The following is a 144,179-nucleotide window of genomic DNA, read 5'->3' on the forward strand; positions in this document are numbered from 1 at the left end:
TTTCAGTTATTCACAGTCCTCCCAGTCCAGGTGCAGTTTGTTTACCAATCAAGAGTCATTGTGGCTTTTACATCCGGGAAGCTTCGAGTTTAGGTTAAGGAAGCTGAACTAATTGTTCCAGTGGATGATGGAAACTGTAACAAGGTATCAAGAAATCCAAAGCGATATGAGTGAAGTCTTATTTAGCATCCTGCAGTACACTGCTAAACGTGATCTTAAATCTCAAGTGTGGTATTTAAATGGAGAATAAATGAGTGCTTCCTTGCTATATAAATAAAATGCTTGATTTGTACAGATTAAAAAGAAAAGAGTCATTTTGATCCTAAGTAACAACGCCTGGTAATACAGCTGTCATTCCACCATTATTGGGTTTCCAGGGACACAAAGCTAAAACCAGGTTAACTCAAGGTCAGATTTCCCTAATGAGGAGGAAGAATTTTATTCATGCTATACTTAGTGTTATGCTTCAGTAATGACAATGAAGAAAGTTAAAAACCCCTAACAGATCCTACACACACACGGTCAGAATTTAGTTCAGAATGAAAGTATCTCAAATCGCTGTAGAAAAGAAGTCATTAGCAAAATCTGGCTAGGTATTTATGCAGGGAAAAAGCATACCATAAAGCTGCATTAGCTATCTCACTCCGAACTCCAAAATAAATTACAGATATGTCAGAGATTTAAATGTGTGCAGGATGACCATAAAATTACTAGTTGAAAGTTTTTATAATTCTAGAGTGGCGAAAGTCTTTCTAAGCCATCCCCAAATTCAGAAGACATATAGCTAAAGACTGGCAAACTTGATTACCTAGACATTAGAAATTTCTAAATAGCAGAAAGAAAATAATTTTTTAAATTCTCAAACATCAGTATCAAAGTGGTAAAAATATTTGTAAGCTACATAACAATGATCTAATTTCCTCCATACACTAAAATTCTAACAAATCTTTAAGAAAGAGACCACAACCTAATACAGTATAACTGGAGGAATGTGGAATAAATTTATAATAGTATACCATTTATCACCCTTCAGATTCTTTTTCTTCTTGAGATATAATTAACATATAACATTGTGTAAGTTTAAGATGTACAATGTGTTGATTTGATACATTTATATTTTGCAGTATGATTACCAACAGTCCAGTAGCATTAGCTAACATCTCTATCATGTCACACAATTATCATTTCTTTTTTGTAGTGAGAACAATTAAGATCTAGTCTCTCGGCAACTTTGAAGTTTATAATACAGTACTGTTGACTATAATCACTATGCTGGGCATTAGATCTCCAGGATTTATTTATACCCTTCAGCTTCTTAAACATTCAACAGGTTGATAATACCTACTGCAGTCAAGTGTGTAGAAAAACACCAAAGAAGTTATAAACTATTTATTGCCTTCGGGGGGAGGGGGTGGAGCAACAGGTTAATATACATCAAAATGTATGTTGCAAATACTCTTTAATGCAGCAATGCCCTTTCTAGGATTGTTACCCTAGACTTTTTGATGTCAGTTAAGAAAAGACAACTCAATAAAATAGACAAAAGATTCATAGCAACAAAAATATAAGCATAAACATACAAATAGATTATAAACCTCATTAAAGTTCAAATACATGCTAATTAAACAGTAAGATACTGTCTTTTACCTATAAGGTTGGTAAACATTCAAATGATAGAGAAGAGCCACTGTTCACGAGCGGCTCACTGTTCATGAGCTACTGTTCCTCATATAGGAACATGAATACTCTCATAGAAGGCTGGTTGACAGGTAGTTTGACAGTACCTATTACATTTTTTCTCATATTTTAACCAGGACTCTATCCTACTGAAATATTTATATGGGCATAAGGATGGTCAAGGCAGCATTATTTGTATTAGCAAAAAATAAGGGGAGATGACCCTCAATGTCCTGTGTTCCTGGGAATCTAATAATGGTGGCATGACAGCTATATCACCAGGCAACATTGATTCTGATAAGAATGAACCCTGATAGTCAACAAGCTGCATCTGGACTGGTGGATGACAGAGTGGTTAAATAAATTGTTATGGCTATACTCTAAAACGGCCATTATAAAAATTGGCTGACATGAAAGGATGTCTGATATATTTTTGTTAAATGAAAAAAAGCAAAGTATGCATAGTAGTAGCATATTTTCATTAAAAATAACCCGTGCAAAAATTTTGGGTTTTTTGTACACACACACACACACACACACACACACACACAGACACACACACACACTTCCACCTGGAAGGCAAACAGTTAGTAGAAGGGCCAAGACTGGTTTCATTTGTTGGAATGCAACAGAAAAGGAGGAATAAAAATGAGCCATAAGGAAAAGGTAAACATCTTCCCTTATGGCATCACCCACTTTTTTTTTTGGATTGTCTGTACTATCTTTCTATTTTTCTATCACATTTTTGGTCTTTTTTGTATCATCAGTTTGCATTTTCTGTATATAAATCCTCTGTGTACCATATGCACCGCCTTTCAGCCTCAAATGTCTTTTGACTGTACAGATTTTAACATTTTAATGCAGTCTAATCTGACAGTCTTTCTCTGTATGGTTTCTGGGTTTTGTATTTCATTAAAAATATTTCTTGCATTGAGCAAGGTTACAGAAATATCCTCTTAAATTTTCATCTAATTTCTCAAATATATATGTAGTTCTTTAATCAATCTGGCATTTTACTTTCCTATGATGTAGAAGAGTCTAGCTTTGTTTCCATCCAGATGGAAACTCAGTTGTGCCACCAGCATTCATTAACCACTCCTTTTCCCATAACTGAAATGACATTTTTATAATCTTGACTCACAAAAGCCTTTTGAAGCAATACATGAAATCTGGAAGCCACTAAAGATTGTGAAATTAGATCACATTTTAAAAATTTAAGTGTCTACTCTCCAAGATATGTAAACCCAGTCAAATGAGAAACCATGAAAAAATATTTACAACATACATGATAGAGGTCTAATTTACTTATTAAGTTAACATAAAGAGCTAGCAATCAGCAATCAAAGTAATTCCACACCCAAGAGAAAAATGTGCAAACAACTTAGAATAATCATCTGAAAGGAAAAAGTGCAAATGACATTTAAAAATATGAACAGACACTCAATTCAAGAAATGCAAATTAAAATGCACCACTCTTTTTTCCCCTCACAATGGCAAAAATCACTGTGATTGCCTGTTTATGGGAAAAGGCATCATACTGCTGCTAGGAGTACAAACTGCTACGTGCTATTTGGAGGGCAATTTGACAATCTTAAATCAAAATTCAAAATGTCTGTAACCACTGACCTAGAAATGTCACTTCTAGAAAGATATACTCATATGCATACAACTGGAATGTACATGGATATTCACTGCTATGTTGTTTATGGTAGCAAAAGCCTAGAAATATCCTAAATATACATCACTAGTAGAAAGGTAAATAATAAATGGCATTTCCATCCAGTAGAATATCAAGTGGCTATTTTTGTAAATAAGGTAGACCACTGGTTTGAAACCTTGTGTAATTTTGTCCCCCAGGAGACACTTGGCAATGTCGGGAGACATTCTGGTTGTCAAAACTGGGGGAGGGAGTGCTACTGGCATCTAGCGGATAGAGGCCAGGGATGCTGCTATACATGGTAAAATGCACAGGACCGTCCCAAACAACAAAGAATAATCTGGCCCAAAATGGCAAGAGTGCCACAGTTCAGAATCCCTGGGATAAGCTATGTACAACTGCAATGGAATGATCATTAAGACAAGGACCACAATGTTTAATTTGCAAAACAAATTTTTTAAGAGATTCATATATCTAGATAGAGATGCATACATTATCTCTGGAAGAATGTATGAAACACTGAAGGAGACATGGGGACAGAGTGAGAGGGAGAATTACTTTTTACCTTTTCTTGAACAAAGCTTTTGCTTGAAATTTTTACCCTGTGCATGCATTACTTTAAAAAATGTGTAATTCAATTTATTACTGTTCTATGCAGAATATTTTTAAATTTTGGGAATTCATATTCTTAAGCAAAGCTGGTCTATAATTTTCTTTTTTGTAGTATCTTCATCAAATTTTTTTTTTTGGCGGTATGCGGGCCTCTCACTGTTGTGGCCTCTCCTGTTGTGGAGCACAGGCTCCGGACGCGCAGGCTCAGTGGCCATGGCTCACGGGCCCAGCTGCTCCGCGGCATGTGGGATCTTCCCGGACCGGGGCACGAACCCGTGTCCCCTGCATCGGCAGGCAGACTCTCAACCACTGCGCCACCAGGGAAGCCCTCTTCATCAAATTTAAGTGGCTTCATAAAATGAATTGGGTGCCTTTTCATCTTACATTTAAATTTGTACTCCCAAATCCTTCATAATTACTACTTTCATTAATTTTCGAAGACCAGATAATTTCTGTGATCCAATTTTCCAGGCTTTTATTCAGCAATCTGATTTCCATGTGAACACTCCACAACACTTATACTACTGAGCTTATAGGTATATAGAAAGCTGTTCATGAGGCACTGTTTATAATAGTAAAAAAAAATGAATAAAAACCCCAATATCTACGAATAGAGAAATAGTTAAATGATACATCCATACCACGAAATAGGAACTGAAATAATCTTTATGTATTGATGAGAAACAACACCCAGGATATAATCATGTGGGGAAAGCAAGATGGGTATGGGAATGTGATGGCATTTGTGCAAAAACATGTTACACATACGTCTATTTTCACTTAATTACACTGATGTAAATGCATCTACAGTGCCTTATCACCAAAATGTTAACAGTGGGCATCTATGAGGAAAATTGAGGTACTGGGGGAAGAAATACGGATGATTGGGCTATTATTTTTATATGCATTTTAAAACATTAAGCATCAATTTACTTTCATTATTTTCCCTAATTAAAAAGAAAAAAGTGAACTGGAAGAAAGGTAAGTCTATGTATGTAAACAATCTTCTCTTAGAAGGAAAAGAGGAAAAGATGAAGTGCAGTTCCAAAAGGGAAGTAGTTGGGGCTTCTGGGAAGATGGCGGAAGAGTAAGACGCGGAGATCACCTTCCTCCCCACAGATACACCAGAAATACATCTACACGTGGAACATCTCCTACAGAACACCTACTGAACGCTGCAGAAGACCTCAGACCTCCCAAAAGTCAGGAAACCCCCCACGTACCTGGGTAGGGCAAAAGAAAAAGAATAAACAGAGACAAAAGGATAGGGACGGGCCCTGGACCAGTGGGAGGGAGCTGTGAAGGAGGAAGGGTTTCCACACACGAGGAAGCCCCTTCGCGGGCGGAGACTGTGGGTGGCGGAGGGGGAAGGCTTCGGAGCCGTGGTGGAGAGCGCAGCCACAGGGGTGCGGAGGGCAAAGCAGAGAGATTTCCGCACAGAGGATCAGGGCCCACCGGCACTCATCAGCCCGAGAGGCTTGTCTACTCACCCGCCGGGGCAGGTGGGGCTGGGAGTTGAGGCTCGGGCTTCGGTCGGAGCGCAGGGAGAGGGCTGGGGTTGGCGGCATGAACACAGCCTGCAGGGGGTTAGTGCACCACGGCTAGCCGGGAGGGAGTCCAGGGAAAAGTCTGGAGCTGCCGAAGAGGCAAGAGACTTTTTCTTCCCTCTTTGTTTCCTGGTGCGCCAGGAGAGGGGATTAAGAGCACTGCTTAAAGGAACTCCAGAGACGGGAGCGAGCCACGGCTAAAAGCGCGGACCCCAGGGACGGGCATGAGACGCTAAGGCTGCTGCTGCCGCCACCACAAAGCCTGTGTGCGAGCTCAGGTTACTATCCACACCCCCTTTCGGGGGAGCCTGTGCAGCCCGCCACTGCCAGGGTCCCGGGATCCAGGGACAACTCCCCCGGGAGAACGCACAGCTCGCCTCAAGCTGGTGCAATGTCATGCCGGCCTCTGCTGTCGCAGGCTCGCCCCACACTCCGTGCCCCTTCCTCCCCCCCCGGCCTGAGTGAGCCAGAGCCCCCGAATCAGCGTCTCCTTTAACCCCATCCTGTCTGAGCGAAGAACAGATGCCCTCCAGTGACCTACACGCAGAGGCAGGGCCAAATCCAAAGCTGAGCCCCTGGGAGCTGTGAGAACAAAGAAGAGAAAGGGAAATCTCTCCCAGCAGCCTCAGAAGCAGCGGATTAAAGCTCCACAGTCAACTTGATATACCCTGCATCTGTGGAATACATGAATACACAACGAATCATCCCAAATTGAGGAGGTGGACTTTGAGAGCAAGATTTATGATTTTTTCCCCTTTTCCTCTTTTTGTGAGTGTGTATGTGTATGCTTCTGTGTGAGATTATGTCTGTATAGCTCTGCTTCCACCATTTGTCCTAGGGTTCTATCCGTCCATTATTTTTTAACAATTATTTTATTTTAATAACTTTATTATATTTTATCTTACTTTTATTTTACTTTATCTTCTTTCTTTTTTTCTTTTTTTCCTTCCTTCCCTCCTTCCTCCCTTCCTTCCTCCCTCCCTCCCTCCCTCCTTTCTTTCTTTCTTTCTTCTTCTACTAATTCTTTCCTTCTACTTTTACTCCCTTTTATTCTGAGCCGGGTGGATGAAAGGCTCTTGGTGCTGCAGTCAGGAGTCAGTGCTGTGCCTCTGAGTTGGGAGAGCCAACTTCAGGTCACTGGTCCACAAGAGACCTCCCAGCTCCACATAATATCAAACGGCGAAAATCTCCCAAAGATATCCATCTCAACACCAGCACTCAGCTTCACTCAACGACCAGCAAGTTACAGTGCTGGACATCCTATGCCAAACAACTAGCAAGACAGGAACACAACCCCACCCATTAGCAGAGAGGCTGCCTAAAATAATAAGTCCACAGACACCCCAAAACACACCACCAGATGTGGACCTGCCCACCAGAAGACAAGATCCAGCTTCATCCACCAGAACACAGGCACTAGTCCCCTCCACCAGGAAGCCTACACAACCCACTGAACCAACCTTAGCCACTGGGGACAGACACCAAAAACAACGGGAACTACGAACCTGCAGCCTGCAAAAAGGAGACCCCAAACACAGTAAGATAAGCAAAATGAGAAGACAGAAAAACACACAGCACATGAAGGAGCAAGATAAAAACCCACATGATGTAACAAATGAAGAGGAAATAGGCAGTCTACCTGAAAAAGAATTCAGAATAATGACAGTAAAGATGATCCAAAATCTTGGAAATAGAATGGACAAAATGCAGGAAACATTTAACAAAGACCTAGAAGAACTAAAGAAGAAACAAACAATGATGAACAACACAATAAATGAAATGAAAAATACTCTAGATGGGATCAATAGCAGAATAACTGAGGCAGAAGAATGGATAAGTGACCTGGAAGATAAAATAGTGGAAATAACTACTGCAGAGCAGAATAAAGAAAAAAGAATAAAAAGAACTGAGGACAGTCTCAGAGACCTCTGGGACAACATTAAACGCACCAACATTCGAATTATGGGGTTCCAGAAGAAGAAGAGAAAAAGAAAGGGACTGAGAAAATATTTGAAGAGATTATAGTTGAAAACTTCCCTAATATGGGAAAGGAAAGAGTTAATCAAGTCCAGGAAGCACAGAGACTCCCATACAGGATAAATCTAAGGAGAAATATGCCAAGACACATATTAATGAAACTGTCAAAAATTAAATACAAAGAAAACATATTAAAAGCAGCAAGGGAAAAACAACAAATAACACACAAGGGAATCCCCATAAGGTTAACAGCTGACCTTTCAGCAGAAACTCTGCAAGCCAGAAGGAACTGGCAGGACATATTTAAAGTGATGAAGGAGAAAACCTGCAACCAAGATTACTCTACCCAGCAAGGATCTCATTCAGATGTGATGGAGAAATTAAAACCTTAACAGACAAGCAAAAGCTGAGAGTTTAGCACCACCAAACCAGCTTTACAACAACTGCTAAAGGAACTTATGTAGGCAAGAAACACAAGAGAAGGAAAAGACCTACAATAACGAACCCAAAACAATTAAGAAAATGGGAATAGGAACATACACATTGATAATTACCTTAAATGTAAATGGACTAAATGCTCCCACCAAAAGACACAGATTGGCTGAACGGATGCAAAAACAAGGCGCATATATTTGCTGTCTACAAGACACTGACTTCAGACCTAGAGACACATACAGACTGAAAGTAAGGGGATGGAAAAAGATATTCCATGCAAACGGAAACCAAAAGAAAGCTGGAGTAGCAATTCTCATATGCGACAAAATAGACTTTAAAATAAAGAGTATTAGAAGAGACAAAGAAGGACACTACATAATGATCAAGGGATCGATCCAAGAAGAAGATATAACAATTGTAACTATTTATGCACCCAACATAGGAGCAGCTCAATACATAAGGCAAATACTAACAGCCATAAAAGGGGAAATCAACAGTAACACATTCATACTAGGGAACTTTAACACCCCACTTTCACCAATGGACAGATCATCCAAAATGAAAAGAAATAAGGAAACACAAGCTTTAAATGATACATTAAACAAGATGGACTTAATTGATATTTATAGGACACTCCATCCAAAAACAACAGAATACACATTTTTCTCAAGTGCTCATGGAACATTCTCCAGGATAGATCATATCTTGGGTCACAAGTCAAGCCTTGGTAAATTTAAGAAAACTGAAATTGTTTCAAGTATCTTTTCCGACCACAACGCTATGAAACTAGATACCAATTACAGGAAAAGATCTATAAAAAATACAAACACATGGAGGCTAAACAATACACTACTTAATAATGAAGTGATCACTGAAGAAATCAAAGAGGAAATAAAAAAATACCTAGAAACAAATGACAATGGAGACACAACGACCCAAAATATACGGGATGCAGCAAAAGCAGTTCTTAGAGGGAAGTTTATAGCAATACAATCCTACCTTAAGAAACAGGAAACATCTCGAATAAACAACCTAACCTTGCACCTAAAGCAATTAGAGAAAGAAGAACAAAAAACCCCCAAAGTTAGCAGAAGGAAAGAAATCATAAAAATCAGATCAGAAATAAATGAAAAAGAAATGAAGGATACAATAGAAAGGATCAATAAAACTAAAAGCTGGTTCTTTGTGAAGATAAACAAAATTGATAAACCATTAGCCAGACTCATCAAGAAAAAAAGGGAGAAGACTCAAATCAATAGAATTAGAAATGAAAAAGGAGAAGTAACAACTTACACTGCAGAAATAAAAGAGATCATGAGAGATTACTACAAGCAACTCTATGCCAATAAAATGGACAACCTGGAGGAAATGGACAAATTCTTAGAAATGCACAACCTGCCGAGACTGAACCAGGAAGAAATAGAAAATATGAACAGACCAATCACAAGCACTGAAATTGAAACTGTGATTAAAAATCTTCCAACAAACAAAAGCCCAGGACCAGATGGCTTCACAGGCGAATTCTATCAAGCATTTAGAGAAGAGCTAACACATATCCTTCTCAAACTCTTCCAAAATATAGCAGAGGGAGGAACACTCTCAAACTCATTCTACAAGGCCACCATCACCTTGATACCAAAATCAGACAAGGATGTCACAAAGAAAGAAAACTACAGGCCAATATCACTGATGAACATAGATGCAAAAATCCTCAACAAAATACTAGCAAACAGAATCTAACAGCACATTAAAAGGATTATACACCATGATCAAGTGGGGTTTATTCCAGGAATGCAAGCATTCTTTAATATACGCAAAACAATTAATGTGATAAACCATATTAACAAATTGAAGGAGTAAAACCATATGATCATCTCAACAGATGCAGAAAAAGCTTTTGACGAAATTCAACACCCATTTACGATAAAAACCCTCCAGAAAGTAGGCATAGAGGGAACTCTTCTCAACAAAAGAAAGGCCATATATGACAAACCCACAGCCAACATCGTCCTCAATTGTGAAAAACTGAAAGCATTTCCACTAAGATCAGGAACAAGACAAGGTTTCCCATGCTCACCACTGTTATTCAACATAGTTTTGGAAGTTTTAGCCACAGCAATCAGAGAAGAAAAGGAAATAAAAGGAATCCAAATCGGAAAAGAAGTAAAGCTGTCACTCTTTGCAGATGACATAATACTATACATAGAGAATCCTAAAGATGCTACCAGAAAACTACTAGAGCTAATCAATGAATTTGGTAAACTAGCAGGATACAAAATTAATGCACAGAAATCTCTGGCATTCCTATACACTAATGATGAAAAATCTGAAAATGAAATCAAGAAAATACTCCCATTTACCACTGCAAGGAAAAGAATACAATAGCTAGGAATAAACCTACCTAAGGAGACAAAAGACCTGTATGCAGAAAATTATAAGACACTGATGAAAGAAATTAAAGATGATACAAAGAGATGGAGAGATATACCATGTTCTTGGATTGGAAGAATCAACATTGTGAAAATGACTCTACTACCCAAAGCAATCTACAGATTCAATGCAATCCCTATCAAACTACCACTGGTATTTTTACAGAACTAGAACAAAAAATTTCACAATTTGTATGGAAACACAAAAGACCCCGAATAGCCAAAGCAATTTTGAGAACGAAAAACGGAGCTGGAGGAATCAGGCTTCCTGAATTCAGACTATACTACAAAGCTACAGTAATCAAGACAGTATGGTACTGGCACAAAAACAGAAAGATAGATCAATGGAACAGGATAGAAAGCCCAGAGATAAACCCACGCACATATGGTCACCTTAGATTTGATAAAGGAGGCAGTAATGTACAGTGGAGAAAGGACAGCCTCTTCAATAAGTGGTGCTGGGAAAACTGGACAGGTACATGTAAAAGTATGAGATTAGATCACTCCCTAACACCATACACAAAAATAAGCTCAAAATGGATTAAAGACCTAAATGTAAGGCCAGAAACTATCAAACTCTTAGAGGAAAACATAGGCAGAACACTCTATGACATAAATCACAGCAAGATCCTTTCTGACCCACCTCCCAGAGGAATGGAAATGAAAACAAAAATAAACAAATGGGACCTAATGAAACTTCAAAGCTTTTGCACAGCAAAGGAAACCATAAACAAGACCAAAAGACAACCCTCAGAATGGGAGAAAATATTTGCAAATGAAGCAACTGACAAAGGATTGATCTCCAAAATTTATAAGCAGCTCATGCAGCTCAATAACAAAAAAACAAACAACCCAATCCAAAAATGGGCAGAAGACCTAAATAGACATTTCTCCAAAGAAGATATACTGACTGCCAACAAACACATGAAAGAATGCTGAACTTCATTAATCATTAGAGAAACTGAAATCAAAACTACAATGAGATATCATGTCACACCAGTCAGAATGGCCATCATCAAAAAATCTAGAAACAATAAATGCTGGAGAGGGTGTGGAGAAAACGGAACCCTCTTGCATTGTTGGTGGGAATGTAAATTGATACAGCCACTATGGAGAACAGTATGGAGGTTACTTAAAAAAGTACAAGTAGAACTACCATATGACCCAGCAATCCCACTACTGGGCATATACCCTGAGAAAACCATAATTCAAAAAGAGTCATGTACCAAGATGTTCATTGCAGCTCTATTTACAATAGCCCGGAGATCGAAACAACCTACGTGTCCATCATCGGATGAATGGATAAAGAAGATGTGGCACATATATACATTGGGATATTACTCAGCCATAAAAAGAAAAGAAATTGAGCTATTTGTAATGAGGTGGATAGACCCAGAGTCTGTCATACGGAGTGAAGTAAGTCAGAAAGAGAAAAACAAATACCGTATGCTAACACATATATATGGAATCTAAAAAAAAAAAACAAATATGGTTTTTCTCCTTCAATTTGTTAATATGGTTTATCACACTGATTGATTTGTGTATATTGAGGAATCCTTGCGTTCCTGGAATAAACCCCACTTGATCATGGTGTATGATCCTTTTAATGTGAAAGACAAATACCGTATGCTAACACATATATATGGAATTTAAGAAAAAAAAGCTCATGAAGAGCCTAGGGGTAAGACAGGAATAAAGACACAGAACTACTAGAAAATGGACTTGAGGATGTGGGGAGGGGGAAAGATAAGCTGTGACAAAGCGAGAGAGCGGCATGGACATATATACACTAATAAACGTAAGGTAGATAGCTAGCGGGAAGCAGCCACATAGCACAGGGAGATCAGCTCGGTGCTTTGTGACCGCCTGGAGCGGTGGGATAGGGAGGGTGGGAGGGAGGGAGACGTAAGAGGGAAGAGATATGGGAACATATGTATATGTATAACTGATTCACTTTGTTATAAAGCAGAAACTAACACACCATTGTAAAGCAATTATACTCCAATAAAGATGTAAAAAAAAAAAGGGAAGCAGTTGAGAGGTGTCTTTCATTTTACCCTTTTTTTTTTTTTTTTTTTTTTTTTGGTGGGGAAGAGAAGGATTGGAGAAACCTGAGGTCGATGACAGGTTGAACAGAAAACAGGCAGAGCTAAGTGGACTAATAGATTTTTCAAGGCTGTTATATAATTTCCTAATTGCTGCCTCAAATTCACTGGAAACAAAGTAGGGGGTAAATTAGGAACTCACCTGGGACACGGCCATGTGGCTCCGCCCTGACAAAGGATGGAGATCTAGGAAGGCAGAATTAGGGGGGTCGAGATCAGTGCATACAGCCATGAGACCACCATCACCAGCTTAATAACAATCACTCTTGCCCCACAGCGGGGATGATCTGGACACGTGGCCTGGTAGCTCCAGCCTGTTCCCCTGGGACACGGCTAAGATCCTGTGGGTTTTCCACATGAATTTATTTTCTCTTCCTGGACAGATTTATGACTTGTGTTTAAAGACATCTCCTCGGAAGCCATTAACAACCTGATATCTCCTTTCGCTCAGGAATCCTATGCCTGGAAATTTATCGTAAAAAGGCAATCATAAATAAGCACAGGCTACAAGGATGTTAACTGTAGGCGTTTCCACCATTCAACAATTTGGAAGCAACTAAACCTCCAGCAAAGGGGACTCAGATCAAAAATTAGACACACAACATGGGAAATACCACATGGGCTTTAAAAATGCAATGCAATCCTGTTCTCATTTCTTAACATATTTAAAAGTAGGTTACCAGAAAGCAAGTGTAGTGTGATCTCCTTTGTTAAGCAATATGTATTTAGTGAGGAAGAGCAGTCCAGAAGAGCATTTATGAAAACGTTGAGAGTGCTTACCTTCCAGTGGTAACTCCACCTTTCCTCTTTTATTTACTTGCATTTTTTTCATTTTTCACAATATCATTTACTAGTAAAATAGAAAGGAGAAATTATTACAAATCACCTATTATCACACTAAGTCCTGGAGGTGATAGACCCTGAGCAAAGTCTGGAGGACAGGGACAGCTTGCTGTGGTTTGGAGGAAGGAGACAAACCAGAGCTGAGCACAGGACAGAAGGGAGGGGCGAGGAGGTAGGAAAGGAGGTGGGTAGAGGGAGGTTAACGGCCAGGCATTGGTCAGTTCCTCATGGAGCTGGAAACCACTGACCTTGCGCCAGGCTCCTTCGGACCTACAGTGGGCCACCGCCACCCTGTTCCCGCCCCAATACTTCCTTATTTCCCATTATGTCCATTTGATCGCCATGCTCTCCCTTATTTGGCGGTGTTCAAAACACAGTTTCAGCAAGGAGCTTTTGTTAACCATTGCTACTGTAGCAATCCTTGCCTTAGGATCAGGACAACAGGGCTCAGCAAGATGCAGCTTAATGAGTCACTTCCCAGACCCAGTTACTAGCATCAAAATGAGAGGCAGCAGAGCTAGGTGATGGCCTACCTAGAGACCACGCTGAAAGGTCACAGACACACAGAAACCAAAGACACCTCTTTGGTCATCTAGTCAGGGTAGAGGAGATTCAACATTTCTGCTACAGGTAAGTGGGTTGTGTATACTATGGGACTGACTCAAATCCAAAAATAGCCCAGGGGACTTCCCTGGCCGAACAGTGGGTAAGACTCTGTGCTTCCACCGCAGGAGGCGCTGGTTCCATCCCTGGTTGGGGAACTAAGATCCCGCATGCCGCGCGGGGCGGTCAAAAACAAAAAACAAACAAACAAAACAAAAATAGCCCATGGCACAAGAGGGAAATATAATGATGTGTGCACAAATGTGTCAGGAGTGGAGAAAGTCCCGTGAGGCAGGTGGTCAATCTTTCCAGCCTGATCCTGCCTTTGCAGGCACTACCGCAGGGCAGCGTCCCTCCATCCGTCTGTAACTTTCATCCCTCTCCTCCAATAGGGGTTCAACTGACCACCATCACACAGCTCTTGATGGTGGCTAGAAGTTGAGTCACCGAGTCAGCCTTGCTCTCTCTCAGCTGAAGGAAGGGACAGAGGGCACTGCAGGTCCAGTTCTTCTAGGACCTGCTATCCTGTGAGCCCCCTCCCTCTAACCAGAGCATCTGGGTCTGTCCTGTGAGCCTTCCCCCTCTGCACCTGGGGTCTGGGCTGGCGCTCCTCTTCCAACTCCCCTCAGAGGAGCTATTTTATTTCTAAGGAGGCAGGACCCAAGGATTCAAAAAAGGTACCTTTGCTGGGACCATCACTTCAGGACTATGTCTCTGCCTCTGACCCGAGGAGCTCACCTCCTTCTGAGGCCTCAGACTGGGTCTTCTGTAGTCTAACTAAGGAAGCCCATGGCAGATCAGCTGGTGTCTGAAGCTGCTGAGCCGTGGGCTCACTTATGAACCCTGACCCTGGAAAGGCAATGACCACACAGGCGATGCAATTAGCAACCTCCATGATGGAGCGAAGTTGAGGAAAACCCCAAAGTTTTCCTTGCCATCAGAAGGTACAGTGCCTCACTGTAGTTTTAAGAATTGACATTCAGTAAGAGCTCAAATACCGCCCGATAAGGTCTGGGCTCTGGAACGAAACTGACTGCCTGCTCTGCCGCTTTTATTCGTTTCATAAGAGGTCAGGGCCTACTGTGTGCCTGTTCTACGGGTTCTACTGTTCTACGTGAACAGAACTTCAGAGTTCCGCCATCTTGCGGAGCCATACTCTTAGCAGGGGAGATACAGACAGTGAGCCAGCAAAGTGATAAATTTAGGGTGCGTTTGTCGGAAAGGCATAAGCGTTATGCCGAAAAAACGAAAAAAGAAAAAGGATCCCTCCACTTTACTGTGTGACTTTGGTTAGGTTTCCCAGCCTTTCTGTTCTTGCTTTCTCTCTGTAAAACAAAGAGCATCGTAGTACATACTCACAGGGCTATTGTGAACAGATTACTGTGAAACACAGGGGTGCCCGGCATTTACTAGGCACTGAGGAAATGGTCGCTGAATGAATCAAGCAATGAACCAATCACTCGCTGACCCCCGTAGCCCCCCCTCCCCTCACCACCGCGGCCCTGTCACTCAACCCCCCAGGGGCGCGACCTCATTGCCCAAGGCTCCTCCGACCTCCCCATCCAGCCCATCCCCAACTCCGCCTCCCCTTACTCCACCGCCAGGAACCTGAGGTCTCAGGGCAGATAACAACCGGAAGCGTCAACTGGCACCGCCCTCGGGGTCAGCAGGGCACTTCCGCTCGCCGTCGCCCCGGGAGCCCGAGCGCTGTGCACAAGCAGGAGCGGGCTTTGGGGGCGGGGGTGCAACACAGCCAATGGGCAACACGGCGCCTTTCGGGGACAAAGGATTCTGACGTGGTTCCCTCTGAGGTTAGATGGAGCGACGAGAGCGTGCGAGCATTTTCCGCGACGAGTCGTATGAGAATCTGGGGAGGCGTGTCGGGCGGCGGGAGGCGAGCGGGCTCCGCGCGGACTGTCGTGGCGATCCGAGTCCGCCGCCTCCGAGGCCGAGGCCCGCTCTCCCAGTCCGTTCTCCCGCGCGGCCGGGCCTCCTTGTTGCTGTGCTCCCTGGGGAGTTCCCGCCCCTCCATCTTCCAAAGCACGCTCTCCTCTTTCTTTAGATCCTCAGAATAAGATACCGGTAGTCGTGCCTGATGCATCCACGGCGGCACATGGGCGCGGCTATCTTGGGCGCGGGGTGGAGCCGTCGGAGCCGGACTCCGGTCTCAGGCCTGGGGTCGGGGAGCAGGGTTCAGGGTCAGTCGGGGAAGCAGCATGGAGGAGGGGCTGGGAGTTGTGTTGCAGGGCAGGCAGCATGCACAAATGAGGGGAAACCATGATGCCTGATTCTCCTGAAATAAATCGAGGAACTCCGGTTTCTGGGACCTTGGGGATCCTTGGAGAATCTGGGCTTTGCCGGTTGGAAAGCACAGCATAAATTGGAGGGAGAGCTGTTTCTCTGACGATGCCAGCCAGTGGCAACATGGCCTGCTAAAAGTTCTGTAGTGCCCTTGAGGAAAGTTTTCTGTTCCCTGTCGGGGTCTGGGGAAAGAGGCCAAGGGTGTGCCGTGTGCTTGTGGTACCCGCCTGGTCACCAAGCAGAACTCCTTGGGCTGGTCAAGGCAGGGTCTGGGCTCAGTACACCCAATTCCTTCTGTGCTACAGCCAACAGGTGCCAGGCACTGTTGAGAGAAGCAAGTGACGAAAGCAGTCATGGAAGCCAACATACATTTATTTACTCTTCCATCTGAACATACTGCTTTCTCCCTGTCTTTCCCTTTCGCCTCTGAGGAGGTGGTGGCATGTGTGATATTCCCAGGTTGGTTGGATGAATCATTGCCCAGATCTACAACCTGGAGTTCTCCTGGGAAGTGACTCTGTCCCAGTCTTGTGTAGAAGTCCCGGGAGAAGAGTGTGTTTTCTGTCAGGCACGTGACTGGGGACTTGCCCCCCACTGTGATTCTTTGTACCTTCTTAAATGTTGGCCAGGTTTAGGGATGCTAACCTATTTATTTCCAGAAGAGAGGTGACCTGATAAGTTTTTCTGACACCACTGTCAGGAGGCAGGAGAAAGTTAATAGAGTTAGTATGACAGTGTCCTGAGGACAGTAGAGAAACCCCCAGCCTCAGAAAGACCTGGTCATTGGCCCTGGTCAGATGCTCCCCATATCCTGACTCTGCAGGAATGAGTGCTTTCTCAGAAAGAGAAGGGGCTGGCGAAGGGCGTGCAGTTGTTGCTCATGCCGTGCCAGCATGTCCTAGTGTGACTTGGGCATCCAGGAACCAAGAAACATGCCAAGGTGTTCTTCCAGCCCACACTCTGCCCAGCTGTTGGGATCTACCGATCCGTAGAAGAGAAGGCTTGCCTCCACCACTTACTGGCCCTTTGGGCCTCTTGTACATCATAGCTAAAGACCGCACATCCCAACGGGCTGTCAGGATTGTTTAAAGGAACATCTCTAGCGCCCCCAGCCCAGAATGTGTCCTAAGGCAGGCACCTGGTAAGTGGTGGTATTACCAAAGCAAGCTTGGGTCCACTCACCCACACCCCATAAAACTCATGTACTGACAGCAGGTCGTGGTGAAGGAAAGTACAGCGTGTACTGCAGGGCACCAAGCAAGGAATCCAGGCAACTAGGGCTCAAAAGGCCTGAACTCCCCAATGGCTTTCAGGGAAGGGTTTTTAAAGACAGAGTGAGGCAGGAGGTTGTGGGATGTGTGATCAGCTGATGGCCATTCTTCTGATTGGTTGCTGGTGAGGTAATCGGGGAGTCAACCTCATCAACCTTCTGCTTCCAACCAGTCTGGGGTCTAAGTGCTTGTGGTCAGCATGCAGTTAAGGTCTTCCACCTGATGGGGATTTCAGTATCTGCAAAACAGCTCACAGGATATGGCTCCGGATATTATCTATAGCCCTTGGGGAGGAACTAAAGGTCCTTGACTTTGTTTAATGGCTAAACTATTATTTTGTCTTGCTTGACTGTTTTCCTTTGTTTCTGCATTTTCTCACTTCTCTGATTAAATTATTCTTTGAAACTTGGGGAAGACCAAGGAGGCTAGAGTTTTTCTACAGATGAGAAGCAGGTGGAGGACATGGGAGGGGTCTGTCCCGGGAAGGCCTCTAGGGTCCTGCTTGGTTACCGTGGCAGTTTCTGCTGTCCTCTCCCCAACACTAGGGGGCGTGCTGGTGCCAATGCTGCTCCTTCCTGCACTGTGTGCTTCCCTCCCCTTCGCCACCAACCTTGCCCAGGGTCACCACTGAAAACGTCTTTTTGTTTTTTTGTTTTTTTTTTTTGCCCAGGGCCCAGGAGTGAACCCGGGCCCTTGGCGGTGAGAGCACAGAGTCCTAACCACTGGACCGCCAGGAATTCCCTGAAAACATGTTTTTAAATGGCAATTAGGCCTCTAAGTTAAAATTCATTGTAAAGTGTAACCCCAGCAGGCCCAGGTTACTCAAGCCCTTACGTTCCAGGAAAAGCCTGTCTCGGGAAGACTGGTCCTTGCCCCACTCCTGGGAGAGCACCACAAAGAGCCTGGCGTGTTCTGCCTAGTAGGGTATTTCTGTAATCCAGGCACCTCTGTTCCATCTGACCAGGTGCTTCATGCTAATGGTGTGACGTATGGTGAGGGTCTGTTTTGTATGTCTGAGGCCCTCGGCTGTGCTGTATTAGTTTGACATCTGGGGGCTGTAGACCGAGTAGCTAAAGTGAGTGACGTGGAAGCTGCATGCCTGCACGACTGACCTCCAGTCAAATCTCTGGACCCCTAGGCATGGGTGAGCTTCCCTGACTGGCAACACTTTGCATGTGTTGTCACACATCATTTCTGGGAGAATTAAGCATTGTCCATGTGACTCCTTTGGGAGAGGACAACTGGATCTCACCACTGGTTTCCACTGGACTTCACCCCTGCACCTTTTGCCTTTGCTGATTTTACTTTCACTGTCATAAATCCTAACTATGTGTATGGGACTTCCCTGGTGGTCCAGTGGTTAAGACTCCATGCTCCGAATGCAGGGGGCCTGGGTTCGATCCCTGGTCAGGGAACTAGAGCCCGCATGCCACAACTAAAGAGCCCGCATGCCACAACTAAGACCTGGTGCAACCAAATAAATAAGTAAATAAATAAATAAATTTCTTTAAAAAATAATAATAATTCTGTATATAACAGCTCAGCAGGACTCACAGACTCTGAAAAGAACTAACAGCTTTTCTGAGTTCCGAGTCCTTCTAGGGAATCTTTAAGCCTGAGGGTGGTCCTGGGGAACCCGAACATACTGTTCCTGTAGATTCTGAGGTTGGTTTGTTTCAACCATCCCAGTGGGTGGACCTCATGAACACAGTGTGACTCCGCCCCCAGCAGTACACTTGCTTGGTGTTTGTGCGGAGGTTGCAGACCTGAGGAGCAGCAGCCGGAGGGCACTGCTGTGATTTTCCCGCCTCCGAGGAGCAGAGGTCCTGAGTACTTGCAGTGGGCGGCAGCTGAGGGAGCTTGCTGTCTTGCTGTGGTGCAGGGTTCTGCTGAGGGTCCCTGGTACCTGCCTCTTCCTGGAAGTTTTCCCTGCAGTGACTGAGGTGACAGGTCCATCAAGCAATGTCTTGATGGCGTTCTGCTCTTTGAACTGCGTGAGTTCCTGTAGGAAAGGGAAGGCCAGTTGCAAGTGTTCATCTCCTGCTGCACTGCATCGCTGTGTGTGCCACTGCCTCTGCAGATTTCCCACAGGCAGGAGAGTGTGCAGAGTGAATGGGGCTGGAATAGACAAAATGGGAATCCACCCCAGGGAACTGGTTGATGGCTCCAATATGTTGGCATGAAGCCAATCACATGACTGTCAGGTGGCACAGAGGTTAGAGCTTTAGTCTCTGGATGACTGTGTCTGTTAGTTGAGAAGTGTGTGTACCACAATAAACCCCAAAGGAGGAAGACTTCAGCTAGCTGATGACGATTCTACTTTCAAGGTCTTTCTGTTATTGAAAGATGTTGTAATAAGCCAGAGTATAATAATATGTACTGTGGACTTAGACTATGCCAGGCACTGTGCTATGTTATTTATATTCATTTGTAATTTAAAATTATCAGTAGAATCCCTCACTATTATTATACCATACCTTCCAGATCGGCAGACTGAAGCATACAGATGTCAAGTGAGTTATCCAACACTTCACAGCTAGTAAATGAAATAAAGAGTTAAGATTAGGCGGTTTGGCTCCAGAATGCATACCCTTGACTTCTATACCATTCAGTAGTCATGAGCACATCGTCATTTAAGAAAAGGATCTGGATGTTTACATGTCTTGGTGAATTTTGTGGAGTAAGTGGCAGAACTCAAACTAGAATTTAGATGTCCTGACTCCAGATCCCATTCATTTTTCAAGGTGATTCGTCTTTTCCCCCCATCCCCTGGAGCAGTACATCTTAGACTTGAATTTACATAGGGTTCCCCTAGGGATCTTGTTAAATTGCAGCTTCTGATTCAGCAGTTCTGTTGGGGATGCTGAGTGTCTGCATTTCTCACAAGCTCCCAGGTGGTGCTAATATGCTGGTCCTCAGAACACACTTTGAGTCCAAATAAGGTTTTACGGACCCTCTGGTTTAGCAGCTATGACTTCTGCTTGGAACACACACACACACACACACATGCACACGCACACACGCACACATGGAGACACAGTGATGAGGGAGTAGGATTGGGGTGCTCTCTGATCTCACTAGTGAGACCCCTCACTAATTCCCTTTTGGGGTTGAAGACTCTGAGGCCCGTGGAGGGAGAGGATGCTTCAGGGAGTTGTTAACAGGCTGAGACTGGGACCTGTTCCACTTGACTTCCCAGCCAATGTGCCCCTCTCCTCCTTCCCTCCTTCTGTTGCACAGGAGCTTCTGGGGGAAGAGAATAGTAAAGGAATGGGCATTGTTCAATGATGGATTATTTAAGACTTTATAAGAACCACCAGGGTGATCTCCATTCTAGGCCTCCTTGTCTCCATGTTGTACTGAACACAGGTCTCAGCTGCCCAAGAGGACCCAGCTATACTGAGCCCAGGTCAAAAGGTCAAAATATTGCGTTGGCCAAAAAGTTTGTTTGGGTTTTTCCATAAGATGTTACAGAAAAACCGGAACAAACTTTTGGGCCAACCCCAATAGCTCTCCTCATAGGTCTGCATACCCATGCAGGCACCACTCTGGGGAAAACGGACCCACAGAGGTCTCTCTGATGGTCAGACACTATTTGTAAGCACACCCCTGTCTACAACCCCAGGGACTACCAGTAACTAGATACATGCTACAACTCTTGTATTAGTCTGGGTAAGCCAAACTACTGGAATAATTAGATGGAAAATATAATGGCTCAGACACAACCTTTCTTGCTCACATAAGAATCAACCATGGGTAGTCCATATTGACCGGTGGTGTTCCTCCATATAGATCGAGGCTGTTGGCATCTCTGCCCTCTTCAACATGGCTTCCAGGGCACTCTAGTTGTCATCATTCCTGGAAGTGAGAAAGAGAATGGAGGAGCACAAGTCAGGAGCCACCACTAGCTTTCAGGATCACCATGGTACAGAAAGTCAGGAAGTTTTTTCTGAGACCCAGAGGTCAAAAAACTGCAGAAAACCATTGCTGACAGCACAGGTGTCCCATGGCCCCAGGGTGGTTGGGTGATTAGCATAGCAAGGAGTCTAGCAGGTGCTGCAAAACTCACATCTGCTTACAGCAGAAATTAATACAACATTGTAAATCAACTATACTTAAATAAAATTAAAACCAAACAAAACTCACATCTGCTGAAAAATACTTGCCTACTCTTCCTGCTAGAGGAAAAGTATGGTTTCTAACTCCCTTCTTCCAAATTTCATGCAGAGAGGTCACATTGGCAAGCAAGTCTGAGAAATGTAATCTCAATGCTTCCAGCCCCGGCAGTACAGGAGAGGGGATGGGAATGGGAATGTCGCAGAGTGCCAACAGACAATACCTGGCACATCTTTGAAAATCCCATTAAAATTGAAAGATTTGTCTCCCTTTTCCTCCTTCCAGACTGAAGTTGATCCCTGCCGATGTCTCCAGTGTCACTCTGCAAACTGAAGCATCAACTGCTGAGGCAAGCAACAGTGGTTTGTGTCATGGAATTGTCTTCTTCTCCTGGCCCTGGACCCTATGGATATCAAGTGAGCCCTAATTTGTGCTCCCCACTATCTTTGTACACACTTGTACATGTATGTTCTTATAGATGTGTGGGTACATACACACAGACCCACATCTCAGACAGCAGATCCTCAAGTGCAAAGTACTGGCCTCCAAAGCCCTGAGCAGCTTCACAGTGGAGAAGCCCAAAACATTCATAGGTGTTAGGGCCAAGGAGGCTTCAGAGAGTTGGGAGAAATTCCTAGATTCTGCCCAAATGCCCCTGACCTCAGAGGCCAAGGCTGTAGTCATGGGGGCATTCGGGTAAAGAGCATCCTCCTGGGTACTGAGCTTGGAGATGGATTCCAGGATTTATTTTATATGACACCTCTGAGAGCATTCCTTTCAATGGAAAGAATTTTCTTCCCTTCCTGAGGGACCAGTCTACTCAGTAAAGACTCAGTGAACATGAGCAAATTATAATGAATGAAGACTCACATTTCCCAAGTTGTGTTCCTGTTGGAGGAATTCTTAAGTCACCGATTCTGACCTAGAGGAATCTTTTGCCAGAGAAAATAAAGCTAGAGAACCTATATCAAGACTGGCAAATCTGTTGCCCTTATGCTGCCATTATATTCTACATACACGGCAGCTATCGTTTGTCAATAATGTGAATTGGGAGATTGGGATTGACATATATACACTAATATGTATAAAATAGATAACTAATAAGAATCTGCTGTATAAAAAAATAAAATAAAATTCAAAAAAAATAATGTTACTCTTTCTGGTCAAGGTCAGACAGGCTCTTAGAATTCTTCTCAACAGTATGTTCTAGTCTACCTCTACCAATCAGAGTTGGTAATTATGTTGAAACCTATTTGCTATGCCTGCCCTAGGTCAGCATTTCACAAAATGTCTTCCATGAAACACTGGTTCTCTAGCTTATTAACAATCATGATGTGAGTAAAAGGTTCTATGATCATAAAAACTTGGGAAACATTGTTTAGATGTGTTTTTTTTTTTTAATGGAGAGACTTCTACAACCACTAGGATACTATGTAGGTAGGATACTATATAGATCTCCCAAAAGGTCTGTAAAATACAGCATTTTCCAGGGGCTTCCCTGGTGGCGCAGTGGTTGAGAGTCCGCCTGCCGATGCAGGGGACGTGGGTTCGTGCCCCGGTCCGGGAAGATCCCACATGCCGTGGAGCGGTTGGGCCCGTGAGCCATGGCCACTGAGCCTGCGCGTCCGGAGCCTGTGCTCCGCAACGGGAGAGGCCACAGCAGTGAGAGGCCCGCGTACCGCAAGAAAAAAAAAAAAGGTGGAAAAAAAGGTAAAAAAAAAATACAGCATTTTCCAAATGTATTTCACCATAGAACTCTTTCCAAAGAATGTGTTGGGAGACAAAAAGGATTATACGTGGAATAATAAGAGGCTTTCTCTGGGTGGCCTGACAGTGGGCTAGGCGGGACCAGTGGCTCCTCCTCCCCCAGACAGAGTGAGGGGCCGCTCATGATCTCAACTTCCCACAAGGTTGCTGGGCAGCTGTCATTTTCAGCATTCCCCTGAACATCTGGCATCTGAGCTCAAATACTTTTCCTCTGCTTACAATGGCACTTTCATGCTCATGCTGTGAAAAGGAAGATTGTCAGGGGTGGTCCTGGTCCAGCTGCACCCAACCCAAGCATGTCTTTCTACAGGATAACGAGAGAATGTGAGACTTGTGCTTTGTGCTGATCCATGTGTCTGTGACCCAGCCTGCCTCAATGATGCTTGCTGGTGATTGAGCCCTTTGCCTGACAGTGGTACCTAATGTGGAGTGAACATGGCAGAAAAGTTGAACTGTTTCACTTGAGGGGTGAGAAGCATCCTCTCTGGGGTTGAGGACAAATCACCAGTAGTGCTAATGATTGAATGGCCTCATTTTCTGTGGGCCACAAATGCCCCTGAACTGGCAGGCCATGTGAACTTATGGCCTTATGATTGTATGGCCACAATGTCTATAGGTCCCAGAAACACTGCTGAATGGGCAGTTCATTTGCTTCTTGGTGGCTAGTCACTGTGTAGTTAAAATGTGTAGGGGCCACAGATGCACACCTGAATGGGCAGATAATTTGGCTGTGTCACTATGAAAAATTGAGGCTGAGAGACAAGGCTGCCTGTTGTTAGATCTCTCGTTTACTCTACTTTTGAGCTTTTTTTTTTTTTTTTTTTTTTTTTGCGGTACACTGGGCTCTCACTGTTTTGGCCTGTCCCGTTGCGGAGCACAGGCTCCAGACGTGCAGGCTCAGCGGCCATGGCTCATGGGCCCAGCCGCTCCGCGGCATGTGGGATCTTCCCGGACCAGGACACGAACCCGTGTCCCCTGCATCGGCAGGCAGACTGTCAACCACTGCGCCACCAGGGAAACCCTACTTTTGAGCTTTAAAGATGAAAAGAAAGGGACAAGAGAGGGCCCCTCAAATCCGGACACCACTGTGGCAGCTGATGCAGCCCAACCCCTCAGATTTTATCATCATTCAGTGTACCAGATAGAGGACTTTTGGAGAAAGTCAGGTGCATGTAAAAATGTGACACTTCATGGAAATAGGAAGGCTTCTCCCAAGACTGGTACTATGGAGGGCTGAAGGAATCTGAGAGATTGGATAATTTGTCTAGATGAATCAATTAACTTTTTTTTTTTTTTTAATTTTTGGCTGTGCCACATGGCATTCGGAATCTTAGTTCCCCGACCAGGGATCGAACCCATGTCCCCTACACTGGAAGCACGGAGTCCCAACCACTGCACCACCAGGGAAGTCCCTTGATTAACTTTTATCATTCCATTTCCCTTCTATTGCCCTGTTAGTTATGCAGTCTTTAATTATTCTTTTTTCTTTTTTTTTTTGCTGTACGCGGGCCTCTCACTGTTGTGGCCTCTCCCATTGTGGAGCACAGGCTCCAGATGCGCAGGCTCAGTGGCCATGGCTCACAGGCCCAGCCGCTCTGCGGCATGTGGGATCTTACCAGACCGGGGCACGAACCCATGTCTCCTGCATCGGCAGGTGGACTCTCAACCACTGCGCCACCAGGGAAGCCCCCTAATTATTATTTTAGTGGTTACCCTAGAGATTACGACATACATGCCTCAATTTATGTCTTCTGTAGATTAATACTTTTACTGCTTCTTCCACAATTCAATGATAGAAAATATTTTAGGTCAATCCCCTCTTATCATTTATACTATTGTTGACCTGAATTTTAATTCTACATATATTTTAAGTCTCTCTATGCATTATTATAATTGCTTAATACAGTCAGTGTTCATATAGTTTTATCCACATATTTACTCTTTATTCTTCATAACGCTTTCACTTTTTATTTTTTAAGCATCATTATTTCCTAACTTTAAGAAATCCCTCTAGTGTTTATTTTAGTGTAGGTCTGCTGGCAATTAATTATATCAGTTTTGGTTTTTCTGAAATCAGCTTTATTTCATCTTCGTTTAAAAGGATATTTTCCTTGAGAATAGAATTCTAAGTTAGCAGTTATTTTATTTCAGCACTTTAAAGATATCATTTCATTGTATTTGTTGAAAAGTCAGTTGCCGTTCTTATTGTTTCTCCTTTGAATGTAATGTGCCTTTTTTCTCTGGCTGCAATTAGATTTTCCTTTTTTCTCTTTTGTTTTCAGCAGTTTGACTATGATGTGCCTAGTTATGATTTCCTTTGTATTCATTCTGTTTGAGATTAGTAGAGCTTTTTGAGTCAGTGGCTTGATATCATTTGTCAATTCTGGTATCTTTTCAATCTGGTATTCCTTCCAATTAAACATATATTGAACCTTTACACCATGTTCCATGTCTCTTACACTCTTCCATTATTTTTCGTTCCTTTTTTTCATAATGCTCCAGCCTGAATAGTCTCTGCTAACTCATTTCCAGTTCACTAAACTTCTATTATGCTATATCTAACATCTACTTAGTGCTTAATTTAAGCTGTGTTTTTTAGTTCTAGAATCCCCATGTGATTCTTTCTAATGTCAATAATTTTGTCACCTAATTTCATTTTATTTTTATGTGGACCATTTTAAAAGTTTTTATTGTATTTGTTACAATATTGCTTCTGTTTTATGTTTGGTTGTTTTGGCTGCGAGGCATGTGGGATCTTAGCTCCCTGACCAGGGATCAAACCTGCACCTCCTGCTTTGGAAGGTGAAATCTTAACCACTGGACCGCTGGAGAAGTCCCTGTCACCTAATTTCTTGAACATAGTAATCATAGTTTTTTTTTTAAAGTTGTGTCTGATAACTCAAATATTTGGATCACTATTGGGTTTATTTATATCACCTGTTTTATCTTGGTTTCCTTCATCTGATTCATGGCATGCCTGTGATATTTTTTTGTTGTTGAATGCCAGAAATTGTATATGAAGTGTTTTAAAAATTTTCTCTGGATAATGTTTCATCCTCTAGAAATAATTTACTTTTCTTCTGGGGGCCAGATATAGTAGAAGCAGATAACCTTGGTCCATCAAGGATTAAGATGAGGGCTTCCCTGGTGGCGCAGTGGTTAAGAATCTGCCTGCCAATGCAGGGGACATGGGTTCGAGCCCTGGTCTGGGAAGATCCCACATGCTGTGGAGCGACTAAGCCCATGCGCCACAACTACTGCGCCTACACTCTAGACCCCGTGAGCCACAACTACTGAGCCCACGTGCCACAACTACTGATGCCCATGCTCCTAGAGCCCATGCTTCAGCAACAAGTGAAGCCACCACAATGAGGAGCCCACGCACCTCAACGAAGAGTAGCCCCTGCTCGCCGCAACTAGAGAAAGCCCGTGTGAAGCAATGAAGAACCAACGCAGCCAAAAATAAATTAAATAAATAAATAAATAAATTTTAGAAAAGGATTAAGATGATCTGAGAATCTATTTCATCTTCATGAGGGCTGATGTATAACTGGTTTGCCTCTCCTAGGACAAAGCCATTCAGGATTTTTACCTGAAAGCCTGGTAGACCCTGATCTCTAGTTTTCTAGTTTTTGTCTCTATTACTATGAGACTTCCAAAAGCTCTGCTTAAGTTTTTAGCTTTTTAGTTGCTGCTTTCTGCTTGACTTCATGACATCTTGTCTTGTGTAGTTTAGAAATTGAACTATGCTCACAATTTGGAGCTCAGTTTTCTGTGGTTCTTTTTTTTTTGTTGGATCTTGACCTTCAAGTCTTGGCTGCCTTAATAACAAGCAGTAAATCCAATTTTTGTGCCCTACTTCATGAGACTTCTCAAAGCTATGAATCGCTATTTTCTGCTCTTCACCTTGGCTCTTCACCTTGGCTCCACACAGCTTAGGAACTGACAAATGCCTCAAGGGAGAAAGAAGCAGCTCACCTCAGTGTGTTTCCCTTTACTTAATCATCTAGACCTCTCTAATGCTGGTTTCCTTGCTTTATCTCTGATGCCTTTAAAAAGCTGTGATCTTTTGGTGTTTTGTCTAGTTTTCATAGTTTCTATCAGCCAAAGAATTGGTATGAGAGAAGATAACCTGTCACATTTGGAAGAAAAAAATCCTTGCTATAGAATTTCTATAGATATCAGTTACCAGTTGAAGAAAGATTCCTTCTATCCCTGGTTTGCAAAGAGGCTTTAATATGAATGGATGTTACATTTATTAAATGCCTTCTCTGTATCTATTGAGATGTGATTTTTCTTCTTTATTCTATCATTATAACATTGCATTCATTGATTTATGAATGTTACATTCCCAGAATAAACCCAGTTTACTAATGACCTATTATCTTTTAATATATTTATGGAGTTAATTTACTAATGTTTCATTTAGAATGTCATGAAAAAGATTGAACTAAATTTTCCTTTCTTGTAATGTTCTTGTCAGCTTTTGGATCAAAGTAATGCTGACCTCATAAAACGAGATGGAAAAGGTGCCCTTCATTCTTCTCTTTGAAAGAGTTCCTTTTCTTTTTGTTTTGTTTTGTTTTTGCGGTACGCGGGCCTCTCACTGTTGTGGCCTCTCCCGTTGTGGAGCACAGGCTCCGGACGCGCAGGCTCAGCGGCCATGGCTCACGGGCCCAGCCACTCCACGGCATGTGGGATCTTCCCGGACCGGGGCACGAACCCGTGTCCCCTGCATCGGCAGGTGGACTCTCAACCACTGCGCCACCAGGGAAGCCCTGAAAGAGTTCCTTTTCTTTGGAAGAGTTTGTGTAATATTGGTGTTAGTTCTTCCTTAGCTCCCTGATAAAATTTGTCAAGTAAGCCATGTGAACCTTGAGTTTTCTGTATGGAAAAGTTTTAAATTATGGATTAAATGTTTATAAATAGATGCAGGAAAATTTAGATTCTCTACTCATGTGTCAGTTTGTTACAGTATTTCCTTAGAATTTAGCTCATTGCATCTCAGTTTCATATTTTTAGTAAAAGCTTTTCATAATCTTTTCTAATGACCTTTTTAGTGTCTGTAAGATCTGTGGTGATATTCCCTTTTTCATTCCTGATATTAATTTATTTGTGACCTCCCACCTTAATCCAGTCAGGTATTGAGCTAATTTAAGTCCAAACTTCGTTCCTAGGAATGATCTATTTCAGTTCACACTTATTCCAGTTAAAATCTTGGAGTGTTTATAAAGACCTCTCTGCATTGGCATGCCCTGAACTTTCAACGACCACGAGAGTGCTGAAATCGCTGAGTTGCAGCTCTCACTTGTAGAATGCGCAGAATGGTGATCACTTTGAGAGGAAAGCCAGCCGTTCTTGGCTTCCTTCTACTTCTGGGTCTTAGCTGTACAAAGTCTTAATGCCTATGATTCTATGATGCCTTCAAACAGTTGTTTTTATATTTTCCCCAGGTTTTCTAGTTGTTTTCCCTGGGATAGTTGGTCCAAAACAAGTAATTCATCTTTTGTTAGAATTTTTTCTTACATGATGTTAATATTATACCTCAGTTATATTGAGAAAACTAAATAAAAATTCTTCTCCAGTGAACAAGGATCACATTTTTTATAGCGTATCTTGTCTTCAGATACACATACTAAATATAAGTACTTTGAGGTCTTTTTGTTCAAAGGAATCCTTTTTTACATGAATCAAGCTTTGTCACACTTTGTCAAAGTTTTACCTAACGGAATTATCTAGTGGGAAGAATGTTGGCTTTAGTGCAGATACCACAAGAGGTACTTTCAACATCCATTCTTGACTCCTTCTAACTTTCCCTCCTTTTAACAGTTATTGGAAGTTAAGAAATAAAACCCCTCAGTTTTCTCACCTACCTTATATTGAGTTGGACTCGTGACAGTTCTGTCCATTAATGATTAAGTGGAATTATATGGAGAGGGCATCTTTCTCAAATTAAAAAAAACAAAGCCTGGAAAGGAGAAAACTTTTTTACCATTAACCTCTTTATCTTTGCTTATTTTTGCCTAGAATATAGATAATATCTGGTAGGAGCCTAGTCATTTTGTAAGAACAAGAAAAGAAACATGAGAACAAACTAAGAAGTGGTTAAATAGTAACAATCTGGGTCCCTGACAGGATTATTGAGCCATTGCATCAGTCCCAGACTGGCTATCATCAGACTCCTTATTAGAGGAGCTAACTAAACATCTTGTTTTTCCCAGGCCATTGTGAGTCAGCTTCCCATTATTTGCAGCTGAAAATATTTCTAACTAATAGAGACTGAGATTCAGGAGAACTTGGTTCTAATTCTAATGTGACCATAGTGAAATGTCTATGCAAAAGTAAATTGTATTTCTGTATACCAGCAAAAAGACATTTAGAAAATGAAATTAAAAGAAAACATTTTATCCCTAGTGCCCAGATCTTGATCTTTAACCACCATTCCCACTAAAAGGGAACCAGAGATTTTTAGAGAAATATCTGATTCTGGGTCTGGACCTAGAAGAATATATGATGAGCATAGGTTATCTTCTTGTGCTAGAAAAGACACACTTAAAGATTAATGTCTAGGGCTTCCCTGGTGGCGCAGTGGTTGAGCGTCCGCCTGACAATGCAGGGGACACAGGTTCGTGCCCCAGTCCGGGAAGATCCCACATGCCGCAGAGCGGCTAGGCCCGTGAGCCATGGCCGCTGAGCCTGCGCGTCCGGAGCCTGTGCTCTGCAACGGGAGAGGCCACAGCAGTGAGAGGCCCACGTACCGCAAAATAAATAAATAAATAAATAAAAGATTAATGTCTAAAGGACATAGGAGGCATCATGAAGGGCCTTCACTGGCCACATTTGATCATTTGAGCACCAAGATGAAAATGGCTGCAATTTGTTGTAATACATTAAATAAATACAAAACCAGGAGTTCATACTGATACTCCAAAAACAGTCAAATGAAAAAAAGATGAAAGAAAAAGAGAAGAAAGCTCTTTGTCGTTGTCTTAGAATGAGTTCTGGGTTAACAAAAATGGAAAGTTACATACAGAAGGTTTATTGGGGAGAAACATCTGTAAGAGGTTGAGGAAGATAGGATTGGACAGAGGGAGAATTTACCCTCAATGCAGTTGCAACTGAGGCCTCAGACAGTCTTACAGGGAGCTCTGGAGCTGGGATGGCCCTTCAGAGTTGTCCCAAATGGAAGGCTGGACCTTTGTGTTCCTGCATAAGACACTCATTTAATACTGCCTGCTCCCTGAGCAGAGGTGGGGAGGTGAGGGCATAACTTTGAGTGAGGCAGTTGCCTGTAGCTGAGGGCAGTTCCCAATGAGAGAGATAGCTGTGAGGTCAGTAGCTGATTTTCCCAGAAACTGGGGGATAATGTATTGGCCCCAAAAAAGAGATTTGAGTGGAGCAACACAGTATTCACTACAGCAATTATTTATAGAAGAATGCCACCCAATAAATAGAGAAAGAATTAGATAATTGATTCAGGTAAGGAACCTCAAGAGATGTTACCTTAGTCAGCTTAAGCTGTTAAAACAAAATGCCATAAACTGAGTGGCTTATCAACAACAGAACTTTATTTTTCACAGTTCTGGAGCCTGGAAATTGGAGCTCATGGTGCCAGTATGGTTGGGTTCTTGGTGAGGGCCCACTTCTGGGTTGTAGCTAGCTGAACTTCTTGTATCCTCACATGGTGGAAAAGGAGCAAGCTAGCCCTCTGGTCTCTTCTTACTAGGGCAGCAATCCCATTCATGAGGCTCCACCCTCCTGACCTAATCAACTTCCAAAGGCCCCACCTCCTAACACTATCACATTGAGGGTTAGGATTTCAACATATGGATTTGGGGGGGACACATTCAGTCCGTAGCAGATGTTAAATGCATTTGATAAAAGGTTGTTTGAACAAGATGCTCACATAGAACCAAAATGTTATTCTACAAATTATTTGCTAATTGCATCCTTAATAGGGGGTTGCATAGTAGCACCTATGAAATATTCTTGGCAGTTATTAAGTATTTGTGTTAAAAATGCTTAACCTGGGCTTCCCTGGTGGTGCAGTGGTTAAGAATCCGCCTGCCAATGCAAGGGACACGGGTTCGAGCCCTGGTCCGGGAAGATCCCACATGCTGCGGAGCCACTAAGCCCATGTGCCACTACTGAGGCTGCGCTCTAGAGCCCATGAGCCACAACTACTGAGCCCACATGCCACAACTACTGAAGCCCGCGCACCTAGAGCCCGTGCTCTGCAACAAGAGAAGCCACCGCAACGAGAAGTCCGCACACCGCAGCAAAGAGTAGCCCCCGCTTGCTGCAACTAGAGAAAGCCTGTGCACAGCAACAAAGACCCCATGCAGCCAAAAATAAAATAAATAAATTTAAAAAAATGCTTAACCTAAAACTGATCAAACTTCTGTACCTAACTTCAAGTCTGTAGAAAATACAGGAGAGAAAAGAAAAGTTGAGATGAGATCATAGGAAACAATCAGATGACATGGAACATGGGACATTCTACAAGTCAACTAGCACTGTTTCTTCAAAAAGTCAGTATTAGGCTAACAGGTCATGGCAAGGTGATGATGGTGTAGATTTGATTTCTCTAAATACTGTCTTAAAAATAGAACCATTATGATAGCAAAAGAAAAACTTCACAGACTACATTTTGAACAAAACAAGGTGACAAGCATCCCCAGGAACCTTATAATGCAAATGAGTGAAACCAAGACATTAATAACAGCAAGATCTTTGCACAGGTTTAGCAGTACGGAAGAGTACCAGAGGGAATATAGGGTCATTCTGATGGTCCATGATCCCAAGAGCACTGAATTCCTCAGTGTTTACTCCTCAGCTCACTTACTTACTGCCTCAGTTTCTACCACAGGGGTTACCCCTACCCCTAGTGTCCTCACCTGACACATTGTCCACTTGGGTCAAGACCCTTTAAGATTCTTCCAGCTGGATGCCTTCTGTGGCATCCACTTGGCCCCTGGGAAAACCCAAACCCTCTCACTCCACCAAACTCTGGACATGCAAACTGTCTTCACCACTGCTCTTTCTTCATCTTGCCATTTCAGGCTGCTATACCAGCCTCTGCTCTACAAGTTCATCTAGGTGGGAGAAGTCATCAGTCATTATCTTCACCAACACTCCAAAGTCCTGAGGACAAGTTTTACCAACAACTCTCTCAAGTTGCACCCAAGAGACAGGATTGGTCTGTGAATTTCTGCAGCCCAGCAGCTGGGGAAGAAACAGATGTCAGCCTCCCCATCTGAAAGGCAACCTCCATTATTCTGAGTTATCTTGGGACTCCCCTTCTTAACTTGAGGTGGTGGTGGTGAGATCCAAAAGAAAGCAGCAAAGTAATCTCTAAAGCAAGATTTCCTTTCAAAAAATACTTTTTTTTTTTTTTTTTTTTTTTTGCGGTACGTGGGCCTCTCACTGTTGTGGCCTCTCCCGTTGCGGAGCACAGGCTCCGGATGCGCAGGCTCAGCAGCGATGGCTTATGGGCCCAGCCGCTCCGCGGCATGTGGGATCCTCCTGGACCGGGGCACGAACCCGCGTCCCCTGCATCTGCAGGCGGACCCTCAACCACTGCGCCACCAGGGAAGCCCTCAAAAAATACTTTTAAGAAAGAAATATCCAACCTACTCTCACAAAGGTTGAAGGAAAATGATGGACTGATAACCCAAGAACTTGGCCACCTTACAGTTAAATTTTCCAGAGTATGTCTAGACACCACATAAGAGAATGAATCTTCCAGAAATTAATAGATATAAATAAAATATTTGTACTCTTCCCATTTTATCTTTGTACCTGCCTGTAGGATGGGATACCTAGTATTTTGTAAAGCCAAAATAACTTTATTTTTAATTTTTAAAAAAATTTAATTTAATATTTTTTAACATCTTTATTGGAGTATAATTGCTTTACAATGGTGTGTTAGTTTCTGCTTTATAAAAAAGTGAATCAGCTATACATATACATATATCCCCATATCTCCCCCCTCTTGCATCTCCCTCCCACCCTCCCTATCCCACCCTCTAGGTGGTCACAAAGCACCGAGCTGAACTCCCTGTGCTATGCGGCTGCTTCCCACGAGCTATCTGTTTTACATTTGGTAGTGTATATAAGTCCATGCCACTCTCTCACTTTGTCCCAGCTTACCCTTGCCCCTCCCCATGTCCTCAAGTCCATTCTCTACGTCTGCGTCTTTATTCCTGTCCTGCCCCTAGGTTCTTCATAACCATTTTTTTCTCAGATTCCATATATATGTGTTAGCATACGGTATTTGTTTTTCTCTTTCTGACTTACTTCACTCTGTATGACAGACTCTAGGTCCATCCACCTCACTACAAATAACTCAATTTCGTTTATTTTTATGGCTGAGTAATATTCCACTGTATATATGTGCTACATCTTCTTTATCCATTCATCTGTCGATGGGCACTTAGGTTGCTTCCATTTCCTGGCTATTGTAAATAGAACTGCAATGAACATTGTGGTACATGATGCTTTTTGAATTATGGTTTTCTCAGGGTATATGCCCAGTAGTGGGATTGCTGGGTTGTATGGTAGTTCTATTTTTAGTTTTTTAAGGAACCTCCATACTGTTCTACATAGTGGCTGTATCAATTTACACTCCCACCAACAGTGCAAGAGGGTTCCCTTTTCTGCACACCCTCTCCAGCATTTATTGTTTGTAGATGTTTTGGTGATGGCCATTCTGACTTGTGTGAGGTGATATCTCACTGTAGTTCTGATTTGCATTTCTCTAATGATTCGTGATGTTGAGCATCCTTTCATGTGTTCATTGGCAATCTGTATGTCTTCTTTTGCGAAATGTCTATTTAGGTCTTCTGCCCATTATTGGATTGGGTTGTTTGTTTTTTTCATATTGAGCTGCATGAGCTGCTTGTAAATTTTGGAGATTAATCCTTTGTCAGTTGCTTCATTTGCAAATATTTTCTCCCATTCTGAGGGTTATCTTTTCATCTTGTTTATGGTTTCCTTTGCTGTGCAAAAGCTTTTAAGATTCATTACCTCACATTTGTTTATTTCCATTTCTCTAGGAGGTGGGTCAAAAAGGATCTTGCTGTGATTTATGTCATAGAGTGTTCTGCCTATGTTTTCCTCTAAGAGTTTTATAGTGTCTGGCCTTACATTTAGGTCTTTAAGCCATTTTGAGCTTATTTTTGTGTATGGTGTTAGGGAGTGTTCTAATCTCATTCTTTTACATGTAGCTGTCCAGTTTTCCCAGCAGCACTTATTGAAGAGGAGGTCTTTTCACCATTGTATATTTTTGCCTCCTTTATCAAAACTAAGGTGACCATATGTGCGTGGGTTTATCTCTGGGCTTTCTATCCTGTTCCATTGATCTATATTTCTGTTTTTGTGCCAGTATCATACTGTCTTGATTACTGTAGCTTTGTAGTGTAGTCTGAAGTCAGGGAGCCTGATTCCTTCAGCTCCGTTTTTCTTTCTCAAGATTGCTTTGGCTATTGTGGGTCTTCTGTGTTTCCATACAAATTGTGAATTTTTTTTTCTAGTTCTGTGAAAAATGCCATTGGTAGTTTGATAGGGTTTGCACTGAATCTGTAGTTTGCTTAGGGTAGTATAGTCATTTTTACAATGTTTATTCTTCGAATCCAAGAGCATGATTTATCTCTCCATCTGTTTGCATCATCTTTAATTTCTTTCATCAGTGTCTTACAGTTTTCTGCATGCAGGTCTTTTGTCTCCTTAGGTAGGTTTATCCCTAGGTATTTTATTCTTTTTGTTGCAGTGGTAAATGGGAGTGTTTCCTTAATTTCTCTTTCAGATTTTTCATCATTAGTGTATAGGAATGCAAAATATTTCTGTGCATTAATTTTGTATCCTTCTACTTTACCAAATTCATTGATTAGCTCTAGTAGTTTTCTGGTAGCATCTTTAGGATTCTGTATGTATAGTATCATGTCATCTGCAAACAGTGACAGCTTTACTTCTTTTCTGATTTGGATTCCTTTTATTTCTTTTTTTTCTCTGATTGCTGTGTCTAAAACTTCCAAAATTATGTTGAATAATAGTGGTGAGAGTGGGCAACCTTGTCTTGTTGCTGGTCTTAGAGGAAATGGTTTCAGTTTTTCACCATTGAGAACGATCTTGGCTGTGAGTTTGTCATATATGGCCTTTATTATGTTGAGATAAGTTCCCTCTATGCCTACTTTCTGGAGGGTTTTTATCATAAATTGGTGCTGAATTTTGTCGAAAGCTTTTCCTTCATCTGTTGAGATGATCATATGGTTTTTCTCCTTCACTTTGTTAATATGGTGTATCACATTGATTGACTTGCGTATAGTGAAGAGTCCTTGCATTCCTGGGATAAACCCCACTTGATCATGTTGTATGATCCTTTTAATGTGCTGTTGGATTCTGTTTGCTAGTATTTTGTTGAGGAGTTTTGCATCTATGTTCATCAGTGATATTGGCCTATAGATTTCTTTCTTTGTGACATCTTTGTTTGGTTTTGGTATCAGGGTGATGGTGGCCTCGTAGAATGAGTTTGGGAGTGTTCCTCCCTCTGCTATATTTTGGAAGAGTTTGAGAAGGATAGATGTTAGCCCTTCTCTAAATGCTTGATAGAATTTGCCCGAGAAGCCATCTGGTCCTGGGCTTTTGTTTGTTGGAAGATTTTTAATCACAGTTTCAACTTCAGTGCTTGTGATTGGTCTGTTCATATTTTCTATTTCTTCCTGATTCAGTTCTGGCAGGTTGTGCTTTTCTAAGAATTTGTCCATTTCTTCCAGGTTGTCCATTATATTGGCATATAGTTGCTTGTAGTAATCTCTCATGATCCTTTGTATTTCTGCAGTGTCAGCTGTTACTTCTCCTTTTTCATTTTTAATTCTATTGATTTGAGTCTTCTCCCTTTTTTTTTCATGATGAGTTTGGCTAATGTTTTCTCAATTTTTAAAATTTTCTCAAAGAACCAGCTTTTAGTTTTATTGATCTTTGCTATTGTTTTCTTCATTTCTTTTTCATTTATTTCTGATCTGATGTTTATGATTTCTTTCCTTCTTCTAACTTTGGGGATTTGTTTTGTTCTTCTTTCTCTAATGGCTCTAGGTGTAAGGTTAGGTTGTTTATTTGAGATGTTTCTTGTTTCTTGAGGTAGGATTGTATTGCTATAAACTTCCCTCTTAGAACTGCTTTTGTTCCATCCCATAGGTTTTGGGTCATCGTGTTTTCATTGTTATTTGTTTCTAGGTATTTTTTGATTTCCTCTTTGATTTCTTCAGTGATCTCATGGTTATTAAGTAGTGTATTGTTTAGCCTCCATGTGTTTGTATTTTTTACAAATATTTTCCAATAATTGATATCTAGTCTCATAGCATTGTGGTTGGAAAAGATACTTGATACGATTTCAGTTTTCTTAAATTACCAAGGCTTGATTTGTGACCCAAGATATGATCCTTCCTGGCAAATGTTCGATGAGCAATTGACTTGAAAGTGTATTCTGTTGTTTTTGGATGGAATGTCCTATAAATATCAGTTAAGTCCATCTTGTTTAATGTATCGTTTAAAGCTTGTGTTTCCTTATTTATTTTCATTTTGGATGATCTGTCCATTGGTGAAAGTGGGGTGTTAATGTCCCCTACTATGATTGTGTTACTGTTGATTTCCCCTCTTATGACTGTTAGCATTTGCCTTATGTGTTGAAGTGCTCCTTTATTGGGTGCATAAATATTTACAATTGTTATGTCTTCTTGGATTGATCCCTTGATCATTATGTAGTGTCTTTCTTTGTCTCTTGTACTAATCTTTACTTTAAAGTTTATTTTGTCTGATATGAGAATTGCTACTCCAGCTTCTTCTGATTTCCATTTGCATGGAATATCTTTTTCCATCCCTCACTTTCAGTCTGTATGTGTCCCTAGGTCTGAAGTGGGTCTCTTGTAGACAGCATTTATATGGGTTTTGGTTTTGTATCCATTCAGCCAGTCTATGTCTTTTGGTTGGAGCATTTAATCCATTTACATTTAAGGTAATTATCAATATGTATGTTCCTATTACCATTTTCTTAATTGTTTTGGGTTTGTTTTTGTAGGTCTTTTCCTTCTCTTGTGTTTCCTACCTAGAGAAGTTTCTTTAGCATTTGTTGTAAAACTGGTTTGGTGGTGCTGAATTCTCTGAACTTTTGCTTGTCTGTAAAGGTTTTAATTTCTCCATCGAATCTGAGTGAGATCCTTGCTGGTTAGAGTAATCTTGGTTGTAGGTTTTTCCCTTTCATCACTTTGAATGTGTCCTGACATGCCGTTCTGGCTTGCAGAGTTTCTACTGAAAGATCAGCTGTTAACCTTATGGGAATTCCCTTGTGTGTTATTTGTTTTTTTTCCCTTGCTGGTTTTAATATTTTCTCTTTGTATTTAATTTTTGATAGTTTGATTAATATGTGTCTTGGTGTGTTTCTTCTTAGATTTATCCTGTATGGGACTCTCTGCGCCTCCTGGACTTAATTAACTATTTCCTTTTACATATTAGGGAAGTTTTCAATTATAATGTCTTCAAATATTTTCTCAGTCACTTTCTTTTTCTCTTCTTCTTCTGGGACCCCTATAATTCGAATGTTGGTGAGTTTAATTTTGTCCCAGAGGTCTCTGAGACTGTCCTCAATTCTTTTCATTCTTTTTTCTTTATTCTGCTCTGCAGTAGTTATTTCCACTATTTTATCTTCCAGGTCACTTATCCGTTCTTCTGCCTCAGTTATTCTGCTACCGATTCGTTGTAGAGAATTTTTAACTTCATTTATTGTTTTGTTCATCATTGTTTGTTTGCCCTTAAGTTCTTCTAGGTCCTTGTTAAACGTTTCTTGTATTTTTTCCATTCTATTTCCTAGATTTTGGATCACCTTTACTATCATTACTCTGAAATATTTTTCAGGTAGACTGCCTATTTCCTCTTCATTTGTTTGGTCTGGTGGGTTTATACCTTGCTCCTTCATCTTCTGTGTGTTTTTCTGTCTTCTCATTTTGCTTAACTTACTGTGTTTGGTGTCTCCTTTTCGCAGGCTGCAGATTCGTAGTTCCCGTTGTGTTTGGTGTCTGCCCCCAGTGCCTAAGGTTGGTTCAGTGGGTTGTGTAGGCTTCCTGGTGGAGGGAACTAGTGCCTGTGTTCTGGTGGATGAGCCTGGATCTTGAATTTCTGGTGGGCAGGACCCTGTCTGGTGGTGTGTTTTGGGGTGTCTGTGATCTTATTATGATTTGAGGCAGCCTCTTTGCTAATAAGTGGGGTTGTGTTCCTGTCTTGCTACTTTTTTGGCATATGGTGTCCAGCACTGTAGCTTGCTGGTCGTTGAGTGGAGCTGGGTCTTAGCATTGAGACGGAGATCTCTGGGAGAGCTTTCGCTGTTTGATATTATGTGGAGCTGGGAGTTCTCTGGTGGACCAATGTCCTGAACTATGCTATCCCACATCAGAGGCACAGGCCTGACACCCAGTCAGAGCACTAAGACTTTGTCAGTCACACAGCTTAGAAGAAAAAAAAAAAAGAAGAAAGAAAAAATAAAATAAAGTTATTAAATTTAAAAATAAAAAATAATTTTTAAAAATGAAAAAAATTTAAAAGTAATAAAAAAAGAAAAAAAAAGAGAAGGAAAGAAGAGAGCATGCAAGCCAAATAACAAATCCACCAATGAAAAGCACCAAAAACTGTACTAGAAAACAAAACCACCACCACCAACAACAAAATAATGGGCAGGCAGAACCCTAGGACAAATGGTAAAAGCAAAGCTATACAGACAAAATCACACGAAGAGGCATACCCATACACACTGACAAAAAGAGAAAAAGGAAATATATATATATATATCGTTGCTCCCCAAATCCACCACCTCAATTTTGGGATGATTCATTATCTATTCAGATATTCCAGAGATGCAGGGTACATCAAGTTGATTGTGGAGATTTAATTCACTGCTCCTGAGGCTGTTAGGAGAAATTTCCCTTTCTCTTCTTTGTTTGCACAGTTCCTGGGGTTCAGCTTTGGATTTGGCCACGCCTCTGCATGTAGGTCGCCTAAGGGTGTCTGTTCTTCGCTCAGACAGAACGGGGTTAAAGTAGCAGCTGATTATGGGGCTCTGGCTCACTCCGGCCAGGGGAAGGGAGGGCCATGGAATGTGTGGTGAGCCTGCGGCGGCAGAGGCCCTCATGACATTGCAACAGGTGTGCTATGTGTTCTCCTGGGGAAGTTGTCCCTGGATCACGGGACCCTGGCCGTGGTGGGCTGCACAGGCTCCTGGGTGGGAAGGTGTGGATAGTGACCTGTGCTTGCACACAGGCTTCTTGGTGGCTGCAGCAGCAGTCTTAGCTTTTCATACCCATCTCTGGTGTCTGCGCTGATAGCCACAGCTCACACCCATCTCTGGAGATTGTTTACGCGGTGCTCTGAATCCCCTCTCCTCGCGCACCCTGAAACAATGGTCTCTTGCCTCTTAGGCAGTTTCAGACTTTTTCCTGGACTCCCTCCCAGCTGGCTGTGGCACACTAGCCCATTCAGGCTGTGTTCATGCAGCCAACCCCAGTCCTCTCCCTGGGATCTGACCACTGAAGAAGCCAGAGCCTCAGCTCCCAGCCCCCACCCGTCCCAGCCAGCGGGCGAGCAGACAAGCCTCTCAGGCTGGTGAGTGCTGTTCGGGCACCAATCCTCTGTGCGGGAATCTCTCCGCTTTGCTCTCTGCACCCCTGTTGCTGTGCTCTCCTCCGTGGCTCCGAAGCTTCCCCTCCACCACACCCCATCTCCGCCAGTGAAGGGGCTTCCTAGTGTGTGGAAACTTTTCCTCCTTCACAACTCCCTCCCAGTGGTGCAGGTTCCATCTGTATTCTTTTGTCTCTGTTTTTTCTTTTTTATTTTGCCCTACCCAGGCGTGTGGGGAGTTTCTTGCCTTTTGGGAAGTCTGAGGTCTTCTGCCAGCGTTCAGTAGGTGTTCTGTAGGAGTTGTTCCACATATAGATGTATTTCTGATGTATTTGTGGGGAGGAAGGTGATCTCCAAGTCTTACTCCTCTGCCATCTTGAAGGTCTCTCCAATAACCTTATTTTTTATAGACAGATTTTTTTTCTAGAAATAATACATATAGTCCTTTAAGCTGACAGGAAATGACACTAGGTGGTAACTCTAATTCACCTAGAAAAATTAAAAGTTCCAGAAAAAGATAAAATGTAGGTAAATATAAAATGCTATATATATTTAAAACATTTTCTTAACAAATTTAAAAGAAATAAGGTTTCATAAAATAATAATTATAAGCCTCTTTTGTTCAGCTTGTAACATATAAAGATATAATATATGACAATAATAGCACAAAGAAGGGGGAGGAAGAAATGGAGCTACGTTAGTGTAATTTTTCTATATTTTGCCAAAGGTAAGTTAGTATTAATATGAAGTAGATAGTGACAAGTTAAAATACATATAGTAATCCCTAGAGCAACAACTAAGACCGTAACTTAAAAAAAATAGTGAAACAATTCAGCAAAGGAATTTACATGGTATAATATAGAAAAATGTATAACAGCAAAGAAGAAAGTAAAGGAGGAACAGTGAAACAAAAAAGACATGGGACATATAAAAAATAACAAAATGGGAGATGTAAATTCACCATATAAATAATTACATTAAATGTGAGTAGATTAAGCATTCCAGTCAAAAACCAGACATTGTTAGGACAGAAAACAAGATCCAACTTTATGCTGTCTGTAAGAGACACACTTTATTTTGGAGGACACAGGTACATTAAAAGTAAAAGGATGAAAAAAGATATACAATGCAAACAGCAACTAAGAAAGTGTTGAAGTGGCCATGCTAATATCTGACAAAATAGAGTTTAAGACAAAAAAGTATTATCAGAGTTAAAGGAGGATATTTCATGATGATAAAAGTGTAAATTGACCAGGAATCTATAACAATTATGAACCTATATGCACATGACAATAGAGCCCCAAAATGCACTAAGCAAAAGCTGATAGAACTGAAAGGAGAAATAGACATTTAACAATCATAGCTGGAGATGTCAACACCCTACTCTAAATAATAAATAAAAATCTAGATAGAAAATCAGCAAGGATATAAATGACTTGAACAAGATTAGCAAACTTGAACTGACTGACATCTATAAAGCATTCCATCCAACCAAAGCAGAATACATATTATTTTCAAGTGCAAATGGAACATTCTCTAGGATAGACCATATTAGTCCATAAAAAGTCTCAGTAAGTTTAAAAGATTTGAAATCATGCAAAGCATATTCCCTGGCCACAACAGAAATGAATTAGAAACCACAAAGAATGAAATTTGGGAAATTTCCAAATATTTGGAAACTAAGTAACAAACTTCTAAATAACTCTTGAGTGAAAGAAAAAAATCAGAAAAGGAATTTAAAAATATGTTGAAGTGAAAGAAAATGAAAATATAACATATCAAATTTTATGGGATGCAGCTAAGGCAGTGCTTAGAGGGATATTTTATAGCTTTAAACACGTATATTAGAAAAGATAGAGAAGATACCAAATCAATAACCTAAGCTTATGTCTTAAGAAATTAGAAAAAGAAGAACAAACTGAAACAAACAGAAGGAAGAATATAATAAAGATTAGAGGAGAAATCAATTAAATAGAAAACAATAACAAAAACAAAACTTTTGAGAAAATCAATGAAACCAAAAGTTGGTTTTTAGAAAAAAATCCACACATTTGAAAAACCCTTAGTTAGACTGACTAAGAAAAAAGGAGAGGCACAAATTACCACAATCTGGCATGAAAGAGGCATCATCATTATTGATCTTTCACTATTGATGAAAAGAACGGTTGGGGAATACTATGAACAACTTTATGCGAACAAATTAGAAAATGTAGATAATATGGACCAATTATTAGAAATATATAAATCACCAAAACTGATAGAGTATAGATAAAACTGATAGAAATAGAGAATCTGAATAGACTTGTAATAAGTAAATGCAGTGAATTTAGTAATTAAAATTTTGCCCACAAAGAAAAGTTGAGGCTCAGATTGTTTCACTGGTGAATTCTATGTAATATGTAAAGAAGAATTAACATTGATTCTCACAAACTTTTCTAGAAAACAGAGAAGGGAACACTTCCCAATTCATTCTATGAGACCAGTATTACCCTGATACCCAAACCTGATAAGGATAGCACAAGAAAAAAGTAAACAATACTGACTGATAACCTTCATGAACACAGATACAGTAATCCTCAACAAAATATTAGCAAACCAAATCCAACAGCATATTAAAAAGATTATACACCATTACCAAGTGGAATTTATTTCAAGAATGCAAGATTGACTTTATCATCTCAAAATCAATTTGTATAATAAATTGTATTAGCAAGTAATGGATTAAAAATGCATGAATCATCTCAATAGATACAGAAAAAACATTTAATAAAATCTAACATTCAAGATAAAAACACAAACCAAAACCTGTCAGCAAACTAGTAATAAGCAGGGACTTCTCAATTAGATAAATGGCATCTATGAAAAACCTACAGCTAAAATCCTATGTAATAATGAAAGACTGAATGCTTTCCCTAAATTGGGAAAAAGGCAAGATGTTTACTCTTGCCACTTTTATTCAACATTGAACTGTATGTTCTAGCCAATGCAACAAGAGGAAAAATTAAAGGTATCAAGATTGGAAAGAAAGAAGTAAAACTATCTTTCTTTGCAGATTATAGGACCCTGTATGTAAGAAAATCCTACGGGAATCTACAAAAAGCAATTACTAGATCTAATAAACAAGGTGAACAAGGTTGTGGGACACAAGATTGATACACAAAAATCAATTGTATTTTTATATACTAGCAATGAACCATCTGAAAATGAAATTTAAGGGAAGGATTCCATCCACGCTAGCACCAAAGACAATAAAATACTCAGGAATCAATGTAACAAAAGAAATGCAAGACTTGTACACCGAAAATACAAAATATTGCTGAGGAATTAAAGAAGATCTAAGTAAATGGAGAGACAGTCCATGTTCATAGATTAGAAAACCAAATTCTGTTAGCTAGATCTATAGATTCAACTCAATCCTTACAAAAATCCTAACTGGCTTCCCCCTGCCTCCCAGAAATTTACAAGTTGATCCTAAAATGGCCCAGAATAGCAAAAGGATTTTTGAGAAAGAAGAAAAAGGTGAAGGACTTTCACTTCTTCATTTCAAAAACTTACTAAAAAGCTACAGTAATCAAGACAGTGTGGTACAGGCAGACAGTGGTACAGAATCAAGACTCCAGAAATAAACCCTTATATTTATGGTCAGTAGATTTTTGACAATTGAAATGCCAAACCCAGTAATGCCAAGAGAGAAGAGGAGACCAAGATGGTGGAGAAGGAGGAGGTGGAACTCAACTCCTCCTATGAACACATCAAAAATACATCCACATGTGGAACAATTTTCCCTGAAAACTAACAGGAGACTGGCAGAACTACTCCTGTACAGCCAAGGCTGTAAGAAAGATCCACACAGAATCGGATAGGAAGAGAAGAGAAGTGATTAGGGTGGGACCTGTGCCCCTAGGAGGGGACTCAGAAGAGGAGGGGGATTACACAGGTAGAGATCCTCCCTGGGGAGTGGTGGTTTGAGCCACAGATTGGGTGCCTCAGCCCTTGGGTCTGACACTGGGAAGATGAGTCCCCTTGGCTGGTTGGAGGGTCAGTGGGACTAACAGGAGGGCTGTGGGAAGCCTGGACTTCACTCATGAAGAGTGAGCACACATTTACTCCTGAAACAGGGTAGAGAGGGCAGGTTGAATCTTCATGGATCACTGGCCAGTTTCCCCCACCACCCTGGTGTGCACCCCAGTCTGAGCTGAGTGACAGCTTCATGGCACAGCTCCACACTGGGGCAAGGACTGCTGCAGCCGAGGATAAAGGTGGCCCAGTCCCAGAGGAGCATCTGAGCAGGGCAGGGGCAGCCATTACTGGTGCTTACACAGGCAGGGCATCAAAAGCGGTCAGGGTCACTGACTGTGGCTTGACCCCCACAGCCTGTACCCCAACCCATGCCCAGCACCTGCATCAACTCCTGCCCCAGCACTGCTCCCCTCTGGGGCGAGGGTGCTGGTGCTGGGAATGGGGAGAGCACACACTTAAAGGGAATGGAGCCAGCTGGGACTCAACCCTCAGGGTTTCTACTCCAGCAACTTGAGATCCAGTCCCAACCCAGAAAGGGCAGGGATGGCCACTGAGCAGAGGAGAACCCTCAGCTCACACCTGGCTCAGCCCCTAGCCCCTCAATCTCCAGCCCTACCTCCTATCAAGGTGATAACTGCCTGCACACCCTGGGGAAAGATGTGACTTGTGTTCGTGTCAGATCCAGTTCCTCCTTCAAAGCCACAGGACACATGCAGGCAGTATAGTGTTGCTCCCACACAAGGACACCCCTTCAAGACCGCAATAGGTAACTGTTTCACTTACTTTCATAGAGACAGAGAAAGTTAAGCAAAATGTGAAGACAGAGGAATTTGTTTCAATTGAAAGAGCAAGAGAAAACCCCTGAAAAAAGCAACTAATGAAACAGAAATAAACAATTTACCAGAACAAGAATTCAAAACATTAGTAGTAATAATGTTAACTGAATTAGGGAAAAGAATAGATGAACACAATGACAATTTTAACACGGAAATAGAAAATATTAAAATGATCCAGTCAGAACTGAAGAATTCAATAACTGAAATGAAAAACACACTAGAAGGAATTAACAGCAGACTAGGTTATATAGAAGAACACATAAGTGATCTGAAAGATAGGATAATAGAAATCACCCAATCAGAACAGCAAAAAGAAAAGCAAATAAAAAAATTAGAAAGGGATCTTTGGACAATATTAAGCATACCAACATTTGCATTATAGGGGTCCCAGAAGGAGAAGAGAAGAGAAGGAGGTAAAAAATGTGCTTGATGAAATTATGGCTGAAAACTTTCCAAAAAAGAAGAAGGAAACAGATATCCAGGTATAGGAAGCAGAGAGTCCCAAACAAGATGAACCCAAACAGACCTACACCAAGACATAATTAAAATGGCAAAAGCTAAACATAGAGAATTCTAAAGGCAGCAAGAGAAAAACAAAGAGTAATATACAAGGGAACCCCTGTAAGGCAATTGCCTGATTTTTCTTCAGAAACGTTGCAGGCTAGAAGTGAGTCACATAATATATTCAAAGTGCTGAAGGGAAGAACCTGCAACCTAAGATACTCTACCCAGCAAGATTATCATTTAGAATTGAAGGAGAGATAAAGAACTTCTCAGACAAGCAAAAGCGAAAAGAGTTCATCAACACTAAACTGACCCTAAAAGAAATGGTAAAGGGTCTTCTCCAAGTGGAAAAGAAAAGGCTATAACAAGAAGTATCTATAGGAAAAGAAATATCGCACTAGTAAAGACAAATATATGTTAAAGGCTGAAGATCAACCAGTTATATAAGCTAGTACAAACATTAAAAGACAAAAATTGTAAAACAACTATAACTACAATAATGAGTAAGGGGATGAACATGAAGATGTAATATAGGACATCAAAAACACAAAATGTGTCAGAGGAGAGGAAAAATGCAGATCTTTTAGAATGTATTTGAATTTAAATGACTACCAGTGTAAAACTAGTAGATATAGTTATAAGTCAACATATATGAACCCCATGGTAACCACAAATCAAAAACCTAGAGTAGATACATAAAAACTAAAGAGAAAGGAACTCAAGCATACCACTAAAGGAAATCATCAAACCACAAATGAATAAACTAGAAGACTTAGAAAAGAACAGAGAAGAACTACAAAACAACAAGAAAACGAGTAACAAAATGGCAATAAGAACATACCTATCAATAATCACTTTAAATGTCAATGGACTAAATGTCCCAATCAAAAGACATAGGGTGGCTGATTGGATTAAAAAAAAACAAGACCCATCTATATGCTGCTTACAAGAGACTTACTTCAGAGCTAAAGACACACAGAGACTGAAAGAGAGGGAATGGGAAAAGGTATTTCATGCAAATGCAAATGACAAGAAAGCAGGTGTAGCAATACTCAGACAAAATAGACCTTAACACAAAGTCTATAACAAAAGACAAAGAAGAACATTATATAGTGATAAAGGGGTAAATATTAGAAGAAGATCTAACGCTCATTAACATATATGCACCTATTACAGGAACACCTAAATACATAAAGCAAATATTAAGAGACATAAAGGAAGAAATTGACAATAACACAATAATACTAGGGTACTTAACACTCTACGCATATCAGTAGACATATCATCCAGACAAAAAATCAATAAAGAAACAGTAGTCTTTTAAGACATATTAGACCAGTTGGACTTAATAGATATTTACAGGACATTCCATCCAAAAACAGCAGAATGCACATTCTTTTCAAGTCCACATGGAACCTTCTCCAGGATAGATCACATACTGGGGCACAAAACAAGTCTCAACAAATTTAAGAGGTTAGAAATCATACCAAACATTCTTTCTGACCACAACAGCGTGAAATCAGAAATCAATTACAGGAAGAATAGTGGGAAAAGCACAAACATGTGGAGACTAAACAACATGCTACTAAGAAACCAATGGGTTGGGCTTCCCTGGTGGCACAGTGGTTGAGGGTCCACCTGCTGATGCAGTGCACACGGGTTCATGCCCCGCTCTGGGAGGATCCCACATGCCGCAGAGCGGCTGGGCCCGTGAGCCATGGCCGCTGGGCCTGCGCATCTGGAGCCTGTGCTCCGCAACGGGAGAGGCTGCAGCAGTGAGAGGCCTGTGTACCACAAAAAAAAAACCCCAAAAAACAAACAAAAAAAATGGGTCAATAAGGAAGTCAAAGAGGAAATCAGAAAATACCTTGAGACAAATGAAAATGGAAACACAATTTTCCTAAATCTATGGGATTCAGCAAAAGCAGTTCTAAGAGGGAAGTTTATAGTGATATAAGCCTACCTCAAGAAACAAAAATCTCAAATAGACACTCTAACCAACCATCTAAAGGAATTAGAAAAAGAAGAACAAACAAAGCCCAAAGTCAGTAGAAGGAAGGAAATAATAAGGATAAGAGAGGAAATAAATAAAATAGAGATCAAAAAACAATAGAAAAGATCAATGAAACCAAGAGCTGTTTTTTTTGAAAAGGTAAATAAAATTGATAAATCTTGTCAGGCTCATCAAGAAAAAAAGAGGACCCAAGTAAAATGAGAAATGAAAGAGGAGAAATAATAATCAATATCATAGAGATACAGAAAATAATAAGAGAAATTATGAATGGGTATATGTCAATAAATTGGACAACCTAGAAGACATGGAAAAATTTCTAGAAACATAAAATTTTCCAAGGCTGAATCAAGAAGAAATAGACAATCTGAACAGACTTATCTCTAATAATGAAATTGAATTTGTAATAAACTCCCAGCAAGCAGAAGTCCAGGACTGGATGGCTTCACAGGGGAATTCTACCAAACATATAAAGAAGAGCTAATACCTATCTTTCTCGAACTATTCCAAAAAATTGAAGAGGATTGAATACTCCCAAATTCATTCTATGAGGCCATTATTACTCTGATACCAAAAACAGATAAAGACACTACAAAAAAAGGAAATTACAGGCCAATATGAATTAGATGCAAAATCCTCAAAAAGCTATTAGCAAACTGAATTTGACAATGTATAAAAAGGATCATACACCATGATCATGTGGGATTTATTCCAGGGAGTTTCAATATTTGTCTACAAATAACAAATGTTGGCGAGGATGAGGAGAAAGGGGAACACTTGTACACCTATAGTGGGAATGTAAATTGTTGCAGCCACTATGGAAAACGAGTGTGGAGGTTCCTCAAAAAACTAAATATAGAATTACCATATGATCCAGCAATTCCACTGCTGGGTATATATCTGAAAAAAACCCCAAAAACACTAATTCAAAAAGATGCATCACCCTAACAGTCATAGCAGCACTATTTACAATAGCCAAGATATGGAAGCCATCCAAGTGTCCATCAACTGATGAATGGCTAAAGAAGATGTGGTACATATATGCAATGGAATATTACTCAGGCATAAAAATGAATAAAATTCCGCTACTTGCATCAGTGTGGATGGACCTAGAAGATATTATGCTTAGTGAAATAAGTCAGATGGAAAAATACAAATACTTTATGTTATCACTTATATGTGGAATCTAAAAACTAGGGACTTCCCTGATGGCGCAGTGGTTAAGAATCTGCCTAACAATGCAGGGGACACGGGTTCGAGCCCTGGTCCAGAAAGATCCCACATGCTGCGGAGCAATGAAGCCCGTACGCCACAACTACTGAGCCTGCACTCTAGAGCCCGTGTGCCACAACTACTGAAGCCCGTGCGCCTAGAGCCTGTGCTCTGCAACAAGAGAAGCCACTGCAATGAGAAGCTCGCGCACCACAACGAAGAGTAGCCCCCTCTCTCCACAACTAGAGAAAGCCTGCGCACAGCAACGAAGACCCAATGCAGCCAAAAATAAAAAAATAATAAGTAAAATAAAGAAACAAACGAATGTATATAACAAAATAGAAACAGACTGACACGTAGAGGACAAACTAATGGTTACCAATGGGGAGAGGTAAGGGGGGGAGGGGTAAAATAGGGATATGGGATTAAGAGATGCAAACTACCATGTATAGAATAAATAAGCATCAAGGATATATTGAACAGCACAGGGAAATATAGCCATTATTTTGTAATAACTTTAAATGAAGTATAATCTATAAAAAAACTGAATCACTATGCTGTACACCTGAGACTAATATAATATTGAAATCAACTATACTTCAGAAGAAAACAGTGCCAAGACAATTCAATGGAGAAAGGGTAGTCTTTTCAACAGATGGTGCTGGGATAATTGGATATCCATATGTAAAAGGATAGATTTGTACCCTTAATTCACAACATACACAAACATTCAGTTAAAATGGGTCATAGACCTAAATGTAAGTGCTAAAACTGTAAAACTTTAAAAGGAAAATGCAGGAGAAAATCTTGGTGTTGTTGGGTTAGGCAAAAATGTCTTATATATAACACCAAATGCAAAATACATGAAAGAACAAATTAACAAATTGGACTGCATCAAAATTATAAAACTTTTGTGTTTCAAAGGACATTATTAAGAAATTGAAAAGACAATCCACAGACCAGAAAAAAATATTTGCAAATTGTGTTTCTGGCAAAGGACTGTGTCCAGAATGTAAAAAGAACTTTTATAACTCAATAATAAAAAGACAACTAAATTTTAAAACGGGCAAAATTTTGAATACACATTTCACCAAAGAAGACATACAAATGACCAATAAACACACGAAAGGTTGCTCAACACTCATTAATCTTTAGGGAAATGCAAATAAAAACCACAATGACATACCACTTCATGCCCATTAGAATGTTAGTAAGGATGTGGAGAAATTGGAACATTCACACATTGCTGGTGAGAATATATAATAAAATGTGACAACCACTTTGGAAAAAACCAGTTTGGCTGTTTCTTAAATAAAGTTACCATAAATTCAGCAATTCTCTAGGTATCTAATGAAGAGAAATGAAAACATAACATAGAAAGACTATATCTTGACCTTCAATGTTCATAGTAACATTATTCATAATAGTTGAAAAGTGGGAAGAATTCAAATGTCCATCAACTGACATGAATACAAAATGGGTTATATCCACTCAATGGACAAGTAAAAGGAATGAAGTACATATACATGTAATAACATGGAAGAAGCCAGAAGCAAAATAACATGTATGATTCCATTTATATGAAATGTCCAGAAAAGGCAAATCTATAGGGATGGAAAGCAGTTTAATGGTTGCTTGGAGTGAGGAGTTGGAGTGGGGATTGCAAACATCATACAGGATATTTTTGTAGTGATGGAAATGTTCTTAAACTCAATTGTGTTGATGGTTTCCCAATTCTATAAATTTACTAAAAATCATTGAATTGTACATTCAAAATGGGTGAATTTTGTGGCATATAAATTATTCATCAATAAACCTGTTTTTTTAAAAATCAAAGCAGGCATGGTTCATACCCATGAGATGCAAGGTGCCTGACATTTAGCTGAGGTAACAGACAGATCTCTAAATGTAATATTTTAAGCTAATTTCATTTATAGAAATATATTCAACGTGCTATGGTTTTCTTTCCCATTATATTTCATACCTGATGTTAAAATTCAAAATTCTTCTTGGGAAAGGTGGATTTAAATAATAGTATCCTGAACTCTCCTCTCATTATTGTGTGTCTCTCTCTCCATATATATATCCCATTGTAATAGTGTAGGAGAAGGCAAAATGGAAAGGCAACGTGCAGTCCTTACTTTTGAATAGTTTATATATAAGTTCCTACTCATTCTTTCTCTTTGTCTTTTTTTCTTTGTCTCTTTCTATCTTTGGCTCTGTTTTTTCCTTCGGGTGGAAGATACTGAATTATTGGCTTGAAATAAATATGGGAGAATAATTTGATTCAGTAGTTGTTGGCCTCTGTACAGAGAAAAACAAATGTATTTGCTTGGCTAAACTTACTGCATGGCAGATTTTTAAGGAGTGGGTGTAGGATGGAAAGATTATTTGAAGGAGACCTGAAAATAACAGATATGAAACTTGGTTGGAATTCTTCACAACTCTCACAGCACGTAGCTAAGATGTTGGTTGAAGTAGCTTCCATAATTTGCTTACTGAATTCCTGGACATGAACTGTTTTATCAGTTTGGATATTGCAGAAACTTATGGAATTTAGAATGCCAGAACAAGGGCCTTCAATTCAGAAAGATAAACCAGAATTTACTACTGGGATCTCTTAGGCTGTCTTGGAGAGATTTAATTTTTTTTCAATTTTTATCATCGGATTTTCTTAGGGACACAGAAAAAGAGAAGCCCCTTACCGAAGACTGTACCCTTATTCTCCACAATTCTTAATTTCACATTTTTGATGTTGGTGTGTGAGATGTACTTTCATGTGATTAAGGAAAGTAAAGGATGAACTGTGGCCACATGGGGGCAGCAGACACTTGGCTTTCCTAGCTTTCTCTCCTGGAACTGTGGTAAATGGAGAGATCGATTCTCTTTGATCTAAATGCCTTTTCCAGACTGCCCGACTAAGAGAAATGACTATCCTTAAAATACTAATAACAGAAACTGCACGAGTTAATTAGAGGTTGGGCAGGAGCTTGCTTTTTTTTTTAATGAATTTTTCAGTGGTCACTGAGAGCAAGGGCCTGTTTTTTAGTCATTGGATATCCTCAGGGCAATCATAGTGCCTGGCGTTTAGTGAGGGCTCAATAAATGTTTGGTTTTCATTAGTGTTTTTAGAAGGTAACTGCTACAACTCACCAAAGCATAAACTCTAAGCTCTTGGACCACCGCATACAGAGGGGGCTATATCTCTTTAGCTAAGGGTGCTCACACTGTCTAGAAGATCTGCACAGTTTCTGCAGTTCTACTGTCATGAATCTATACATAATTCAGTCCCTGGCTTCTCAAGGAACCTTATAAAATCAGTGATTCTGGGGGCAAGAACATGGTGCTGGGGCAAGAACTACAGTGGAGGTCTGAGGTTGGGAGGGCCAAGGTTGCCATCCTGTGTGTATCACGCCCTTCGTCCTGCCTGTCCCCCTACCAGGCTTAAACATCAGGGCCTCCTAGAGGAAGTGAGACACTTATGCCCACTCTGCCAACTGCCTAGCTCTTTAGCTCTTTCACTGGCTCTACCTCATTTGTTTCACCCATTTGTTGAATGCCTACTCTTCCTTAGGTGCTCCTCACATATATCTCATTTAATATTTCACTACATTGTGGGAAAGCTGGTTCATGTCTTATTTATTAAAAATAATTTTATTTATTTGTTTGGCTGCATCGGGTCTTATTGCAGCATTTGTGATCTTTAGTTGCAGCATGTGGGATCTAGTTCCCTAACCAGGTTTCGAACCCAGGCCCCCTGCATTGGGAGTGTGGAGTCTTAGCCACTGGACCACCAGGGAAGTCCCTGTTCACATTATTTTTGCAGGTGCTACTCTTTCTGCCCAGAATACCCTTTCCTTTTTCTCAATCTAATTCCTATGTGTCTTTACAGTCCAGCTAAAAGCACACCCTGTTCTGGGAACCCCGGTACAATTTAGATGTGGCCTCAATAGACTCTCATAGCACCTGGTCTTACCCTGAGCACAGTGCTAGATCACAGAGCTCCTCTTCCTCTCCTATGAGACCATAAACTCCCTGAGGCCAGAGCTCTGCCTCATTTGGCTTTGCCTTCCCAGAGTCTAGCAGAGTTTCTGGCACCTTGGAGCTGCTCCATACATGTTTGTGGAATGAGTAAATGAATCAATCCATTTATCACTGAATGAGATGTTTCCCTTCCCTTCCTTTCCCGAGTTAAAATGCCTTGATATTTAAAAAAAAAATCTTCCTTACAAAATTATTTTTAAAACAAGCAGTCAGCTTTTACCTCCTACACAAGGGACATCAGAAAATACCAATGAACTGTAATTTATAAGTGGGACTTGCTGAAGGAAGAAGCTTGTAGTGTAAACTTCTCAACATCCCAGGCTCTGTGCAGTCCTATGGTGATATGGGCCTAGCTCCAGGCATGCAGCCCTGGGAGATGCCCCCTATCGGGCTTCCAGAAGCCTCTCAGTGTTCTAAGGATGCTATTTGTCAATTCTCCCAGCATCTCTGAATGATAAGCAGGAGGAATGGAGAATTTCTTTCCTTCCTTCTCTCTCTGTCTTTCTCTTTCTCCTTCTTTCTTCCCCCGCCCCTTCTTACAGTTGGAGAGTTACAACACAGAGAAAGACCTAAGCAAATTGCCTAGCATCACTTAAAAGAGAACAGTCAAGCCAGGACACACTCTGGTGCTCATTCCACAAAGCTGTGCTTCCTGTAGCAGAAACAGGTCTGTGTTTTAATGAATTCGTGGCATATGGGCCATAATAATCAAAGTGCCTGGCATTTCCTGGAATTTATGATCAGGTGGGGGATAGGTTATTTCTACTTTTGAATCAATTCTCACATGCCTAGCTCTGGAGTTAAGAAACTTGACATAAGTGAAAATAGTTTCTGGAATAAGTAAGGCTTTTTTGTTTGCTTTTTCTACTATCTGGGCCCATATCTTCTCTTTCTCACCTCAGACCTCATCCCTACCCATGAACAGCCATAACTCTTTCTTCCCTGGCATTTTAATAGTGAGTGCAAGATATTGTCCTCAAAGTCGGTGTCATGGGGGAAGAAACATTATTTTGTTTGTTAGCTTCTCTGTGAAGAGAAGTTCACAGTCCTTCATCAACCTACAGTTGTTGCACACTTGCTTGTAGACAAAGAACTCTCCTTCTGTCTATTTTCTTTTTCTGGTTTCCAAAAAACCTTGTCGAGCCAGGTAGCAGTGAATGTCTGTGAATTCCAAACTAGCCTGACCAATGTTTTCTATGTTTGGCGGTCTTCTGGAGTTTTCTTGAGTGTAAGAACAGTAGCTGGATCCCGAGGATCTGTTTGGTCCCACTTGCTGAGAAAGTTGCCATTGAGTATTTGTTGTGGCCATTTAATTCTCAGTAAAGTTTACACCAATTGATGCAGTGAGCTTAAGCAAATACCTGTGCTACTGATATTGATGTTTGTGTTATGTTCTTGAAGTGAATTGAAGTTCCCCCTAAGCCTGACCTTTTCTTCTCCAGCAAATCTCTGGTTGCAATGATGGCAGATTGTTTTTCCTAAGAACTTCAAATTGAGTTTCTCAGGAGTACCTTTGAAAGGAGATTTTTCCATGCTTTTTTTTTCCTTTCTTTCTAATATCTTATGTGTGCAGTTCTTACCAGCTTATAAGAACTCTTTAAAGTGGAATCCCTGAATATGTCTGTGAAGTGCATTCTTTTCTAAGACAGACTGTCATGGGAGCTATTTAGAGCCCACATCATTCTGTTTCAGAGCTGAATGATGCACTTTTCCAAGCATATTCTTAACTCAAACAACAAAAGCCTGCAAGTTTGTTGAATATTTCCAGGCCCAGGCAATTTGTCAGTGAACGGTAGATCTTCAGGATCTTCTCTCGCACCAGCAGCCCTCCAGAAGCATCCCTGGAATTTCCAGAATGAGTCCTCAGCATGTTGAAGCCACTGGCATGACCCTAGGTTCACTGGCATCCAGGAAAGTCCTTTTCTCTGTGTTAAAGTTACCCCTGCCATACACCTTGGTTAAAATATTTGGAATTCCTAAGCTAATATAATAATGAGGAAACTTCTAGGTTTCAGAGGTCCCAGTTCAAATCTAAACATCAGGAAAAGTAGAAAGTAAGTCTCCTGGGTTTGGAATTCATTATAGATGTGCAAGTCTTGGGGTGTATGGGGGCACACAAAGCCCTCCTCTAACTGAGGAGAGACAGATGCTGGGGGAGAAAAGAGAAGCATCTCCCAGGGAACTCAATTCAGGCAGGTACACAGTATCTGCATCGGATCTTGTTAGTGTCTGATGGGGCAAGAGGGTTCCCATGGCAATTCCCTGAGGTTAATCAGCTGTGACAGGAGAAAGTGATAGCCACATGATTCATGAATGTGTATAACCAAACTGTCCCAGGCAAAGTTCACGGGGTCGCATAGAAACCAGTGTCTGAGGTCAGGTTTCAGGCCGCTGCATGTGCTGTCCTCTGAGCAGACAGAAAGAGAAGCAGTAAGTGTCGACCTGAATAATACCCCCATCCATGATTCAACACCACTGAGGATGGAATTTGTTAGGGGCATAAGATGAAGTGTTTTTTCTCTTTCTTTCCTTCTTTCCTCTCCTAGGAGAAAAATAGAAAGCTCATAATTTTACTTGGATTTCATTGAGAGTAGACTGGTATCATTTAATTGATTTGGATCTTATAGGGCTTCTCAGATTCACAACTGACTTACCTGGTTTGTGAATTGGTTATTTTAAAACTTGAATGATGCACGATAACATTCCACAGTTCACCGTGGGAAGAATTTAGAAGGGGAAAAAAATGACCCATGGTGTAAGGCCGTAGGCATGTCAAAATCAGAATCTGTACTAGCTAAAATAACTTCCTCTTGAATCTCAGATTACCTTGGGAAAATGTATGATTTTCTGTACCAGTACTTCAAAACATTTAAGCTTCCGTAATGCCTGCTTGATTTAATTCCAAATGCATTACCTTCTACAGATAGAACATGAGAGCAGGGATTGACTTTGTAAATAGTGTAGATCAAATGAGGCCCAGTGACTTGCCCAAGCTAATAAGTGCCGAAGCCAAGACCAGAAAATCAGAATACAGGGTTTGTTTTTCTTTTTTTAATTTATTTATTTAATTTATTTATTTTTGGCTGTGTTGGGTCTTGGCTGTTGCGCGTGGGCTTTCGCTAGTTGCGGCGAGCGGGGGTTACTCTTCGTTGAGGTGCACAGGCTTCTCATTGTGGTGGCTTCTCTTGTTGTGGAGCACCGGCTCTACACGTGCGGGCTTCAGTAGTTGTGGCTCGTGGGCTCTAGAGCACAGGCTCAGTAGTTGTGGTGCACTGGCTTAGTTGCTCTGCAGCATCTTCCTGGACCAGGGCTCGAACCCGTGTCCCCTGCATTGACAGGTGGATTCTTAACCACTGTGCCACCAGGGAAGCCCCGGGAATACAGGGCTTTATCTTCTGAGCTAGTTTACCTTAGTTTTTACTCCCTTTGGCTGCCCAAACAGTGTTAAATTTTGAGGTGATACATTTATCAGATGGATTCTACTTCAGTCATTCAGTCGTATACTTTCCTCTTTTTCTTACAAATAGTAGTACAGGAAAGAAATGTTGATATTACATTTTCAGATTTGTTATTTACATTTTGTATCACATGAAGCACAAGCAAAATTGAAGTCACTTTTGTGTGCTTTTATAGTGTTAGGTTTAGAAATCTTATCTTAGTAGAATAGACATGTTTATAAATGTTCTTGAATTTTTTTGAGTAAATCTAGTGTTATAAGAAACTGCTCTTCAAGCCAGTAGTTTAAAAACTTGCTTTCCTATAAGCATAGGCTTAGAATAAGCCGAAACCAGATTGAGCAGGCTTATCAACTGAAGTTCAAGAGGCATTGCTGATCTCATTATAACACATTTCTATTTTGACAGTTAAGTTAGTGAATTCTTTACTTTAAAATGGATTCTGTTAAGAATGATATATTAAACAATGAGATTGCTTAATCCAGCATAAGTTTTGCCCTGTATTTTCAACTAGTCCCACAATTGGTAGGGAAAAGTCCTGGTTTATAATAATGAGACAGTCCCTTTTACTCTTTTAATTTATTTTTTGATTTTTATTTTCAAGTAATACTATTATATTTTTGCTTGTAGCGGAATTGTGGAATGCCTTTTATCCTTTCACAGAGAATGGAAATCCTACTCATGTTCCATGAATATGTTCAAATACTAGTTCCTTTGTGAGGCATTATTGATTTCTACCCCTCCACAGATACTGGAATAGATTCCGTCCTCTTCAATATTCTCAAGGCTGTTTCATTACACATCTATTCTGGTACTTAATTTAAATCTGCCTTCTGAGTTGATTTATTTGTTGGGCCCCTCTATGTATTAGGTGCTAGTCTGGGCCTAGGGATAGAACAGTGAATGAAATAGACTGAAGTGAATGAAATAGACAGTCTCCAGTCTCATGGAGATTATGTTCTAGTGAATAAATGAATAACCATTGAGAAGAAAACAAAACAATGTAAGAGAGTTAGGGAGTGCTAGAAAGAGATAGGTTACTATTTTTTATTGGGTGATTGGGGAATGCCTTGGTGGGAAGGTGACATTGGGTAAAAATCTTAAAGAAGGGAGGAAGTGAGCCATGCAGATATTTTGGGTAAGAGCATTCCAAGCAGAGGGAAGAAAGGCCCTAAGGTAGGATGGTGCTTGGCGTGTTTGAGGAAGGGCAAGGAGGACAGAGACGTAGAGTGAGTGAGGGGGAAAGCAGAAGATAAAATTGGACTATGGAAAGGACTTGGGTTTTTACTCTGGTGGGATGTGAAGCCACTGGAAGGTGTTGAGTTGAGGAATGACAGGGCTGCAGTGTTGATAGACTGTTGATGGGCAAAGAGTGAAGAGCTGATAGTGGCTTGCACTGGGAAGTGGTGAGAAGGGATCATCTGGATATAGTTTTTGGGTAGAGCAGAATTGTAGAATTGATGGATTGGACATGGGGTATCAGAAATCAAGGATGACTCCAATGTTTCTGCCCAGAACAGATAGAAATACTGAATTGCTAAATCCCAGGATGGGTAAGATGGTGCAAGGAGCAGGTGAGGGGGGCAAGATCAGGAGTTTTATTTTGGATTTGTTACAATTTTTTTTTTTACTTTAAAAATAATTTTAATTGAAATATCACATTCTAACAGAAAAGTGCTCATTGAATTTTCACAAAGTGACTGCATGCATAACCTGCATCTGGCTCAAGGAATAAAACACTATAACAGACACAGAAGTAGAGATTTCAAGTAGGCATTTGGGTATACAAGTCTGTAGCCCAGCGGAGAAATAAATTTGAGATTTGTCAGCATATAGATGGTAGTTAAAGCCATGAAACAAGATGAAATCACCTAGGAAGAGGATGTGGATAAGGAGGGGGTTTGAGGACCGAACTGTGGGAACTTCTAACCTTTAATGATTGGGGAGATGAAGAAGACAACAAAGGAGACTGAGAAGGAGCAGACATGGAAGTAGGAGGAGACACCAAGAAAGAATGAGAAGAAAGGAAGAGCACCTACTAAGTATAAGATTTCTGCTAGGTATTGGGGATAAAGCAGTGAACAAGATCGACCATGTCCCTGCCCTCATGGACCTTATGTCAAGTGGGGTATACAGACAGGTTAAAAAAAATCATCCATATCATCTATCATCTCTCTCTCTCTCTGTGTCTCTTTCTCTTGGTCTCTCTCTCTCTCCCCCCCTCTCTCTCATTATGGAGTATAATACAGGCTCTGAAGGAAAAGCATAATGAAAATATATACAGGGGGGATCTGATTTAGTTAGGAAAGGCTTCTCTGAGGAAGTGATATTTTAGTCAAAGATTGAAGGATAGAAAGGGATCATCCAAGATAAAATTGGGGGGATATATTAGTTTGATAGGGCTGCCATAACAAAATACTATAAGCTGGGTGGCTTAAAACAACAGAATTTTATTCTCTTGTGGTTCTGGAAGTTAGAAGTCAGAAATCAAGGTGCAGCAAGACCAGGTTCTCTCTGAAGGCTCTAGGGAAGAATCCTTTCTTGCCTCTTCTAGCTTCTGGTAGCCCCAGGCATTCATTGGCATGTGGCAGCATAACTCCAATCTCTGCTTGTGTCTTCACATAGCCTTCTTCTCTGTGCATATGTCTCCGTCTCCTCTCCTCTTATAAGGACACCAATTATTTGATTTAGGGCCCACCTTAAATCTAGCATGATTTCATCTTGAGATCCTCAACTAATTAAATCTGCAAAGCCCCTATTTCCAAATAAGTTCACATTCAGAGCTTCTGAGTAGACGTGAATTTTGGGGGAATACTATTCAACCTACTACAGGGGATGACCAGAAGAAATAATATGTTTGAAGCAGTGACGTGCGGAAGTTGGCTCGAATGCACTCTTAAGAGCTGATTGTTAAATTTTCAGCAATTTTGTTATTTGGTTGACTTTACATCAGTAACTTGAAATTGGCCGTGATGGGAGTATTTACACCATGGAAATTGTTGAATGCTACAAATCAGATTTGTTTATTTTTCTTCTGGAGAGGCAATTGTTAAACATTCAATCAGTGCACTACTGTTTTAAAGACCTTGAGTCCAAAAAGAGATGTGTCTCACTAATTATTAGAGAAATGCAAATCAAAACTACAATGAAGTATCACCTGACACAGATCAGAATGACTATCATCAAAAAGTCTACATGTAAATGCTGCAGAGGGTGTGGAGAAAAGAGAACCCTCCTACACTGTTGGTGGGAATGTAAATTGGTGCAGCCAATCCTCAAAAAACTAAAAGTAGAGCTACCATATTACCCAGCAATCCCACTCCTGGGCACATATCTGGAAAAGATGAAAACTCTAATTCGAAAAGATACGTGCACCCCAATGTTCATAGCAGCACTATTTACAATAGCCAAGTCATGGAAACAACCTAAATGTCCATTGACAGATGAATGGATAAAGAAAATGTGGTATATATACAATGGAATATTACTCAGCCATAAAAAAGAATGAAATAATGCCACTTGCAGCAACATGGATGCAACTAGAGATTATCATACTAAGTGAAGTAAGTCAGAAAGAGAAAGACAAATATCATATGATATCACTTATATGTGGAATCTAAAATATGACACAAGTGAACCTATCTACGAAACAGAAACAGACTCATAGACATAGAAAACTAACTTATGGTTACCAAAGGGGAAAGTGGGGAGGGATAAATTAGGAGTTTGAGATTAACAGATACACACTACTATGTGTAAAATAGATAAACAAGGACCTACTGTATAGCACAGGGCACTATATTCAATATCTTGTAATAACCTATAATGGAAAAGAATCTGGAAAAGAATATATATATATAACTGAATCACTTTGCTATACACCAGAAACTAACACAACATTGTAAGTCAAGTATACTTCTATTAAAAAAAAAGACATGTGTCTCCTATGGCTGGACCATAATGAAGTGTGGCTGGAGGGGAGGTGCAGACCAAGTCATACAGGGCCTTGAAAACCACAGCAAGGATTTTGGATTTTAACCCAAGTATATCTAGGGGCTATCTGAGAGTTTAAATCAGGAGAGTTGCAGGGTCAGATTTGTGTTCTTGTTCTAGTTGTTTATATGCCAGTCTTTCCTATCAGAGAGAAAGCTCCTTTTATTTTCTGCTTGTTTTTTTTAAGAGTGCAAGCTCCTTGAGAGGGATTTCATCTTCATTATTTTTAAAAAAATTATATATACATTTATTTATTTTTAGCTGCATCAGGTCTTAGTTGCAGTATGCAGGATCTTTCGTTGAGGCACGTGGGCTTCTCTCTAGTTGTGGTACGCGGGTTCTCTTAGTTGTGGTATGCAGGCTCAATAGTTGCGGTGCGTGGGCTCTCTAGTTGTGGCACATGGGTTCTGTAGTTGTGGCACACAGCCTCTCTAGTTGTGGCGCGTGGGCTCAGTAGTTGCAGCACGTGGGCTTAGCTGCCCCGCGGCATGTGGGATCTTAGTTCTCCGACCAGGGATCGAACCCACGTCCCCTGCATTGGAAGGTGGATTCTCAACCACTGGACCACCAGGGAAGTCCCTATCTTCATTATTTTTTGTATCTCCTGTAAAATTTTGCACACAATAGACAATTTATAAATGCTGGTTGATCTAATGGAGTTTCATAAATACCATACAGATTGGTAAAAATAATGGTTAGTGAAGCCAGCAAACATGATCAAACAGGAGTATGTCATGGAGGAATTACAAGACAGTTGTGTCATTATTATATGCCATCCATTTAGCAGGCATGCACTTAGAACTTACTGTCTACAGGCACTGTGGTGAGATTGCAGTGGAGAAGACAGATTCCTACCCATAAGTTGGAATCTTGTAGAGAACACAACAAAAGCCTGTTTGAGCCCCTTGTGACAAACTGTATGACAAGGTAAACATTAGAGGATCTCCTGAATTTTGGGGGCTTGGGGAAGCTCCCTTAGGAAACACAAGTTTTAGAGTACTGTGCTCTGAGTTCAGTATTGCCCTCTAAAAAGGGTGGTAAGCACGCTTGGAGGAATAAGGGAGCTGAAGGGTTTGTGCTTTTGAAATGACCCTGGAGGCTTGTTATACCCACTACTTGCCCACATTCACTATTTCTGTCACCTTTATCCGTTTGGGCTGTGGTAGGCAGAATTCTAAGATGGCTCCCCATGAGCCTTGCTCTTATATAATCCTCTCCCCTTTGAGTGCAGTTGGAACCTGTGAATATATTACTCCTGTGCTGATGTTATGTTATGTAGCAAAGGGAGGTTATCCTGAGTGGGCCTGACCTAATCAGGTGAGCCCTTTAAAAGCAAAGAGTGAGGACTTCCCTGGTGGCGCAGTGGTTGAGAGTCCGCCTGCCGATGCAGGGGACACGGGTTCATGCCCCAGTTCGGGAAGATCCCACATGCCGCAGAGCGGCTGGGCCCGTGAGCCATGGCCACTGGGCCTGCGCGTCTGGAGCCTGTGCTCCGCAACGGGAGAGGCCACAGCAGCGAGAGGCCCGCTTACCGCAAACAAACAAAAAAAAGCAAAGAGTGTCCTCTGGCTGGCTGCCAAAAAGGAGGGCAGAGTTTTGAAGCACAAGAACCAAGGTGGAGAAAGACAAATATCATATGATATCACTTACATGTGGAATCTTAAAAAAATGATATAAATGAACTTATTTACAAAACAGAAACAGACTCACAGACATAAAAAACAAACCAGAGGGGATAGTGGGGTGGGGAGATAAATTGGGAATTTGGGATTAACAGATAGACATTACGATATATAAAATAGATAAACAACAGGGAACTACTGTATAGCACAGGGAACTCTATTCAATATTTTGTAATAAGCTATAATGGAAAAGAATCTGAAAAATATATATACATAAAACTGAATCACTTTGCTGTACACCTGAAACTAATAAAACATTGTAAATTAACTATACTTCAATTAAAAAATGGTTAAAAAAAAGTCAAGGCACTGAGAAATAATGATGTATTTCTAAGAGCAGGGCATGGCCCCCCATTGAGAACTAGCCAGGAAATGGGGACTCCAGTCCTACAGCTTGCAAGGAACTGAATTTTGCCAACAATCAGAATGAGCTTGGAAGTAGATTTTCTCCCCAGAGCATCCAGACAAGAACCCAGCCAGGCCAACACCTGGATATCAACCATGTCACACCCTGAGCAGAGAGCCAGCCATGCTGTGCCTGACTTACAGAACTGTGAGGTCCTAAATTTATGTTGTTTAAGCTGCTGCATTTGTGGTAATTTCCTACCTAACGATAGAAAACTAATACAAGGACCTCCACTCTGGAGGTCCAGCTCAGACACAGTGAGGACAAAATTTCTTTCACTCCTACTAAGTTGAAGAGAGGAAAGCTTAGTGCTAGTTTGCAGCACAGGAGCTGAGAACAAAGAAATGTGCGTGAGGCTCCTAAGGGGACAGGAGTGACATTATTTTACAAGGTGTTATTACATATGATTATGACTTCACAACTGTCCTGTAAATTACAATCACATTTACGGTTTTCTGTCCTAGTTCTTATGTGTTGTGCTGTTACAAATAAGGATAATGCCAGGATTTGCATGTAAGCCCTGATGCAAATCCTGGCCACGGAAAAGGGTCTCATGAGACACTGCATCGTGTTCTTTCAGAATCCAAGTTGCTCTCTTGGAATGTAGTTGTTCTCTTTTTGCAGGTTAGGCAGGGGCTCTTGAGGATGTGGGGCCTTGGAGAGAACTCCAGACTTCTATTTGCTATATAGAAGCAGCAGCTTTCACAATGGAATCCTAGTGACAAAAAGAGAATCGCAATGTTTCTAGAGGTTTCCAGTCTGTGTAGGGGGAATAGCTTGGCCCTTGCATGAATGTATCTCAGAAGAGAATTTCTGATTCAGTGATCCATGATAGACATTTATTTTACTTTGTATGTATTGATACAACTGGCTTTATGAAGCATGCTCTGATGAACAATGCTGACGAGTGATAGATGGTCCATGGCTGCACTTTGAGTTAGTTTTTTGATGTCCATTTCCTTCAGACCCTCCCTAAACATGAGTTCTGACTCGAATTTCATGCTACCTAGCTTCTCTCATTTACTTAAGGTTAGGTCTCTATAGGAATAAGCAATCTTACTTGATTCTATGTAAAATCAATGCATGTTGTAGGTATAGATGATGGGGGAATGGCTTGTAGGAAATCTTTAAAGGAAACAAAAGCATCTGCTCCCATGCAGATGTCTTTGAAAAATAATATAATAATGACATAATACCTTTCCTTTCTATAGCACTTTTGAATCAAAAGCAGTTATTATCTCTATTTCACATATACATAAACAGTGAAGATCAATAGCTTCCCATTGAGAAAAAATAAATCTGAAACTAGATATGTGAATGAGAAGAGAATTATCAGAGCAGAGCACTGGGTAACAATACCAATGCTAATGATAATGATGAGGACAATGATTTTGGAAGAGTGTTGGAATGAGAGGGACCTTCCCAGATGCGTAATATTGAAAACCACACAACTCAGATGGGATTTGAATGCAGCCAAAACTCAGATTGGGACTTGAACCCACAGATTGGGACTCAAACCCACTACCTTTTAATTGAAATTGCACACCTGGTCTCAGGACTTAATGAAGCTCAGGTTCTTTATGTCTCAGCACAGAAGGAATTCAGCCAGAGGCAAAGTGATAGGTAAAAAGTGGATTTATTTAGAGAGATACACATTCCATAGACAGAACATGGTCCGTCTCAAAAGATGAGAGAGGCCCTGAAATATGGCGTGGTTAGTTTTTATGGCCTGAATAATTTCATAGGCTAGAGTGGGAAGATTATTCCAACTAATTTGGAGAAGGGGTGGGGAGTTCCAGGAATTGGGCCACCGCCCACTTTTTAGCCTATTATGGTTAGCCCCAGAACTGTCATGGTGCCTGTGGGTGTGTCATTTAGTGTATGCTAATATATTAAAATGAGCATATAATGAGGCTCAAGGTCTACTGGAAGTTGAATCTTCTGCCATCTTGGGCCTAGTTGATTCTAACCAGTTTATGTCATACCCACAACGGCTCTGTCATTCTTTAAGGGTCGTGCCCTGCCCCCTTCCCTCCTGTTTCAATATGGATCTTGATTAAAAAATTTTTTTTTCATTTCAGATAACTTCTAGTAGTGGACTGAGAAGGAAGGATATCTCCCACTTGATAAAGATAAATTCAAAGGGGCAAACTGAGTTTTATTAATTTGACCTAAAACATTTCTTGCAAAAAATATTTCCTGGCCTGGTAGTATAGGGGAGGAAATCTCTTTCCCCCTCTATCCTCCTGGAGCCTGTGAATCAAATTGATAAAATACCAATTAACAAGAGAAAAAAACAATTTTAATTATGTATGTGCACATGAGAAATCACAAAGAAAACTGTAGCTCAAGTAGGTGGCCAGATGATGGAAGCTTTATATACCACCTTAGGCTAAACAAAGGAAAAGGGGTTTGGGGCTTCTGGGTTGGGGAGGTAAATTATGGGGAGGGGAGGGGAGGAAATGTGTGGTAAATAAGGGTTATCTTGTATGCAGATAAGAGTCTCTCAGGTGCTGAGTTGTCTCCTGAGAAGTAGCTCTCTTCCTGATGGGAGACAGCTTTACAAATGGAAATTTCCTTTATAAATGTAAATTTCCTATACAAAAGGGGAAATTTATACTCTATTTTCAGGCTGCGAGGGGGAGATAAAGAGCTTTCCCTGTGTCTGCTGGTTCTCAATTGACTCAAAATAATCCATATGTCAAAGATGCATATTTTCGGGTGGCATGTTCTGATCTCTTCAGTAGGCACATATCAACTTTCCTTTAGAAGTGGCTTTTTCAATGTCATTTTATTTTGCACATATTTTTTCCACATATTTTTGCCTCTTTAAGTTAAAGATAGAAGAAAAAACCTGTCCAGTCGATTTACAGCAATATTCCTTTATACATTACTTGAGGTAAGACATATGTGGGGGAACACTTGGGCAGAGACAGAAGAAATCCAGGTCAGTTCATTCAACAAATAACTATTGAACCAACCGTACAGATAAGGTCCCTGCCTTCACAGAGCTTACAGTATAGTGATGAGGAGATAGCAATTTAAGAAAATGAAACTTAATAAGAAAATTTAAGGTGGGAAAGGGGATCAGAATATGTCATCCCAAAGTATGCCACTTTGGTGTATTATTTTGAGCTGAAAGCAATTAAGAAACAGTAGACACAGGAGGATCTCTTTCCCTTCTCCCTTTCTGCCTTAAAGCAGGGCAAAAATTTCCATTTGTAATGGTGTCTCCTTTTCACAAAAGAGGAAGAGGAGAATACTCTTAATCACCAGTGATGACTCTTATCACTGGAGATGGCACTGACTTGAATCTACATAACAAACCTTACTAAACAACCCTCATCTAGCATTAGTTTCCCCCATATATTTACCTTCCCACAATTTATAGCCCCTAGGAGCTCAAATCCCTTTTTACTTTGACTAGTTACTGTTCCACAATTTATCACTCTTTTGTTAAAATGGTAGCTAAGCCCTGGAGTCTAACCGGGGCTTAGATAAAGTCTAACACTTTGGAGTTTTCACTTCTTTTCTGTATAGCACCTCCCCCCAACATAAAATTAGAAATATGAATTAACTATGTATGCCTTTTTCTCCTGTTAAGCTGTCTTTTGTCTGTTTAATTCAAGGTCTCAGGTACTGACCCTAAGAGGGTAGAGGAAAAGTCCCTCCCACCCCTATAGTGATAACTGTTATGAAGATAAGAAAAGAAAGTAATGAGATAGGGGATTGAGGAAGGTGACTTTTTAAAGTATTTAGGGAAGGCTCCTCTGAGGAGATGACATCTGAGTTCAGACCTGTAAGATGAAAAGGCATAGGCCATACCAAGACCTCAGGAAATGCATTCCAGGCAGAGGGAGTAAGAAGTGAAACATTCCCGAGTTAGACATCAGCCTGGAGTATTTAACAGGCAGAAAGAAGGCCAGAGTGGTTAGAGGGTTAGAGCAGAGTGGACGAGGCGGGGAGCAGAACTAGATGAGGTCAGAAGTGTTGGCAAGGACCAGACTGTGTGGCATCTGGTAACTCAGTGGTTCCCACACTTCAGTGAGCATCAGAATCACCTGGAGGGCCTATTAAAGATAGGTTATTGGGCCCCATCCTTAGAGTTTCTGATTCTGAGAATCTGGAGTGGGTCCAATAATTTTCACAGGATGAATGAACTCAGGTTAGAATGACCTGAGTTCTTATCCTACTTTGCTTCTTCTTGAATGAAACCATTGATGTCACTGAGCCTCAATTTCCTACCTGAATATTAAACATCAGAAATGAAAACTTCATAGGGTGTTAAATGATTTCATATATGCGCTAGAACTGGGAAAACTTAAAGTCTTATGATTCTTAACAAAGATTACATTTCTGGGTTGCAAACAAAGGAAATCAAAAAGTAGTTGTGGGCTGTGGTAAATGAAAGGATGTAAGTAAAGAAGAAGGAGGAGTCATGGAGAGTTACAGGCAGGCATGATTTTAAAAGAATTTATTTTATTCACTTATTTTTGGCTGTGTTGGGTCTTCGTTGCTGCCCAAGGGCTTCCTCTAGTTGCGGGGAGCGGGGGTCACTCTTTGTTGCCGTGCGCGGGCCGCTCACTGCAGTGGCTTCTCTTGTTGCAGAGGGTGGGTTCTAGGCGTGCGGGCTTCAGTAGTTGTGGCACACAGGCTCAGTAGTTGTGGCTCGCGGGCTTTAGAGCACAGGCTCAGTAGTTGTGGCACACAAGCTTAGTTGCTCTGCGGCATGTGGGATCTTCCTGGACCAGGGCTCGAACCCATGCCCCCTGCATTGGCAGGCAGATTCTTAACCACTGCACCACCAGGGAAGCCCCAGGCATGATTTTTTTTAATTAAATTTAAATTAAAAATTTTGTTAAATTGAGAGCCCAACTTGGGCCAGAGATTAGATTTTTAGACTGAACTTGAATGCCTTCATGAATTTACTTATTCATGGAATTATGTGACTTTGACCTTTTGAAAAATAAAATACTTTCTTAGAGGCTCAAAAGACTTTTGTCAGATGAGACCAGTAAGAAACTCTTAAAACCTTTTCGAAGTGGAAATGATTCAAAGTACCTAATATTTCACCCATCAGGGGAGAGGGTTTGGTGAGGATCACCCTAGGGGCTGTCTTTGACTGTACCCTTAATGCTGATAACAGCTGGGAATTTAACCTAAAGATATTTGAGCATAATGTGTGTGTATGAGAAGAGTCAATATTTATTAATTTTAGATAACACAATTGAGAAAGACTGGAGGTGGAAAAGAGGTGTGTGTGTGTGTGTGTGTGTGTGTGTGTGTGTGTGTGTGTGTGTGTTTACATGTATGTAGGATACTTCTGTTTCCAGTCTGATACCATTCTGAGGAAATCTACTTGATCTGTGGAGAAGTTGGAGAGGAGTGTGGTAGTTAAAGCATCCCTGTTTTCTTAAATGCCTTTTATGACTGGTGTCAACCAGTCCTCACACATTTCTAGGGACAGAGAGACCAACAATCTTATAGTTTTATATTTAGGAAATCCCTATGTGTCTTGGTTTGGTCACAGCTTAATAGTAACCCCAAGTGTTTTACGTTTGAACTGTTTGAAACTAGAACCTGATGGCAGAGGGACTTTCTCTGAAGGTTTCTGAGGAAAGGGTAGACTCCTGTCTCGTAGGAATAGTGTCTGTGTCATGCTTTGTGGATGTGAGCCAGATCAGGATTTCAAGATACATGTTCTCAAGAGAGAGAGATGGGGCTGGAGAAGGCTTTGCTTGGGTATCCCTTATTGGAATTGAGATATTCCAGGAACCCGTCACACTTTCAATTCTGATCAGTTAACAGGGATTGAGACTGACACCTAGATAGGTGGGGTGGGAACCCAGGAGCAAAAAGGGGGTGATGTCAGAAGTGGTGGGCTGGTGTTGCCAACAAAAGAATGTCACTCGCCATCTGGCTCTGCAAGGATTGAGTTATTGGCCACTGCAGTTGCTGACCTTTAGAACCCTCTGAAAGGAGTTCAGGGTGGAGATCAAGAATGAGGCATTCTGTGCTCTGGGAAAACTGGCAGAAGAAGGCTTCAGATGGTTAGATATTTTCAGGAGAAATTTTTATGAACCCCATTTCTTGCATCTTCCCATACTTAGAAAAGCACTAAAACCATTAACTAAGATATCTGTCCCTCATGACTAGCAGCAACCTGACGAGATGTGTGCTTGGTTGCATGTACCCCCTTTGCCAGTATCACATATATACTAACATCTCCCCTTACCTCTCTGGAACAGTTTCTCAGAGCTCTCTGAGATGCTGTGTCCCAGGCTGTGGTCTTCAGTAAGACACTGAATACATTCGACTCACAGCTTTTACATTGTGCTTTTCTTTTTCAGTCGACAGTGTCAAAGGCAGACTTTGACCAAAGTTTGGCTTGGAGCCCTCTCCTTCACCCCAGATGCAGCAGGTCCTACATGATGGTGGGGAAGGGTTTGGGTAGGACTCGGGTTACTTAGGCTAGATACTGGCTCCATTGTGGTGTCATTTTGAAGAAACTTTTTTGTTTTGTATTGTACAGAATAAATAGCTACCTGATATCACGTTCTTTTGACATTTCTCTCCTTGTGTCCAACAGCTACATAATGTGCTTTTCCCCTCTGGAGGTTGTACTGGAGGACTCATTCTCCTCATGCCTCCTCTCATCTCTCTTCCTGCTCTCAAAACTCCATTGTCAGCCTCCATGAAGTAGGTCATTCCAGGATGGATGATTTGTGGTGCAGGGAACTGCTGGCGAACCAGGGAGGTCTTAGGCAAGGAACTTGGTCTATGGAGTCAAACAGAGCTGGATCAAAAGTCTAGCTCTGTGCTTCCAGGGTCTGTAGCATCAGGCACCCCTGTATCAGTCAGGATTAGGACAACAAAACAGAAATTACTCTCGGTATTTCAATCAATAAGGGTGATAACACAGAGACTTGGGTGCTTATGTGACTGTTGGAAGGGCTGGAAGAGCAAAGGTCAGGGAAAGCCACTGGTAGCTCTCAGATTCCCTGCTGGCTCTCAGAGACTCAGGAAGTTGCTTCAGCTGTTCAGCAAAGGAATTGCAGGACACTGCCACCAGTGGTCGCAGCTGCTGGCACCATCAGGGAGGGTGATTAGCAGAGAAACATCTGGAGGCTAATTAAAAGAATTCATATCTGTTGATACATATAGGTCTACCTGCTGGTACCTTTTCTCCACCTACCCAATTTCGTGCATATCCATTTCATTAGGGGAACCTAAACTGAATCCAGAATCCTATTGGCAAGGAAATCTGGGGAATGTGGTTCCCAGATTTCTAACCCCTGAAAACCAGGCAAGGTATAGAAGGAGGTACAAAGAATGCTGAGTGCCAGCACAGCCCAGCACAACTGGACTACACAGGCATTATGTCCCTGAGCCTGTGTCGTCATTAGTAAAATAGATATCATAATATTCACAACTACAGCTATCACACACACACACAAAATGTGCACAAAGTAACTGTGATACAAAGCTCAAAAATGATTTGTCCCTTTTCTTCCAATGGAAAAATCATCATAGGATCACAGAAATCCAAAACACTTTTTGAACGAAAAACTAAAAAAGAACTTTTGTACTATTTATTCTTTTAAAATATAAGAATAGGGCTTCCCCGGTGGCACAGTGGATAGGAATCTGCCTGCCAATGCATGGGACACGGGTTCGGTCCCTGGTCCAGGAAGATCCCACATACGGTGGAGCGGCTGAGCCCGTGTGCCACAACTACTGAGCCTGTGATCTAGAGCCCACGAGCCACAACTACTGAAGCCCACGCACCTAGAGCCCGTGCTCCGCAATGAGAGAAGACACCACAGTGAGAAGCCCGCGCGCTGCAATGAAGAGTGGCCCCCACTGTCCGCTACTCCAGCATAAAGGTTGTTTTGAGCTGAAGGCAATTGAGAAGAAGCAGACACAAGAAAAACTCTCTGCCCTCTCCTTCTTTACCACGAAGGGCAAGAAGAGTCTTAATCCCTGGAGACAACTCTAGACTCTTATCAGCCCAGAAAGGGCACCAGAAGAATCTACATAACAAACTTTACCAGCTAGCCCTGATTTTCCATTAGTTTCCCCATGTATTTGCTGTCCCACAGTTTTTTGCCCCCCAAAACTCAAAGTCCTCTCCTTTGTCTTGTCACTTCGCTAAAATGTATTGTTCTTTAGTTAAGATGCTATATAAGCCCAAGTTCTAACCACCTCTTTGAGTTACTCATCACTGAGTATTCCTGTGTATATGCACAATGCACATGTTAATAAACTCTGTTTATTATCTCTTATTAATCTATCTTTTGTCAGTCTAATCTGCAGAGCCCCAACTGAAAAACCTAGGAGAGTAGAGGAAAAAAGTTTTTCCTGTCCTACAATAATCAATACTGATTGTAAAAATTTTGAAAATACCATCAAAGACAAAATGCACTGGACAATTAAGGAGATGATTTTATGCAGACTATTGCAGTAAGGAGAATGTTCATTAATAACGAACATCTCAAAGAAGAAAGAGAACACCTGAAGTTTTACACAGGCAAGTCGTAAACAAGGGAGTCATGGGGCAGGGTAGACAGGGAGTCTTGTGAGAGTCAGGAGGAGCCACAAGGAATGGTGGAGGTGGGTCTTTATCTCTGAATACCAAGGGCAGGTGGTCCTTTGCACTTACTCTTTTCTGGAAAGGGATGGTGAAATTCTTAACCCTTGCTGCTTTCTAGGAGCACAGGCTTCAGATAAAATTCAGTGCAGTCAATCTCCGCTTTTGTTCAAGACAAATATCATGAGTCAGTTAACAACACAGAGGTGATCAGAAACTTCCTGAGTGGAGGAAGCAGGGTCTAAGAAATAGTCTTTCCAGGACTCTTGTTGGCATTGTTCCTGTAAAACCAGTGAAACCATCTGTTGAGATTTGCTGGCAAAGGTAAGTTGTTTTAGGATCCTGGAGACCAGGCATTTCAAAAGAGGGTTGCCCCAAGTGAAAAAGAGAAACACCAATATAAAAATAAAAAGTTCTGTTGAAGTGTCAGGAGTTGAACACTGAGGGTAACCAGTCCACTAGATGCCAAGAAATGGGTGGAGGAAAATATTTAGCTCAAGAGTCAGGAGAATTGCAGACACCTGACAAATTTCTTTGTTGGCCTCTCAAATGTGATTATATGAAGATGTCAAAGAAGTTTCGGGAAACAAGTTTAGAATAGTTGCTTCCACTTACTGTGCATGCACCCTGTCTGGAAGCCAGCATTATGTGAGCACCAGTTGGTTAGGCAGCACAGCTCACTGACTTTCTTGAAGCTCTCAAGTTAGTATGTTCATGCTCATGGCCATGTTGTCCACAGTCTTGGTTGCCTCTCATATAAGGGCATGTGTGGCCTGATCATTTCACTGGACATCCTTAAGTGGTCCAGGCAGTGGCTTGTCCATGCAGAATTCTAGCCCATGCCTGGTCTGCTGGGGTAGTGAGTCCTTCAAGGTTTTTATGGAGTCTTGCTGATTCAGCTTGCAAGGTTTCTTCAAGTCCTAGGGGAAAAGGCCAGCTGCAAGGGAGCCCAGGGTCTCAATAGGGATCTGGGTAGTCAGGTTTTAGCTCTTGGTGACTCTGAGTCAGGCAGGAGGGAGAAAACTTGGATATGTTAGTTTGGAGGGTTGTAGCCAGATTTTGAAGAAAACTGGAAGAATGGACAATGTGTTAAGAATGGACAATTTGGGTAAGGTAATAGGATCCAGTCCAGTTTGCAGGTAAGAACCCAAACTGGTTTTTCCAGAGGGAGAGGAAGTCAATTAAATCTCCCGTCAGACAAGGTAGAGTTTGAATATTTACTATTTACCTGTAATTTACAAAGAGATGCAAAACGGTTCAAAGACAATGAACAGGACCAGAATCTGATAACCCAAAGGGTGTGCTATAAAAGATGCAGTGTTCTCCATTGAAACAAAATTTTTCTCTGTAATACTGAAGAGTATTTACTTACCAATTCTGTGAACATTTGTTATATAGTTGAGACCATAATGAATATTCAATTCAGTATTTGGATTTATTTTTTGTGTGCTTTTTTTCCCTCTCAAAAAGGAATTCTTTAGAAAGGGAAAATATTATATATGTCTAGAATGGCAAATCACTCTGAAAACAGAATCTATTTTCAGTGCCAAAAAGTTAACAAAGTTCAAAAATCAACAGGACAGGGCTTCCCTGGTGGTGCAGTGGTTGAGAATCCGTCTGCCAATGCAGGGAACACAGGTTTGAGCCCTGGTCTGGGAGGATCCCACATGCCGCGGAGCAACTGGGCCCGTGAGCCACAACTACTGAGCCTGCGCGTCTGGAGCCTGTGCTCCGCAACAGGAGAGGCCGCGACAGTGAGAGGCCTGCACACTGCAATGAAGAGTGGCCCCCGCTCGCTGCAACTAGGGAAAGATCTCGCACAGAAACGAAGACCCAACACAGCCAAAAATAAATAAATAAATAAATAAACATTTTTAAAAATCAACAGGGTATAAATTGGGAAATAGAGGGGAAGGAAATGATACTACAAAATGCCAAATATTTATGTACTGGATGCTCACAAGTACTTTTCACATATTTATTTTTGCATCCCTCCAGCAGGAACATAGTCATCAGCACTGAGAAGCCCTTTATTGAAGTATAGGAATGAGTGTTTTTTGATCTTAATTGGAAACAGAATTTTGTCTGCCTCAGTGAAAGGAGAAACTGAAGAAACACAGCAGCCATTGTTCCTGCTAATTTGATGTTATGATTCAATACAGGGCTGGAAAACTATGCCCCTTGGGGCAAATCCAACTTTTGGGGAGAAAAACACCTTTTTATCTACCCTCTTAGGTTCAGTGCTCAGAGACCTGCAAATTAAACTGACAAAAGAGAGATTAGCAAGAAAAAAAAGACAGGTGTTTATTTGCATAGGTACTCAACAGTTTGCAGAAAAATGTGACTCAAGGCGGTGGTTAGAGTTTGGAGCTTATATATCATCTCAATAGGAGATGGGGAGGGGCAGGGGGTACTTCTGGGAGGACAAATGACTTTTTAGAGAGGGGTTGGGGACAGAGAAAGGGTACTAATGGAAACACAAATGACTTTTTGGAAGAATAAATGGGTCCTTAGGAACATAGATGGGAGTTATGATAGTTTATGGTAATGTCTGTTTGAGTGTGATGTCAACTCCTCCTCTCCTGGAGAAGAGAAGATGGGATTTGCTCCTGGGGAGAGATTTGTGACAATTGAGTTCTTGTGGGAGGCTCTGCTTTTAGGCTGATAAGGAATTTCTGGAACTCAAATGCTTCAGCTCAAAATAATTCTTAATGCCAGGGTGACATCCTGGTCCCTTTCATGGCCCACTGCCTGCTTTTATAAATAAAGTTTTACTGGAATACAGTCATGCCCATTTGTTTATACGTCTATGCCTATTTTTGCCATAAAAGTAACAGAGATCTTATGGTTCATAAAGCCTAAAATATTTACTGTCTGGCTCTTTTCAGGAGAAGTTTACTGATCCCTGATTTAGATATATACATATGTTTGTATATTCCACAGTTTGTCCCTGAAGATAAAATAAATCTCATACAGATAAAAACCATGTACACAGGAATGTATTGTGTGGCCTGGCTGTTGTTAATAAGCTTCAGTTTAATACATGATTATGATTATCCTTTTGAGCTCCTACTATGTGCCAGGCCCCATGCTTGAAGTACACACTTTACCTCTGCTTTCCGAGGGCTTTTCTAGCAGAACAAGAGGCCGGAGGGCCTGTAATCTGAGGCAGCCTGTGGAAATGTTAGAACAGAGAAGAGCCAATCAAGGGAAGAGCAGACATAGTCAAGGGACGGACTCTGTAAGGGTCATCAGGGAAGGATTGTGGAGGAGGAATGATTTAAATGATGTATGGAGGGAACTGATAGTACATAGACAGGTAAGGATGGGAGAAAAGACCATTCCACACAGGGGGAACACCATTCATTCACTCATTTATTTAACAAATATTTATAGTACACCAAGCAAAATTTCCATTTTCACAGAACTTATAGTATTTTGAAGCAAAAAAAAAAAAAAAAAAAAAAAGCCCTAGTAGGAGAATGCAAGGTGTTTTAGGGACCTATTGCATTGTCTTCTGTGACTACAGAGTATGGTGCAGGGGATGGGATATTGGGAAGCCATCTTGTCTGGAAAAATAAACAGTGATCAGATCATGGGAGGCCTTTAATGCGAAACTGAGAACTGCATTTTGTTTTGCATTTTGTTTTGTATTGTTTTGCTTGTTTCTGGTTTGGCAATAGGGAATCACTGGAGGTTTTGAAGATGATCTATGTGCTTTATGTTAATTGACTGATGTGCTTTTGTAGATAAAACTCTCTGGCTAAATATAAGACAGAGTAGGAAGAACTGGGCACAGGGAAAGAAGCCACTTCAGAGGCAAGAGTTAAAAAGGATCTGAAGTAGGATACAGGTGGTTGCAACAGACAGGGAGCAGGAAGGAAATGATTGCAGAGATAGAATTATTGTAACTAGTAAACTGACAGAACATAGAGCTGTTCAGATGTTTTAAGCCAGAGAGAGAAGTTATTGCTATTAGAGAGATTGGAAGTACGGGAGGGGGAGGTTGAGGTGTGGGTTATTATAGATTACTTACCTGCTTCCCTCTGCCAAAGGACAATCTAGAACTTCACAGTTCCAAGATGTGAGCTTCATCTGGATAAGTCTGCTAAACTAATTATTTTTAAAAAATCATTCAAACTAGCTGTTTCCAGCTCTGATTTTGAGACTTCCCCTCTAAAAAATAATAATTTGAAGCACATTCACAATATCTTTAACAGTTTGAAACCTATATTTTTTCCATTTTAATTTAAAACAAAAATGTCAGCTATCCAACACTTTCAGGAATGGGATACATTAGCAAATAAAAATTGTAGCACTCAATTCTTCAGACGTGGCAAATTAATGTCAGATTGACTGTGAATTTTATTTTTCATACCGATATTTTGGCTTTCTCTAGAGAGAGCCTCTGTAATTTTTACAATGACAGTTTCCATGCTGAATGAGTTAATCATGGCATTGTCCTTTGCATGTCTGCGAAAGAAGAGGCTGTAAAGACCTGGGAGTAAAGAATCAGTCTCAATACAGGGAGCAAGAGTTGCTTAAAGGGAGAAATCAGAAAGACATGGGCTGACTCCTGACTGTCACTTGCTAGTTGTGTTAGGCTCTATACAGCTAGCTTGACAGGTTAGTTAGTCTCTTGATGCCTCTGTCTCCTCGTTTTAAGATGGAAATAAAAATATCTATTTCAGATGGTTGCCATGAGAGTTAAATAATCAAATGCAGGTATGAAGTAGCCAGTGTGGGGCCTGACCTTGGTCAACGCCAGCTATGGTTATATTTCTATTGGACGTTCTCAGCCCTTGGTCCATGAGCAGGGCTACTATTTTCACAGGCTTGTACTCTGTGTGCCTCTGCTCAGTCAACCCAAAGGATTCCTGTTTTTGTTTTCTGCACACCATCAACGTAGTGAAGCAGAAGCTTGGTGTGAAAACAGGAAATTCCTTTTAGAGATGTTACCCTTTGTATTCTGATTTTCTCTTTTAAGGATACGGTGTTAGCCCTTCTGTCTCTTTTGGGGAAATTGTTTACGTACGGGAAAGAGAGATTTGTTTCTTGACAGGTTTGATTTTTTACTTCCCAGTAGGGTTCTGTTCCCACATTTCCAAGTACTAGAGCTAATCACTCTTACTTAAGCTCAGGTATTCAGAAGGTGTATTTGAGGCTAGTGTTAGGATGGGATTTCTGATGATTGATGTTTTATAAACGTCTGTGGTGAGTTTCTATGTCTTCCCTATGGATATTTTAACAATTTGAATATGACCATCCCTTCCCACTATCACTTTATACCTTGGAAGTTTGGGGTTAACCTTCTGAGTATTTATATCACCAGGTGATATAAAAAGCCATGCTTTCTACATTCCACAAAAACATTGGTATATTATTTAGGATGCTCCAGAGAAGCAGAACCAATAGGATAGATAGATAGATAGATAGATAGATAGATAGATAGATAATTATAGGAATTGGCTCATGCAGTTATGGAAGCTGAGAAGTTACCTGATCTGCTGCCTGCAAGCTGGAGAACCAGGAAACCTGGTGGTATACCAGTCTGAGTCCGAAGGCCTGAGAACCAGAAGCACTAACGTCCAAGGGCAGGAGAAGATGGATGTCTCAGCTTAAGCAGAGAGAGTGAACTTTCCCTTCCTCCCCCTCTTTGTTCCACTCAGACCTTCAATGGATTGGATGCTGCCCACCTGCATTGGTGAGGGGAATCTTCTTTACTCAGTCTACTGATTCAAATGCCAATCTCTTCCAGAAACACTCTCACAGACACATCCAGAAATAATGCTTTGCCAGATATCCGGGCATCCCTTAGTTCAGTCAAGTTGACACATAAAACTAACAATCACAATTGGCCACCTATCGAAGGACTTTCCACTTTCAGTTGTGTGTTTTGTGAGGAAAAAAATGCCTTAAATCAAGTTGCCAATAGCCAGTATTATAGAAAATAAGGCCTTTCCTCATCCCCTCACCACTTCCATGAGCACAAGTAAAGTGGTGGTAAAATAGGTAAGAAAAGTACCTGTTTTGTTAGGTTGTTTTCAAATGCACTCCCTTCTAGTTTCTTGAGTCCTTTCAGCTTGGTTTCCATTGGATTTGGGAATTTGTGAGGAAACATGCTGGGGTTTTTGCTCTGGGCAGGTACTTGTACTCTTGGCCTTATGATAGGAGAAGTGTGGGAGGGCAGATCAAGGCTGTGGCCCTGAAACTCATGTCATTGAAAGCTGGATAACTGATCCAAGCCAACGACTTAGAAGAAAAAAAAGGACTCTGAATGCTAGAATTATGTCTTCAGTTAAAATCGATCATCTTTCCATAATTGGAGAAATAATTGACATAAACAGTCATATATGTGTCAGTTGACTGTCAAAGCAGAATTGTTTCCTCCTCATCACGCTTTCAGAGAACTGGCAAATTCTACCATTCTGGAGAGTATTTATCTTTGTGATAAAGAGATAAAAAGAGATGTGTCTCTACAAAATGTAAAATAGATAGCTAGTGGGAAGCAGCCGCATAGCACAGGGAGATCAGCTCGGTGCTTTGTGAACACCTAGAGGGGTGGCATAGGGAGGGTGGGAGGGAGATGCAAGAGGGAGGAGATACGGGGATATATGTATACGTATAGCTGATTCACTTTGTTATACAGCAGAAACTAACACAACATTGTAAAGCAGTTATACTTCAATAAAGATGTTAAAAAAAAAGAGAGATGTGTCTAGAACAAGATCTAGGAGGGTTTTCCTGTCTTATGCTTACTTTGAATTCAGAGGACAATGTGTTTAAGGATGATCAGCTGTGAGGGGGAAGTTATAAACTTTGCTCCCTGCCCATCTCTGTTTCTGTACCGTTTTGAGCATGCTCTTCTCTAGGGGTTCTTGGTACATTTAGGGGCAGAACGTGACTCTGTTCCTTCTCATTTGTATTAATTAAGGCATGTTCACCTTTTATACAGTTCTCATAACTGAGTTTTAAGTCCGACATTAGCTGATCTATTGTTGTAATTGTATGTATTAACTTTCCCTTCCAACTTAATTTCATATGCATATTTTTCTCTCTCATATGTATTCTTTGAGGATAACATCTCTAAAAACTCCTTATATTCCCTGGTACCTTTGTGTGAATTAACTCAGCAAAATACTTCAGTTCATTTGTTTAAGTGTATGACCATAGCTTTCCTCTTTCTCAGTGAGAAATAATTCTTTTCTCATCTCTTTCATTTTTTTAAAGATTTTTTTTTCATGTGGACCATTTTTAAAGTCTTTATTGAATTTGTTACAATATTGCTTCTGTTTTATGTCTTGGTGTTTGGCTGTGAGGCATGTGGGAACCTAGCTCCCCGACCAGGGATCGAACCCACACCCCCTGCACTGGAAGGTGAAGTCTTAACCACTTGGACCGCCAGGGAAGTCCCTCATCTCTTTCATTTAATATCAAACTTTCTTATTCATCTCTGTGTTATGTAAGGGCCTAATCAATGACCCACAAAAGATTACTCATGGGAGTGAAGAAATTGACCTTGTCAAAGGTGCCTTTAAGTAGAGAAAATGTGACAGCTTCCTCACAGGCAGTCATAGTTTGGACGTATTGGTTTTTGTTCCCTGAGATCTAGTTTTCTTGTTTTGTTTTTAAATTTGAGTTTTTTACAGTTTGTAAACAACCATCTCAGCTCCTGCATACACAACACATATGTACGCACACTCACACAACACACACCAGCTTATTTGGTTAATGAAATTAAGCAACTGGATGGTTAGGTTTTTCAAAGTTGAGTCAGTTGTCTGACACTTAGGGAGAAAAAAGCTTTGATGGGATCAGTTTGTTGCTCAAAGCCAGGCATGAGGGAGCAGGTTCCACAAGTCCACAGCAGCTATCCCAACTCTTGCTGATACATGTCACAGATTTCAGCAGAAGAAAAACCTTTACTCAAGGATGCTGTGATAATGCCTCAAACAACTGTGGAATGATGGTTCTGCAAACCAGAAATGGATATGTTCTTCTTGTAGTCATTTATTGCTCTCACAGAAACAATATGTTCAATGGTTATTTGAGTAAATAAGTCCTTACTTGTAGAGACAAGATGAAGCAGTCTCTCAAAAGAAGTATTTTCAAAAATCAAAAAGGTCAACACTGGGACTTCCCTGGTGGCGCAGTGGTTAAGAATCCGCCTGCCAATGCAGGGGACACGGGTTCAAGCCCTGGTCCGGGAAGATTCCACATGCTTAGCTGGAGCAGCTAAGCCCACACGCCACAACTAATGAGCCTGTGCTCAAGAGCCCGTGAGCCACAACTACTGCAGCCCACGCGCCTGGAGTGAGTGTTCCGCAACAAGAGAAGCCACGGCAGTGAGAAGCCCACACACCACAACGAAGAGTAGCCCCCTCGCCTCAACTAGAGAAAGCCCGCGTGCAGCAACGAAGACCCAATGCAGCCAAAAATAAATAAAATTTTTAAAAGTTATTTAAAAAAGAAAGTCAACACTTGTAATAAAAAAGAACTATGCTAAAATCCACTGCACAGATTTTTGTAGATATTTGATTGAATATTGATATCTTGGACCACTAAATATAGAGAACAACCATTAGCAATGTTACTGATTGAGATCATATTTCTATTTTTATTATTAATTAAAAATAGTATATGTATTTGGTTGCGCCGGGTCTTAGTTGCGGCACGTAGGCTCCTTAGTTGTGGCTTGAGGGCTCCTTAGTTGCGACAGGCTGTCTCCTTAGTAGTGGCATGCAAACCCTTAGTGGCGGCATGCATGTGAGATCTAGTTCCCTGACCAGGGATCAAACCCGGGCCCCCTGCATTGGGAGCACAGAGTCTTAACCACTGCACCCACAGGGAAGTCCCAGGACCTTATGTTTCAATGAAGGGCATCAACATGAAAAGATACTGTCACTATATGATAGAAGTAACTGGGTACTATGGGGTCCAGTAGAGCATCAGCCCTACAGAAGTGGGAGATGATTCAGGAAGCCTTCTAAAGGTGATATTGAGTCTTCTTTTTCATTTCCAGAGTTTTTTTTTTTTTTTTTTTTTTTTTTGTACGCGGGCCTCTCACTGTTGCGGCCCTTCCCGTTGGCGGAGCACAGGCTCCGGACGTGCAGGCTCAGCGGCCATGGCTCATGGGCCCAGCCGCTCCGCGGCACGTGGGATCCTCCCGGACCAGGGCACGAACCCGCGCCCCCTGCATCGGCAGGCGGACTCCCAACCACTGCACCACCAGGGAAGCCCTCCAGAGTTTTTTAAAAAATTGAAGTACAGTTAATTTACAGTGTTGTGTTAGTTTCAAGTGTACAGCAAAATGATTCAGTTACACATATATATTCTTTTCCATTATAGGTTATAACAAGATATTGAATATAGTTCCCTGTGCTATACAGTAGGCCCTTGTTGTTTACCTATTTTAAATATAGTAGTGTATATCTGTTAATCCAAAACTCCCAATTTATCCCTCCCCCACCTTTCCCCTTTGGTCACCATAAGTTTGTTTTCTATGTCTGTGAGTCTATTTCTGTTTTATATATAAGTTCATTTGTATCATTTTTTTTAGATTCCATGCATAAGTGGTATATGATATTTGTCTTTCTCTGTCTGACTTACTTCACTTAGTATGATAAATCTCTAGGTCCATCCATGTTGCTATAAATGGCATTATTTCATTCTTTTTTATGTTTGAGTAATATTCCATTGTGTATATATACATGACATCTTCTTTATCCATTCATCTGTCGATGGAGACATCGAGTCTTGAAAGATGAGAAGAAGTTAGCCAGATGGAGAAGGGGAAGTCACTGTAGACAAATAAACATTATTGCTTTTGTTGTGGTGGTGAGTAAGAATGAAAAATTCCATCAGAGTTGAGTGCTTGCATACACACTCAATTATAAATGGTACCTCTAGAGAGTTGAAAAAGGCTTTTGAATTTTCACATCTAGAGATCCTTAGGAGCTAAATGTTTTTAAAAATTTGATAGTAAAAACTTACTTTATGCAACCATCTTTCCTGTACATGAGCAAAAAAATCAATGTATTTTATATATTCTATAACTTACTCCTATAGAACTATGAAGTTTATGTTTCTATTTCAACTAAATAGCGATTTACAGGACACTTATGTGGAAAGCATTAATATTGCAGGACTGCTCCATAGAGTTGGGCAGACTGTACACTGCACACCTCCAGAGGGCGCATCTACATAGAGCAGGATGCATAGCCTGCACAACTATTATATGGAGGCCCTACTTTGGGACAAAATGATAAATAAGAATCCTGAACTCAGATTTATATTATAAGAGGAAGAATAGGACAAATGCCAAAAATGACTCTTTTCTCTTTATAAAGCTTCAAAGGGCAATGAGGTCACAGTTAATTGAGGCTTCTTGGGAGAAGATAAACAGGTAGTATTCTAGTGGAGATGAGTTGGTAGGGAAAGAAATAAGGAAAGGAGTAGGGAGAGCAGCATGAACCAAGAAGGGTGTGAGAAAAGCCTGAACAAATTGATTGATGAGCATGTGGTCCCTTTAGGATGTAAGACAGATTAAGGAACGTTCAGTAGAGGGATATTTGGCTGGAAAAGGTCCATATTATAGAGGAACTCGAAGTCCTGGCAGTGATGTTGACACAAATTTGGTGAAGGAGATCAAGCAAACATTGCAAACCGCTGACCCCATGGTGTAGCACTTGTATGATTATACACTGCCTAACCCTAAGGGTACTGTTTATGTTGTGTTCTACATGAATGGTGCCTATAGGGTTTTGCAGTACATAGCCTACACAACCATACACAATGGCTCTGACCCATAGGCTCTATTCAGCTGCTAGAGGTGTTTGGCCCCTACACCAATGGCTTGCATACATATTTTTTCAATTATGTAATTAGTTGCCAATATTTAAAATATGTCATGTAATAATATGGATATCAGTGTATTACTGTACACAGGTAGTGTATTCCATCCTTAGATTCAGCCATTTCTCCAGGGAACCCGAGTTCCTTTTATTAGAGAGTAGTATTTAAAAGCCAAGATCTGGGCACTGGGAGTGCTCATTGGTACTGAGATGTCATTGCTTCTAGACCCTCTCAGCAGACAGAGAAAGGAAATATATGTATGTATACTAACTCCTGTATACACAAATATCTATAATTCTGTATCAATCTATCTATAAATATCTATCTACCTACCTTCCCACTTACCTACCTACCTGTATTCATACTGATATTTCTGATTCTAATCTAGCACCCCAGCACCTCTGGGTTTATTCTAGCTTATCCCACTTGCTTATTTGTAAGTTCTTTCTCTGACAGGGAGAAATCTGGGTCCTATTACCACAATTTGCTTACTTATTTGTTCAACAATAAAAATGTAAAGTAGTTTTAGAATTGTTGCTGTGAGAAACAAAATTATCAACTAGAATACAGTGTTTATGTAAAGTTCTTTTTGTATTTAGCCTTAGATTGTTCAGTGAAAACACTGTTTTCATAAGTTAATCAGAAATGCTTGAATAAATAGATAAATGGGGGAGGAGAGACAAGTCTTGCTTACAAAAGAATTCCAAATAATATAGGTGGATACTCCCTCCGAGGGTGGGCTAGACTTAGTGGCTCATATCCAAAGTAAAGTAGGGAAAAGGAAAAATAGTAACCCTACAGTGGAGAGACATGGCAAACACTACATTAACCAAGTGATGTGAAGGTTGGCATCATCAGTAATAAGTGAAGTTGATAATATATACCAACTGATATGATGTGATAAGAAAGACACTTCACCTCTATGGTATTCTTCCCCAAAACTAATAATACCAGTATAATCCTGAGAAAAACATCAGACAAACTCAGACTGAGGGACATTTTACTGGATATAAGGCCAGTATTCCTCAAGAGTGTGAAGGTCATGGAAAACAAGGAAAGACTGAGAAACTGTCAAAGACCAGAAGAGACTGGGGAGACATAAATAAATGCAATGTATCCTGGATTGGATCCTGGAACAGAAAAGAGAATGTTAATAGAAAAACTGGTGACATCCAAATAAAGTCTACAGTTTGGTTAATAGTAATGTACTAATGTTGGTTTCTTAGTTGACAAATGTACCATGAAAATGAGAGATGTTGACAATAGAGAAAATTGAATAAGGAACTCTGTACTATCTTTGTAACTTTTCTGTAAATCTAAAATTATTCAAAAATAGGCCTATTTTTTAAAAAATTAATGAGGTTGGCTTTTTTTCTCTCACAGCCTTCAGTGAAGTCATGTCATGCATTTGTAATATACTGAAATTCATTTGTCACATGTTTCATTCCATCCTGGGATGCCCTGATATCTTGGTTGACATTTTTTACTTGCATAAAGTTTACTTTTTGTTTTGTAAAATTCTATGGGTTTTTACAAATGCATAGAATCATGGATCCACCACTCTAGTACCATACTGAAGAGTCAGTCCCATAACAGAAAAATTTTCCTGTGCAAACCACTTGTAGTTAACTTGTCTTCTACCCCAACCTCTGGCAACTACTGATCTTTTTGCCATCCCTATAGTTTTACCTTTTGCAGAATGACATATAGATAGAATCATACAATACATAGCCTTTTGTATATGGCTTTTTTCACTTATAAAAATACATTTATGATTCATCCACATTGTTGCATGAATCAAGTATGTTCTTTTTATTGCCAACTAGTATTCCATTGCATAGATATAACATAGTTTTTTTTTGTTTTTCTTTTGTTTTCTTTGACAGTTGTGGTTGTTTCCAGTTTGGAGTGATTATGAATAAAATTACTCTGAACATTAGCATACAGGTTTTTTTGTGTGAGTATAGTCTTTCAGTTCACCTGGGTAAATACTTAAGAGCAGAATTGCCAGATCATGTGATAAGTCTATTATATGAGTTTACATTTATAAGAAACTGCCAAATTTTCTTCCGAAGTGGCTGTACCACTTTGCATTTCCACCAACAATAAATGAGATTCCTGTTACTCTGTCTTTGACAATATTTGGTATTGTTGTCAGAGGGACCCTAACCCCACCCTTAAGTTCAATAATTCACTATAAGAACTCACAGAACTCAAAAAAAGCTGTTAAGCTCATAGTTATGGTTTATTACAGTGACAGGATACAGATTAAAATCAGCAAAGGGAAGAGGTGCATAGGACAGGGTCCAGGAGAGTTCCAAGTGAGAAGCTTCCAACTGTCCTCTCCCCGAAGAGTCATGGACAAAGCTAACTCCTCTCAGCAATGATGTGTAACAATACACACAGACTATTATCAACCAGGGAAGCTCACCTGAGCCTTGGTGTCCAGAGATTTTATTGGGACTCAGTCACATAGACACAGATGACTGCCTGTGTGGCCAATCTTAGTTTCCAGCTCCTCCAGAGGGGAGCTGATACCACATGACCCAAAGCCCCACCGTAAATCACATTGTTAGAGTATCTGGTGTGGTCCAAGGCTGCCCCCCCACCAAGTAAAACAAAGACACTCATCAGGTGGGACTACTAAGGACTTAAACATTACCTCCCTAGAGCCATGGACACAAGCCAGACTTTTGTTTGGGTAAGGTTAATTCTTAACTATGCAAATAAGAACTTAATATTTTCTAATCCATTATCTGAGTTTACATGAAAAAAAAAACAGAAGCTTTTTCTGTAAACAAAAATAGTTAACTTTTCACTAAAAAGCCATAGTACTGTGGTGAGTGTGTTTGCGTGTGTGTGTATGTGTGTGTGTGTGTGTGTGTGTGTGTGTGTGTGTGTGTGTGTGTAGAAAGAAAGAGTAGTGACAAGGAGGGAGGAAGAGGTAAGGAGAGACTGAGATTATAGTAATAATATATTTAGGAAACTTTCTCAGATTGTATTACTGTCATTTATATGTTTGGTTTTCTTCTTCATTTTAGTTGCTAGGAGGTATGAGATGAAGTTACAAAGTCTTTTGTCTATTGTTTCCTCTTTTACAAACTTCTGATATCAATACTGTTGAGGTTTTAGTTAGATTGTAAATTTGTGTTTTACTTTATTTCATTGCATCTTTTATTATTTTAAGGTTGATAGGACACAAGCATCCTGGACAAATTTTTCAAATGTCATTGTTAGGTCATTGTCAGATTTCAAGCACAAGATGAGAAACCAACACTTGTATTTGTCTTGCCTTTTTCCAAAATCCTAGTGAAACATCCAAATAGATATTTTTAAAAATATTCATCCATAAAAGCTCTGAAAAAAGAAGGATATCATCAGTGGACCAGAACTTTTAAGTAATTTTTGGAAGATGGAAAGTGGAAAGGTTCCTAATTGATGAGAAAACCGAAAGAGGACAGCTGCCTGGAGAGGGCCCCCTTCTTCCCCAGAGACCCAAAGACATACCAAACTCTGAGTTCACAAGCACAGAGAGGAAGAATGGTCATAATTATAGTAAGGAGGTACTCTAGTGAAGATATAACTTGTATGTTTAGTGCCTCCAAGTCCATAACAGCACCTTCTGCATACAAGATGGTGCCCCTTCTTGGCAAATGAATTACAAAATGGCATGTCTTCCTCATGGGTTTGCCCACACCAAGACAGAGTTTTGAAAGGCGAATATAACTGATTTCAGTCCTATTCACTGCCTCAGTGGGATGTCTCTGTTCAGGGAAAAACCTCTACAGCCTTAGCTGGTTGCCCTGTTTGTTTTTTTGTGTTTTTTTTTTTTTCTGTTTTGTTGTGTCTGCAAGATAGGTACGTGAGAGTTCCTCTGTCTTTCCTAGGGAAGGTGGTTCTTCAAGTGCTACGTGGAAAGGTTCCTCTAAGGTAGCACAAACAGCATTGTATGTTTTTCACATCTGGGCCCTCTTCAGAGGTTCTCAAATCTAATATTCACTTCCAGTTCTGTCTGAGATGGAGTAGCCCCATTCCTACCACATCCTATCTCTTACAACTTAAAAAAAAAAACAAAACCCTGGAAATAGCACACAAACAAGCATAAGAAGAATCTGAAATGTGGAAAGAAGATGGTAGATGGTCCAGGGACCTCAGGACTTGAGGAACAACATGGTAGTGAGTTTCCTTGGCTTCCTTATTGCCTCTACGTTCTGGACAATGGCTGCAGAAGCCTCCAGTCTGGAACTTCCAACAGGCACAGAGCAAAAAAAAAAAAAAAAAGAAAAAAAAAGAAAAGGAACAAAAAGCTCCAAGAAAAGCCGTTTCCCTAGCCAAAGGAACAGGAAAATGGTGGCCTTCCAGAACAGAAAATCTTTTTGATAATACACACCCTACTCCAGGGGGGCCAAACAGGGAACTGATCTTCCACCCAACCCCCCTCCTTGGCCCTATGGAAACAGGCAGTGGCATTCCAATGTCCCTACCCGGTGGTATTAGGGGGCCGAGCAGATTACATTATGTAGGACCTTTTAGGTGATGGTAAAGACTTGGAGTTTTACTCTGAGAAACCAGTTGATGGTTTTGAGCAGGGAGTGACATGATCTGACTTAGTTTTAACAGGATCTGCCTGGGGAGTTGAGGATAGACAGGGAAGGGGCAGAAACAGGCTGTATTTTCTTTGTTGAACTGCAAGACAACTCAGCAAAGTTGTCAGGGCATGTTTTATCACGGCATTTTTTGGTTAAGACAACTGAGACTCAGAGAGGTAAAGTAGCCTGTTCAAGGTCACACAGCTAGTATAGGACAGAGCTGCATCTAGCACCCGGACCTTCAAGCTTCTGTGAAAGGAGTAGCTAAATTTACAGAATGCAATATCACTTCAGGAAGATTTTTAAAGAATCCCTACTAAAATGCTGCCAAGTATTTGTGAAAATTGCATCAGAAAGGGGGAAGGGGGGAAAGCAGAGATTAAAAAAAAAAAGGGTGGAAGGATGCTAAATGTAGGCCTGCACTGTCTCCCTTCCACCATTAGATGGCAATTTTCTATTTGTTACGGAGGAAATGGCGCCACAGTTTCCTGAGCAGTTGACAGAAATGAAAGAATTACGAAATGAAACTAATGAATAAGTGGATCGAGGCTTTGAAAAAAAACAAAATTCAATTGATCCAGTACATGTGTGGGGTGGTAAGAGAGCGGGATCCGGGATTTAAGAGCAGTGGTAGAATGAACAAAATAATTTAACAATCACTGCTGACAGCACAAATTAGAACATTGATTTTCAAACAGCAGGTTGTAAAGAAGAGCAGTTCCTAAAATCAATTCAGTGAGGGGCAACTAACAATCTTTTAATTCAAAAGAACAAAATAGAAAATGTTGGAATGCATTGCAAATAGTAAGATCAGAATTAATTTGTGACTCTTGTCTGGTTTTATAATAATAAATACATATGTATTGAGCCATAATGCAAAATGTATTAAAAAAATTTTATCATGAGTACGGTCAAAAGAAGTTTAGAAGACTCTGGGCTAGATGAAATGTAAATGAGCAGGATTGCACCTACTTGAAACACATGATTTTGTGGAGGTGTTTATCTTGGTTTTAAACTTCCTTTTTTCTCTCCTCCCCACCCACATCCAGTCTCAGGGCCTGTTATGGGCTGAATTTGTGTCCCTCCCACCAAATTCACACGTTGAAGCCCTAACCCCCAGTACCTCGGAATGTGACTGTATTTGGAGATAGGGCCTTTACGAAGGTGATTAAATTAGAATGAGGCCATTGGGGTGGGCCCTGATCCAATCTGACTGGTGTCAAAGGAAAATTTGAATACAAAAAGAGACACCAGGCACGTGCATGCACAGAGGAGAGAATGTGTGAGGACACAGGGAGAAGTAGGCCATCTACAAGCCAAGGAGAGAGGCCTCAGGAGACACCAAACCTACCAACATCTTGATCTTGGACTTCTAGCTTCCAGAACTGTGAGAATATTAATTTCTGTTGTTGAATCACCCAGTTTGTGGTATTTTGTTATGGTAGCCCTAGCAAACTAATACAGAGTTAGAGTGTGATATTTTGTTTCTGAGACCTGGGACAAGAAAAGACCTGGGCTAACTGAATGTCCTGCTGCTTTCCAAATGAGAGTTTCTGGATTCAATTCAGTTCTTCGCAGAGGAAAGCGCATAAGCTCTTATGCCAAATGTACCTGCATTCTCCATCATTTTAATAAAGGTGTAATTTTGGCTTAGTTAACCTCTCCAAGATGAAATTTCTTTGTATATAAAATTGCACTAATAATACTTTTCCTGCAATGTTGATGTAAAGATTAAATGATATACAATTGGCTCCCCATATCCACAGGTTCCACATCTGCAGATTCAACCAACTCTGGATCAGAAATATTTGGGAAAAAAATTCCAGAAAGTTCCAAAAAGCAAAACTTGAATTTGCTGCATGCCAGCAACTATTTACGTAGCATTTATATTGTATTAGGTATTATAAGTAATCTAGAGATGATTTAAAGTATACGGGAAGATGTGCATAGGTTATATGCAAATATCCTGCCATGACATTTTATATAAGGGACTTGAGAATCCATGGATTTTGGTGTCCACAGGGGGTCCTGGAGCCAATCCCCTGTGGATACCAAGGGACAGCTGTAATTATCTAGAATTCCTAGCAGTTAATAAATCATTGTAGTTTTTCCTGCTGTCGTCATTGTAGTTGCTTGTTAGTGTTATGTATTCATTTTGTGGCTGTTCCAATTTCTGTCTTTCCTTGAAAGTATGTTGTCTTCTGGAACATTCACTAAAATGGTTAAGAGGTAGAAAGTGGGCATGAGAGAAGTTGAAAAGACCAAAATTATTTGATCCAATGTAAAAAGGTTTGACTCGGGTAGAGGAGTTGTTGCCACATGCCACATGTTTGACTAGGGGAGAGGAGTGGTTGCCACCATGTGATGCAGCACTAGTTCAGGAGATTAAGAGGTTAATTAGTAAATGGATCAGAGATTTTAATAATAATAAAAATAATAGACAAAAACATGAATGAATTTCTTTTTAAAAATTTTGGGGTAATTGTGGATTCATATACAGTTGTAAGAAATAATACAGAGAGATCCTGTGTAGCCTTTAGCAGTTTTCCCCAATGATAACATCTTGCAAAACTATAGTACAAACAGGCAGATTCATAGAGACAGAAAGTAGAATAGAAGTTGCCAGGGGCTGAGAGGGGAAATGGGGAGTTATTATTTAATGGTTATAGAGTTTTTGTTTTGAGTGATGGAAAAGTTTTGGAAGTAGATAGCAGTGATGGTTATATCACACTGTGAATGTGCTTAATGCTACTAAATTATGCTGTTAAAAATGGTCAGAATGGCAAACTTCATGCTATCACAATAATAAAAATTTATCACAGTAATAAAAAGAAACCTTGTTATGGACTGAATGTTCTCTCCCAAAATTCATATGTTGAAGCCCTAACCCCTAATGTGATAATATTTGGAGGTAGGGCCTTTGTGAGTTAATTAGGTTTAGATGAAGTCATGAGAGTGGGGCCCCCATGATGGTATTAGTACCCTTATAAGAAGAGGAAGAGACACCAGAGTTCTCTCTCTTGGCCATGTCAGGATACAGCAAGAAGGTAGCCATTTGCAAGCCAGGAAGAGGGCCCTTACAATAAACTGAATCTGTCAGGACCTTGATTTTAGATTTCATAGCCTTCAGAACTGTGAGAAATAAATGTCTGTTGCTTAAACCACCAGTCTATGGTATTTTGTTATGGAGGCCTGAGCAGACTAACACACCTACAGTACAATATCACAACCAGGATACAGTCAAGATACAGAACACTTCTATCACCACAGGGATCCCTCATGTTGTCTTTTATAGTCACACTCTCCTCCCTTATCCCTGACCTATGGCCACTACTAATCTGGTCTCCATTTCTATAATTTTATAATTTCAAGAATGTTGTATAGATAAAGCCATGTAGTATGTGACCTTTTGGGATTGGCTTTTTTCTCTCAGCCTAATTCCCTTGAGATCCATCCAAACTGTTGCTGTATCGATAGTTTGTTCCTTTTTATTGCTAAGTGGTGTTCCATTGGTATGGACGTATCACAGTTTGTTTAACCAGTCCCCCACTGAAGGACATTTGGGTTATTTCCAGTTTTAGATTATTATTAATAAAGCTTATATGAACATTTGTATACAGATATTTGTATGAACATAAGTGTTCATTTCTTTGGGATATATGCCAAATAGTGCAATTTCTGGGTTGTATGGTAAGCCATGTTTAGTTTTCTAAAAAGGTGCTGCCCTCTTTATCAGAGTGGCTGTACCATTTTCCATTCCCACTAGCCATGTATGAGTGATCCAGTTTCTCCACATCTTTGCAAACATTAGGTGTTTGTACTATTGTTTTTTATTATAGCTATTCTGGTATTCAAATGTTGAACCAGCCTTTCACACTTAGAATAAATCCCACTTGGTTATGGTGTATAATTACTTTTATATATTGCTGGATTAGATTTGCTAATATTTTATTGAGGACTTTTTGTGTTTAAGTTCATGAGAGATATTCTACAGTTTTTCTTTTTCTTTTTCTTTTCTTTTTCTTGTTACTGTCTTTGGTTTTGGTATCTGGGTAATATTAGCATCATAAAATGAGTTGGAGAGTTTTCCCATCTGCTATTTTCTGGAAAAGATTGTGTAAAATTGGTGTTAATTCTTCTGTAAATGTTTGGTAGAATTCCCAGTGAAACCATTCAGGAGCTTTTTAATTACAAATTCATTTTTTTCAGTGCTTATAGGACTATTTAGGTTGCCTGTTTTATTGAGGTTGAGTATGGTAGTTTGTGGATTTGGAGGAACTGGTCCCCTTCTAAGTTTTCAAATTTATGAGCATACAGTTCATAGTATTCCTTTATTATCCTTTTAATGCCTTCAGGATCTGAAATGATATCCGATGTTTTATTTCTTGTATTGATGATATGTGTCTTCTCTCTTTTTTCCTCTTTGTCACTCTTGCTAAAGTTTATCAGTTTTTATCAATTTCTTAAGAAGAACTTTCTGTTTCATTGATTTTCTGTCTTATGTACCTGTTTTTAATTTCATTGATTTCTGCTCATATCTTTATTTTTCCCTTCCTCTGGGTTTATTTTGTTCTTCTATTTCTAATTTCTTGCTTTTACCCATTCTGATGTTCTTCTTTCCGTTTTGAAGTTCCAAGCCTTCTTCTCTTATCATCTCTGCTATTTAGAGAAACTTCTTTAGCCATTCTCTAAAGGTAGGTTTGCTAGTAACAAATTTTCTTAGTTTCCTTTGACCAAGAATGCCTTTACTTCCTCTTAATTCCTGAATGATATTTTCACTTGATATAGAATTCACAATTGACAGATCTTTTCTTTCACTACTTGAAAAATATTGTGCTATTTCCTGCTGGCCTCCATGGTTTCCTTTGAGAAATACCCTGTGATTCAAATTGGTATTCCACTATAAGTAATGCATTATTTCTCTCTGGCTGCTTTCATGATTTCTTTTTTTTTCCTTTTTGGTTTTCAAAACTTTTCAGAAGTTTTGTGTCTTGACATGAATTTTGTTAGGTTTATCCCTGTCTGAGTTTCACTCAGTTTCTTGAGTCTTCTTGAATTCACCACATTTGGGAAGTTTTCAGCCATTATTTCCTCAAAAATATTTTCAGTTCCATTCTCTCTCTCTCTTTTCTGCTATCCCATGATACAAATGTTAGATCTTTTGTTATTACTCCATTAGTCTCTGAGACTGTTCATTTTTTTCTCTTGTTGTTCAGATTGGGAAAATTCTATTGATGTGTCCTCAAATTCACAGATTTTTGCTTCTGTCATCTCCACTCTTTTTATTATTGTATTTTTCAGTTCTGTAATCTCTATTTGGTTTTCTTATATAACTTGTATTTCTTTGCTGATATTTTCTATATTTTTTCATTTGTTTGAAGAGAATTTGTAATTGCCTGTTGAAGCATTTTTATGACGGTTGCTTTAAAATTCTTGTCAGATCATTCCATCATCTGATTCATTTCCATGTTGGTGTCTATTGATGGTCTTTCCTCATTCATGTTGTGATTTTCCGGTTCTTGGTATGATGAGTGACTTTTTAATTGTATCCTGAAAACTTTGGATACTATATCAGTAGACTCTGGATCCTATTAATTCTTTTTTTTTTTTTTTAAACAGTCAGTCCCCTGGTTGAGTTGTAGCAGGAGGGCTGAGTGGTGTATATGTTCAGCTTCCCTCTGGTGCTCGATGATACTACCCCAGCAAAAGTAGGCAGTGACTCCACTGCCATATTTTAGATATGTGGGCTGGAAGTTCAGCTCCCCCCTTGGCTCCATGGACACCTTCCCAGTGAAAATAGGGCACTGACTCATGACATCTCATTGCCTCCTAGTGTGGATGTAAGCTCCGCTCCCCGCTGGTTCCCACTGACATTAGTGAGGGGTAAAGCCAAGGGTTGACTCACTGCTTTTTTGCTACAGGGTAGGGGCAGTAGCTTGGCTTTGTGCTGAGCCCCTCAAACATACAGGGAGAGGAAGGGGAAAGTGGAATGCCAACAAACCTCACCTCTCACCACCTCCTTCTGCCTTGTTGATGCCTGGTAGGGATGGAGGTTCATCTCCTGACTGGGTCCCACTGATACTAGGGGAGGGAGAAAGCAAAGTTTGGGTTAGCTCACCTCTCGCCACCTCATTCAGCCTCATCATTAATGTTGGGTGGTACTGGAGGCCCACCTCTCCACTGGGACCTGCTGATGGGAGCAGACGGGAGAGAAAAGGAACGCCTGCTAGCCCTGTTTCACACCAACTTATTCAATCTTGTTGCTACTGGGTTGCTGTGGAGATTCAGCTTCCTACTGGACCATGCTGACACAAGAAGCAGGAGAATAGTGGATGGTGTAGCACTGACTAGACCTGATTAGCACCACCTTGTCCAGTGTCATTGATGCCAGATGGGGGTGGATACTTAGTTCCCCACTGCTGGGCCCTGCTAACACTTGGGATGGGGGGAGATCAGAGTACTGACTAGTTTCATTTCTCACTGCCTCGTTAAGTCCCCCTACTACCCAGTGTGGGTGGAGGCTCAGCTCACTGCTGGATCTGCTGATACTACCCTATGGGGGGGGAATCAGAGCACTGCCTGCTTCCTTGCACAGGGATAGAAGCTCAGCTCTCTGCTCAGCGCCATCAGTACCCCTGCAGGGAAATTAGAACACCACCTGCTTCTTCCAGTGGGGCTTGGAAGATCCCACATAAGGAGACGTGCTTTTTTTCTGTTGGTTGGTTGGAGTAGTGCCGGTGTTGCCAAAAGAGTTTTCTGTTGTTTTGCCATCCTTTTTCTGGTCCCTCAACTAGGGGTATCCAGCTTTTCTTGAAGCTTTTTCTTTTATCTGTACCTGTTGGCAATTCTTGGTTTGAGGTTTCTACCGGGCCCTGTCTGGGATATAAGGGAGGCAGTAAGGAAACCCAGGGATCTCCCCTGCGTTGTCATGTTTCAGGTGCCTGGGAAGTTTGACTTCTTTCCACCTTTCAGAGTCTTCCTAAGCTTGTTTGTTGTGTTATAGCCAGGGTTTCTTAGTTGTAAAGGGAAAGCCCTGGGAGGAATGAAGCACTCCATCTTGGCCCAAACCAGAAGTTCCTTGTATTTCTTTTTAATATGGGAGTAGAGAAAGCTTTTCGAACTGACTCAACATTTAGAATCAATCAATAAAAGATTAATACATTTTCTTACATTAAAAACACATAATCATAATCAAATGTAAACCTGGAGAAAATATTTGACATGTATATGACAGACAAAAGATTAATTTCCCTAATAAATAAAGAGATCTTAACAATGAAGACAAAAAAGTCTAACATCTTGATAGAAAAAATTGTCAAATGGCAGAGTTTGCAGAGAAATGCAAATGAACATTTGAAAAGATGCTTACTTTCACTCATAATAATAGGAATGCCAATTAAAACTACACTGTTACCATTTTACCAAAATCACATTGGCTAAAATCCTCAAGTTTGACAGAACACACTGTTGACAGGCCTGTGAAGAAACAAGTACTCTCATACGTTGCTGGTGGGAGTGCAACATGGTACAATTCCCAAGGAAGGGAATTTGGTTTATCTAACAAAATTACACTTACCCCTTGACTTAGCAATCTCACTGCTAGGAATTTACCTGGTAGGTATGCTTCTATAATTATGAAATAATAAATGCACAAGGTTATTTATTGTGGCATTATGTTTAATAATGAAGACTGGAACTCTGAAATGTCCACCAATAAAGGACCTATTGAATAAACAAAGGTATAGCCTCATAATGAAGTATTATACAATTGTATAAAAAGAATGAGAAGTTGACTGTGTACTGATATGGAGGTTATTTTGCTAAAAAGATGTGCAGAGCATTTATATAGTGTTTTATCTTTTGTATATAAAAGAAAGGAAGTAAGAATATGTGTATATGTTTGCTCTCCCCTCCCCCCAAATACCAGAAACTAATAGAAACAGTTACCTGTAGAGAGCTTGGGAAGGGGCTGAAGAGGAGAGAATAGGAATTGGAGAGAGATTTCCCTGAGTATGCCTTTTTATATAGCTTGACTTTTGAAATATATAAATGTTTAACTTCCAAAAAATGCAATGAAATAAAAAAGAAGACAAAGCAAAGCCTAAAATTGGAAAGAAACGAATAAACCTGACTCTATATCAAAGGTAACAGAATTGCTCAGAGACAAGAATTATTTCAAATAATTTATGAACATAGTATTTCAACTGTACTGAAGTCAAAAAGAAGTGAAAAGAATCTTAAATGTTACTTTGTAGTTTTATTGTTAGTGGTAGCATTGGTATTGAAATTTTGAAACTCATGTAGGTGTATGTTTTGTATTATAGATAAAGCAAATAAGTAATTATGTTAATTATATATAGAACTAAAATCTTCAGTATAATAGGAAATAAATACATGTATAAAATAACTTTTGAAAAAGCCTTATAATGTTAAATTTGAATGGAAAATATCAGTATGATCTCATGATTAATATATATCATATATATCAAGCATGATATCATGATTAATATATATATAATATATGTTATTATATATATAAAAATATAAAACGTATATATATTTTTCAGGACCAGCGACATAATTTGTGTGACCCAGTGCAAAACGAAAATGTGGGGCTATTTGTTCAAAAACCAGGAATAAAGTGCCATTAAAGGTAAAACATAAAGGCTTTTCCTTTCTTCTACAGTCTCTCACTCACTCAGCTTGTCATGGTGTTTTTTATTTGCCATTTAATGGTGTTCTAAGTAAAGAAAAATTAAAAATTTAAATTATTAGCATGAATTTTACCCTTAGTCTTTATATTGTACAATGTCAGTTTTAAAAGCAAATGTAAGAGCATTTGACTTGCATGTGGAATAGCTGAAACGTCACAATTTGTATTTTGTGACTTATCCTGGAGACTGTCTTGAGCTGGCCGGAAGAGACTAACACAAACCAGATTTAGGAAATGCGAAGGAGGAAGAAAAGGTATCCCTTTGCATGGGATACTTAGGAGGCAAGTACAGATGCTCCCAGGCCCCCAGGGGCCCTGCCCTGTGACAATGGGGCATGACTAATGTGATATGATGTACACCCCGGGCCAGGGGCAGGGAAGTCAAGCCAGCCATTTCCCCTTCCTATGGGCCTGCTGCTCCAACTCAACAGCTAATGGGAGACCTCCAAGCATATTGGAACTTTAGTGCTGGGATACACTAGTGATCTGGATTGGTGGTGGGGGAGAGGCTATCCTTGCTTGGTCACCTGCTAAGTGTGATGTGGCACTGCTAACCTGGGGTGGGGACACCACCACCATGCCTTGTCCCAAGATGTTGTGGGGCAAATGCACCCAACCCTACCTTCCCTACACTCATACCCAGGCTCCCATTCGGGACAGAGGGCAGCCAACAGTGGTTGCTAGGAAGGGTTGGAGATGGGGAGGCTGGGCAGGGCCCAGGGCACCAGGAGGCACAGGAGCAGCCCCTGGGAACCTGTCCTGGGGACCCAAGCATGAACTGAGGCTCCAAGCCCCTGGCGCATGCTCCATTATCACATTGGACTCTACTGACCAAATACAAATATAAAGATAAAATTGCAAATAATTTCAAGACAGTGATTACAGAGTATTAAATTCCAAGCACACGGCCCTTCTGGGCACAAGTGCCTGTATGACTGTCCTGGTAGCTTGCCCATGAAGCTGGCCCATCTATTTCATAGCGCTGTTCACTTCTCTGGTCTAGAAGCAATGACATCCCAATAGCAATAAGCTTACATTGAAACCACATCTTGGTTTCTAAATTCCCTAATAGAAGGAAACAGTGCTTCTTGGAGAAATGGCTTATTTCTGGCTTGGTACAGACAATATGTAAGGTGAGGCTGGGGCTTCTTATGCCAGAAATTAAGAAAGCACCAAAAGACCAATGGGAACAGTTGAGCATCAAGAGGAAAAATGAATGCCTTTGCTTATGATGATTGAATAAATTAAAACCATGAGTATCATGAGTCCCTCATGACACTCAAATGAGAGAAAAAACTCATTAGTGATTGGTGATGACTAATTATACAAACACTTTATTCTGAAAATTGGCAACCAAAGGAAAGAGTTAAGCGTTTACCCCGACTTTTAAGGAAAAACTTGTTTGCCTCCTTTTGATTCTTCTTTATAGAAGAATGCCAGCTAACAGTTGCAAATGAATTTTTACAGTAGCATCATTTTGGCATCTTCCAAGAATATAATCCATTCAGGCAAGGATCATTAAGGAATGCTAAAACAATTGGGTGACATTGATGGAGGCCGTATACTTATGTGGTATCTAAGTATCACCCCTCAAGTTCCTTTTTAATTACAAAGAGAAAAACTTAGCTTGGTTGTCATGACCTTAACCCTGTGATCACAGTTAACACCACTTACAGTGAGGTAGACTGAGGCTATGTGGTGTAATATGATGTGATGCAATATGAAGACCACAGTGTCACCTAGGTAGCATTCTTGCCAAAAATGTTTAACCTGAATCTAATCAAGCCTCTAGACCTAACATCCAGTTTATAGCCTAGTTTACTAGGCTGCCATAACACAGTACCACAAACTGAGTGGCTTAAACAACAGAAACTTATTATCTCACAGTTCTGGAGACTGGACGTATGAGATTAAGGTGTGGGTAGGGTTGGTTCCTTCTGAGGGCTGTGAGGATCTGTTCCATGCCACTCTCCTAGCTTCTGATGGTTTGTTGGCAATCTTTCATCTTCCTTGATGTGTAGAAGCATCACCTTGATCTCTGCCTTCATGTTCACATGGTGTTGTCCCTGTGTGCACATCTATCTCCACATTTTTCCTTTTATAAGGACACCAGTCATTTTGGATTAGGGACCCACCCTACTCCAGTATGACCTCATCCTAACTAATTACGTCTACAACGACACTATTTCCAAATAAGGTCATATTCTAAAGCACTGGGGGTTAGGGCCTTATAGAGGAGGAAAAATAAATTTCCCTCTACCTTTCTAGGTTCTTGGCTGAGACCTCCCTGTAATAAAAAGACAGATGAACAAGAGAAAAACAAACAGAAGTTTAAGAACATGTATACTGCCTATTTACATGGGAGAGACCCAGGAAAGCTGAGTAATCCCCCCAAGTGGCTCAAGCCACCACCTTAAATACCATCTGCAGCTAAAGACAAAGACAGATGGGAGGACAGGGGAGGCAGTTATGGTAGGCTACCAGGAAAAGCACAAGGAAAATGAAGTAAAAAAGGGTATGGTTGTTATGAATATTTGAGTCCGTGCCTTCTCCACTGATAAGAGTTTCCAGAGGTTTAGTCATCATCTCTTCCTGGTACAGAGAGGGAGACACCCTTACAAATGGAGACCTCCCTTATAAATGTAAATGTCCCTTACAAAGAGTAACTTCTACTTGGTTTTCAGAGCTTTTCCTATGTCTGCACTTTCTTAAAAAACAATCAACCAAAAATAATCCTTATGCCAAAGAGGCAGATTTTAAGGTGACAAATTCTGCACACCTTCAGCTTCAACGTATGATTTCAGGGGACAGACACAATTCAACTCATAACAACAGGAAATCTAGGAGAGAGAAGAACAAGTTAAATATCACCACAAAGAAATAATCAGACAAGTCCAGAATGTGAGACTTCCTATAAAGTCTCTTCAGAAAGATAATGTCATTTATAAAAAGAAGTAGGGGGACTATTCCAAAAAGACTAAAGAAACCAAATGTATGAATTGTGATTGGATCCTGGTTTAAAAAAGAAACTGCTATAAGACATTATGATGGAAATTGGGGTGATTTGACTATGGTCTGGGTATTCTAAGAGTTAAATGATATTATGGAATTACTGTTAATTTTCTTAGGGGTGCTCGTTCTGTGATAGCTATATATGAGAATGAACTTATATTAGGATATGCAGGCTAAAGTGTTTGGGGTGAAGTGTCATGATGTCTCCAATTTACTTTTATTTTTATACTGCAGTCTTTTAGGAATTTTATCATTTTATTTAATTTTTATTTTATATTGGAGTATAGTTGATTTACAATATTGTGTTAGCTTCAGGTGAACAGCAAAGTGATTCAGTTATACATATATCCATTCTTTTTCAGATTCTTTTCCCAATAACTCTACGGTTATTACAGTAGAGTTCCCAGTGCTATACAGTAGGTCCTTGTTGATTATCTATTTTATATATAGTAGTGTGTGTATGTTAATGTCAAACTCCTAATTTATCCCTCTCCCACCCCTTTCCACTTTGGTAACCATAAGTTTGTTTTCTATGTCTGTGAGTCTGTTTCTGTTTTGTAAATAAGTTGATTTGTATCATTTTCTTAGACTCCACATATAAGTGATATCATATGATATTTGTCTTTGTCTGACTTTCTTCACTTAAAATGATACTCTCTAGGTCCATCCATGTTGCTGCAAATGGCATTATTTCATTCTTTTTTATGGATGAGTAGTATTCCATTGTGTGTGTGTGTGTGTGTATATATATACCACATCTTCTTTATCCATCCTCTCTTGATGGACATTTAGGTTGCTTCCACGTCTTGGCTATTATAAATAGTGCTGCTATGAATATTGGGGTGTATGTATCTTTTCGAATTAGTGTTTTTGTCTTTTCTGGGTATATACCCAGGAGTGGGATTGCTGGGTCACATGGTAGTTCTATTTTTAATTTTTTAAGGAACCTCCATACTGTTCTCCATAGTGGCTGTATCAATTTACATTCCCACCAACAGTGCAAGAGGGTTCCCTTTTCTCCACACCCTCTCCAGCATTTATTGTTTGTAGACTTTTTGATGATGGCCATTCTGTCTGGTGTGAGGTGATACCTCATTGTAGTTTTGTGTGTGTGTGTGTGTGTGTGTGTGTGTGTGTGTGTGTGTGTGTGTGTGTGTGTGTGTGTGTGTGGTACTCAGGCCTCTCACTGTTGTGGCCTCTCCCTTTGCGGAGCACAGGCTCCAGAGCGCAGGCCCAGCGGCCATGGCTCACAGGCCCAGCCACTCCGCGGCATGTGGGATCTTCCCGGACCAGGGCATGAACCTGTGTCCCCTGCATCGGCAGGCGGACTCTCAACCACTGTGCCACCAGGGAAGCCCCCTCATTGTACTTTTGATTTGCATTTCTCTAATAATTAGTGATGTTGAGCATCTTTTCATGTGCTTGTTGGCCATCTGTATATCTTCTTTGGAGAAATGTCTGTTTAGGTCTTCTGCCCATTTTTGGATTGGGTTGTTTGGTTTTTTTTGATATTGAGCTGCATGAGCTGTTTGTATATTTTGGAGATTAATCCTTGTTGGTTGCTTCATTTGCAAATATTTTCTCCCATTCTGTGTGTTGTCTTTTTGTTTTTTATTTATTTTTAAAAATTTTTATTGGAGTATAGTTGCTTTACAATGTTGTGTTAGTTTCTACTGTACAGCAAAGTGAATCAGCTATATGTATACATATATCCCCTCTTTTTTGGATTTCCTTCCCATTTAGATCACCACAGAGCACTGAGTAGAGTTCCCTGTGCTCTATAGTAGGTTCTCATTAGTTATCTATTTTATACATAGTATCAGTAGTGTATATATGTCAATCCCAATCTCCCAATTCATCCCACACCCCCCTTTCCCCCTTGACACCCATATGTTTATTCTCTACGTCAGTGTCTCTATTTCTGCTTTGTAAATAAGATCGTCTATACCATTTTTTTCAGATTCCACATATATGCATTAATACATGATATTTGTTTTTCTCTTTCTGACTTACTTCACTCTGTATGACAGTCTCTAGGTCCATCCACGTCTCTACAAATGACCCAATTTCGTTCCTTTTTGTGGCTAATATTCCATCGTATATATGTACCACATCTTCTTTATCCATTCGTCTGTCGATGGACATTTAGGTTGCTTCCATGACCTGGCTCTTGTAAGTAGTGCTGCAATGAATATTGGGGTGCACGTGTCTTTTTGAATTATGGTTTTCTCAGTGTATATGCCCAGTAGTGGTATTGCTGGGTCATATGGTAGTTTTATTTTTAGTTTTTTAAGGAACCTCCATACTGTTCTCCACAGTGGCTGTATCAATTTACATTCCCACCAACAGTGCAGGAGGGCTCCCTTTTCTCCACACCCTCTCCAGCATTTATTGTTTGTAGATTTTCTAATGATGCCTATTCTAATCGGTGTGAGGTTATACCTTATTGTAGTTTTGACTTGCATTTCTTTAATAACTAGTGATGTTGAGCATCTTTTCATGTTCCTCTTGGCCATCTGTATGTCTTCTTTGGAGAAATGTCTATTTAGGTCTCCTGCCCATTTTTTGATTAGGTTGTTTGTTTTTTTGATATTGAGCTGCATGAGCTGTTTGTGTATTTTGGAGATTAATCCTTTGTCAGTTTTTCGTTTGCAAATATTTTCTCCCATTCTGAGGGTTGTCTTTTTATCTCATTTATGGTTTCCTTTGCTTGCAAAAGCTTTGGAGTTTAATTAGGTCCCATTTGTTTATTTTTGTTTTTATTTCCATTACTCTAGGAGGTGGATCCCAAAAGATCTTGCTGTGATTTATGTCAAAGAGTGTTCTGCCTATGTTTTTCTCTTAAGAGTTTTATAGTATTCGGTCTTACATTTAGGTCTCCAATTTACTTTTAAATAGACCAGCAAAAAAATGTATATACATACATAAAGCAAATATGTATGTACAGTGTGTATATAGATAAAGCAAATATACCAAAAGGTCAGCATTTGTTGAATTTAAATGGTGGGTATATGGGGTGTTCACAGTACTATTTGTTCAACTTTCCTGTATGTTAGACATTTTTCATAATAAAATGTTGACAGCAAATAAAGAAAAAAGTTTTTTTTTTTTTTAAAAGAGAAGATTCTGCCCACCAACTCTCAAGTGAAAATGGAAAAATTCAACAGGCTTAAAGTACAGAAGGCGAAAATCCAGTTAGTGAAAAGGAGAAATTCGCCGTCAAGGTTGTTAAACAGTTGGGCTGCTTTCCAATTGATTCCTTTCCTCAAAGTCTTCATTACTGGGAGTTGGAAGCTAGAGTACAAGGCTCTCAATCAAGATGATTTGAGGGCCCCCCAAAGACCTGTTGACCTCTAAATATCTCCCCTGCTGGCTTCCCATGTGGCCTGAAATCCCTGTAACCTGGGTCAGTTCTTAGGAATAAAGTATTTTCTCACTATTCTGGGGCCTCCTTTTAAAATGCAAAGCTAGGAGGATGCTGGGGCCCATTAAGTGGGAACAATTGTCTTCGGAGCCAGTGCCCGCCCAGAGGCCCTCCATTCTAATAGCTCCTTTCCCAACCTCTTACCACCGCTGTGACTGGACAATACGTGCTCTAGGAAACTGAAATTGGACAATGTGTGCTCTAAGCAACTTCTTAGGTGAGGATACCATTTCAAGAAAGCTTACTTTTCGTGAATAAAATGGGGTGCATAAGGTCATTGCTGTTTTTACTTTGTCAACTGGGTGGCCTCTGAAAGCTTCTTAAAACACTTCAAAGGAAGCCTTCTCAACTCTTCCAGCCCTCCACCCCTTCCCTTTGTAACTGAATTCTTACTGACCCCGAAGCTTTTCACTGAATGAAGAGTTTCCAAGGGGTCTAAAAAATACCTGAGACAATTAGAGAAATGAAAACCAGGGGGTCAAGATGAATTGACCCTTGGCGGAGGATTTACATAAATAGGTCCTAACCTCTGGCTGTGAATAAAAGATAAATGCCCCATTAGGGTCAGAACCACAGTTCAAGGGCGTTTGCAGGGCCAAGCCTGGCTTCTCTGCTATGTCAGGAATTTCAGGAATGCCACTGATCATTGTGTGTTGGCAGAGCGCAGGGGGTTGCAGGCCGGATAACAGAAACCCAGCCCTGCCCACTGGGTGAAGCTGCAGCTCTCCCACACAGCGATCTGCAAATCGAGAGCGTGAGAAACCTGCAAGTGGAGAGAGGAGCCAGAAGTAATGCCTTCGAAAATGGAACGGATGCCTTCTCCTGAAAGGTGACTAAATTCATGTTTTGGATGGTGGTATTAACCTGTAAGATTAGAGGGGAGAAAGGGCATGTCCCCTGAGAAGAGCCAGTTCGCTCCCCTTACCTGTAGATCAGATGACCCCGTGCTAGCCTCCTGCAGCCTGAAGGGCTCCACCACGTTTCCTTCTGCTGCTACCCAATAAAGAAGTCTTACAAGGGTGTTACAAGACAATTTTTAGAAAAAAGGTAAAATCCTGATCCTTATACAGACATAAAAATGAACATGTGTTAAAGATTTTATTTTACTCGTAATAACTGAGGGAACTAGGCACGTGTTATAACTGATTTAAAAAAGAAGCAGCCCAGATTTATAGGGAGTAAAGAATGTTGAAATGAATTACAAATGGAGGCAAACGTTCCCCGCCCCCAGCCCCCCACAATGAAGGAGGTAAGTTGAACCAGGCAGGACAGAATTCACATGTCTATCCTTTCTCTACAACTTACAGAGTTATAGAATAGCTCCTGTAGGAAACAAGTGCTTTAGGCAATAAAGAGTTTTCCCCTGAAGTATGAATTTTCTCTACAAGGGCAAGAAATTTTGCTTTCTACATATTGCCTTAAGAGAAGTGTCCCCTCTATCTGCTTACCTCTAACCCCTGCCCTGTCTCCGCACTCCCCCCTCCACCCCCCAGAAAACCGTATGTGTACTTTTTAACCAAAGACTGAGGTGGGCTTGAGAACCTTTGGCCAAAGTTGATTTCCCTCTTCCACAATTTTCTACCTTATTTTATTTCTTTGTCACATAAAGATGCATAGAATCCTGGTTGGGTTGTTCCTTGGCAAGATGAGAAGGATGACGAAGATGCTGCTTTGCCCATGTCATCTTGCTCTCTGTCACACCTCTTGCACTCAAGAGAAATCACAAGGAGAATGGGAACTTGGGATGGGGAACCCACTTGCTCTGCAGCTGTTTTGGCCAGCAGATGCCTTAATCCTGATGGCCATTTTGGGCTTATTTTGCTGAGAGTCTCCAAAGTGACCCATTGCATCATGGAGACAAAGAGCAGGGATATCTTGGATTCTACTGCTTAGAAAGTATGTCTTTTTTTCCCCTGTTGCATCAAAGAGATCTGTCAAGCTTTCTAAAAGTACTAACTCTGACCTGATATCTAAAGTAACAGATGGAAATATGGGCTCTTTAGATGGAGCTCTTTCCCCAAACCTGTATCTAAGTGAAGAGGTAGAGATTCAAAACAAAACCATGTTGGAGAATTACTTCTCATTCCTGGATTTAATGTCTTATTTTTATATTGTTGCATAAGAAATTGACTCTAAAAAGCATCTGTTTTCGAATTGGGGAAATATTGTTCTAGGCTCATTTATTTAAAGACAAACAACCAAAAACACCAAACCCACTAGCCCAGGCTTTGATTGACCACCTCCTCCCCCTCCCCCATTTTCCTCTGGAGCAGTGATTTTCGGGCCACTGCATGAATTTCAATCTATTATCTAACGAAGAACGCCGAGGCTGGTGATACTGAGAAAGCATGAGAGAAAAAAAGATATCACAGTGACAACACACTTCTGCAGAGTTACATCCGAAAGCAAATAAGTGACCTACTTACTGTTCTGTAAAGCACAGGGCAGATTCTCACGTGGAAAAATGCCCTCAGAAGTACATGGTATGGGTAAAAGAATTTATGCAGGGCTGTCTTCACATAGGCATGCAGGTATGTGAGTGTGGGTTAGCAGACATTCCTTTCTGACTCATTACCCATTTTGCCCCTGCATTCCCCATTCCTTAGTGCTTGAGGCACTTTTTTTTTCCAGATTTCCCTAGGCTGGGACAGAGATTGATGGTATCTTGGAGCTCTCTAAAGAGAAACTGTGCCCCTTTGCACTTTCCTTTTGTGGCTAATCATTAAGACTTGCTCCCAAGCTCTGTCATATGAGCATGGCACAGCTGCCTCTGAGCTGAGAGCTCTTACCTGTCACAGGCTCTGGTACATGTAGACTCTCCTGGCAGTCTGTCAGTCGATACATATTTTTTAAAAATATTTAATTTATTTATTTGGCTGCGTCAGTTCTTAGTTGTGGCATGTGGTATTTTCGTTGCCACATGTGGGATCTTCATTGTGGCATGTGGGATCTTTAGTTGTGGCATGCGAACTCTTAGTTGCAGCATGTGGGATCTAGTTCCCTGACCAGGGATTGAACCTAGGCTCTCTGCATTGAGAGCGTGAAGTCTTAGCCACTGGACCACCATGAAAGTCCCAGTCAACACATATTTATCAACTAGACAGACAGTGAGACAGACAGTAATTTAGGGGAGAAAAACTTTTACTCTCTCCTCTTCTGTTCTATAGCTGGGACCTGCGAATTAAAGTGACAAACAATAGATTCACAGGAGAAATTGATGTTAATATGTTTTTCATTCATGGGGGCTTCACAGAAAAGAAGTGAAATCCCCCAAAATTTATCAAGCTTGAGTGCTTATATACCATTTTAACAAAGGGTGATAAACTGTGACTAGGTAAAGGAAAGGGGGTTTGGGCTTTCAGGGGCAATAAAATGTAGGAAGGTGACTAGGAAATATGTGGGGGAAATTAATGGTGGACAAAGGCTATTTAACAGGTTTGCTTATGCAGACTCATCTTGGTACCTTCTCTGTCTCAGTGACGTGTTTTTGTCCTCTTCCTGGTATGGGAAAGGGGGACATGTTCACAAGGGAAACTTGTGAGAGAACTCTTCTTGTGATTGCTTTTTCTCAATTGTCTTCAGTTCAAAATAATCCTTATGCCAAAGTGGCATAATTTGGGGTGTCATATTCTGATCCCCTTCAGTGAGAGGCATCAGAATGTTTTACAGGGCTTTAAAATATAATACTTGTATCACTGGAATAAGGAAGTGAACTTCCTAGCATAGCCTAGAGATCCGGAGGCCGTGGTAGATGAGGCCAACTTCCCCCATTTGAGTAGAGGACTCAGAAGCCTGGGGAAGCCAAAAGCAGGGATGGGAGTCAAGGAGGAGGAGTTCCAGGAAGGGCCTGAGAAAGAGGGTCTTTGATCAAGCATTACCTGTAGGCCACAGCTGCCCCTATTGCCCCAAAGCTACATCCTGAGGCGGGATGAAGAAAAAGTCAAAGTTTAGCATCTTATATTCTGAAAAGAGACTGAGGGAGAGAAGAAGATGGAGAAAGGAGTAATGAGATGTGAACCCACTTTTGTGCCTCAAATTCCTGGGAGTTTCTCATTGGTTCCTGTGTTCTGTTGCTGTCTACCGTCTGCAAAGGAAGGATGAAATCGATTGCCTTGCAGGCATAGATATAATCACCAATGAAGGGGATGCTACCCTAGAACATGCTACCCTAAAATATGCCATTTTGGCATAAAGATGATTTGAGTTGAAGGCAATTGAGAAGCAGCAGACAAAGGAAGAACTCCCCCTTTCTGCCTAAAAGCAGGGCATAAATTTCCCATGGTAAAAGTGACATAAACTTCCATTTGTAAAGGTGTCCCCCTCTTCTATACAAGGAAGAGGACAAGACTCGTATCAGAGAGCAACTTGAGTCTGTATAACAGATTCTACTGAACAACCCTATCTACCATACATTTCCTAGTCACCTTCCCACAGTTTACTGCCCCTAAGAACCCAAACCCCTTTTCCTTGTCTAATCATTTCTCCACAATTTATTGCCCTTTGTTAAAAGATCTAACTGCCTTTGGGTTTCACTTTGTTTCTGTGAAGCCCCTGTGCACATAAAAATATTAGCATCGATAAAGAAACATATGCCTTTTCTCCCGTTAATCTGTCTTTTGTCAGTTTAATTCACAGGCCCCAAGAACAGAGTCTAAGAGGGTAGAGAAAATTTTTCCTCAGCTATACCACCATTAGTATTCCTTTGTTTGACTTTGTTTGATTGCTCAGGAAACAAGTTATTGGATTTCTTTCCCCCTGTTTCTATTAAACATATGGTTTACCATTGTGCTGGCTGAGTAGCAATTAGAGATCTCCATAGAGGCTCCTCTAACATGTTGCTTATTCTGGAAGACAGCTATTAAGACCCTCATGACCATGTGTTTAAAGTGTGCTGCCCTGAGGGATGCTGCTTTGTACCTTGGCAGTGTTGCCTTACTGAGTCCCAGCAGTCCAGGAAAATTCCTTGGATTCAGACTTTCCCATTATTCTGGAAAATTCATTTTTTCCTTTCTCCCACATGGGCCTGCTTAGACAGAGTGACTATAGACCACTGACTATAAAGTCATGGTCAATTAAAGAAAATGACTTCTCCATTTCATGCCTTCAGGGTTAATAACAGAGGCCCAGGGACTCCTGAGGTGTCCGAGGGAGGCAGTAGGCTAGTCTCCCAGTGAAACCAAGTAGAGAAAAGCAAAGAGAGGAATCATCATGGGGGCTGTTGTTTGAATTTTATGTTTGCAATTTAATTCTATAAATCAAATAAGGGAAATTCACACTGGTTCTGTATAGCACGTGATAAACCACAGCATTGCTACCAACAACTTTTTTCTCTCTTTATGATCAGTGGCCTCATCAAAAGTGCATATTTTGAGTTTTGCAATACCTGACACATAAGTTGTAAAGAAGAGGAGTTTTTCACAGGTTAAAGAGATATAAGGAAAGCAGCAAGATCTTATATCTGGAACATTTCTGAGGGGTATATGTTTATTAGAGTATCCAGTTATTCTATGACTAACTTCATTTTCTATGGTTTTTCTTAAGAAAACATTTGTGGAAGTATTCAGTTATGATCACAAACTACTTCTTGTGAATTATCTGTGATGACTACATTGATTTCCCCTGAAGATTTATACAGCCAGGATGTTTGAAAGCTTGGACATCATCTCCTCTGACATAAACAATTTTCTGTGAAACCTTTCCATGTTAACTTGTAGTACCTGATTCTCAAGCCTGATATACAATTAATGTATTCTCTTCTCCCACAAAATGTGTTTGTCGCTGTTTTGCTGTTATCCTCAAAGTATACACTTTCTTCTCCTAACCGTGGGCCCCAAATCCCACACAATGAGGGCGAACCACAGAGTAGCAGAGAGAAAAGAACATTGCTTTTCTTACATGAAGACTTTTCATCCAATTCCACCTCTCTGTTCTGTGGATACTATTTGGTGTTGGGGAAATAGTAGCATTCACAATTTGGTCTTCTAGATTTAATTTATACTACTTCAATTGGTGCCTTAAAAAAAAAGCACCTCAAAAAAGCAAAATGGGGTGCCCTAAATGCTGGGTTTTCTCCGCCTTTGGTCCAAGGGGTACCCAAGGCTCAGTGTATATTCATCATCACCAAAATATTGCCTTGTAGATATTTTTGAGAGCCAGAGATGAGTTTATAATGTTTTACAGGCCTGGTTTGGAGCTCTACATCCTTTTCCTTTTTGGTAGTCAACTTGTTATATCTGTGATGAAAACAGTCACTGTGTGTGCCTAAGTACATTCAGAACCAGAAACCAACAAAAAAATCAAGATTCCAATAACTCAGGAGAACCTACCAGATTCTGACCATCTGACAGTCTCATCTCGACACCTACCAGTCTTCACTGATCAGAAAGGTGATCAGAGCCCTGAGCTCTTGATTTTATCACAAAGCGTTTTTTCTTTGTGGGTACCTTGGATCTGGAGATAGAGCATCGGGCGATCAGATAAAGCCATGTGGAGGGCTGAAAGTTTGCTGGAATGATGCTTGGGGCACAGTTTATGCTGTTGGAGCATTTCCTGTGTGCACTTTGAAACCTCTGAACTCAGTTCTTCAAAGTGAGAGCTACCTTATTCTGTCTTTCCGCTGAACAATGCATCTGCCACTTATCATCTTGGTTTTTTTTTTTTGGCCACCTCCACCCTAATTGACTTAGCTAACATTGATTTATCAAAGCAAAAGCATGGCCCTGACTGAGTCATAAGTTACACTTTTACCTGACATTATCTGGACCTTTGGAAATGAAACATGCAAATAATGGACGTTTTGTGAACGGGTCTACACACACGCACATATATGTGTCTTTCTGTTTGCTTCATTCATCATGTTCTCTATACTCCCACTGTTTTTCTCCATACTCCCACTGTTCTTCTCCCCCCTCCCACCCCTTCTCACCCATAGTAGTTTAGGAGAGAGTTATGTTTTCTCATGAGCCAAAAGGTCATTTTTCAAGTTGAGCCCTGTTAACCTCAGTGACAAATGCTTGTTTTTCAGAAGTTTCCTCTTTGCAAAACTCTGTTTTTAGGACAGAAGATTTATTTCGCTTTAGAGAGCCAGTGTGGTAAGAGGAAACTGAAGCTGGTCTCTGGGTGTGTGTTTGTGCTAATTTGCTGTACAGTCAAATGTGGATATAGGTCAATAAAAGCTGTTCTTTGATCTATTGCTGCAAAAGATTCATTGTAAATACATTACTGGATACGAGGGTTATGGCTGTGTAACTGCCCCTTGCAAACAGTGCCGTGCCCTGTGCCATCCTTTAGCACGTACAAGAAGTGAGACATCTGGCTTCAACCTGCCTGGGTTTTTTTTTTTTTTTTGAGGTAAAAAACATAACAAAATTTACCATCTTAACCATCTCTTTTTTAATATTTAACAAATTTAATTTTTTTTAACATTATTTTGGTTCCAAAAATACCTGGCATGGTGGTTAAATATAACAACTGTTGCATCTTAACCATTTTTAAGTGTACCTTACAGCGGTGTGAAGTACAGCCTCCCTGGGTTTTACTTTGCTGATTTATTTATTTTTAATGGGTAGCCACGATATCGTTTCATTTCTGGGTATCCCCATAAAAGGATAGCATTCGGGCAGAGAAATAACCTTAAAATAACAATAACAGCAACACTTAGCAACAAGAAGTGAATAAAACGAAACAAGGCCAATATTCCTACAGCTAACTCTTCTGAGTTAATACCTGTTATTATTATGTGTCTAGCACTGGCCAAGGCATTGTAAAGAATGCAATGAGATATGATCAGTGACCTCAAGAGGTTTACCCTCCTCTTATGGGATGCAGGTATCAGAGTAAATCACGTTCACTAAAATAGGAATCAAGGCTTCAGCCATATCTCCCTTACTCAGTGATTGTATATGGAGACACATTTCCTTTTACCCATAAATGCATAGTCTGTGTAATTAAGTAGCGAAGCAGAGCAGCCAGTTGAAAAGGTCATTGTTTGAAGTCATAGGCCCTATCTAGGTGTGACAAGCAACCCATGGTGGCAGGGGATTTGGAACCAACCTCTGCTGAGGGCTGGTTGGGCCAGCGTGGCCCATAGGAATCTCAGTGGGAGAACAGGGAAAAGGCTTTGTGAGATTGATGCGATCTTGACTGTGAATTTCAGGTTTCCATGGTCAGCCTCTAAGCCTTTCTCCTCTTACCTGCCTTGTGAGACTGGAGGGCAAACTGGGTTCGAAAACCAAAAGATACAACCGCTTCCCCCCAGATTGCTTGATTGTCAAGACAAATAAACATTCCCCTCCTTCCCTTCCTTCCTTCCTCCCTCCCCCCTTCCCATATTTGGAGATATGTCTGGGTGTGGGATGAGCCGTTGGGAAGAGGTGGATCATGAAATCCCTAACACAAAGCTGGTGTGTGTTCCATGGATAAAGACCCCACCTCTCAGATCTCATTTAGAAGACATCCCTGCAATGTTTACACTGCTTGCTGTCATAGTCAGCCTTCAAATACAGGCCATTCACTTAAGCCAAGTTGATCCTCTAACAAGTGATAATTCATACGAAAGCATTTGTAATGCCTAATATGCCAAGAAAATATGAATGGTATGGTTTCAGTTTTTATATTATTAAAATCAACCTTTAAATGTCATTTCTCTGCCGTTTTCCTATAAAAAAAGCAGCATCACCCACCCTGGGTCCTGGGGGGAAAGATGGAGGAAAGGAATTGACTTTCTCTGGTTCACACTGGAAATCAAACTGGGCCCACCTCTCCTGCAGTCTGAGTCAGTGACTCTCATTTGCTTTTATTTTTTCTTGTTTGCTTTGACCTATTCTGCAGTCAGCACATACAGGTGTACAACGCCCCCACAAGCAAACGCACTCGATAAAGCGTATTGTGCTACATCATTGCTATAGTGATAACCTTGAATCTGCTCTAATCTGTGAAAGAGCACATCATTCAGAACATCCCATACTTTATTATTAACAGATTACTTATGACTCACCTCATAAATGACCCCAACAACACCCGTGATTGTGACTCAATGTTCCCAGCGTCAGTCTGATGCTCTGGCAACAGAATTGTTCTGTTTCCCCTTGCATTGACTCCAGTTCTGGGAGGCTTCCAGATCCTTTCAGTTCAATGATTTCTATTCAATTCCGCAGACATTGAGCACCTACTGTGCTCAAGTACTCAGCCTGTTCAGGGGACACAGACATAAAGCAGCCCTGGTTTCCACCTTCCTGATGCACACAGTCTAGTGACGAGTTTTTTCCGTGATGCTGTCCCCAACTTTCTCTCTTCTTCTTCCATTGGTGCTTTCTGGCCCCAGCTTTCTCCTATCTGTCCACAACTGAGGTCCCAGGAAGGCTTGTAAGGGAACTTTCAGGGGTGTCTGAGACTCCTCTTTGCTCTCATAGACCTCTGGATTTCTGTTAACCATTCCATTCCAAAGTACACTGTATTGCATCTTAGCCAATGTGCCAGGTGCTATGTACTTAGCCCTGTCTAATCCTCACAACCCTATGAAGTAGGTTCAGATGAGGAAACTAAAGCTAAAAAAGCCAAGTAGCCTGTCCAAAGTCACATAAGCAGTAGCAGAAGAGCCCCGGCCTGAACTAGGCAGTCTGATTCGAAAATCTTTGTACTATTCTAAGAGTGAAGCAAAACTTGATACCCATGACTTATAACCATCAACAAGTGTGTGGCATTTAAGCAAATATTCTGACCATGATTATTTGAAGACCCTATACTTAAAAATTTTTTTATTGAAATATAATTGATTTACAATGTTGTGTTAGTTTCAGGTGTACAGCAAAGTGATTCAGTTGTACATATGTATATATCTATTCTTTTACAGATTCTTTTCCCTTATAGATTGTTACTAGATACCAAGTATAGTTCCCTGTGCTACACAGTAGGTCCTTTTTGGTTATCTACTTTATAGACAGTAGTGTGTGTATGTTAATCCCAAACTCCAATTTATCCTTCCCCCTCCTTTCCTCTTTGGTAACCATAAGTTTGTTTTCTATGTCTGTGAGTCTATTTCTGTTTTGTAAATAAGTTCATTTGTATCATGTTTTTAGATTCCACCTATAAGCGATATCATATGATATTTGTCTTTCTCTGTCTGACTTGAAGACCCTATACTTTCTTCCATTTCCAGATATCCCTGATTCACGATATTGGGTCTTAAGAATATTTTATGACTGCTATGTCCACTAAAATCTTAATACACTTATGGCAGGGATTAAAAAAATACAAATAACTTTTAAAAGACCCACTGCTTACCACCACCACCCCACCATTCCATGAGGTGAACCAGGATTCTAGCCTAATTGGCAAGCAAGCACATTTCCTATGAGGTCCATCAACCTGTTGATGACATAGGGCCCCTGCCAGAGCCTACACAGTGGATTCAAGCATGGGGCAGAGCCTTGGACTCTGAGCAAATGTTTCTGTGGAGAAACAGCCTTCACTGCATATGTAAAAAGGCTTGGATTTGCTTTGTTTTGTTTCTGTTATGAGAAATGGCCAGAGGGTGGCCTGATGTGCCAGGTAAGGTAGAATCAATGAGAAGCAATTTACCAAATGGAGATACCAATATTATCTGTGTGGTTAATCTGTAGCACCTACCACCTTGTGACCCTCCATGAAGCTTTAAATCCTGTAAATTCAAACAGATTTTTCAATCCACTTTGCATTTAAAATCGCCCAGATCTGGGAGAAATTTGTTGTTACCATGGTAGCCAGCCTACATAACAGAAAGTTTTCCAATGTACTATTTTCTTTGCATGGGCTTCAGTTAATAACTCGTGGAGAGCTTCTACAGACCCTTAATATGCTGAGATCCACAGTCTAAGAGCTGGGCACGTTTCTCCCCCACTTATGAAAGGCTAAAGCCAAGGACTGGACTGGCTATGCAGGGAACCTGGAAGGTCCCTTGACCTCTGGTGTGAGTGCTGTTAGGCGGCAACCAGAGCTGGCAAAAAACCCCAAAGGAATACAAACCTGCCATGTGTTCAAGAATACTCCTGCACACTCAAAAAGATAGGCCCAGTGTGGGAAGCAGCAGTGCTTGTCTTCCTGTTAAAAAGCCCACTGATGAAGCCGGATGCCTTGCCCCGGGTCAGTGAAGATTATATTGTTTTATCCTACTCTGCACAGAGAAAACAGATTAAGAAATGGAATTAGGCACTCCTCCTACACTTTCCCCCAGGATCCTCTCTGTTCTGATTGCCTATTGACCTGCTTTCCAAACTGGACTGCTAATTTCAAAGGGGCCAGGGCTATGCTTGTCTTGTCCATCCCATAGCAAGGACTTAATCAATATTTGCTGAAATGGCTGAATGAATGAGGCTTTGAAAATGCTCATTCGATGAAAAATTGATAATAGACCACCATTTCTATGGAATTCAGTGATCTGATTAGAGCCGGCATGGAGAGAAAGGGAAGCTGTTGAAAGAAACTGAGGCTCCAGGATGCGAAAGCATCCTCCCACTTGTGACAACATGGGTGGACCTTGAATGCATTAAGCTAAGGAGGATGTCACACAGAGAAAGACAAGTACTGTATGATCTCACTTGTATGTGGAATCTATACAAGTGAAACCTATAAAAAACAGTAAAATGGTGGTTACCAGGGAATGGGGGGCAGGGGTATAAGAGTGATGGTGTTCAAGGGTACAGACTTGTAAAGAATAGTAAATGCACCATAGAGATCTAATGCACAGTATAATTAATATAGAAAATAATACTGTGCTGTAATTATATAATGTGATAAATAGAGATACATGGGCAAACATATTACAATATATAAATGTACACCTTCAATTCGTACTATGTTACATGCAAAATTTATTCAATAAAAGTTTGAGGTATCACATACCATTAAAAAAACAAAGAAATTGAGGCTCCAGGGGCATGCCATTTTACTCAAAGATAGAAGAGCTGTGGTGAGCGCTAGGAGAGGAACATCTTGGCTGATCAGAGGCAAATCAGTGGGATTTAGCTGCCCAGGTGATCTTTGTGCTTTGGGGGAGCAGAGAAGCACAGTGGAAAGGAGGGTGGGGATACAATCTAGACTGAAGTGAAATCCTAGAGAATCAGAAACTCCCTCAGGGAGTTAAGAGAGCTGACTTGCAAGTGGAGCAGGGAGCATGAGAGAGGAAATGGGCTGGGACAAGGAGAATGGTAGATGCCCTGAGCAGCATCCAGCTAGTTCCACGAGCAGCCAGGTGTTCCTTATGCCCAAGGCAACCCTGAGACAATTTCACAGTCAAGAGATTTTGCATCAAGGAGCTGACTCTTTAGTGGTGAGGGTCCTGGTGGGACTGCCTGCATGGCAAGCATGCAGACCCAGGATAGGCAAACTGGGGTCTTTGGGCTAAATCCAGTCTGCCACCTGTTTCCGTAAATAAAGTTTTTTTTCTTTTCTTCTTTAAATTTTTTATTGCAGTATAGTTGATTTACAATGTTGTGTTAGTTTCTGGTGTACAGCAAAGTGATTCAGTTATGTATATGTACACACACATATATATATTCTTTTCCATTATGGTTTATTACAGGATATTTAATATAGTTCCCTGTGCTATACAGTAGGACCTATTGTTTATTTATTTTATATATAGTAGTATGTATCTGCTAATCCCAAACTCCTAATTTATCCCTCCCCCAACCCCTTTCCCCTTTGGTAACCATAAGTTTGTTTTCTATGTTTGTGAGTCTGTTTCTGTTTTGTAAATAAGTTCATTTGCATCATATTTTAGATTACACATATAAGTTATATCATATGATAATTGTCTTTCTCTTTCTGACTGACTTCACTTAGTATGATAAACTCTAGTCCACCGTGTTGCTGCAAATGGCATTATTTCATTCTTTTTTATGGCTGAGTAATATTCCATTGTACATATATATACAATGGAATATATATATGTATATATATATATATATATACCACATCTTCTTTATCCATTCATCTGTTGACAGATACTTAGGTTGCTTCCGTGTCTTGGCTGTTGTAAATAGTGCTGCTGTGAACATTGGGGTGCATGTATCTCTTTGAATTAGAGTTCTCATCTTTTCCGGATACAGTAAGTCCCCTACATACGAACCTTAAAGTTGCAAACTTTCAGAGATGCAAATGGCTGTTCGCACGTCCAGTCACGTAAGTTAGTTCATGTGTCTGGTGTACACTGTCAGCGTGCGTGCATCCTCTACAAGTGGTTGTGCTTTTGTGTACTTTACTGTACAGTACTGTATAGAGTACAGTAGTACAGTATCTTTATTTCAAGCCCAGGATGTCTGAAAGCAAGTGTAAAGGCAGTGGTGATGTAGCTGGTACAGTACTACCCAGACATCACTGGATCCTTTTTTCAAGAGGCTAGATAGAACTGAATCCAGCAAGGAACCAGAACCTGTGCCATCAGCGTCAGGCGTGAGTGAAATTGCAGCTTGCTTTCCGTCTCCTATTGCTGACGATCCTTCAGCTCTACCATCTCCCACCTCCTCTCCCTCCTCCAGTCAGTAACTCTTCTTCCCTGTTCACTCGATGCCAGCCCCTGGATGTCAGCTGTTGTACTGTATTATGGTACTTTTCAAGGTACTGTACTATAAGATTAAAAATGTTTTCTTTATTTTTTGTATCTTTTTTTATGTATTATTTGTGTGAAAAGTATTATAAACCTATTACAGTAAAGTACTATATAGCTGATTGTGTTAGTTGGGTACCTAGGCTAACTCTGTTGCTTATGAACAAATTGGACTTGCAAACTTGCTCTCCAAATGGAACTCGTTTGTATGTAGGGGACTTACTGTATGTGCCCAGGAGTGGGATTGCTGGATCATATGGTAACTCTATTTTTAGTTTTTTAAGGAGCCTCCATACTGTTTTCCATAGTGGCTGCACCAATTGTAAATAAAGTTTTTTGGCTCATAGCCACTCCCATTTCTTCACATATTATGGCTGCTTTCCTGCTACAATGGCAGAGTAGTTGTAACAGAGACCATATGGCCCACAAAGCCTAGACTCTTTACTATTTGGCCCTTTATAGAAAAAGTTTGCAGACCTTGGTGTAGACAATCAGTTCAGAGGGCCTCTCTGTGTACTCCGTGGTGATGAGAGGGGAGTAGGTCGAGCACGTTGTGTGGAGTGGAAGTGGCCTGCTTGTCCTTGACTCTGGTCTTAGTTCATTGCAGACAAGTCAGTTATGGAAGCGTGCTGTACCAATCATGGTGTGGCTTGTAATTACTACCCTTTCTATTTTTCAGGGTCTTGTGAGAAGCAAATGGGTGAAGCTGTGGGAAAATTACCCACAAAGTGCTCCAGTAAGTTGTCCCCCCAGGACAGCCAGTTCAGGCATTAAGGAGTTATTTGTCACATGGGGCAGGCATGGAATTTTTGTGTTATACACCTTTTCCTAGGAAATCTGCAGCAAAGCCTCTATCCCATGATTTTTTGTCCCATTTTTTTATTGTGATAAAATACACAGAATATAAAATTTATCATCTTAAACATTTTAAAGTGTACATTTCAGTGGTATTAAATACATTCATAATGTTGTGCAACCATCACCACCATCAATTTCCAGAACTCTTCTCATCTTGTAAAACTGAAAGTCTCTATTCATTAAAAATAACTGCCCATTTCCGCCTCCCCCCCAGGCCCTTGAAACCACCATTCTACTTTTTGTCTCTATGATTTTGATTACTCAAAGTATTCAAAATATGAGATACTTCGAGTATCTCATGTAAGTAGAATCATACAGTATTTGTCTTTTTGTGACTAACGTTTCACTTAGCATAATGTCCTCAACGTTCATCCTTGTCATAGCACATGCCAGAACTTCACTCCTTTTTTCTTTTTTAAATAAATTTATTTATTTATTTTTGACTGAGTTGGGTCTTTGTTGCTGCATGCAGGCTTTCTCTAGTTGTGGTGAGAGGGGGCTACTCTTCATTGTGGTGCACGGGCTTCTCATTGCAGTGGCTTCTCTTGTTGTGGAGCATGGGCTCTAGGCGTGTGGGCTTCAGTAGTTGTGGCACGTGGGCTCAGTAGTTGTGGCTCATGGGCTCTAGAGCATAGGCTCAGTAGTTGTGGTGCACAGGCTTAGTTGCTCCGCAGCATGTGGGATCTTCCCAGACCAGGGCTCGAACCTGTGTCCCCTGCAATGGCAGGTGGATTCTTAACCACTGCGCCACCAGGGAAGTCCCTTTCACTCCTTTTTAAAGCTGAATAATATTCCATTGTATGGATATACCACATTTTGCTTATTTATTTATCTATGGACACTTGGGTTGCTTCCATGTTTTAGCTATTGTGAATAATGCTGCTATGAACATGGGTGTACCACTACCTCTTTGAGACCCTGCTCTCAATTCTTTTGGATATATACTGATTTTCTTGATTGGATTTCATCATCAAAAATTAGGAGTTTTTCATAAAATTTGAAATTCAGCCATTATTCGTAGAAATATTTTGTCTGCCCCTTTCTCCCTCTCCTTTCTTTCCAGCACTCCCATTATGCATATGTTGGTGTGCTTAATGATATCAACTGTCTCTGAGACTGTTCATTTTCTTCATTCTTTCCTCTTTCTTTTCTTCAGATTGCATAATCTCTTTTGATTTATCTTCAATCTCCTTGATTCTTTCTTCTGCCAGCTCACATCTACTGTTGAGCTCCTTTAGTAACTTTTTCATTTCAGTTATTATACTTTTCAATGCTACTTTTCTCTTTGGTTCTTTTAAAAATGTGTATCTTTTTTTTTTGGCTGCACAGCATGGCTTGCGGGATCTCAGTTCCCTGACCAGGGATTGAACCCAGGCCCCCTGCAGTGGAAGCATGGAGTCCTAACCACTGAACTGCCAGGGAATTCCCTAAAAATGTGTATTTCTTTATTGATATTCTTTATTTCATGAGCCGTGTCATCATACCTTAATTTTTTAAAACATGCTTTCCTTTAGTCTTTGGACATATTTATAATAGCTGCTTTGAAGTATTTTTCTACTAAGTTAAACATCTTGGCCCCCTCAGTGGCAGCTTCTATTGCCTGGTTTGCCCTATGCATGGGTCACAGTTTCCTGTTTGTTTTTTTTTCCTTTCTTTCTTTCTTTTCTTTTCTTTTCTTTTCTTTCTTTCTATTTTTTTTTAACTATCTTACCATTTGGGGGAAAATTGGACATTTTACAGAATATGTTGGATTAACTCTGGATTCTGATTACCCAGGTCCACTTCCCTCCTGCCCCTCTCTTACCAGCCTTTTTGTTCTTGTTGCTCATTTTATGTTGTTTGTTTGCTTATTTGTTTAGTGACTTGCCTGGACTAATTCTGTAAAATCTATTTCTCTTGCAGTGTGCAGCTTGTGATATAACTGCTCATGTTTTTTCCTTATTCTTATTTTAAGCGTGGCATCCTGGAGGTCATCCGTGGTCAGCAGAGCTTACTGGTCAGTCAGTGATTGGCCAGGGGTTGAGCTTATGCCCCCTGAGCCAGTAAGCCTTCCACCCTTTGCTGTTGGATCTGTGTGTGGCTTGGGGACTGCTTTCAAAGTTCAGAGACTTTACAAGTATGTTCCACATTCAGTCAGGGACTGGAAGCTCACAAGTACCCTTTCTGGATGCTCCTAAGAGGGCACAGTCCTGCATATGCATGCAGTTTTCTGGAGCACCAAAGAAGAGTATGATTTTAGCAGGGTGCTCTTTGCCTATCTTTTTCCTGGCTCTCCCTGTCAAATTTCTGGCTGGTCTGCCATTTTTTTGCCTGTCCTAGTATCATGTAGCTGTTAGTCTTCTCTAATTTCTAGCCAGTATAATCTCTAATGTTTTCAACATTACTCCTGGGCATAAATTTCTCCACGCTCTGTTCCAAATAAAGTCATCCCTCTTAGGCAGAGCCTCAGACCTGCCAGCCTTCACAGTTTCCCATGCCCTATCATCTCCCCCCACCCCAAGGAGAGTTTGAGCCATAGGGACATATATGGGCTACTGTTCTTCCTGGCCTGCTTTTCCCTGCTAGAGTCAACCCTTTGTGCTACAGATCTGGAGCTGTAGGGGAGACGTGCAGAGGGGAGCCACTGGCCACATGCCACCCCACCTAAAGTGGAACCTCCACACTGTGGAACCAGAACTGAAGGAGGGTGGGAGCTGCCGGTCTTCGTGGGCTGCCTTACGCATCCAGAATAGATCTTCCACAATACAGAGCTGGCGGGGATGGGAGCAGTCCCTGGCTCAAATGTTGCAGGCTCCCATTGTTCTTACTGAGATTCAGTAGATTTTATTGAATAAATGCTTCTCAATTTATTGTTGTTTTTAACAGTTTCCCCCAGTTTTATCACTGTTTTTCTGGGGAGAGCATTGCTGAATTCCTTATACAGCCACTGTGGAAGTCCCACCTCCTATCCCATGATGTTTTCACAGCAACAGCTGAATGCTTCCTATTCTGTGAAAACATCAGATTCATGGAATTTGGTGGGGCGGGGGCGGGGGGGATCATCAAAGTTCATGTGGAGACTCACAGGTTAGTTCCCTCTGGCTGTATTCCCTGATGAGGCACACTGTTTGTACCCTTTACTGAGGTGGATGGTTTTTGTTATACCCTCTGGGGCCCCTACTGATTCTTTGCCTCTCTGTTACAAGTGTTTGGCAGAGTGGATAGAATTTGTGTATCTCTAGCTCAGGGAAGATTGACAACCTGATAACAAAGGACTGTTCATACCTTTTCATGGGACCCTGGTTAGGCTCTCCTGACCTTTGCATACACTTCTCACCAGGTTCAGTGAGCACACACCCAGGTCATCTGTGGCTCCATTCCCTGCATCTTACTCTCCTCCCACTTGCCTAGATTAATTACTCTGGATACCTTTGGTCCAGCAGGCATCACACAATAGATATTGCTATTAATTGTTTATGCCTCTGCCTCCTCCTTGCCAGATTGCAGCACCTTCGAGGCAGAGAATCTCGTCTTATCCAGGAGAGTACCTGATATATTATTGAAGTGGTAGTATTTACAATAGTAATAACTAAATATTATTATGACGATGATATCTAAAATTAAGTGCTAACTATGGCCCAGAAACTGTTCTAAACACTTTACTAACTCACTGAAGCCTCACAACCAGCCTATGAGGGGTGTATTATTATTATCTCCATTTTGCAGATGAGAAAACTGAGAAACAGAGCATGTATGTAATCTCTCAATATACTATATCTGCTAAGGGAATAATAATTAGTATTTATTTAATTGAAATATAGTTGATTTACAACGTTGTGTTACTTTCTGATGTACAGCAAAGTGATTCAGTTATACATATATGTATATATTCTTTTTCATATTCTTTTCCATTAGAATAATAATTTAAAAAAAAATGTCAACTGCAGAAAAGGCAGCCAAGCCATCTCAAGTCTCAGATATAACAAAGCCCAGGGATGCAAGGGAGACAATGGAGTTTGCTGGTCTTGCTCTGATGTTAGGGGAACAATGATTTTGTGTTTCTAGGGCTTTGAAGCACACATCATCTCCCCCATGTGTCAGTCTGTGGCTCAGATACTTCATCCAGAGGCTTTGGGGTGCTACCGGGGATGGGGGTTTGAGGCTCTCCCTTGCTGCCCTCCTCTCAGAATTGCCAGGGCAACCTCCTGAGGGTGGGCTGTTCAGGTCAGGAATGAGCTCCTTGCAAGGGGCACATGCACTCTCAGGCCTGAAATCTTTTGTCATTTAAACTTCCTTCTTGGTTGTGCAACAGCAATGTATTTTTGAGACCGCACATTTTACTTTCTTTCTCTCTCTCTTTTTTTTTTTTAAGTGAAAGCTAGAAACGTGTGACTATCCTGGAGCCATTTCTAATTTCTAGCTTTTTGGAAAAAATGTGAGTAAGAAGCATCCACTTGAGGGATGCAGGGGTGGAGATTCACACCAGTGTCAGAGCCCTCACGTTACGCCTTTTGTAATTGACTTTAGACATGACTATACATTACCTTTGCCATGGTAGCCCCACAGCTTTGCCTACACTCAAGCTATAATGTGGCAGAACCTGCAGGAAAAGCATTGCTCTTTGCTCGTGGCTGTGACCATTTTATTGACTAATTTCCAGCCTCAGAGGGCCCACAGCATCAGGCCTTTCACTCTGCCCTTCCTCCTAGAGGCCAGAGACCAAAATAAATGTGACAGCTTGAGGATTTTCCTAGTGGTTAATTGCTGCTCACTCCACCCATAGAAGGAAAAACTGGCAGGGATTTTATCCTTTGGGGTCGCAATTACTTTTTGAACAGGGGCAATTGCAACTGTGGAATGGCTGAGTCAGGGAATTTCCTCTGTCTTTAAGATAAAGATGCTATGGGCTCATGTCATTGGTGACCTGGAGCCTCCCCTTCTACCCCCAAATCTCCTAAAGCCCTCTTATCGGGGTGTGGGTACCTGCCCCATATTTCCAACTCCTTCCTCTCAAAAGCCGTTTCCCGTATACAGCTGAAGTCAGATTGTTCCATTTTAATGAGGTTGAACTATATGAAATGGCTGATATTTGATCACTTTTTACCTACAAAATGGTTCAGCCTAATTCAGTTTAGAGGTTTTCTTTTGAGCAGGAGAGAGAGAGAAACATCACAGTCAATATGAACTGAGAACCGGAGATGGTGCTACTTCTTGGAGGAGAGGCCTGGGGCCAGAGGCAAGGGGTGGACGGGGGTTCCCAGCCCCGTTCCCAGGTGTGGACACTGCAGCTGGTGCACCCATGCCTTGACTTCACCCTGGAGAGAAGATGCTTATTGGAGTGGGGAGGACAAACGCCGAGGAACATCAACTTCACTGATGATGAGTCATGAAATCCTACAAAGTCAAAGCAGCTTGTTGCGGTTGAAAAATGCAAACGACTGTGTCTTCATCAGAGTTAGAAAACATTGCCCATATGCACGTGTAAAGGAGCACTTTCAACCTGCTGTATTTCCCTTGCTTGGGCAAATGCTGAGCTTTGATTTTTTTCTCTCTCTCTCATGTTCTTTATGGCAGTTGCTTTCCTAGATTAGAAAGGTTTGCATTTTCTCACATCTTTCTCTCATGCTGAGCATGGCTATGACATTACTCGAATCAAAGTAATAACCAAACCCCAATAGCTCCGCTAGAACATGTAGAGACTAGCCGGTTGGGGAACGAATGTAACCTTTTAATCTGCTAAGGAATGGGTTCTAAGTTGATTCATGCCAATGAATAACTAGGAAAACAAAGATCACAATTTGAAATGGTGGACCCTTGCTTTTCTTCCTTAGTATCACAATAAAGTGTGATTCGTGCTCCTGTTGGTTGCAGCATAGGACGCACAGGCTCTGTTGGGATTTATTTAGCTAGAGGCCACTGACAGAATTCCCTGGATTTTGTATCTTCTTCAGTAACCTACATGCTAAAGAGGATAGACTCTTTTCTCCTTGCGTCCTCATGAAATTTGCACCAAATAGCCAGAGAAACCCGAGAAGGTTTTCAGTTCTTGGGCAGTGTTCCCATCAACTGCTGGGCCCAAGGACTTGCAGCAGTGTCGCAGATGCTGGCTATTTTTCGTGCAAACCACAAATCATCCAGTGCCACGTTAGTGATCTTGATCCTGACCCTGGCTCTGCTATAGAAAACCTCCTGTCACTTGAACCCAGACCCCCAGAGCTCTCCTGGAAATAGTTTACTAGACTGGGTAAACCAATGCTCTCTACTCATCTCCTGTAAGGATTCTTATCACCTTAGTGGTGTAGCATTTGTTGTAGCCATTTGTTGTAGTTCAGCTAATCTGTAGTTCAGCTAACTAACTAACCAGTTTCTTCTTCTGCAAACTGGTGTAATAACACGGCCTTACAAAGATGTTGCTATAAGCATTAAGATTAGATTAGTTAAGGAGGGAAGGATTGGGAGTTTGGGATTAGCGGATGCAAACTATAATATACAGGATGGATAAACAACAAGGTCCTACTGTATAGTACAGGGAGCTATATTTAATATCCTGTGATAAACCATAATGGAAAAGAATATGAAAAAGAATATATATATGTGTAACTGAATCACTTTGCTGTACAGCAGAAATGAACACAACATTGTAAACCAACTATACTTCAATAAATTTTTTTAAAAGGCTAAAAGATTAGATTAGTTAAAGAGCCTGAAACAGGGGCTGACACATAACAGATGCTCAAGAAATATTTATTATCCTCAACTAAAAGCAACTCACTAATTTCAAGCATTTACTTTGTGATAACATATGAAAACTGAAATCCAGTGATTTCTACTTCACTTTGCTAATGGTTTGCTAACCATCCCGGGACTTGGACCCCACATCAACCTTCCTGGGCCCCAAGCTCAAGCCTCACAGCCTCACATTACGAGCTGGGGACCTCCTGGTGACTTTCGTCAGCTCTCTTCTAGGGCAGCTGTTCTCAAAAGCATGCTGTGGGACCAGCAGGAAGAGCAGCACCTAGGAACTTGTTAGAAATGCAAATTCTTGGGTCACATCCAGAGCTACTGAGTCAGACACCCTGGGGTTGGGGCCTAGCAGGTTTTGACAAGCTCTGCAGGTGATTCTGATGCACTAAGTGTGAGAACCACTGCTGCAAATGTGAGCCATGGGGAGAGGTAAGGGCAGGGAGGAAGGCTTGGCTTCTTTTCTCTGGGGGTCCCTTCTCCTTCCTTATCTCGAGATTTTAAAAAAAGCAGCAAGAAAATCCCCTTGCTATTGCCAGAAGAAGATGTCAGGAAACACCTTTCATTCAGCCCCTCAGTTCCCAAATGTTTTCCCTCTCCTCCAGGGACCTCGAGTTACAGCTCTAGCAGGTCTCCTTGACTCCTGTGTTCTGGGTGCCAGCAGTCTGCCTCTGCATGTTGGGCTTTAGGTGAGAATAAATTTTTCTCTCATCTCCTTTCCCTTGTTATTGGAGTCAGACATATTGAGGCATACCCCTTAAAGGCTTAATTTCCCTGCCCTCCCAATATGCCTAGCTCTGTCCTTTTCCTCATTGATGCTTGCAGTCCTAACCCCAAGGAGGTAAGGAAAATGGGGTGGACTGGAAAAAGGGGAGGAAGATGCTTAGCAAAATGGGACCACCCTGGGTTTTGCTGTTAGGTGGTGAGTAATAATTCTCAGTCCAACTTCTTGTCCTGGATTTTCTTTTTTCTTTTTTTTTAAATTGAGGTATAGTTAATTTACAATGTTGTGTTAGTTTCAAGTATACAGCAAACTGATATAGTTATACATACACATACACATATCTATTCTTTTTCTGATTCTTTTCTGTTATAGGTTATCACAAGATATTGAGTAGAGTTCCCTGTGCTATATGGTAGGTTCTTGCTGTTTATCTATTTTATATATAGTAGTGTGTATATGTTAATCCCAAACTCCTAATGGATTTCCTTTCAGGTTGTATCTGAAGTACCTTCGAAGCCATCCTTCTACTCCCTCCCCACCCACCCTCTGGGAGCCACTCCTTCCTAGTCTATTTACTAGTCCCTCTGTTGCTGAGAAGATTAAATCAGCAAATAGAAGCTCATCTGAAAGCATTAGGCAGCCCCTAGGAAGGGAGTGAAAAAGGCTGGTTATAATTTTTCCCGAGTGCAGTTTTTGTTCTGATGGAAACAAAACAGAACAAAAACAACCAAAAAACCCCACAAAACAAATATTGAACAAAAAATGAAAAAGGTTTGCCTGTTCTGTAACACACATCTGTGTCACCTCTCAGAAGTCATAGCAACCATCTACTTTCCTGAGACATGATCCCATTAAAATATTAGCTCAGTGAATGGTGATGAGAAATGAAAATTGGATGTGTTCTTATGGTTACCAAAGGGGAAATGGGGGGGAGGATAAATTAGGAGTTTGTGATTACCAGATACACACTACTATATATATATAATAAACAACAAGGACCTACTGGATAACACAGGGAACTATGCTCAGTATTTTGTAATAACCTACAAGGGAAAAGAATCTGAGAAAGAAGCACTTTGCTGTATACCTGAAACTAACACAACATTGTAAATCAATTATACTTCAATACAAATTAAAAAAAAAGAAAATTGGATGTGTAAAACATCATATAGAATATATATGTTTTAGTATTTATTTTATTATGAGAATTTCAAACATAAAAATAAGCAGACAGAATAATATAATGAAACCCCCCTACCTATCACCCAGCTTCAACAACTGTCAGTTCATGGCCAGTCTTGCTTCATTTGAGCCCCATCCACTTCTCTCCTTCCCATATATTTTTTAAAACAAATCTCAAATGTCATATTATGTTATCTATCACTATTTTAGCATGTACCTCTAAAAGGTAAGGACTTTAAAAAAATATAGTCACCATTATCAGACTTTAAAAAGGTAACAAAAATTTCTTAATGTCATCAAGTATCCATTAAGTGTTCAAATTTCTAATTTTCTCATAAATAGCATAAATTGTTTTAATCATGATCCAAATAAGGTCCACACATTGTAATTGGTTATTTGGCTTTTAGGTCCATTTAAATCTACAAGTCTCTCTCTTCTTGTAATTGATTTGTCATTTAACATGACATGTTCTCCTGTCTTCTGAATTTCCTGTAAAATGGTATTTGAACCAGACTTGATCATATTCAGGTTTGATTTTTTTTTTGCAAGAATGCTTCATATATGGTATGGCATATAGCACATTTCACAAACAAGTATTAAGGATTATAGGCTTATCAGCTATTTTGAATTACACGAATCACCATTTTATCTCTATCCTAGCATATTCTTGAGAATCTGTAGTATCTCCTAGTATATTTTAAGTCAATTTCAATGCTTCAGAAATTTGTGAATTTTTTTTTCTGTAGAAGAATTCTGTGTCTCTGGCTATGTGGAGTGGGAGGGCATTAAGCTCTAAATCAGACCAAAGGCCCTTTCAGTAAACAGTTAAGGGCTTTGCTCTTTGATTTTTTTTTTTTTGTAAATGGCTCTAGAAAAGTTTTCCAGAGGTAAAATCTAGCATAAGTCAAACAAACAAACAGTCATGTAATTTTCATCAGGGTTCTAATTCAGAATGTCTAAAGGTTTTCCAATCAACAATAAGATATTCATCTATAACAATAATTTTATTTTCTTAATGTTTTCTACAACCTCAATTTCCATATCTAAAACTGGATGATCATTGAGAATGCCACCCAAATCTATTAACTAATTGTAGAAGGGTGCCTCCTAAAGGCTTTATCTTCCTAAAAGTTTAACCTGAAAAAAAAAAGCTGGTCCAAATTATGCTTGCAAATGAATGTGTGTCCATGTTGTCAGGTCACAAAAAAAGGAAATATGATACTAAAAGAGCAAACAACTATCTGTAAAGCTGATTTAAATTTCTATTAGCTTCAAATGTGTGCTTGGAAAAACCATTTTCCCAGCTGTATTAGTTCTCAGTGGCTGCTGTAACAAGTTACTATAAACTTAGTGGCTTACAACAATACATTTTATTATCTTACAGTTCTGGAAGTCAGACATCTAATATGGGTCTCATTGGGGTAAAATCAAGATGTCTGTAGGGCTGTATTCCTTCTGGAGGCTCTAGGAGAGACTCCATTTCCTTGCCTTTTCCAGCTTCCAGGGGCCACCCACATTCCTTGCCTCCTGGTCCCTTTTCTCCATCTTCAAAGCCAGCAACATTAGGTTGAGTCCTTCTCTATTTCCATCACGCTAACCTCCTCTTCTGCATCCCTCTTTCACTTTTAAGGACCCTTGTGATTACATTGGGCACATCCAGATAATCCAGGATAATCTCCCTATTTTAAGGTTGGCTGATTAGCAACCTTAATCCCGTCTACAACCTTAAGCCCCCTTTGCCTTCTAACATAAAATACTCACAGGTTCCGGGGATTAGGCTGTGGACATCTTTGGGGGGCCATTGTACTGCCTACCATACTAGCCAAACAGTGTGTGAGATCAAACCAAATAGCTGGGCTAAATATTTGAAGTTATTTGTTTTTGTGAACTGTCTCATATTCCTTTGAGTAAGGCAAGATATAAATAAATAACCAAACCAAATGCTGTTTCAATATTGAAGATAAACATAAATAATTACCCTAGTTTGTACCAAGTAATGAACATGTATCTATATCTTGCATCCTTGTTTCTGTTTATTGCCTTTTATTTTCCAAAAGAAACCTTAAAGTTAAGTAAACCTCTCTGGATTTCCAATTTAAAACATATTCTTTAGCAGATGTTTTCATTATCTTTAGTTTTCAGAAATTCTATTTTAATATGTCTGGGTATAGATATGGGTTTATATATTTGGGTTTTTCTCAGCTTCTTGAATCTGTAGGTTTGTTTTTCACCAAATCTGGGAAACTTTCAGCCATTATTTCCTTGATTTTTTTTCAGCCCCATATCCTTTCTTTTCTTCTTCTGAGACTCAGATGACGTGAATGTTAGATCTCTTGTTATTTTCACATAGGTGTCTGAGGCTCTGTTCTCTCTCTCTTTTTCCAATGTATTTTCTCTCTGTTATTCAGTTTGGGTAATTTTTTTGATCTATCTTAACTTTCACTGATAATTTTCCCTGCCATCTCCATTTTGCTATTGAGCCCTTCTGATGAGTTTTTAATTTTGGTCAATGTATTTTTCAGTTCTGAAATTTCCATTAGTTTCTTCTTTATATTTTCTATTTCTTTGCTGAGACTACTTTTTTTATTTGTTTCAAAAATGTTCATAATTGCAAATTAACCATTTTTATGATAGCTATTTTTGTAGGTTAGGGTTTTCTACATATACAATCATGTCATCTGGGAATAAAGACAATTTTATTTCTTCCTTTCTAATCTGTATGCTTTCTATTGTTTTTCCTTGCCTCACTGCACTAACTAGTAATTACAGTACAATTTTCAATAAGAGTTGTGAGAAAAGATATCCTTGCCTTGTTACTGATTTCAGGGAGAAAACATTCAGTCTCTCACCATTAACTGTAATGTTAGCTACAGGTTTTTTCTAGAGACCCTTTATTTCATTAAGGATGTTCCCTTCTGTTCCTGGTTTGTTGAGAGGTTTTATCATCAATGGATATTGAATTTTACTGAAAGCTTTTTCTGCATTTATTGATATGATCATACGGGTTTCCTTAGTCTTTTCAAATGTTTAAAATTTTTTAAATATTGATTTTTGAATATTGAACCAGCTTCGTATTCCTGGTATGAATCCCACTTGGTCTTGATATTCTTTTTATATACATGACTGGACTCAATTTGCTAATTTTTAAAGGATTTTTGCATCTGTGTTTGTGAGAGATATTGGTCTGTATAGTTTGGTTTTGATTAGGATAATGCTAACCTCATAGAATGAGTTGGGAAATGTTCCCTCCTCTTCCATTTTCTATGAGAGATTATGTAGTATTGATATTGTTTTTTCCTAAATGTTTGGTAGAATTCACCAATGAAATCATCTGGGCCAGGAGTTTTGGGGGGGAAGGTTTTAAACTATCAATTCAGTTTCTGCAATACATGGCTATTCAGTTATCTCTTTGACCTTGGATGATATTTGGTAGTTTGTGTCTTTCATCTAAGTTATTCAGTTTATGGTCATAGGAATGTTCATAGTATTCTCTTATTAACCTTTTAGTATGATTGGCTGTGATCTTCCTCTTTTATTCCTGATATTGATAATTTGTGTCTTTTTTAAAATTTTCTTGGTTACGCTGGCTAAAGATTTATCAATTTTATTGATCTTTTCAAAGACCTAGGTTTTGCTTTTATTGAGTCCTCTCTCTTTTCAATTTCTTTGACTTCCCTAATTTTTATTACTTTCTTCCTTCTGCTTGCTTTAGGTTTAATTTGCTCTTCTCTAGCTTCCCAAAGTCTAAGCTTAAGTTGATTTTAGATATTTCTTCTTTTCTAACATTTTCATTTAATGCTATGCTGTAAATTTCCCTCTAAGTACTATTTTATCAGCATCCCGTGCATTTTTTATTGTGGTACAATATACATAGCATAAAATTTACAATTTTAATGATTTTTAAGTGAGAAATTTAGTGGCATTAAGTACATTCACAATGTTGTGCAACCACCACTATCCTTTTCCAGGACTTTTTCATCATCTCCTCCCAGCCCCGCTAACTTCTGTTCTACTTTCTATCTCTATGAATTTGCCTTTTTCAGGTACCTCAGATAAGTGGGATTATTAAATATTTGTCCCTTTGTGTCTGACTTTTTTCACTTAGCAGAGTGTTTTCAGGGTTCATCCATGTTGTAGCACTACAAATTTTTATACATTCTATTTTCATTTTCATTTTCGTTTAAAATGCCTTAAAATTTCCCTTGAGATGATTTCTTTTGACTCTCTAGAGATGGGTTACTGAGAAGTATATTATTTAATTTATAAATATTTGGTGATTTTCTGGATATCTTTCTATTATTGATTTTTAGTTTAATTTTGTTATGGTCTGAGAATGTACTTTGTATGATTTCTATTTTTTAAATTTGTTCAGCTTTGTTATATGTCCCAGAATGTGGTCTATCTTGGTGGATGTTCCATGTGCACTTGGAGAGAATGTGTATTCTGCTTTTATTGGATGGAGTCTTCTATAAACGGCAATTTGGTCAAGTTGCTTGATAGTGCTGTCCAGGTCATCTATATCCTTACTGAGTTTCTGTCTACTTGTTCTATCAATTACTGAAAGAGGTGTTGAAGTCTTCAACTATAATTGTGGATTTGTCTGTTGCTCCTTTCAGATCTATCAGTTTTTGACAGTCTTGTTTGATTGTTTAGGAAATCTTCCTCATTTTTTTGGAAAATTTGATTCTTTTTTGTGGTGTAAATTTATTTATTTTTGGCTGCATTGGGTCTTCGTTGCTGCGCGCGGGCTTTCTCTAGTTGTGGTGAGTTGCTCCGCGGCATGTGGGATCTTCCCGGAGCAGGGCTCGAACCTGTGTCCCCTGCATTGGCAGGTGCATTCTTAACCACTGCGCCACCAGGGAAGTCCGATTCTTTTTTGAATGAGGTAGAGGGTGACAAAACTCATGGGAAAAAAAAAATCTTTTCTTGAACTGAAACTGGAAACACAGTGTCTTGAACTTGTAGTTACTTGGTCATTTTGGTAAACCATTTTGTTGTTTTCACCAGGACTCTCTAGTATTAAAAGAAACTGCCTGTCTTATGGAGTTTTCATATGCACAGTTGGCTGTCAAGGTCTTCATCATGTGGCCAATGATAAATTTAGGATTAGTAGAGCCACTTCAGTGGTACAGATTTGCCAAGCTAAGACTCTTAAATATTTCAAGGTTCCAGCAACTGGTTTATGTCCCAGAAAGGAGATACAGAGATGGTGGCTTCCCTGGAGACAGGGACATTGGAGAGGTGAGAGTTTTTCTGTGGTTGCTTTGTATGTATCTAAGTATATATGTATTTGTCTTCTGCTGACTGCAGTCAGCAGCTGCCGACTACAATGCACTCACCATCTCTCCTTCAGCTTGTCACATAGACTGTATGCCTCTTACAAATATGGCATAGCTATGTGGTTTGTCCTTGGTCTCAACTTTCCTGTAGTTCTGAGACCCAGAACAGGATCCAGAGTATAAGCTACAGTTCCCTCCAGTTGTTTTGTTCCAACAAGGGTTCACACTGTGTCTTCAGGGCAGTGTCACTGGAGTTTGGAAAAGAAAACTCTAGTCCCTTTGAAGGAAACCTATCTGCTGTTCCATGCATTAAATATGGCTGTAAATTCTTTTCTACTTCCCCCATTAAGAGGTAGAGTTGATTTTCTCTCCTCTTCAGTCTGTGACTTGCTTTGTCCAGTATAATACAGTATAAGTGACACTGTGCAACTTCCAAGGCTGGGTCTTAAGATACCTGAAACTTCTGTTTTTGTGTACTTGGAAGGCTCCCTCTTAGAACTCATCTGCCATGTTATGAGAAGGCCAAGTTACATGGAGAGGCCATGTATAAGATATTTTAACTGACAGCCCCAGCTGAGTTCTCGCAGCCTATAGCCAGCACCAACTGCCATCATGTGAGTGAGCCATTTTGGATGTTTCAATGTAATCAAGTCTCCATATGTCTGCAGCCCCAGCAGACATTATGTGGATATGCAACAAAGGATTAATCTTCCCCAAAGAAAGGTTTGGTCCTGCTCAGCTTCTGAGAGGTATCTCTAAGACCTTGGAATGTCCTGTCTGGCAAGAGTGTCTTTGTTTACCTGGGGGCCATGGGCCATACCAGATAGTTTTTGCTAATAATGTGATTTATTGTAAGGGACTTGGGCCATGTGGTATCAGCTTGATCTTTGAAGGGGCTGGAGACTAAGGTCAGCCATGTAGGGGGTCAACCAAGCCTATGTGACCGAGCTCCAATAAAATCTCTGGACACCAAGTCTCAGGTTAGCTTCCCTGGTTGGTAATATTGCGTGCATGTTGCTACACATCACTGCTGGGAGAAGTAAGTTCTGTCCATCCAACTCCACTGGGCAAGGACAACTAGAAGCTCCATGCCTGGTCTCTCCTGGACCCTGCCCTATGTGCCCTTCCCTTTGCTGATTTTAATCTGTATCCTTTCACTGTAATAAATTATAACTCTGAGTATAATGGCTTTTCTGAGTTCTGTGAGTCCTTCTAGTGAACCTGAGGCTAGTCTTGGGGACGCCCAAATGCTGGCGGAAGAGAGGAACTGCCCAGCTAAGCCTAGCCAACCTATAGAATCATGAGCAATAGGAGATGGTTGTTGTTCTCTTAAACCATTATGTTTTGGGTTGGTGTGTTATGCAGCAATAGATAACTAAGACACCTGTCTTCTCTACTGGATGATAATATTTTTGAGAGCCAAGATAATTCTGTAATTTCCACTCCTTTAGCATAGCACCTTATGTGTTGCAAGTATAAACATTTGTTAAATCGTTAAATTGGAGTAGTTAGAAACATCTTTGTGGACTAACTGAGAGAGACTGAGATAGGGGACTTGCAGAGTGATTGCATTATTTCCATCTGTATATAAAAGAAAGGAATCTCCACTCCTTTTGTATGAAATCTAAAGATACTTGCAGTTTTTCAGAATTGCTCTGCTAGTAATGATTTGTTCTTTCTTCTTTCAGAATAGTTGTACCGTGGTGTAAAGAATACTGCTTGGAATATAACGGTTCAGTTCCCAGTTCTGCCTTTTCTCACTACTTTTATAAACTTGGGCAAGTCTCTTGACCTTACCAAATCTCATCTTGAAGCAGAGATAATAATGGCAGTTCCACAGGGTTGTCGTGAAGTTTTAATGCATGCAAAAAGTGTTTTGAGAAATGTAAAGTGCTATGTAGGTATAAAGTATCATTGGAGACTTTGGATTGATGGTACTTGCTTAATTTTAATTTTTTTAGCCCTTCTAGCCCATCATTTGTCATAAATACTTTTATTTTTATTTTTAAAATTTATTTATTTATTTTTGGCTGCATTGGGTCTTTGTTGCTGCGCGCAGGCTTTCTCTAGTTGCGGCGAGAGGGGGCTACTCTTCATTGCGGTGCGTGAGCTTCTCATTGTGGTGGCTTCTCTTTGTTGCGGACCACAGGCTGTAGGCCGCACGGGCTTCAGTAGTCGTGGCACGTGGGCTCAGTAGTTGTGGCGTATGGGCTTAGTTGCTCTGCGGCATGTGGAATCTTCCCAGACCAGGGCTCGAACCCATGTCCCCTGCATTGGCAGGCGGATTCTTAACCACTGCACCACCAGGGAAGTCCCATAAATACTTTAAAATATGACTGGCATCTCAATAGCATAGGGAATATGAAAATTTGTAAAATAGTAATAAAACAACTTCTAAATAGTAGTTTTCCCTCTTTTTTCTTACATCACATCCTCACCACCACAAACTACTCCACTGAATTTTTTTTCAGAAAAGAAATGGAGAAAAATAATGAGAAAATGTGGCATTGAAACAGGATTTCTTCTTTTTCCCAAACATGTCACATCTTCCTACCTCATCCTTTCACCTCTCTTATCGACATGCCTTTTAATTCAATGAAGAACGACTGCAAGGTATTGACAAGATACTATTTGTTATGCCCCAATAGCCACAGTGAACTCTGGGCCCTTCTTACTGAGTTAGTTTTGATAGTGTCAGGTGGTGATGCCCCCAGAGCTTTAGAACTGGTCCATAGGCCTATGAGAGCCACATTTGGGTTCTTCAGGTTTATACCTGCAGCTCAGAGAATAGAACCCAGAAGGGCTTCCAAAACCTTGCTGTGAACTTTCTTAACGATGCTGTAATTCCCCAGGGTCTTCCCCAGTTATGTTGCTTTGATGCCATTTATAAAACATTGGTTGTCTTCCTGGATCTCATAAGGTGCTAGCTGCCCCCTACATTTACATGCATCCTATCAACTGCAATGATTTTGAATATCTGCCAGTTTCTAACATGAATAAAAGATTAGAGCTGGAAGGAACTTTAGAGATTGGAGCCCTGACCCAGAAATTGTTTGTCATGACTTGACAGGAGTCAAGGGCTAGGAGTAATGGCTTATCGGAGTATGTGAGCAGGTTCTAAAAGTCCAGAAAGAAAGGGTTTAAACCAGAGCCTGAAGACATAGTGGTAAGTTCCAGGGATGGGGTGGGGGAGCATGGGAATGAGAATCACTCAAAGCAAGTTAATATGCTGGATGAGAAATCAGAATTGAAAGGTATTTTGACAGCTTGGAAAAATTAGCTGAAACAAAAACCAGGCAATTTCCAGAAGTAAATAAAAAATATTTCACACAGATTCCAAAATCAAGCATATAGGCACATAAGGGAAACCAGGTTTAATGGAAATTCAGTAAAACACTTAGGTTTCAGCTGCCAAGAAGGTCAGAATGAGTCAATCGTGTAACATCATTTTTTTACAATATGAATACAGTCTTAGGATGTGTGAGTTAAGCCCAGAATAAAGGAGATAATGGTCCCATTCTCCTCTGCTTGAGTTATGTGTAAACTGTATTCTGTTCTCAGTGCCATATTTTAAATTGTATGGATAAACGATACTGTATTTAGAGAAGGAATGCAATATGGTGAAAGGTTTAGAAACCACTTCACCTGAGGAATGGTAAGTTAAACTGGGCTAGTTGCCAGGTAGCAGAAGATAGTTGGGGAAACATCAGGTGTTTTAAATAATTTGAGGGATTGTTATATGAAAGAAGAATTAGGCATATTCTTATGGGTCTTGAGGATAGAATTTTGATAATTGGATGGAAGCCATAATGGGCAAATTGGAGCTCAGTGACGGTGAGAACTCTACAGTGAAAGTTGCCCATACATGAGAGATTTAGTATGAAGGGGATACACTACTCACTGGGGAAGTGCTCAAAAAGAGGCTGAATGGCCCCCTACCCGGAACTCTGAAAAGTGGATTCCTATACTGGGTGGAGGGGAGAGGTTGAACCAAATGATCTTCAAGATCCCTATCTCTTTCAAGTTTCAGAGATATCCAATGGCGGCCTAGCACTCTAACTTGCCACATAATTATGCAGTGGACTGGCCAGCAATATGGCCAGTAGGTCTAGTGCCAGAGTAGAATGCCCATACGACTCAGGCATAAGGTCCTGAACTTAACTATAAATTTCTTGAAGGCAGAGATAGCGTCTCATCTGTTTGTGTAGTAGTGTCTTGCATGTAATAAGAGATGCTTTTCAAATGTTTGTAGAATGAATGAATGGACAAATGAATGTTGGGCCTATATTAGTCCCCTAGGCCTACCATAACAAATTACCACACACGGTGGCTTAAAACAACAGAAATTTGTTCTTTCACAATTCTGGAGGCCAGAAATCTGAAATTAATGTATCAGCAGGGCTGCACTCTCTCAGAAGGCTCTAGGCAAGAATCTGTTCCTTACCTCTTCCAGCTTCTGGTGCCTCCATGGTCACATTGCCTCCTCCTCTTCCGTCTGCCTCTTCTAAGGATACTTGTCATTAGATTGAATGTCTACTTGGATAATCTAGGATGATCTCCTCATCTCAAGATCCTTAACTCACTTACATCTGCAAAGATCCTTTTTTTCAGTAAGGTCACATTCACACATTCTGGGGATTAGGACATGGACATATTTGGGGGGCCACCATTCAAGCCACTACACTTATTTTTAATGGTCATTAAACTATCACCATTATTCAAACAATAATGCTTGGCCTCTGATGATACTTTCTATGCGCAAAGCAGAATAGTATTGAGAGATTCTCAACAGAGACAGTGTAGTGCTTAATAAGGTAACTCTTGGATTCAGACAGACCTGAATCTGTTACCAATGTTGCTACTTAGTAGCAGTGTATCTTTGGCCAAGGTGTTGAACTTTTCTATATTTCATGTTCCCTATCCTAAAATGAGAATTGTAGTACCTATCTCATAGGTAAATATAAATGTTCCATGAAATAATGTTTGAAAATTACTTAACATAGGACCAGGCACATAGCTGACTCTCTGCAAGTGGTCAGTATTATTGATTAGTATGAGCTCATTCCTTTTCCCTGGTTTCAGACTGTCTGAGGTGTCAGGCTTTTGTTATTCCTTAGAAATTTAATTGAAATCAACCTATGCTTATGGAGGATTGACTCTGCACAATACACTATCATATGTAATAGGTATAAATGATAAACAAGACAGACACTGTCCTTCCCTCACAGACCTTAGAATGTGATGGCATCAGTGGTTAATAAAATATGGAATTATAATACAGCATTGCCATTATGACAACTGGGGAAACATAGAAACTGGAGAAGTCGATAGAAGGGGCACCTAACCCAGGATCTCTGTATATGGGAGGATACTTATATTTGTAGAAGAATGCCCAGCTGGGGCTGATCTGGATTCAGACCTTGGCCATGTCTAAGGAACTGGTGGATCAGTAGTTCCTCAAGTATTTACTGGTATGTGTTGATTTTGCCTGGGGAGATATGTGCTCTTTGGGTCTGGAGAGAAAGATGGGGACATGAGGCAGTCGTCTTAGTTTAGGTTCCCCTAGAAGTAGACTTGAAGACAAGGATTTGAGTGCAAGTAGTTTTGAGGGGAGATAATCCTAAGAAATACTAATAAGGGGGTAGGGAAGTGAGACAGGTAAGAAAAGAGTCACTGAATGAATGATGCCTTATCAAGCCAGTTACCACTGTGGTTAACTGGAGTTTCCTTGTATTGGGGAACTCTAGAAGCTGATGTAGAACATAGGCCTTGGAGTTATCCACACCTATTCCTGTCAGTCATTGGCTGAGGACTGCACCCAAGAAGACTGCCTGCAAGCAGGGCAGGCAGGCTACTGAAGAAGGCCTCAGGCAAAGTGATGCAGCTGTTGGCCATCGGTAAGGCCTGAGGAGATATGGGCATGACACAGAGGGCATGTGACACAGGAGGAAAACATGGTATGTGTCCCAGCTTGTGGCCAGCGAGGAAGTATGTGGCCCATGAGCAGAGGGGCTTCTGGCAGAAACTAAAGAAGGTTTTCTCATGAGGCTTCCTGTAATACTCGGGAAAAAAATAGTGCTTCTTAGGGACCAGGTGACAAAATGCAGCACAGAGCTGGGAGGAGGGGCTTTTCCGCCATGAATGCCTAGAACGCAGTGTGGCGCATCAGAGTAAGGACTCAAAACAAACCAGTTCTGTTCAAATACCTCATGATCCACAGCTTTGAGGAGAAGCAAAAGCTGCTTCCATGGCATGGAAAATGATGCTCTTCTGGAGAGCACTGAAGCTGGGGGAAATGGTGAAGGGAGGACTGTTTTTGGCTTCACAGGTCTTGGGGACTCCAAAACCAAGGCCAAGGTGGGTGAAGATTTTGAGAACACATATAAAATTTTTCTAAGAATTCTCAGAAGTAAGTGGGGAGACTTTGGGGAGAAAGGTGTCCTGGTGCAGGTGACGGGACTGAACCAGTGGGATTTGAGTTTCTACTGTCTACACAAAGAATTGGGCAGCCTGTGGAAATTTAAGTTACACGTGACTCCCTTCCTATACCTCCTCCAAAAGAGGCTGCTAATACTTATGGACCACCTATTAGGGTGCCAAGCATTCTACAGATCTTATCTCATTTATTCGTTGAGATAAACCCAATGCATGGGTGAGAAAATTGAGGTTCATTGAGGGTAAATAGTTTGCCTACTAAACACAGCTAGTAAATGGCAGACCTGGTATTTGAGCCCTAACTTGTTTGACTTGGGAACCCATGCTTTTTTTACACTATCTCCTTATGCTACCTGGTAACATAAACACATCTGCATGTGTGGTTTTGCACATATATACAGTTTGAACCCAGAAATGGATTTCAAATTAATAATCTTAAGAAGCTGAAACCGTAACCATATTTTGAGTTATATGAGATGCTTAAGTTATGCAAGACAGTTTTTTTTTTTTAGGAACAACCCCAGCAACATTTAAAACAGAAGAATAAAGAACTGAGGATGAAGGGAGTAAATGTCATTATTATTCACTGACATGAAAAAAAATGAGAAATGAAAGAATGGCACACCTCTGCCTTTTCTCCTAAGGTGAATAATAGCTATTTGCTTTACAATGACTTTTTTTTCTATAGGTGGATGAAATCTGGGTCCATATATTGAAGGATCGCTTTTCTGCCTGGGATATAGTGAATTTTTTCAGGGCTAAAAATTCCCTTTCTAAAATGGTTACCCAAACCATTTTTAAAACAGAGACCACGTGCTCATATTGGGATTTCATTCTTGTGCTAAAAGCTCTGGCACTGTGTCTCTGACTGCTATTATACCTATGAGAAGAGTTGACTTTATTTTGGGGGTTGAGCCCATTTGTTAATCCATGATGCCCTTGAGAAGAAGGGGAAGGAAAAGAGAAATGGGGTTTGGAGTGTGGGAGTGAAGAAACTTATGCTCTCAAGTATCTGGAGTGAGCAAAATCTAAGTGAGGCCAAGTAAGACATTTAAAGAAAGTGTTGGGATCCTATATTCTCCTTGGTTTTGGCAAGAAAGATGTCAAAGATGTAAATAAGTGGCTGAATAAATACATGGAGAAAATATAAACCTGAGCCTTCTTTCATAATGTGAGTGTATCCTCAAGGAATGGAAACTAATTTTATTATTACTTTGATCCATAGTTAATAAAATTACAGATAACATTAACTAAGCATTCATTATATAGGAGGCAGTATGCTTTTTTTCCCCCACCAATTTGTGACTTTTTGTTTGTTTGTTTTGTTTTGTTTTGTTTTTGGCCACGCTACGCAGCTTGTGGGATCTTAGTTCCCTGACCAGGAATCGAACCTGGGCCCTCGGCAGTGAGAGCGTGGAGTCCTAACCACTGGACCGCCAGGGGATTCCCAGGCAGTATGCTCTGTTATGTATCTCAGTTATCTCAAGGGCACCCCAAAGCAGGCTTTATTTTTAAGTGAGGAAACTGGGACTTAGAAAATTTACATGACCCAAGGTCTTACAACTTCTAAATGGTAGAGTTGAAATTTGAACTCAGGTAGTCAGACTTTAGGACTTGTTTTCCAAGATGAGTATGTTATACTGCTTCCCTGTATGCTAAAATAAGACCATGGTCCTGGTCATAAAAATTTTTTCTTGAAGTGTAGGGTTGCATATTTTTGGACTATCTTCTAGCATTGCTCACCCCTGTGAGTAAATTTCTGAAATATTTATTCAATTTATGTGTCTGTCTTGTCCATCTCTGTATTTCCAGCACCAGGACAGTTAATTACGATACAGAATAGTTACTGAGAAATTTTTGTTGACTGAATAAACTCTTCATTCCTCTATTTCTCTCTGTTAATGGGGGTGGGGGGAACCCAAGAGTTGCTGAGGAATGTAATACATTTTTTTTTTTTTTTTTTTTTTTTTTTTTTTTTGCAGTACGCGGGCCTCCCACTGTTGTGGCCTCTCCCGTTGCGGAGCACAGGCTCCGGACGCTCAGGCTCAGCGGCCATGGCCCACGGGCCCAGCCACTCCGCGGCACGTGGGATCCTCCCGGACCGGGGCACGAACCCGCCTCTCCTGCATCGGCAGGCGGACCCCCAACCACTGCGCCACCAGGGAAGCCCTGTAATACATTTTTAATTGGTTGGTTTCTAAAACAATGGTGTCCTGTCCTGATAGCTCTTTACACTTGTAATATCTAATTATTCCGAAGGCAACATTTGTTAGCTGCCTTATTTTAGGCAGAATGTCAACTCTTAGATGTGAATTATATTTTCATATTCATAGGGTTCAGAAATGTACCTTTTGAAGCATTCATGGGGGTGGTACTTTAAATGTACTTTAAAAAAGCTGCACTCAAAGGAACTAATTTGGGTTTTGCTTTTGGCTGACAAAGCTTTTCCTAGGTGTGGCTGAGACTATAACAAATCTACCCTTCCAGTAATGTATGCATATCATAGGGTGCTATACGAGGAGATGCCTTTGTGTGCTCCTTCCCTTCCCTTGGAACCTTAGGAAAGGAGCCTATGTTCGATCTTTCCATACTCTGCAGTTGTGTGACCTATAAAATGTTTTGCTGACATGCATTCACAGTATCCAAGATGAGGTTTATGGTGCCAAGTACAGTGCACGGTACATGGTAGGCCCTCAGTAAACGCTGGTTGGGTGATTAACTGAATGAATGAATGCATGAAGATATGGTTTGAATCAACTTGATATAATTTGAAGAGACAGAAATGCTCTCCCTTTGCCTGAAGATGACTAAAACCCTCATATGCCTCCATTTGGGGGCTAAAGCTTTGGAAGGCAGTTAGAATGCAAATATACTGAATGAGTTCCTAACCCACTACCTTGAATGAGTATTCTGGATTTAGAACTTTCCAAGCTCTAGATGAAAAGGAGGATTCAAAAAGATGGGATGCGGGACAGGTCCATTTTGATGAGGAATAGGGGATGTGGGGAGGTTCAGAGAAGCTATGTGCAGGATAGGAAATCAACAGAAGGGAGGATACCATAATAAGACTGCAGATAGAGAGGATAAGGGGATTTCAGAGGCACCAAAAGTCATTCTCGCTTCCCATTCACCATGTGGGTCCACTCAGATTGTCACGTGTGGCAAGCAGAATGAGACTGCAGCCCAAAGGGACAGGCTGCTATCCATGACTTTGGAGCAAGTAGTTTTAACTTGGTGAGAGTGTCATGTGTATGTCTGTGGTACATGTGGGACTGAACGCTTGGCAACTCCAGTTCTCTCAGCCCTCCCAGAGTGAGCTGAACCTTTGCTGTTAGCCAGCCTCCAAGAGGGACTGTGATGATCCTCTCCTCTTGATATTTATGTTCTTGTGGAGACTCTTCCTACACTGAATAGGACATTGAAAAAATGATGGTGTGTGACCTTGGAGGTTAGGTCATAAAAGACAACACAACTGCAACTTTGATCTCTTGGACAGCTTGCTCTGGAGGAAGTGGGCAACCGTGTCACGAGGACACACATGCAACCCTGTGGAGATGACTGTGTACAGAGGAACTAAGGCCTCCCACCAACAGCCAGCACCAGCTTACCAAGCATGTGAGTGAGCCCCCTTGGAAGTGAATGCTCCAGCCTGAGTTGAGCTTTGAGATGACTGCAGTCCTGGCTGACATCTTGAGTGCAACATCATGAGAAACCCTGAGCTACAACCACCCAGCCAAGCCAGCCCCAGATTCTTGACCTACAGAAACTGCAAGATAATAAATATTTATTGTTGTTTTACATCACTAAGTCTAGAGTAATTTTTTTTACACAGAATTAGAGACTAATACACTTTCTTTGTCTTAAAGTCTGTGATCATAATTGCTATTGTACTTACTATTCTGTCAAATGGGTATCAGGTCTTCCAGATCTCTTTAAAGGTGGTGGTTTGTTCTTTTTTTCTAGCTTCATATTAATAGATAAGAATATAGGGATGTACAGCAAGGACTCTAGAGTCAGGCAGACATTAATTTAAGTACTGGTTTGGCCACCTGTGTGACTTTCATGACGTTACTAAATCAAACTCAAATTTATTATGAGCATTAAAGGAGCAAATGCATTTCAAGTGCTTAGGGTAGTTTATGGCTTATGGTAAGAGCTCAATAACTGTGATAGTTATTATGGTTAGTAACTGTATAAAGAGATGCTTCTAAGGGCCTTGCTTTACAAAGTAACTGAAGTATGTTTTGTACCTTAAGTGGGGAATTTGGTTTCCATTAGAATTATTAAATCAATTTATTGAGGTATAATTTGTATACTGTAAATGCACCCATTTTAAGTGTACGATTAATGATTTTTTTAATTTACTGAGTTGTGCAACTATGACCATCATCCAGTTTTAGGATATTTTTTCATCATCCCAAAAAGAAATCTTGTGCCCAGTTGCAGTCAGCCCCAGGCAACCACTAATCTACTTTCTGTCTCTATATATTTGCCTTTTCTGGATATTTCACCTAAATAGAGATGTACAATTTGTGGCCCCTGATGTCTGGCTTATTTCTCATAGCATGTTTCTGAGGTTCTTCTATGTTGTAGCAATTATCAGAACTTCATTTCTTTTTATTGTCAAATAAAATTCCATTGTTTGGATATACCACCTTTTGTTTATCCATTCATCCATTGATGGACACTTGCGTGGATTCCACTTTTTGGCTTTTATGGATAATGCTCTCTGAATATTGGTGTAGAAATTTTTTGTGTGGGCATATGTTTTCATTTAGCTTGGGTAGATACCAAGGAGTGGAATTGCTCGGTAATATAGTAAAGGTATGTTTAACTTTTTAAGAAATTCCAGTTTTTCAAAGTGGCTGCACCATTTACATCTCCCCCAGCGATGTATGAGAGCTCTTATTTATCCATATCCTTGCAACATTTCTCATTGTCTGTCTTTTTGATCATAGCCATTCTAGCAGATATGAAATGGTATTTCATTGTGGTTTTAATCTGCATTTTCCTAATGACTAATGATGGTGAGCATCCTTTCATGTGCTTATTGGTTATTCATATATTTTCTTGGGGGAAATATCTATTCAAATCATTTGCCAATTTTTAATTGTTGTTTATCTTATTATTGTGTGTAAGAGTTCTTTGTATGTTCTGTATACACATCTTTTACTGGATATGTGATTTGCAAATATTTTCTCCCAGGCTGTGGCTTGTCTTTTTATTTTCTTAATGGTATCTTTTGAAGCACAACAGTTTAAAATTTTGATGAACTCCAATTTAACAATTTTTTTGTTTTATGGGTCATGTTTTTGGGATCGTATCTAGGACATTTTTATAGAACCTAAGGTCTTAAAAAATTTTCTCCTAAAGGTTGTTATAGTTTTAGCTCTAACATTTAGATCTACAATTCATTTTGAATTAATTTTTGTGTATAGTGTTAGGTAAGGGTCTAAGTTCATCTTTTGGCTTATAGCTGTCCATGTGTACCAGCACCATTTGTTGGAAGGACTATCCTTTCTCAATGAATTGCCTTGGTACCATTGCTGAAAAATCAATTGACTGTAAATATAAGAGTGTAGTTCTGGACTCTCAGTTCTGTTCCATTTATATATGTCTATCCTTAATGCAGTATCATGTTGTCTTGATTGCTGTAGCTTCATAGTAAGCCTTTTTTTTAACTTTTTATTTTATATTGGAGTATAGCCAATTAACAATGTTGTGATAGTTTCAGGTGCACAGCAAAGCAACTCAACCATACATATACATAGTAAGCTTTTAAAGTTTTAACATGAAAGTCTGCCAGATTTCTTTTAAAAATTGTTTTTTAGCTATTCTGAGGCTTTTGGTTTTTCATATAAGTTTTAGGATAATCTTATCAATTATAGAGAGAGACACATACACATTGCTGGAATTTTGATGGGGACTGCACTGAAACTATTGATTAATTTTGGAAGAACTGCCACTTTAGCAATATGGAGTCTTCCAATACATGAACATGGAATGTCTCTCCATTTATTTAGATTTTCTTTAATTTTCCTCAGCAGTGTTTTATAATTTTCAGTGTACTTGTCTTACAATTCTTTTGTTAAATCTATTCCTAAACTTTTATTCTTTTTGATGATATTATGAATGGAATTGTTTTCTTAATTTCACTTTTGGATCATTTATTCCTCGTATATATAAAGATATAATTGATTTTCATACATTGATATTGTATCTTGCAACCTTGCCGAACTTGTTTATCAGATAGTGTTTTGAGATTTCCCTAGGATTTTCTATTCACAGGGTTATGTCATCTGTGAAGTTTTACTTCTTTTCAACCTTAATGCTTTCTACTTCTTTTTCTTACATGATTGCACTGGCCAGACCCCAAGTGCAATGTTAAATAGAAGTGGTGAGATGGACATTCTTTCTTTGTTCCTTATCTTAGGAGGAAAGCATTCAGTCTTTCACCATGAAATATGATAGCTATAGAGTTTTCACAGATGCCCTTTCTCAGCTTGAGGAAGTTTCCTTCTATTTCAGGTTTGTTGAGAGTTTTTTTTTATTATGAATGGGTATTGGATTTTGTGAAATGCCTGTTCTGTATCTGTTGAGATGATCATGTAGTATTTGCCCTTTATCCTCTTAATATGGTTTGTTATGTTAATTGGTTTTTGGCTTTAAACCAACCTTGTATTCTTGGGATAAATCCCACTTGGTTGTGGTATATAATCCTTTTTATATTTAACTAGATTTGGCTTCCTAATATTTTCTTGAGGATTATAGTGTCTATATTCACGAAGGATGTTGCTCTTTAATTTTCTTTTCTTGTGATGTCATTGTCTGGTTTTGGTATCATGGTAGTGCTGCCTCACAGGAGTCGGGAATTATTCCCTCTTCCTGTATTTTCTGAAAGTTTGTGTAGTATTGGCATTATTTCATTTTTAAATGTTCGATAGAATTTATCATTTAATCCATCTGGTCCTGAGTTTTGCTTTGTGGGAAGTTTTTAAATTACTAATTCTATTTCTTTACTTGTTATATGTCTATTCAGATTTTCTACATTTCTGAGTCAGTTTTGCTAATTTGTGTCTTTTTAGGTATTCATACATTTCATTTAAACTGTCTAACTTGTCATAAAGTTGTTCATGGTATTCCCTCATAGCTCTTCTATGTTCTGTAAGGTCAGTAATAATGTCCTCTCTTTTTCATCCTGATTTTGGTGTTTTGTGGGTTCTCTCTTTTTTCTTGGTCAGTCCAGCTAAAGGTTTATCAGTTTTGTTATCTTTTCAGAGAATTAACTTTGGTTTAATTGATTTTTCTTTACTGATTTTCTCTTTCGTATCTTATTGATTTCCATTCTAATTTCTGTTTACTTCTTTCTTCTTGCCTTGTGTTTAATTAGCTCTTTTTTGGGGGTGGGATTCATAAGGTAGAAGCTTAGTATATTGATTTGAGATCTTTCTTCTTTTCTAACATAACTGTTTATGGATATAAACTCTTTAGCTTTAGCTGCATGCCATATATATATATATTTTTTTAAATTTTATTTTATTTTTTTGTGGTATGCGGGCCTCTCACTGTTGTGGCCTCTCCCGTTGCGGAGCACAGGCTCCGGACGCGCAGGCTCAGCAGCCATGGCTCACGGGCCCAGCCACTCCGCGGCATGTGGGATCTTCCCGGACCAGGGCACGAACCCGTGTCCCCTGCATCGGCAGGTAGACTCTCAATCACTGCGCCACCAGGGAAGCCCCCATATATTTTTATATGGTGTGTTTTCATTTTCATGCAGTTCAAAAATCTTTTTCTTTGTAATTTCTTCTTTGACCCATGAGTAATTTAGAAAAGTGATATTTAATTACCAAATATTTGTGGATTTCACAATTTTTTGTTTTTTTATTTCAAATTAAATTCCATTGTGTTTCAGAGAATATGCTTTAAATTATTTCAATCTTTTTCAATTTGTTGGTACTAGTTTTACTGCTTAGAATATGGTTTATCCTGCAGAAAGTTCTGTGTGTACTTGAAAAGAATGTATATGACATTGTTTAGTGGAGTGTTCTATAGATG

At 40.4% G+C, this 144,179-nt stretch overlaps 2 long non-coding RNA genes across 2 annotated transcripts; both read left to right on the forward strand.

Annotated features, from left to right (window-relative positions):
* The first annotated feature begins 15,579 nt into the window (after nucleotides 1-15,579).
* On the forward strand, nucleotides 15,580-108,513 carry LOC132418885 (uncharacterized). Its single transcript, XR_009518048.1, has 5 exons — nucleotides 15,580-15,696; nucleotides 21,859-21,989; nucleotides 94,763-94,848; nucleotides 102,005-102,173; nucleotides 106,886-108,513. It is a non-coding gene; the product is annotated as an uncharacterized lncRNA (long non-coding RNA).
* A 28,129-nt stretch (nucleotides 108,514-136,642) lies between these two features.
* LOC132418886 (uncharacterized) lies at nucleotides 136,643-140,818 on the forward strand. The gene is made up of 3 exons (XR_009518049.1): nucleotides 136,643-136,768; nucleotides 138,107-138,295; nucleotides 139,621-140,818. It is a non-coding gene; the product is annotated as an uncharacterized lncRNA (long non-coding RNA).
* Nucleotides 140,819-144,179: the final 3,361 nt, after the last annotated feature.

The sequence above is a fragment of the Delphinus delphis genome, chromosome X, assembly GCF_949987515.2.
Source record: "Delphinus delphis chromosome X, mDelDel1.2, whole genome shotgun sequence".
In the NCBI taxonomy this organism is placed as follows: Eukaryota; Metazoa; Chordata; class Mammalia; order Artiodactyla; family Delphinidae; genus Delphinus; species Delphinus delphis.